Consider the following 128362-nt stretch of genomic DNA (forward strand, 5'->3'; position numbering starts at 1 on the left):
CTTCAACATTTTAGGGGCTTTTTTGCGATGCTTATTCTTGGAGTTAAAGGGCGAAATCAACCAAAATTTGGTGAAAAATATTCCTCAAAAGTCTCGTAGACTTTGATCTGTCGTCATTTGTAACGTCACGGTAGACGAGAGAAAATGTGAAATTTCATGACACCGCGTAACACATGCTTTTTCCTTAGTTTTTTTTTAGTGGGGGGGTTTGGCAAAACGTATTGGGTTTAGCGGGAAAGAAATTGAAAACTGACCAAACCTTTGCCAGGGAATTTGCCGCAAATGTCGTCCAAAAACCACTTTGAACTGTAAGCTTTCATGCCATCACATAAGACGTTAAGATATTGCATCGGATTTCAGGAAATTGCATGACACTGCTTTGTTTCCCACAATGGTTCTGCATTGAAGTATTAACTGTGCGTCGTATTTTGCTCTTTCTTTGACTTTTTGAAGTCAAAAAGATTAAAATTTCAAAATGAAAAAGTAACAAATATGCCTGAAAAGTCTCGTAAACTTTGAACGGCCCTTATTAGTGATGTCACATTAGACGACAGCAGATGGTCTCACCAGACCAACACAAACGCGGCATAGCTAGCTTTTAAGGATTAACACAGTTTTGCTTTTTCTTTGGCTTTTGGGGCTTTGGCAGACAAAACTTATTGGGTTTGGGGGACAAAAAGTTGAGAACTGACCAAACCTTTGGCGGAAAATTTGACTCAAATGTCACACAAAAATATCTAGATTCAATTCCAATCTAAATACACAAGTTCCGATTTTGATTCGATTTGATGCAGTGTACAAACGATCCGATTCGATTCTAAGGTTAATTTTGTTGATGTAGACATTAATCTTCCATCCATCCATTTTCTATACCGCTTCTCCTCATTCGGGTGGCGGGTGTATGCTGGAGCCTATCCCAACTGACTTCGGGCGACAGGCGGGGTACACCCTGGACTGGTCGCCAGCCAATCGCAGGGCACATATAGACAAACAACCGCTATTTACTAGGCGGTGACTTGTAAATAGCGATATGGCACGGTGACTCGTAAATAGTTCCAGGCGCGCTAGTTGGCTGGCTAGCTTGCTAGCTGGTGCGCCTCCCACTATTTACACCCATTCTGGTCTTCAGCCATGGCAAGCTACGGCGCTACAATCCTTTTGCCGGCAGCCCAGGCTCTGGCGCTATTTACGAGACACTGTCAACCGATTGCTTCTCTCGCGATTCATCGAAAGATTTATGGTTGATTATTATCGATACAGGAAGCTTCCACCGGCTAATCGGAATAGTTCCTTCGTCAAACCGGATATGCGGTCACATCGGTTTTTCGTTAACAACCCTGCTTGTTAGCTAACTTATGTTTGAAAAATCTTTTTGTGCTTTTATAGTGGAACTTCTTTTTGGGACGTTTACGCTGTGGCAGACAACGTCACATCATTTCATGATAGCAACATTATTTCTCATAGGCGTTGCTCTCGATGAGAAACAGCTCTTTGTGTGATTGAGTCCTTTGTACACCACTGCAACCGTATCATTGCTAAACTCATTTTTTATGCCCTTAGGTTGTGCCAGTGTACCTAATGGAGTGTCCAGTGAGCGTATTGATGACGCAATAGGAGAAGGTACTTCCTGTTTATGTCCATAGCATCAAAAATGTGACAGCAGATGTAAAGCATGACTTGAATGCAGCAGTCAAGTGAATCCGATTCATTTCATCCCTGACCTTTGACCTCAACAAGGCATCTCCAGGACTGCAGCAAAACGCTCCTTGTAGAAGCATCGCCGTCGTCAGCGCTAAAGGCTACAGTGGCCAAGCGGGCTGTGTAGTACAAGCAAATATTCTGTTCCTCAAGTCAACCCGGGCATGTTTGTCTCCCCGTATTTATCCAAGGGACGTTGTTGTTTCCTCTCTGTGGGTCTTCCTCGGCTCTCAGATCTTCTTCCTCGTCTCTTTGGTGAATCAGCGCCAAGACGCTTTTGATGTTTCGACGTTTCACTCTCTGCAGCGGCTCGACTTGACAAGGCCGGATAATTACCTGCCGACCGCGCTTGATCATGACCACAATAGAAAGCGCAGGAGAAACACTTCCTTCTTTCCAAATGTCTACATTTGACTTTACTGATGCAAGCATGAGGCTGATGGTTGCCATGGCGATACATCAAGGAACGCGCAATTAATAGCGCCGTAACCTTTCACTTCACGAGTCTACATGCGGCGAAACGAGAAGAGACACACACCGGAAACGCTATTCGTGCAAAATCATTTAATTCCATTACAGAACAACATACAGCATGTTCTCCATCATGGACGAGCAACCGTATTTTGTTTAAACAACAACATCAAATGCAAAACCGGTCTTTGTTTGCAGCTAATTTATGTGTTTAGGCTCATGTGAGGCTATATGGACCCTCGTCAATGATACTTATTGAATAGGAGAGCACAGTGTTTACGCCGTTGTGTGACTAGAATATCAAAATGTGTCACTGTGTGTGTGTCTGTATGCGTGTGTGTGTGTGTGTGTGTGCGTGCGCACACGCGTGTGTGTGTGTGTGCAGCTGCGTTCAGGCTGGCTGAGCTGTGATGAGCTCTCCTCGGAGGGAAGCAGTAACACACAACCGGCAAAAAGTGACCCTGTGGATTCTGAATGAAACTGAAAAAAATACACTTGTTTCTGTAAAATAAAATACATTAAATGAAATTAATAATAATAATAATAGTATCATTAAATAATTAAAAAGTAGCCAAATGGACAGTGAATTTGACCACAAAAAATAAACTCTCTTAGAAATACAAATATTCATACTACTACTACTACCACTACTACTACTAATAATAATTATAATTATTATAATTATTATTATTATTATTATTATGTATTTACTTCTGCATTGATAGAATAAATTAAATTAATACTAGTATTATTATAGTAATATACTGTAGTTTAATTGTAGTATCATTATAGTAATGATGATGATGATCATTATTATTATTATTAAAACAATAATATCTTATTTTGTGTCCTCATGGACACTGAATTAATGAAATACACAAAAGTAGAACATGTATAATAATGTTAGTAGTATCATTATTATATTATTATTATTAATGATATAAATATAAAATTAAACAAGATCTATTTATAAATAATATGTCTAATTAAATAAAACAATACATTGTAGCCTCAATGGCACCTTTAGATGTAAAAAAAAAAGATATAAAAAATTAAAATACATCAAAATGAAGTAAAAAAAATCCAATTAAATACCATAATAAATAATATAAATATTGAATAATGAGAAGACAAATCATACACTGTGTAATATAACAGCTGCTTCATGGACACTGAAATAAAATGTACCGCTACTGCTACTAAGACGACATAAACACCTTATTTATTCATGAATGCATGTATTCATTGCAGAATAGGACCAGTTAAATAGGATCTTCAAGTGTTGCGGTTGTCTTTGGCTGTGCTTGAAGCCATATTCACACCTCTCCCTCCCTTCCCTTCCAAGTCTCCACTCTTCTTCGTGTTCTGAACACGCTTTTATGTCCAAAAGTCCACACATGCACTTCCTGTAACGCAGATAAGGCATGAGAGGGTTTGCTTTGCAATAAAAGGTGGTCCTATAGGCCCCGGCTTGTTTAAGCCCCCTTAAGCCTGATAAATGATGAGCGACAGAGGCGCAGCAAGAGGGTGACCACTGTTAACTCCTCGCCACCCCCACCCTCCTTTACACCAACTTCTGACTTCACACCCCCGTCCAGTAACACTCATATTTTATATTCACGTGTCTTTTTATGTGTGTTTATGTGCTGACGGTGGTGGTGTTGGGATGATGTTGACTACATGCACACGCTCTCTCTGCAGGTATTCTGGGACAAACACAAGCTCATTACAGCAGTATTTGGTGCACACACACACGCGCACACACACACACACACACACACAGGCGTTAACGACTAATCTCAGCAATGACCTACACTAACTACACCACACACACACACACACACACACAGGCGTTAACGACTAATCTCAGCAATGACCTACACTAACTACACCACACACACACACACACACACACAGCAGGCTCACTTATAATGTGGGGAAAAGTATCCATAAAATGTCAGAAATATTACTCAGTATAAGCACAATAATACACATTTTATTAAATGAATACCAATAAAATCAAAAGTGTCTTTTCATTTCTGCAGTAAATACGCTTTCTTTTGTTCAGTACGTTTGTATTCTTTATTATTTCTGCATGTATTTGTATTTTTTAGTATTCATTGCGTGTGTGTGCGTGTGTGCGTGTGTGTGTGTGTGAGAGAGAGAGAGAGAGAGAGAGGGAGGGATACACCTGTGGCAAAAAAGCACATTTATAGTTGAATTTTATTTTCTACCAATCCATTTATTATATATTGCATTGTTTTGTAATTATTATACATAATTGGAGGACATCGAATGTGCATTTTTATGGCAGGAAAATACAAATAACGTGATTTATTGGAAAATAAACGAAATGTACTGACAATGTATCAAAATAAAAGAAAAAAAGAAAGAAATTTAAATATGCATTTGGTCATAATGAATATTTAATTCATCTATCGGCGTTACTAAACTTTGCTCCGTGTCATTCTGTTGTCAGCAAAAAAACCTTGTTTTAAAAATGATCTCCTGTCGTTTTGCTTAAACGCTTCATCAATTCAGTGTCAATTTCAGCATTTCTATATTTAAAAGTGTATCTTAAATAGTAACATCTGGTTTTTAACTCTACACGCCGTCAAATTGTTGCTTTTTTCACCCTCATTTTGCAATTTTTTAAATGTTGTTTTCAGGCGTCTGCAGCGCTTGGGTGAGGCCTGCATCCGCTAGGTGTCGCCAGAGGGCCGCCTAATCCCTCCGTCGCCTGCTCGCCTGTGTTTGTGTGCTCGAGCTTCTCCAAGAGTGGCGCTGAAAGAATTTACAGTGAGTCGCGAAACTTTTGCAAGTATTTGACTTGCTTTGCCGGCTGCACTTTTTCAAACCACGTCGTTAAATTGCACTGGGGGGGTCACCGGGAGTTCAGGTGCACTGCTAAATACTTGTGTAAGGGGGGGGCGGGCTGGGTTTTGGGGTTGGAGGCTGGGAGGGTCGTATGTATTATTAATGACTCATAAATAGCACCGAAAAAAGTATAAATAAAGTTGCATTGTGTGGGTTTAAATGAGATAAAGACGCTCATGTGAGGTTTATCAGCCTCTATATGCACCCCCCCCACCACCACCACCATTTGCATAATCTCAACAAAGTGGAGAAAAGGAGTTACAAGCAAGATTAAGGCTGTTTTATTTGTTCCTGCAGGATTTATCTGCAAACAATACATATTTAGTTAAGACAAAAACAATAAAATGGGGAGTGAGGAGGATTTGGGGGGGGAGGGGGGTGCATCTTCCCTTTAAGATGTCTTGAGGATCTTTAAAGCTTGCTGATTGTCCCACTCGTGTTTTCCTTGAAATGGATCCCCCCACCCCCCACACACCTCCTCTCCTTCCCCTTCTTCTTCTTAAACGTATACCCCCCCTCCCCATCCCTTTACTGCCTCCACCCATGATGAGTCCAAACGCAGCTGGCCATGTCCCACACGGACATGGAGAGCTTTAACCCTCCACTGACCTCAATTTGACACCAGCAGATGAAATTTTAGCGTCTGTTAATGTCGTCCAATCGCTCCACTCGCGGAAAAATGCCCTAAAACTCCAAGAAGCGTGGAGCTTTTTTTTTTTTATGTGTTATTGTGAAAAACACAATCACATTAACGAGTCGTTACGGGGAAATCATTCATTTGCAAACTTGTTTAATGTTTTCAACATTTTTCTATACGTTATTTTCTTACAAAAGTTAAACAGCCAAATCGCTGCTTTAAAAAAAAGTAATATCCAAATCCTTACACTGTTAATTTGTTTTGTTTTGGTTTTTTAATCAATTGATTTCATTACAAAACGCCTGAAATGCATACTTTAAATGTATTCATTTTTCAAAATTATTTCTTTTTTTCAAAGCACACTTTAAATTAATTTATGTGGGGAGGGAAAGTCAAATAAATCCCAATATTTCCACAGTTACCATTTGTTTAACTGGTAAATAAAACACAAGATAAATAGAATTTCCACAGCGTACACTAGTTACATTAAAACAACAGTTCATTTCCAAAACACACATCAGCCACCAGGTTTTCACACTAGAAATACCAACTTCACAAAATATTTGTTTTTTAAATAAAGACATAGCCAGATTTCCATACTGTACATTTGTTTAATGTTTTAAAAAACAAATAACGAGGGACATTTCCACACTGTGCATTGTTTGAATATGAGAAAGCCACTTAAACGTCAACATTTGCACACGATGCATGTGTTTAAGACTATTCAAGACCAATACATACCCATGCTTTTAAACAAAAATAGGATTTTTAAAAAGTCTTGGGTACTATTTATTTATTTTCCCCTGCTAGGTATGATGCGTGTGCGTGGAAAGCCGTACATTGGACACGCATAATTAACCTCCAGTGTTTTCACACGCTCTTTTGGCTGCTCACAATCTCCGGGGTGGGTGGCGTGTGCACCAAAGTCGCATCACACACCGTATTTGCACCTTAAGTGCACACCACGAAAATGTATATTTTTATTTTATTGAAGAAAATTATGCACTCAAAAAATGTAAAGCATGAAAAAAAAAACATAACAGGAGTTTTGCTTACCAGCGTAATCCAAATGAGAAGTATCAGGGAAAAAGTTGCATAGAAATGTAATTGCAGGAAAGAAGAAGCAGGCTTTGCAGAGCGGCTGTGCCTCTTCTTGGTGCTCTCTCTCTCCCTCTCTCTCTCTCTCTCCCTTTCTGCCTCTGTGCGAGCTCCTTCCCGGGGAATTGCTGCTTGAAATGTCCACACAGCCGTTTGTCAAAGCCTTGCTGCACTCCTTTGCACTTCCCACACCCACACCACCAAGCCCACACCACCCCCGCCCCCCCTTATATGCCAACAAACATCACTCTTGTCATTTAAGAACAGCAAATGTGCCTTATTATTATTTAGTTATTCACCTATCTTCTTGAGTCTAATCCTTTATGTATTAATGATTCATTTGCATCGTCACCTTCCACAAAAAAAGCGAGTCCACCGTCCCCACCATTGCATCCACGTTGGCCCACTATTAAAAGTCATGTATATTGCGCCTAAAGAGCTCCTGGAGGGTCTTCTTCAACATGCTCCTCCCTCTCCTTCTCCTCAATCTCCTCTCATGATTGATGATCCCCAGGCATGCTTTGATAATTGACCACTGAGGGGTCCTATCTAGAGAGGAACACTGGGAAAAAAAGGGGTGGGGGGGGTGTATGTGTTTAATTTGCAGTAACTGCAGAATGGGATGCATTGGTTATAATAGAAATAGTATAGCAAGTAACAGGGGCATATGTCATGGGGGCACACTGTCACAAATAGCGGTAGGCAGTGCAAGAGAGCCTCACTATGGTTACCATGGTAACAGTGTGTACGCTCAAAAATGTACACTCCCAAGTAGCACTATTTTAATGGCAAGCCATAATGATGCACGCAATTTATGAGATTCCATTGACTTTTTGTCCAAATGAACGGTTGCCCTCTTTTTAGATGGCACGACACACAATTTGGGTTCCGATTCACAATTCTATTTAAAGGCCATGTAAAAATATAAGTAACGGTTCATTTTGCATGAGGATTCCTGCAAGCGATTTGCAGCAAAATGGTCGTACTGTCCAGCCATGCTGTTGTTGTTTTTAGTACGAATCTTTATTGGCAATGCCGCAAACATGAACTTACTATCGAATGTCAAAAAAAGTGTGTTTTATGACATTTTGACATCAGTATCATCCATGTTTTAAGAGAGCAGTGACTAGAGAGGGAAAAAAAGGAATCTTGCAGCCATACGTTTATGATATATAGCATCGGAATCTGGATCAGTGTCGTTTGGATGAGCCAAGTTTTACAAGTAGACACGACAAAGGAAAAAGTCAATGCTGCTTGAAAAGCTTTGCAGTCACACATGCTGATTTTACTGCAGTTTTACATGACAATCTGCATCAAAATGTACTACATATTCTAACACCAGTATCGTCTCTATTGACCCAATTTGAAAGCAGCGTCATCAAGTACTACAAATGCTGTGTACTCGTACTATAGTTTTACTGCACTTTAACTTCAAAAGCAGGTCTTTCATGAAGACATCTGCGCTATTTACGGCATTTTAACATCAGGATCTTTATCAGACTCCACTTTACTGACCAAATTTGAAAGGAAGTTCCAAAAAATGGAAAAATGCTGCGTGAAACCTTGTGCAGCCCTACTTTTACTACATTCTGCTACATTTTAACATCAACATCAGGTCTTTATCGAGCACATCCGTGCTGTTTGCTACATTTTGACATCAAATTCTGAATCAGAACGCACTGTATCGACCACGTTCGGCTTTCACATCAAAATGATCTGCTTGAAGAATTACAGGCACAGCATTTACTCCAATTTACTGCCAGAATCTTTGCAATCATAATTTTTACTACAAATTAACACCCAAATTTGACTCACAATGACCTTTAATGACCTGGTTACATGTAGAGAAGTCACTAAAAATGGGAGTCAGTGGCTTTTAAGGACATTCGCAGCCATAACGTTGCTATGTTTGCTAGGTTTTCACATCATAATGAGATGTTAAATGAATGCACCCGTATGTTTTACGACACTTTTACCTCCGAATATGAATCAGAATCATTTTCATGACGCTTCAAAGGACGTCGCGAAAAATGGAAGCTTGGCAACATTTTCAGCCATACTTGCGGTAGCTTTAGTGGTTTTTACCACAATATAACATCAAAGTCTGACTCAAAATCATCTTTTTGACCACATTACACACAGAAGTCCCAAACTATTGAAAATGTAATGACTTTTGAGGATGTTTGCGGCCATACTTGTAGTTTTAGTACTAGTTACTTCAATTTAACATCCAAATCTGACACAAGATGATTTTTAATGGACACATTTGCAAGTAAGTCACTAAAAAAGGTTCAAAAGTGAATGTTTGAAAACACGTGCAGCCATGCTTTTAGTAGTTTTAGTACTTTTTACGACTATTTAACATCTAAATTTGAGTTAAAATGAAGAATCACAACCACGTTACATATAGAAGTCAGAAATGGACAACACAATGACTTTTGAGGACATTTGCAGCCATACTATTAGTAGTTTTCTTATGTTTTACGACAAGATAATATCAAAATCTTCCACAGGATGATCTTTACTGACCACATTTTAAAGGAAATCACTAAACAATGCAAAACCTGAATGTCTGAAAACGTTTGCAGCCACCCATCCATCTTCTGTCCTCACTAGGGTTAGTGGTAATTTGCAGCCATACGTTTAGAATTTTCTGACAATGTAACATCAAAATCAGCTCTTTAATTGTTGCAACCGTGCTGTTTACTGCATTTTAACATCATTTATTGACCACTTTTGAAAGGAAATCACCCAAAATGGAAAAAAGGTGAACATGTACAGCCATGCATTTAGTAGTTTTAGTGCTTTTTGACAACAGTTTACCACAAAACTTTGAGTTCAAATCATGTATCACGACCACTTTACATGAAGAAGTCACTAAAAATGGCGAATGCAATGACTTTTGCATCCAATCCAATGCATTTTACAAACTTTTTTTGGAGGTTTTACTACATTTAAACACTGATTGAGTCCCAGCAGGTCCAATAGCACGGTTAATGAATGTGACGTGAAAATAAGAGCTTAGCACATATATAGTGTTTACAGTATGTTGCAAGCGTGTGGTGTTGTGTTGCTGTCCATCCTCATTGCATGCTAAAGTATTTTGGGTGGGTGGGGAGAGACTTCTTTGAGGGAGGGAGGGAGGGTGCCTGTGTATTACCCTCACCGTGCACACACACACACACTCGCAGCACCACCACTGGCTGGGGCCAGCACGCCACTTCCGGGATCCGTCATTGCACTCGCCCACCGCTCGGCGCTTGCGAGTCAGCCATCCAAAGGCAGGCGGTGTGTGTTTCTAGAAGCCAGCCAGCCGCCAAGCTGCCAACACTCGCTGACACACACTCACTGCGGACCCTTGGAGAGACCTTACCTCTACGCACATTTTTATTATTTCTTATTTTTCGAAAATATTTTGTTTTTTCCCACCTCTTTCTCCCTTTCTCTCCACCCACTTTTTGTGTGTGTCTTCTTGAAAACTACACGGGACGAGCATTAAAGCAGACATTTCAAGGAAGACGCACGGCCGGACTTTACCGGATGAAAACGGACTAACGCGGGGGAGAGGAGGAGAAAGAAAAAACTTGAACATCATCACCAACCGTCATTCATTCATTACCTTGACAACCTCTGGCTTTGATTGACAGCTGGAGTGGCAAAAAGCCATGAGACGCGACAGTTGACTCGCAATCTGGGCCCATTGTAACCTCGCATTTCGACTTTTTATCCACTTTTTGTTGCTGTTTTTTTTTTTTTTGAAACAAAAAGACGGACGGTCGGATGCGACGACTTCAGTGTGTAGCGGCGAATAGGAGAATTCGCTAAAAAATCAAAATAAAAAAGTTAATCGACAGCGAGAAGAACCTGGAACATTTTTTTCTCTTTCCACGCAGGACAAAAGTGGGATATTAAATATAAAAATAACACATTTAAAGGAGTTTACTGGAGCTGCAGCCTGATGGCGCAAAGGGTAAGGTCCCACTCATTTCATTGCACACATCCACGCTGTGGAAAGTAGCGTGACATTTGTGCAAGCTCCTTCCACAAGGCAAGCCTTCCTCCTCCACCGGACACACTCCAAAACATCTATTTTTTAATTCACCTGCCTTCTAATGTTTCTGGTAATTCCATGCATCATTTTTTTTACTATCACAACACTCCCCACTATGACGCCCCCGGTTGTTCCATTCGAAAAAAACCCAAAAAGTAACAATGCACCTCGCTGACTTCTCCCCCTTTGCTTGTGCTCCTCCAGTACGATGAGCTGGCCCACTACGGGGGTATGGACGGCGTTTCGGCGTCCATGTACGGGGACCCGCACGCTCCCCGGCCGCTCCCCCAGGTCCACCACCTCAACCACGGACCGCCGCTCCACGCCAGCCAGCACTACGGAGCCCACGCTCCCCACCCGAACGTCATGCCCACCAGCATGGGCTCGGCCGTCAACGACGTCCTAAAGAGGGATAAGGACCAGATTTATGGGTACGCTTTGCATGCACGAGTCCATTTTTACAACTATTTTTTTCCACATTACGCTTAAAATAGAGTTTAACACTATTTAACCGCAGCAAACTCCATAGGTTAAAAGTCATATTTAAGCATTCTTATCGTTTCTTCATATGAAAACCCACGTATGTACTCTATCATTATTTTTGCACTTATGAAGAGAATGCGTTTAAATATTTCATTCATGCAATTGTTTCAAGTGTCACCTTAAGCATATGTGCAACGGCGTAAACGCTGTCATGCATGTGCAGATCGTGCAAAGAATGTACACAATATGCACAATATAGCATTATTGTATACCCATGCATTGATCAGCTTTTATTTTATTACACAAAGTAGTGTGTGTGAATGATTCGAAGCTTATTTGTTATAATTGTATTTTAGTTTCTACTGTCAACGCCACACACACTTGACTAATTCTTTATAAAAATAATAATATCATTTTCTTATGAATCTTGCTGCCACTTTTGCGTCGGTATGGTGCACTCAGTGCGAAATGTGATGAAAAAACTCCACTTTCCAGCCTTTCACACCACAAAATAGAAGGTTTGTGTAGTCTTTAAGTTGTGCAAAACACGTCTTCTGCAATAAAATAAAATAAAAATCATGGAAAAAAACATTTGAATAGATGCGTGGTTGCTCCTCCAGGAGTTACCGGCATGCTACGTGTCGTTAACCCGCCTTTGCGCACTCCTGTGCAGGCATCCCCTCTTCCCTCTGCTCGCTCTGGTCTTCGAGAAGTGCGAGCTGGCGACGTGCACGCCGAGGGAGCCCGGCGTGGCCGGGGGAGACGTGTGCTCCTCGGACTCCTTCAACGAGGACATCGCGGTGTTTGCCAAACAGGTCCAGACCCACTAAAAAAAACATAGATTGACTTTTGATTGCACATAAAAGTGCGTGCAAAACTTCACTTTTTACTGTTTCATTTTAGGTGCGGGCAGAAAAACCTTTATTTTCATCAAATCCAGAGTTGGATAATTTGGTGAGTCCACTTTTTGTCATTTTTGTGTTTAAAAATCCAGTTTCCTTTTAATGACAAATGTCATTGCCGTCTGTTTCAGATGATACAAGCCATACAAGTATTACGGTTTCACCTCTTGGAATTAGAAAAGGTAAAAGAATACATTCATTGCATGCCTTTTTTTGTTGTTCGTAGTGTGAAATTATGAGGAAAAACGCACAAAACACTCATGGATTACATCTTTGTTGGTGTTTATAAGTAAAATAGTCATATTTAATGCAGGCGTGCAGCTATTTAAGCAGCTCAAATGTGCTCAATTAAGCCTCTTTGTTATTGATCCTGCATGCAGATCTGCTTTCAGCTGCTGCCACTTTAGTTTGATTTGATTCTATTTTTATTTGATTCGGTATTATCTTTAATTCATTCCCCCCTTTTCAACTTGTTGCTCCTGCACGCCCCTAGAGAACAATAATAATAATAACGTAAGGCAACAGTTCGCCTATTCTTTACAGCGGATTAATGCACCCCCATTCACTTTAATTCCTCTTAATTGCCCCTCACCCTTCACCAAAAAAATGACATAAAATTATTGCAATTTCTTCCCTTAAGGTGCACGAGCTCTGCGACAATTTTTGCCACCGGTACATCAGCTGTTTGAAAGGAAAAATGCCAATAGATTTAGTGATCGATGAGCGGGATGGGAGCTCCAAATCGGACCACGAGGAGCTGTCCGGCTCGTCGACAAACCTCGCCGATCATGTAAGTGAACACAACCTTTTTTAATCGCTCAACTCTTTGCTGCCTGCCCTGAACGCACCCCAATGCAATTGTTCGCAGCGGTTCAAATAGTGTGCGCTCGTTTCTTCAGCTGGTGTGTGCCGATGTCCCGATGCGAGGTCAAAAAGCTAAATGTTTCACCATAGATGTGATTGTTTTTTAGTCTCTTGATGGGGTGCAGTCGTATGTTGGTGTGTACTTGACGGCTGCACTAAGGAGACACTACTACGTGTTATAAGCAGGCAGGCTAAGCTTTAGCTTTAGCCCACTATTTAAATAAAAAGAAAGAAAGAATGGGGGCTTTCCCCGCAGAGGTGCTATGGATTTTCAGTGCAGAGGTGCACGTTTAGTGTGTGTGTGTATGTGTGTGTGTGTGTGTGTGTGCGCCACGCGCGCGCGCGTGTGTGTATTGAAATGCATTAAGCATCAATGTCAAGTTCACATTGCATATGATGCTTCTTGCACCGCTTCTGCTAATGTTAATGTGTTTAATTGTTTCTTATTGATTACCACGTGTTGTTTTGTTGCTCTGCAGTGCTGTGGGCTCCACTCATGCACCCCACTTTTTCTTTTTTTCATGGCTGGAGGCTCCATAATGCTGAATTCAATTATAAGTGCAGCAAGCCAGGCTTTACATTTGAAGATGGATCATGCGTTTTGGGGTGAAGCAAGCACATAGTGGTGTGTTATTCTTATTAGTTGTAGTATTATTATTGTGAGTTATTGCGTCTCATGTGGTGCAACAGAGTGACTTCTTCCTTGTAGCGCATTAGGAGTGAGAGCAGATTTAAGTGTTATGCTTGCTTGCATCTGTTGGCTCTGGCCACAGGCCTAATAAACGCACACACACACACTGGCATGCACAATGGTGTCGTTTGGTCAGCTTGGCAATATTGTGCACAAATGTTGTTGTTGTTTCAATACAGTATTGCAGGGATGACATAGCAACTGGTGGCAATCACTGATTTAACACAATGCTTCAACTAGAAAGTGTATGTCGTGTTGCTTCAAATTTCTAAAAGTGTTGAGAATTGCAATTTAAAGTGGCAATTTAAAGTGCAAGGAACCATATATGGTGACTCCAACGCCTCAAAACAAACCATACAAAAAATAATGAAGCATAATAAAATAAATGATATAATACTGCTCAATCGTCATTATAAATAGAATCGTAATGTTTGCCGTTTTTAAAGTAGAACAAATGTGATTTTTCACAGCCAATCAGCAAAGAAAGGTAGTCATGAAATAGATATAATTAAATATAATGAAATGGATCAAATGTATTGATATGTCATTACACAAATTTACTGATAGGTTTTGAATTTGATTTTTTTTTTTTTAAAGCAAAAAACATGATCTGTCACAAGTGAATTTTCAGTTATTGGAATAATTCATAAGTACAGCCTGCACGTACCAAATAGTGAGCCCATGCTCCTTTTCATGTTTATTAACAATTTATAACGCCTTTATAACATCATTATTAACCTATTTATTAACAGTTCATTAGCCCTCATTGTAAAGCGGTTGTGTAATTGAGATATGCCCATAAATACAAGCAATAAACAACAACAGCAAAAAAAAACAAAAAAACATGTCATTTATCTTGCAGCCATTTGGACCGACCACCTCGTTAGGTGTTTAAACTTTGAGGGATTTATTCCTCTGTTGTGGCACCCATGAACTTTTTATTGCACCCACTTTGAGTTTTTTTTTTTTTTTAATTTAACACTGCGTATTTGCCTGCAGAGCTAAAAAGGTGAACATAAACATTATTTTTGCTTAATTAGATGTGATGTAAAAAAAACACAACCATTGCTGCCCTTCTTGTCTCCATGTTATTTATTGAATGACTTCATTAGGCATTTGTCTCCATTTCCTAATTAATTTCTGTCCCCGTTTTATGCGTAGCTGATAGTTAGATATGCTAATTAGCCGCAGTCACGTCCACTTTTCTTTGCTTTGCTTTGCATTTTTAACAGCCCCCCACCCTCACCCCCACCCTCACCCCCACCCCCACCGCACCCATCTCCCCTGGCCTCGGGCTGCTAGCGTCTCATGTGGTGAAAGTTGTGGCGATGATAAGGACGCTTGTTTTCATGTTTTTTTGTTCTCTTAACAGTCAAAAAGCGCACTTTTATTTACACTTGAACACAGCATTGTCTTAGGGATGATTGGATTATGCTTGAGCGGGAAAGGAAGGCAAAGGGGACGAGGCCTTTGCTGACACTGTTGATTTTGGTGACTGTCTCCACCACGTAAGCCCACCCAGGACTATAGTCGCCTCGCCCCCTCCCTTCTCCTTTTGATGAACCTCTTAAACGAGAGACGGGAATGGAGGGTGATAAATGGGGTAAAATATTGGCTTGTCTTTTAATTAATGAATCAAATTCTCGCTCTCTTATGCGCGACATCTAATTAAAGGAAAGGACAAATAGAATTAAACAAGTGTGAATGTTATCAGGCCCAATGGATTGGATATGCAAGAGCTAAATGAGGTAACCGAAATATTAGAAACGTACTGTCGGACTGATTTGTTCTGAAGGTAAATGGGAGTTTCCATGCTTATCTTGACGCTGCACGGCTCCAAAGAAAAAAAAATGGGAGGAGGGGGTTTAAAAAAATGTTGACATTGGATTTTCTGCAACAGGCAAGACACGGTGAGCTCACTTTGGTCCAGTCTAGTCTGTGCTAAGTGATTTAGGGTGCGTTTACGCTGCAACTAGCAAGGAAAAATGGGAAATGTTTTTGGAAAATGCCACATACAGCCTCACTTACGCAGAAGATCCGGCATTTTTCCGCTTGTGCGGCACGTAAGAGTCTGGTGTGACATATAAAATACATGCTTCCAGCACAAGAGGACAGGAGAAGTGAGTGTCGGGTGTTAAACTTTACACCTCGGACTCCGGCATTGTGGAATGCCCATGCACACAGGCGTTATCCCACCTCTGTTATGGCTCTGTTACGACCCCAGAAGCTGTCAAATTCCCGTATGTTTGCATGACAACAATAACCAAGAGTGTGAAAAATGTTAGCCTCTTTTACACAGAAGATTCAAAGTTTTGTAATCTTTGTATACAGAAGCCAGCAAAGTGGGGTATTACCAAACCGTGTGCGCTTTCACACAGCAACAGGGCATCCCACACTCAGACAACTAGATGACTTGTTGGACAATTGCTTTCAGCATAACAGGGTGGGAGAAGTGAGTGCTCCTTATGCACAGGGGGCGTCTCGCCTCTGTTACAGCTCTCAGAAGCTGGCAAATTTGGGGGTAATAAAAAAGGTGCAAAAATGCCAGCTTTAACAGGCAATGTGACAGGGGCTTGAATGACAAGCAAAAATGTGAAAAGTGTTAGCCCCATTTGCATATAAATCCTGCATCAGGGTCGTAACAAAAGATCTGACATTTATCCACATGTGCTTTTTATACAAAACTCAGCAAAGCAGGATTTTTCCGCAATTGGGAGCGCTTTCACACAGCAACACCGCACCCCACAATCAGATAAATAGATGACTTGTCTGACAATTGCTTTCAACATAACAGGGCGGGAGAAGTGAGTGCCCCTTTTTTACAGCTCTCAGAAGCTGGCAAATGTGGGGGTCAAAAAAAGGTGCAAAAACGCCAGCTGAAACAGGCAGTGTGACAGGGGCTTAGGTGACAAGTAAGAATGTGAAAAATGTTAGCCTCCCGAGCACAGAAATCCTGCATCAGAGTCGTAACAAAAGATCAGGCATTTATCCACCTGTGCTTTTTACACAGAACTCAGCAAAGCAGGATATTTCCGCAAATGTGTGCACTGTCACACAGCGACAACACCTCGCAATCAGATAATTAGATGGCGGCGTCCCGCCTCTGTTATGGCGTAAAAAAGTGAAAAATTGCCACGTCCTTACAGTCTGGGAAATAAAGGTGGAAAAATGCCAGCTGTTACAAGCAGTGAGAAAGGGGTTATTGTTAAAATGATCCCAGAAAGCATTGAAATGTGCATGCCAGGCCACTAGTTGGCGCCAACTGCATGTCCTCCTGCGTTTCTCAGTACGTGTGACATATAAATGAAGACGGAGAGACGTTATAAGCACAAATGCTACGACATTGCAGCTTTTAGCCTTGGAACTGTAATCCCTGTGTTCAGATGTTTCCAGGCTCCCAAATGCTGTCGCCGTGTAAACAAACAACCCCCCTAAAAAAAAAAAACACACACACTTCCTATCCAGCTTCAGTCTGTGCTGCAGTGTCGGCCCATCTAGCCTTACATTTCCTATTTGATTAGCGCTGCGAGGGCCTGTTGGGAGTCATATCTAATCATCAACTGCAACAGCGAGAGAGCGCCTTTGCTCACTTGTTGCACAGTGAACACGACTCCCACCCCACCCTGTAGAAAAGTGCTTCTGCTGCGTGTGCATGCAGTGCAGCTGCCACAAGGTCGTGTACTGTGTACAATATGCATGCATGTACAGTATGTGCACTGTTAAATAGAACGCCAGGGGAGTCATGATATACAGTAGTTGTCTCTATGTATTTCTATGTACACCACTTTATTAGGCACACCTAGATGACGCAGTACAATAAAAACAGCCCCTTTTGTAAATGTCCCCCCCCCACCCTTTCAAGAGCATCACAATAAGTTTCATGAGAGATTTATTTCGGGGTACCTCCGGAGGCTGTAATTTGTGTTGTGTTGCTTCCCAAGAACACCTGTGGAAGCCCGATGAAATTCAATGCAAGAGTTGCATTGAAAAGAATGCCGTTTTAAGAGAGAAGTATGTTTCTGACTGTGGTGGTGTAGTACTGCACTGCGTCAATACTGAAAGGTGTTCCCCTCATAGGTTGATAATACTGTAGTTCCAAATAGTAGGAACACCTCTCCCTATGCTGCTATCATCACAATCATTAAAAGTGATTCATATTATTATTATAATTTGTACTTTCTATTTGTTCTTCAAAATTGTAATATATTTAATACAGTCTTGTATTATCTCTTATTATACAGTATATATACACTGTATAATATATATATTGTATTTTAAATATATTATTATATATATATATATAAAATAATGGAAAAAAAAACTTCCATTAATCACATTTATTGATTAAAAAATGAATTAAATTGTTAATTTAATTTCCTCTTTCCACATTCATTTCTTTTATGACACCGGGCATGCATGTTTTAAAAGCAGTCATCCTGTCAGTCCACACACACACACAGCGTTTATTATTATTATTAACTACTAAATGAAGGCCTTTTTCAAATTATTCTTCATAATTGAGGGTTTTAGTAAACACTCAGCTGTTCAATTGAGGCTGCACTTTTTTTTCCCCCACAAGGCAGCTGTATATAATTATTAACATTTTTTCCTCCCATGTTTATAACGTGTGGCAAGATGCATCTTGAAATGTCAGGTGTGATTTATGACCTCGTGTGTGTTTGGCGTGTCAGCGGTTCTGTACATGATCAGCATCGGGATCCCTGCAGCCTCTCTCGTGCAAGACACAAGTCTTTCCCTCCCTCCCTCCTTTCCCTCCCTCGCTTTCCTTCCCTTTCTTCCTTCATTCCCTTGCAGCTTTCAGGGGAATTGAAGGGAAATTCAATGATGCCACTAAATCAATTTTATTGGAAATTCCCAGGGATGCAGGCAAGGCGGGAAAGTGAGGCAGGTGTTTGTAAATAAGAGACAAGGGGATTATAGCCGCCGCCTGAATCCATCATAATCCATATTGTCCCCTTGCCTTTTCATCATTATATTAATTATGGTCGTGGTTTATTTGTTTTGGACACGCTGAACAAGTGCACGTGCTCAATTCAGCACGTCTGAAAAGGAGTAGGAAGAAGCAGAGTTGATTTAATCCCGCCTCTTCTCTGTCTTTAAATGCGACCATTTTGTAATCGGGAGCGAAAAGAATTGACGATGTGCAACAGTGGATAGACATGTGATGAAAAAAGGAAGATGAAAAAGTGGTGTTCAAAAAAGTGTAACAATATAGAAAGACAGGAAAAAAGTATTTAATTAAAAAAAATAGAAAATCAATAAAATAATTAAGATAAATGAATAAATAAATGCAGGATTTTGATGGATCAATTACCCTATGAAATCCTGATAAATAAATGGCAAATATTGCCTGATGTTGCTGAAATTGTGGCATATCTTTTGTGTTATCACTGTGGCCACCTGATAGATGTTAATAGATGTTACTTTTGCATCATTTTCCCCTTAATGTCTGCGCTCTTGTGTCTTCTCCTCTCTCTCTTTAAGACAATTAGTAAAGGGCCTCCTAATTATGCCTTTCTTCAGGGAATATTCACAACCTCCTCTAGGCTTCCTTTTTTTTCTTCTTCTTCTTATATTTGTAGCGTTGTTGTGTAGATTGACTATTTGGCTGACACACACAACTTGTTTGAACTTTATCACACCCACAGGGCTCGCGACAAAACGCTTGTTGTGTATGTTTGTGCGTGCGTGCGTGTGCGCGCACGGCGCTCTCTGATGATGCGCCCGCCCGCCTCTCCTTTTTTAAATAATTTATGGAGGAGAAGCTTTTGTCGCCTTGTTGAGTGCACAAAGTTAATGCCGGCGCTGTGTTGTTTGATGGGTTTCGCAGACATGGTTATGGATTGCAGGTGAATTAAAGGTATTAACTAAAAAAAAGAAGTGAAAGTGTGCAGCCACCATGTTATTGTTATTGTTGTTATGAATGGCTGCTCCTGCTTTGTGGTCTATAGGAGGCAAACAAAGCTTTATCTCACAGGGCCTCATAAAGCTGCGGGCTAGCACAAATATCATTCCCTTTAACACCATTAACTGCAGTGTCTTTGAATTTAATTCAGTAGCCAGCGCCATTAAAAATGACACATTACCGTGCAATGATAGCTAAATTAAGTCGTATCGATTGGGCTCTTGCATTAAGGCCGCGGTTGGCTGGCTCTGGCTGGCAGGCAAAGAGAGAGAAGAGAGAGAACGCTTCCTTCCAGTCGAACCCGGTCGTTTTCTCCACGCCGAGCCCGGTGCTGCTTAATTACACGCAAGCCTCCCTTGCTCACGTGATGAAGACACAAGTGGAGTATTTTGGGAAGCATGATGAGCTTGTCCCACATGCTTTGAGCTACAGTATCGTGCACGGTTCCCACGGGTGCTTGGGAAATGCTTCAATTTGAATGTTGAGTTTAGAGCGATTTAGTTTGGTTGTTAAGTGGGAAGCTACAACATTCCCATCAAGGGAATACTTCTTTAGACGCAGATCAGTTTGCATCGTAGTCGATTCAGCGATCAAATTTGGTCCATCGCACGGTGATTAATCGGGGCAGAATGGCGTGCACTACTCAGCTGCAACCAGCAGAGGCGCTGTTGAGTCAATTAGTTTGTTGTCTAAAAGGTGCATCCTTTGCCTTCTTTAACATAATGATTCTATGTCTCATGAAAAGAACTGAAGAAAAGTTGTTTTTAATTATCTGAAAACAACAAAAAAATGTTTTAAAAAATGAATAAATAATAAAATGAATAAAATAAATGAGAAAATGTGGAAAAACATGCTTTTCAACAGACAGCACCATTTAAAAAGTATATTTTACACATTTGTCTTTTTGTGATTATGTCACTGTTTTTTAATTTTAATTTTAATTTTAATTTTAATTTTAATTTTAATTTTAATTTTATTTTTATTTTTATTTTTATAAATTTAGTTTGTTTTTATAGCAGTCAGGAACCAAAAACGGTTGTTTACTCTTTTGTTAAAAAAAATACAATTCCGTTATTATAAATGAAAATTACGTAAATGTTAATTTTTACGTTTGATTTTGCTTGATTGATTTTGCTTGCGGCCGCACGGTGACCAAGTGGTTAGCATGTTGGCCACACAGTCAGGATCTCTAGAAGATCGGGGTTCGGTGTTAGGTTAATCGGCGACTCTAAATTGTCCACAGTTATGAATGGAGTGTGAATAGTTGTGCATATGTGCCCTGCCATTGGCTGGCCCCCCGTCCAGGGTGGACGCCCAAAGGTCAGCTGGGACAGGCTGCAGCATACCCCGTCACCCTAGTGAGGATTAAGGGCATAGAAAATAAATGAATGAATGATTTTGTTTAATTGTCCTTCATACATATTGACGTATAGCATGTGTATAAACACTACATACATGCATTTATTCATGAAGTGTAAACGGTACCTACTGATGATGCAGCATCAGAAGCAACTGGAAGTTCGGTATCTTAGCCAAGGATACTTCCACATGGTCTCGGGGGGACGGGGGATGGAACCGGCAACCTTCATGTTGGGGGACGGCCGGTCTACCATGTGAGACCTGCCACCCCCTTATCACGACATCTGTTGTAAAATAACAAGTTTAAGGTGCAGACTTGTGTTGTATAACGAGGCGGAAAAGCTTCCAAAGCGATGCTGAAAGTGCTTAAAATTGACTTTGAAAGCAGCTGTATGAACTCCCTAACAACAGCCTTTACTGAAGTGCATCCGACCATTTGTCGATCAATGGCCCAGAAAGTGAACTGAGGCGCCGACACTTTCCCCCCATGGGCTCACTCTGGAGGGCCCGCAACCCCCGCACGGGGCTATTGTTGCTCCCCTTCTCCTGAGCAGATCTTTTTTTTGAGCTCTTTTAGCCTGAGCGCCATCCGGTGAACAGCTGACACGGAGAGGGCCTTGAATGCAGGCGGGGGAGGCAGCGTTCAAGGGCCTTGTGTTTGGATAAAAGGGTCCTCGCTGTAGACGGCGCAGAACTCGGCACCCAGGGGAGCCCGGCAGCCACTCATCTCGAAGCCTGCCCCGGGACTCCATTTAGACAAAATGGTGACAAAAGCAAGTTTTGCTTGGACTATGTTGCTACATACGTGCACTCTTTTCCTTGTTTGCATATGCATGCATGTGTCGAAGGAATAGCGCTGCACTGACAAGTGGGTTGAAGATTGCGGGAAGCCTCGGTGCAGGCCCGTGTTTGTTTGCATTCTCTCGCAGCGCCAGCCTCACATTTGAGTCACCACGCACTTGGGTTTTTGAGACAAGCCACGGTATCGACTCTTCGGTCTAAGGAAATTCCACCTCAAGTCTGCCGTCATGTGGCACTGATAAAGCCCTTCCTGTACCAGCGGAGTGGACCCGGTTTCCTTGTGGGCTCCGACAGGGCAGGAGGGAAGGGACAGAGAAAATGAAGTGCAGAAAAGTGGAAGTTTACTTGTGGCTATTTTAAAAACAGTTTATCCGATTTCCAGCATCAGGATCTCTTCGGAGTATTATTACACACGAGCTACCATGCTAGCAGCTTTACGCTAACAGCTGTAGACACCATTTTGGTGGTCGGCAACCAGTTGGTAATGCTCATTACTGCCATCTACAGTCCTGGAGGTGGAACAAGTGCTTCCGTAACTTGTGTCCAATCAAACGTACAACCTTCATAGCTGCAAGTTCATGCAAAAGTTCCAAGTGGGTGTTTCTGCTGGGTTATTTTACCGATAGTGGTGATGTGCGATACCGCTGATTTTTTTTCCGATCTGATACTGAGTGCAATTCAGGCTGGTATCGGCGATACCGATCCGATACCAATACTTGCTTGCTTGCAAATTCACCTAATGTGTCTGGTCAATTTTTAGAGATACAGAACATTGAATTAATGTATTAATTTAATAAATGATTAATTTGATAAATTCTTATTTTTAATAAATTATTTGAAATAAATTAATAATTTAAAAATGTATTTAAGTAATTTATTTATTTTAAACGCTTAAGTATATTGAGGTAGCAATTTAGCCAAAATAATATACAGCAACAGAAAAAACAGGACAAAATCATATAAAAAAATGTGAAATGATTACTTCTTAAGAAGTACTTTAAGAATAAAAACTTTATTCGCAATTCACACATGGCTCCTTTTCAACAGACAAACGTTTCAGACAAACATTACCTCAAATGCATCGAAAGTATTAGTATTTTGAGTATCAGTTTTATAGCACAAGGAGCTGGTATCAGATATATATAATATATATATAATATCGATATTTCAGGATCAAGCCGCACATCACTAATGGATAGCATTCTAAGCTAGCTGCTAAGGTAGAAGCATTACGAAAAAAAATAACTATAGAAACCAATACGCATTCAGCAATCAGTTTCTAATGCTCAACACCAATAAATAAATCAATAAAATAAAATAAAAATAGTAAAGCTCATTATCATCACCTAGATATTGACCGTACATTTTGACTAATGAAGTATTAGTCAAGTAGCAAGATTCCGCAAGTAGCAAGATTCCGCAAAAACTATAGAGACGAATTTGGCTTATGTCCACTATTACACATTAGCTGCTAAGCTAGCAGGACATTTTTCAGCTAACAGTTTTTCCCGGTTCCATGTTGAGCGGCTTGAGCATTTTGGCACAGCTCCGTCATTTGCAAAGAAAAGAAGAAACGTACAACAATTTTAACTGTGAATGCGCCGCCTTCGTTGTTTCTCTGGCAGTTAGCGTGTTAGCATCCAGTTTGTCACGCACACATACAGCGCTGGAGCGGAACAACCACAACTAATGATGTTACAACCCTTATTCATACGCTTATACTTATTATTTGTTTCGCTTTTTCTATCACATGCAGTGTTTCACTTTAGCGGCTAAGCTAGCAGGGCGCAATCAACCACTGACTGCTGTTATTATTGTTGTTGTTCAACCTTGGCTGAGGCCTCCTCTGTAGTTTTCCTATATAAAAGTAAGCATGTGTGCATGTTTATACTTCTCGCTTTTATTATGTCATGGTTGGGCCTGTGTGTGTGTGTGTGTGTGTGTGTGTGTGTGTGTGTGTGTGTTTCATGCAAGCCTCTGTGGGCGTGTGCACATTTTTGGCAGATTAGCAGGAGAATCACTGTCATATCTTATTTTCATTTCTGACAGCGGTAATGATTAATGGCGGCTGTGGTGTGTTTGGACTCCTTTACCTCTGTATTTCGCACTTGACACGGAAGTCTCGCTTGGTTGTGCTACAATATTTTTAAAAAAAAGGAAGAAAGAAGGGAAAGAAAAGCCGCCATATGTGTTTAGACAATTACTCAGCAGAGCTCCTCTTGCAGAGCAGCATTAAAAGCGTTTTGCTCTCATGCATTAATGAAGCCTCTTTGATTGTTTTGACTTATTGCCAGCTGCTTTAGTGCATTTGTTTCTTCTCTCTGTCCTTTTTTTTTTTTTTACACATGTCACTCATATGGTCTTCCTCTCTTTTCTTCCCCGCTCTCCCGCCGCTCCGCGTTTTGTGGTCTCGGATGGGGAATGTGGATGGACGCACGCACGGATACCGCTTTCCGCTTCGTCTCCGAAAAAAAACAACCAAAACCCTCAGAACCCCGCGTCATGGAGAGACCACGATGACGCCACCTCCACACACTCGGCCGGCACACCGGGACCCTCCAGCGGGGGACACGCCTCACAGAGCGGTGACAACAGCAGCGAGCAAGGTGAGCAGCAACACAAACACACCTACAGTGTACTGTATGGCGGGGGGGGCCACATGACCAATGAAAGGCTGCAAGGGCCACTTTGACATTTTGTAAAGCATGCTAAGAAGTGATATATACAGAATATATTTCAAGAAAAAAATGCATATCAGTTTTGTGACATAGGTGGAAAAAGCTTATGATTAGCACGAACTTTGGTTTTTAGCTGATTTTTAATTTTTTTTCAATTATTTCAACTTTCTTCTTAAATAATCTTTGCAAATTTCCTTCTCGTAATAGTATGACTTTACTCCCATAATATTTTAATTTTGTTCCCACAACATTATAACTTTCCCCCAACCTAATTTTCCAAAAATGGCAGCTTTATTACGACTTAAAAAACATTTTTTATTTAATATTTCAAGTCTATACTACTAAAATTACATTACTTTTACTCATAATATTATCAGTTTATTCTCGTAAAATTGTCTACTTTTTCCTCTTAATAATTTCTTTATTATCATAAAATCACAGCTGTTTTTTTCCATTTTTGCTGTTGTTTTTTTTTATTTTCTATTTAAATTTAAACTTTCTTCTTGTAAATTTTCTTCTCGTAATTATGACTTTATTCCCATAATATTTTGACTTTATTCTTGTAACATTACAACTTGTTCTCCAAGCAAAGTTTCCCAAAAGTTACATTTGTTGTTTTGTTTGTTTCTCATAATATTACGACTTTAAAAAAATAACATCTATTTTCTTTAATATTTCAACTTTATGCTACCAAAAGGACGTTACTGTATTTTTCCTGATAATAATACGGTATAAAATTACTTTTTCCCATTGGATTACAGCTTTCTCTCTTAATATTTTAATATATATAATATCTATATCACTATTTTATATATATAATATATTATATTATGTTCATATATATAATATTAGTATAATATTATAATAATGGAATCAAATTATTGCAGATTTTTTCAATTTTTGCGCTGGTGTGGCGATTAAAAATCATTCAAAGTGCGTGACACCGGTTAACGTCTTTTTAAGCTCGCGTCACAACTAAGACGCATTTTTGGAAAGTAATTGAAACGCGTGCTGTACGTTGGTGACAAGACTGCTTTACGCCTTTGTTTGTTTTTCCTTTATTATTAGCAGTGCTTAACTTCTTTTTACACTTGTGCGACGATTACGGCACATTTCGAAACTGTCACAGTTTGAGATTCGTGAGGCGCACATGCGCCACGGGCCCTTCAAGATAGGATTTAGGGTTTATTGTTGAATGTGACACCTGTGATACAATCAACAAAAATGTTAAAAATGGTTAAAAAGCTTACACAACTCACCGCATTATAACTGTTTTTAAAAATTCTATTTAAAATGGGGTGTTTCTACTTTTTACATTTATTTATTTATTTAATTTTTTTGTATTTTTACATTTATTTTATTTTTGTAATTTTTTTAAAAATAATTATTTTTATTTTATATTTATTTTTAATTTATTATTATTATTACTTAGAACAGTACCGGTTAACTTCTTTTTAACTGTCGCAATGTGAGATGCAAGAGTCAGAGCAGCGCCACAGGCCGTGAAAAATACTACTTTCATTGGTTAACATGAGCAGCGGCTCACTTCTTTTTACACTTGTATGCCACTTGCGGTTGCCTGTGAAGGTTTTCTGATGGTCACAGTTGGACCCGAGCTGTTCTTTATGGTAAAAATGTATGCGCTGGCCCTCAGAGGTTCCACTGTGTCTTCCTATTACACAAGCAGGGCTTTCTAATCACCCAATGCCTGCACTTCGACATTGACGTCTAAATGTGAGCCAGTTCCTTCCTCGTGTACGTTTGGATTATCCCTTATTTTGACTGGCGTCCATGTAAATACAGTCACACCTCAAAATGAAGGCGCTTATCCACTGTTACAGTCAAACATCCTCGAGTGATGCGCTGCAGCCTCTTAAAAAAAAAAAAAAGAAAAAAAAAGCCTTTCCAGAAATGTTACTATTTTGAGAGGCGAACAAAAGCCGGTGACTAATGGCGTAGTTCTTGCCAGTTCTCGCTGGTGTAAAAAAAAAAAAACACATTAAGTTCAACAGAACTAATTATGTCTCAGTGTTATCTAGCACACAACCTGCCAAACAGGAATAAAGCATTTCAAAACAAACGTATTGGAATGTCTTACAGATAGCATGCGCCAGTCACAGCTGTTTGTCTTGATTTGCTCGTCACGCTCCGCATCAATGCTGACATGATCAAAAAGCATTCTGTCCAATTCGCCGGGCTAAAATTGTTTATCACGTGCGAGTGTGGCCCGAACCCAGACGAGAGAAGATGCGTTTTCCTTTCCTCTTCTCACTCATCTCCTTTCCGTGTGCCTTCTGGCAGTGTCCAGGCTTTTGCATGAGATTTCATCACGTCGTCTACACACACACACACACACGCACGCACTGTGCACACACCACATGAGGAGGTAGCGTGCTTGTTGTGTCTTATCGTTTTGCCAATAAGTGATCAAATGTATTGATGGATGGTTTTTCTCTGTGGTAGGGCGGTGTTTGAAACGATCTTCTCCTCTTTAGACGGACCATTACTGAACCGCAGACCTCTGTGGTCGCCTAGTCGGGTTGCGGGGCAGTAGGGAGATAGCTTGGCTAGCAACAGCATGAGTTCGTCCCACCCAATATTATCTAATATATTAAAAATGCAGTGCCATTTTGTAGAGAAAAAATAATACTTTCCTTAGTAGAATGCTGATTTTAGAGCTTTTTTTTTACGTCTTTTGTGACTTTGGCTAAACATAATGTTCATGTTGATGGAAAATAGTCCACTTAAAAATACATAAGGCTGTATGTCTATATATACAGTATATATGTATTTTATATATTTTTGGCAGCATTTTCCTTTTGGACAAAAAAAAAGGAAATAAAAATTAATGGACATATTTTTAAAATGCATTTTTTGCATTTTCATTTATTGGATTAATTCAATTGCTTTAGTTATATATTTTAATTAGCTTAGCACCATTCATTAAAACCATGATCATTTTATTTTATAGAAAAAAAAGTGTTGCTTGCACATGCAGGGTTACACATATTGTTAAAAACGTTGTAAAATCGTCCGGCCATGAGCATAATATGGTCCGTTCATGTCAAATTCCTGCGACAATTTTGCAAGTAAATGTAAAATAAATGTCGTAATAACTTCATCAGGTTAATCGAGCCAGCAGGTGTAATAGTCCATTGCTAGGACTGATGGCGATGAATCGTGTCTTGAAGGAGCCGGTGCAAAATTGTGTTCCTAAAGTCGTCGTATTCCTTTCTAGCAAATGACCAATAAGTGTTTAAAAACAAAAGCATCTAATGAAAGCTGCAGGAGGAAGGATGCAGACTAGAGGGAGGTAGCAGGGGGTGGGCAGGAGGGAGGAGAGAAACAAATGCACTGCCTATTGATTATCTTACACACATAAGTACAAGTGACCTGTAATCCACAGAGCACTTATCGACTCCTGTCCGCACCGTATCCAGTAACAGCCGATCGATACGTTGCCAAAGACAGTTTACCGTACGGCGTGGTGCTCTGAGCCAAGATAAGACAACACTGCATGACATAGTAATAATAATAATAATAATAATAATCATAATAATAATAATAATAATCATGATAATAATCATCTACCTAGAAATAAAATGCATCACTATTGATTTTGTCATTATAATTGAAAAAATCTGAAAATTAAAGCTCAATTATTATTCTTGCTTATTATATGTTTTATGCAGTATTTTTAAATTGCAAATCATAAAATGTCATAATCAATTATTTGTACTCGTAGTGGACTAAATGCTTAATTATTTTTTTCTGAAAATACAAAGTTTAAAAAAATTGTTTTTTTTTCAATTAATAAAACTAGAACCACTACTACTAAAAATAAATAATAATAATTATTATTATTATTGTTATTGATAATTATATGTTATGTAAAGTATATCATTTTTTAAAATAAGAAAATATAAAAATCAATTATTTGTTCTAGTCGAGGTGTCATTTTTTTTTCTCCAGAAAATACCAAGGGGAGATTTTTTCCACACACATAGATTTACTTAATAATAATAGTGTTATAATAATAATAATAATAATAATAATAATAACAACAACAACAACACTGTCCTACACATACACCTATACATAAAATGTATCATTATTCATTTTTTTATTGTAAGAAAAAAAAACAGAAAACATAAAAAAAAAGCTCTATAGTTTTTCGTGATTATGATCTGTTATATGTGGTGTATAGAATAAATAGTTAGAATAAATAATACAATACAATCATTATTGTATTAGTAGGGAGTAAATAGACATATTTTTTCAGAAAGTTTTTTCCATACACATATATTTATTTAATAAATAAATAAATAATAATAATAATAATAATAACAAGGTCCACTGAGCAACACATAAATAAAATAAATAAGAACATATGTTCTTATTTGTATTATTATACTGTAAATATTCAATACCAGTAATAATAATAATAATACCGTATGTCAACAGAAGAAAAAGAGCATTGCAAGGCAAGAGGAAGGGAAAGCATGAGTCAATGGGAAGTAGAGAGACTGTGGTGGGGGGAGAGGGGGGCAGCTGATTTAATGGTCTAATGAGGCCGTCCTCAAGCCAGTTGTTTTGTGCGAGCCGTGCTATGACCTTTCGCTCCACTCGGGAGCCCCGCCGCCTCATTTTTCACATTCTTGCAATTACGTTAACGCTTGAAGCGCTCGCTGACTCCCGACTCTGGCCCTTTTCCATTCTGACAGACCCCCCCCATGTATCGCTGATACATTCCCACATAAAATTTGCACCGCGCTTTCTCTTTGGAGTCCGCAGAGAAAATGCGAATAGTGTGCTGGGCTGCAGTAATGGGGTCTTTAACAGCTTGGCCCCTGTTAAAAGGGGTGACGGCAAGGATCAGAGTAGACCGGGAGACAGCCGCAAAGCAAAAGGAGTGCGTGAAGGCCACCGTACTTTCTGCTAACTTTCGCCATACTAGCCAAGGATGTGAAAAAACAAACTTCCCTGTCTTCTCGTCGGCGTATATAACAATTAAGTTAAATTATCTGCTGCGTGACCTCCCCGGGATGCCCGCCGCCAGCGCAATTCGCCACCTCTGCTTGCGAGCGTCGCTCTGAAGCCGTGCCAAAAAACAATTAAACAAGCGTGCAAGCGTGTTTCGGCCCCTCCTTGAGGAGTCGTTTACTGTCGAGCAGTAAAGCAAGGTGAATCACTTGCTCGTAGAAGTCAGCAAGGATGGCAGTTAAACTTCTGGCAAATATGGCTTTGTGTCATATAACTATGATGAGTGTTTAGTGGTTCTACTACATACAGCAGGAACATTTAGCGCCTCCGGTTCTGCATGGGCACTGCTGTGCGGATCCATCGTCTCTCTCTGAAGTTATTCTGTAAAATGTATTTCAACAAACGACCAACATATTGACTTTGTAGCTGGCACTCAATCGACAAACGAAGCAAATGCCATCTTCTCATCAGCCATGGTTTTGTTTACATTCGACTGAACTGCTTTTGGTTTGGCCCTTATGAGTTCCAAGTGGAATATTTCCAATTTTTCAGCAGTCCTGGAAGCAGTAAGGGTAAAATAGTTGACATCTCCTGCTTTTTTGGTTTAAATTGAGGTAAATATTTTAGATAGATAAATAATGATCAGGTTCATGCCCATTCTAAAGTAATAGGAGAACCATTGGATAAAAATGGATTTAATTCATGAAACAATTATAAAAATAAATGTCATGAGAAAGGATTTTTTTTAAAATAACACACGTTTAAGTAAAAAATAAGTCCAAAATATCATTAATTTAAAAAATACATCTGAAAAAGTCAATTAGCTTCAGTTTTTTTGTTGTGTGGCTGCTATTGGTTGGCGACCAGTCCAGGGTGTACCCGTCTGTGGCCCAAAGTTAGCTGGGATAGGCTCCTGCATGCCCCCGCGACCCTAATGAGGACAAACGGCATAGAAAATGAATGAAACAAAAAGCTCCAAGTGATATATTTCCAACTTCCAGCAGTAAAAAAGCAAAGTTAACAATATTTTTTTGAATTAGCCAAATATTTTAGATAAAGAAATAATGCTGACGTTTATGAAAATTAATTAAAATAAATCAATATAATATGTAAATAATGTATTGTGCAGGCTGGCCAACAGATACCAAAGTAACAGGGGACCCCATAACGACAAAACCGTTTTAGCCAATAACAAGCAAAAATATAATTGAAAACAAAAAAAACAAAACGACCCTGCTCAGGGAGATAATAGCATACATGAACACATCATGCAAAATAGACGTCCTGTTTTTAAGTTGTGATTTGAACGACCTAAAATGACCAAAAACCATAGAAAAGCACACGTTTCAAAAAACACCCGCATGTGTGTGTGCACATGGCCCAAAGAGCGTGACTCCCCGATGTTACTGCCTAGATAAACAAACATGAAGTGGATATAGACGGCTTCAGAAGGCATGCGAGCACACAATAAACTCATCGGCTCATGCCTTGCCCTGCACATCATTTTGATTAACAGTCTTTTTGGAAGGCGTCCAAGCTTATCTGGCCAACATCACAGACATCACTTGCAGGGAGTTCAACTTGATGAATGCGCAAGGTGTCTGTAATTGTCTCTTGCTGACAAACACAGTCAGCGCTGATCCCGAAAGGTAGGAAGCATTTTTTCTTCCTCCACACTTGTGGCTGTTAGCTATGCTGGATGCTCACCATGAGGACCAAATCCAGGTTGACATCTTGAGAGCCCTTTCTGTGCAATTCTGCTGTCCATGTGGAAAGAAAAAGGAGGAGAGACGAGAAAGCATTTTGTACATTTTCTCCGCAATTGAACAATCCCCACGCTTTTGTGGATAGACGGGCTCCCCGGGGAGGGTTGAGATGGGAGGAAGGAAGGGGAGGTAAGAGTGCACACTTGCGGTACATTTGTGCGGAAGGTGCGGTGGCCCTCGCCACGGGGGGCCTTCACTCTGCGAGGCCCCTTTACGGTTGCTCACCAGCGGGGTCACTCTTGGTGGTGGCGGTGGTGTTGACAGGCCTTTGCAACACAGTGATGGTAGATATTCATACGCGTGTGTGTAAAATATACTGTACGTGTGTGTGTGTTGCCTCTAAGTGCCTGTTAAGCTTTAATTTAGTATCGTAATTAAAGTTGAACACTGGCCCATAAACAACAGATAAACAATAAAGCAGAGCCAAGCCCTGCTGTTTCATGGCTCTCACTCCCAGCTGCCTGTGCGCTGATAATCTTTACACCGCCGTGCGACACCTCACGTCAACCCCACACATAAAGGTGTGTGTGTGTGCCCGTGAGGGTTGTAAATTTGTGCAAATGACCATGATGGAGTAGTGACCCTTCCCACCAATCACGGTGTGCACCGACGTATTCTCGACTTAAGCACTCCATAGATATGTTTTGTTATATTTGTACAGACTTTGACCACATTGTAGCCATCAGAGATCACATGAATACAATGAATCAGGGGATTCACCCTCACAGTCATCACATGTTCATCATTTACGGTTGATATTTTAAGCAGGGGTAGGAAAAGTACGATCTAGCCCAAAAAGAAGTTCTGGAAGTAAATTAACTATGAGATGTGTAGCCTTACTTCTGAGGACTACTAAGAAGTTCTCAATGAACAATATTTACTTTAATATGATAGGCCAACTCCCAAGTCCTGCACCGTCGAAGTTCTAAATGACCAATGTCATTTGCCATCACACAAAAATGCTACATTTTGTCAAAATTTCAAACCAGTCAGCAACAAACTATCTCCTAATTTCCATGAATACTCACAAAATAGGCTTCCGCTTTTGACTGCATAGCCAAAAGTCAAGCCATCCACTATTAAGATGAGTGTTTTACTTCAATGACACATGAACCCAATTGCAGAACTAAGTAACCCAACAATTTGTTGCTTTTCTGATTCCTGTGCATTTTTCACCTTTGATGCAACACACTTGTTCTGTGCCATGCATGCTATTTCCATTATTATCGTAGGTCGACGTCCAAGTTTTCGACTGCCCCAACGTCCAAGTTCTTATGACTTATGTCATTTTTTGTCACATAAAAATGCTAGATTTTGTCAAATTTTCAAACCATTCAGCGACAAAGTAATGTACTAATTCCAATGCACATTAAGTTTTTTCATAGGATTTTGCAAGGAATATTCGCAAAAATAGGCTTCCGAATTTGACGACTTAGCCAAATTTGGAGCCATAAAGTATTAAGCTGAGTACATTTTACTTCAATTACATATGAACCCAATCGCAAAATTACAACAACACACTCTCATATTATACTGTAGGTTGACGTGCGTGTTGTTCGACCATAAACTATTAGGCTTAAAGGCTGAAATTTGCAGAAGCAGTCAAATACGGAAGCCTATTTGTGTGAATCCTACGAATAAAGTTTGTATGCATCAGAATTTTTCACTGAATGAGCGTACAGTTTAGACGGCGGGGCAGTTGAACAACTCACAACTCAACCCAGAATGTGAATGGAAATAGCATGCATGGCACGACACGAGTGTGTTGCATCGAAGGTGAAAAATGCACCGTAAGTAGAAAAGCCACACATTGTTGGATTACATTGTTTTGCGCTTGGGTTTGCCGTGCCGTGCCGTGCCGTGCCTGCCATTTTTGTTCATATTTTAGGTCGACTTTTGAGTAATTTGCCTGACAAACCGTCCAAGTTGTAAACGCTTGCCGTTACACAAAAATGCTACAATTTACAGACATTTTAAGCCATTCAGCAACAAAACATCTACCAATTCCGATGCATATGAACTTTTTTCGTAGGATATTCCCAATTTAACGATTTGTACATCTGTGCAGGTTTGAAGCCATTAAACGACGTTTCACTACACTGTTCTTCTTCTACTATTAAGATGGGGTTTTTTCCGTAGGATTTTTCACTAAATACTTCATAGAACAAGCCTGACTACAGTATGTGACTGCACATGGTGCATGCTAGCCCTGTGCTAGTGAGTAAACTGAAGCGCAGAATGTGTCTGATGGTTTTGTTGGGAAGGGCTGGCGTTTATCGTTGAAAGCTGAGAGGGGGTGAAAACACGTTTACAGGGAGGGGTGTGGTGGATGGAGGCATGGTGGGGTGGGATGGGTTGGGGGGGGGGGGGGGGGGGGGGTTCTACTTTCATGATCCCATTAGCATAAGAGAGGCTAAATTATTCATGTGGAGTGCTTAATCTATGGGGAAAAGTATAGTTAATGCACATAGTTTTAAAATGGATCTTGCCCTGCCTCTGCCTCTAACACCAGATTCCTGCTGGATTCAGCATTCAGGGGCATTTACGGGAATGGCTACACACACACACACACACGCCGAAATCCCCCTTCCTCGCTTCCCACTTATTCCTCCATGTCTCCCACTCCCCTTCCTCCTCGCCTCCTTCGCCCCTTCGCAGTACCGCAGACTACCTGGCCCTCATCCAAAATGTGATTAAAGAGAATGATCAGCTCCCTCTGCTCCATTCTTCCTTCCTCCCTTCCGCTCCCTCTCTTTCTTTTTCTTCCTCTCCCTCGTTCTTCCGACCCACTGTTCTCTTCTGATAGATCACGTTAGTACAAACAAAAGACTATCAAGAGAACTCACTTTCTCCATCACCCCTTTGACTGGACTCACCTCCGTATTCCACCTCCAGGCCCGAGCCGACCTAACCTGCTTCCCATCCAGGCCCGACCAGGCAGGAAAGGCGGGCCGAGCATAACGTGTAAAACTAATATAATAGGGGCGAACATGGGGAAGAAATTAGCAAGATTATTCTGACAACAGCTGAGGAGAATGTGTGGTGTTTTGTGCCATTGGGAGAATTTTCCCAGTTTTCTCCCTCCTTTTCCGTCGCGTCAGACTTCGTAATTAAGAAGCGGGGAGGAAGCGGCGTTGCGGGGAAGTCATCATGCAAGCATTTTGTTGTTATATTGTCAAATCATGGACATTTGATTAACCGGCAATTGAACTTTTGCTTTTTTCCAACTTGTTGATGCAGTAGAAGTCATGTTTAAGGCAAGTCTGTTTCTTTTCTGTCAGCCTTTTACGTTATCACAGTACGATGAATAGAGACTGAAAAAAAAAATAAAGCTAATTTAAATTTCATGAAAGTGATAAAATAGTAATAATTAGTTAATAATTAATAGGAATAAGTTATAAAACAAGTACATCAAAAACATTGGGGATAAATAAATGAACACTCAAATTGAGCAATAGCCTATAATCAATAAATGAAATGTGTTTGTTATTATGGTTGAATTTGGTTGCTGTGGATTGTTGTTGAATCCCAGCTGCATCGAGTCCTGGTGAGTTATGTCCTTCATTTCCATGGCAGTGCCATTAATATGTGTCCAGTTCCTTGCTGTCTTTGACAACAAGTACCTCCAGTCTTCCATTTCATTTGATGTAGAGTGTGCAGTCGGTGCTCCAAGTGCCTTCAGTTTCCCCCTGCTTCTTTTTTAGAATGTGCTGCGGACAAATAAAAGACAGCGGCGGGCTGCAAGTGGCTCTCGGGCCGAACTTTGGATAGCCCTGCCTTAGGCGGACTGAATCAGTGTAATGAACCAAACACAAACAGTTAATGGCGGGCAAAAATGTAAAACGTAAACAACAACAAAAAAATCACAGAGGAAATCACTTCTGGATTGATCTTTAACTTTCTGACCATTTTCCGTGTTGTTTGACTTGTTGGACTCCCTAACTTTAATTAGGAAGCGGAAGTGGGGTTGCGGGGAAGTCATGACGACACAGTGGGTTTACACACCCATGTTGCTGCTACTCGAGTGCCGATGAGAAGGCTCTGATGTAATACGCCTAAAAGGGATTGGAGCCCCGAAGGGCATCGGGGCGTCCATTAATGCTGCCTCCTGTGTATTTTTTCACCGGGATGACTCCCGTCCTTGAGAGAGAGAGCGAGAGAGAAGGGGGAGGTGGAGTGTTTTCCCAGGAAATTTTCTGTTTTGTTTCAGCGCGCTCTCGCCCCAAGGGGGTCAGCCAAGAAGTCGGCCCTTAAGAGGTGATAATCCAATTGCTGCAGTCCTCGCCAGATTTGTTTTGCCCCCTTTTATATGTCTGGCGGCGTGTTTGTGTGTTTACACAGAGTGTAAGCACGCGTGCGGGAATGTAATAGAAAATAGAGGAGGAGGCTGATGTGTCGCCGGCAACCTTGGGGTTCATTGTGGATCACAGCGAGGTTACAGGGGCCAAGGCACACCTGCAGGGGGACTCAAAAGTCCCCCCCCCCCCCCACCAGCTTACATCGAGCCCCCCTCTGATTTTAAGGTGCGCTTATGTGGAGTTTAACCCTGACTTCAAATGTCCTCTCCAGCTCTGCCCTTTTGTGTTTGACCAATGGGCCTTGAGCTCTTTTACTTTCGTTCCTTTCTTCCGCCTCCCTTTTAGCTCTCTAATCTCTCCCTCCCTAGACTCCCTAATGTCCGAACCATATCACAACATCCCCCCCCCAAAAAAGGCAGCACAGGGATTGAGGGCTTTGTCGTCATGTAAAAAAAATTAGGACACCCTATGTTTTTGTTTTTCGGGCTATCCAGCCATCCATCCATTTTCTATGCTGCTTATCCTCACGAGGCTCGCGGAGGTATGCTGGAGCCTATCCCAGCTGACTTTGGGCGAGGTTTCTGTAGCTAGCTAACGCTAGAGTTGTGCAAAGTCTGGCCCGTCCACAAACTGGTACAGTAGACATTTTCTTAAATATTTTTGCATTTTGAAGAGCAAATAATTTCCAAGGGGCCCTCGTATTCTTATTTTTTACTTGTGTGGACCTCCGTGGAAAAAGCCAACTCTTCCTTTCTTGAACAGCTGCATGCAAATGGGTGAAAATTTGTCAAAACGTGCACCCCTACTGTTTTGCGTGTTGTTATTTTTCTGACAAATACACTACATGGTGGCGTTGTTTTTAGTCCCCAATGTCAGTTTGACTTAGAATTTCTCACCCGGCTCTAGAAAACACTAGTGTTTAACCGAATTGCCACAAAATTTGGTACACAGCCTTAGGGTACTGACAAGCACATGTATGTCAAATTTGAGCAAGATTGGTTGAACAAGATGTCCGCTACCAAGCAAAACGTCTTTGCTCTGTTGTTAAACGCCAATGTTTGACGCCATACTGTATGTCAGTTCTCAATGCAAAACACCCACTTGGGCCCTTTGGGACATTTGGCTAGATTGCCATGATTTTTGGTAAACAACGTTAGGGAACTGACAAGCACGCATGTAAAATCTGAGTAAGAATGCTTGACAAACATGCCCACCATCAACCAAAAAGTCTTTGCCATGTTATTAAATGATTGACCTCATATTGCATGTCACTTCTCACTGAAAAACATATACTGTAACTTTCGGGCGTTTGGCCGGATCGCCATCAACTTTGGTAAACATGGTTAGGAGACCGACAAGCACATGTGTGTAAAATTTGAGCAAGATTGGTTGCAGAGCATGGCCGATATCAACCAAAACGTCTTTGCAACTTAGCAACTAATTGTCTATCGGTCGTCGACCATTTGTGTCGTGAATATAAAACTTTGAGGGTATCTGTCTTACACGTTTGCTGGCATGGCTTCCCAAGTACTTTGACCACAAATCACAGGGCGCACTGCAAATGTCATTTCAAGATTCAAGAGTTTTATTTACAGCTGAGGCATGTTCGGTACCCCAAACAAGGCCATGCAAAAGCGTTTTCTACCCTACAGGTAGAGCGCCGCAGCTAACCGTGCTTTCCAAGAGAGTGGGAGGAGGATAAAGGAAGTGCGTTACAATCTGAGTTGTGCCTCTCCGCGCTCATCTTTCACGTTTATGCAAAGCTTTCGGAGGGAAGGATAAGCTCATTTTCTAGTCGAGCATGTACGATTTAATGACTATTACAAGCAATTTTATGTAACTTAGTTTTTAAGGCTGTCTCCGCACCTGATCACTTAACTTGCAGCCTTTCATGGCTTGCTGGGGATTCAGGTATGCATCATTACTGGAGAAAGGCAGCCCCAATGAGCATTTTTGATTAGCCGCGTTAGTCAGCAGGGATAATTTCTTATTTACATGCCCCAAGCTGTGAACACTCGGAAAAGAACGCCGAGGCTAAATGTGCTACAAAAAAAAGGCATGCCAAAGGAAATAAATGCTGGCTGCAGGGCTGCAAACCTTCATTATGCATTTGCTGTAATTCCTTTAAAAGGGTTATCAATTTGCAAAATAAGAGAGGCGATGTTCGGAGGGAGGGAAATATTAAACACAGGAGGGAGAAATATAGGAACAAGGGAAGATGAAAAAGAGGGAAGATATATGCAGGGCCGAGTGCGGCGGTGCCAATTACACACTTTTGCATGTTCTGAAGCGCGTGTTAAATTCTCTCGTGTGTCGTGCTCCACCCCCCCCTTTTCCTAAAAAAGAGCTGATTCTCCTTTAATGAAAGTACAGGAATCCTATTTTAAAAAATGTTCAAATATTGTCCTTTAAACTCCTTTGTTTGCTTTTTGTGCGTAGTGTAGCTTCTAGGACAATTCATATACTGTATTAATCTTTAATGTCTTTATTTATATGAGTGTATTTTATGATATATTTATTTATTATTGTTTTACATTTGTATTTATTCATATACTATTTTTCCATTTTTATGTATTTTATATAATAAATAATATCATAATAATAAAAATATGTATTGGATATATAATTCTAAATAAATAAATATCAAATACAATACATTCAAATAAAAAGATGCATTTATTAACTGTCCTGAAAAGAAGAAAAAAGAAAAATAAATAAATACAAATGTAAAAAATAATTGCTAAAATACATTTAAAAAATATATTTCATGCGCTTATATTGCTGCATTCACTTTTCTTTTCTCTCCGTATTAAAAAGAACATTTAGACGCAGGAAGTGAGCAAACTGTCAGCACTTGCTGAGACATGGTGGAGAAGGGGTAGGATGAAATACGCTCTGCTTCTTCCTACGCCTTTTCGGACATGTTGAATCATGCAAGTGTAACCGTGATGTTGCTTAACGTAACTTGTTAAGCATGTCCCAAACAAATAAAAGCATTACCAATACATGTTTCCACTTTCCTGGTGGTCAAGAAAAAAAAGCCGAGGATGACTAAGGCCCCCCTTTTGAACAATTGCAGGAAACGTAAGGAGACGGGGAGTGTTTTTTAAAAGAATGAAGCAGAAAACACCACTTATCTGCTGATAACGTGTTCGCTCTTTGCATTATCAAAGAGGACTCCACCTTGGAAAAAAAGTCACCCTATGGTTGCATTCAAGCTTAAAAACAATGAAAAAAAGGGGATGGAGAGAAAAAAAAAGGAAAACATTTAACTTTTTCCAGCGCGTGAGGAAGGGGGAGTAAAGCTGCATTGTTTAGTATGAATGCTTACTCCCGGGGATGCAATGTTTAGACAAGTGAGTGTCTGCAGGAGACATCTGTGAAGCCTGACCTTGTGACCCTGCAAAGAATGCTCTTTAGGTTGTAGGGGGGAGAAGCTAAGTCTATATACACCACATTATGGCCTACAGGACACTCAACAACAACTAGATACATATGTGCATTCGAGTAATGCTACCTATGCAAACTGACTAACTAACTAACTAACTAACTAATGCTGACAGCTGCTTCTAATATTCTGACACTCGGGTCGGGTACCGTACCGCACCGTAGGGTAACCAAACTATTAGGAACTCCTTTCACATCGTATGATGCACTGCAGTTGTACACCATTGCAAACTATAACCACAATATAATATGGTGAACATTAAAGAATGGTTATTGTTATCAATTCAAAATATTTAAAATATTAACGTTTAGTGTGTATTTTGTATACAAAGTATAAAAAGTATCTGTTATAAATTAGGTATACATTATATATACTGTATATCTGTATATATATATATATATATATATATATATATATATATATATATATATATATATATATATATATATATATACAAAATAAAGTGTATAAATTGACTGTATTTATTTTAATAATAATAATAAATAATGTTAATAGTAATGATGAAGATTACATCATTAATATAGTGGCCACAGAGTTGCCTATATTTTTTAATATTAGAATTATAATAATATATATTTTGTAATTATTATGCAAAAAATGATCTGTTAGAAAACTGAAGCTTGACTATTGTTAGGAATGATTATAAATTGTGTATATATATATATATATATATATATATATATATATATATATATATATATATATAAATAATGCTCACTAATAGTAGTGACAGTAAGTTTGTCAAACCCTATTTGAATAATGCTAACCTCCCTAGCTGGTGTGCTAACTTGGCTAGCCTTGGTAAACTGTTCCCCGTCCATCCGCGTGTGAGATTGCAGTCGAAGAATGTTCTGAACTCCTGTTTCCACGCCAGTGTCATATCGCTTGCTTGTTTGTAGGCATGAGTTTGACGCCGTCGTCGAGGTTGTACAGATGATTGCTGTGCCTCACAGGCTCTTCCTCCTTCGCCCCCACTATGAGATCATTGTCATCCTTTATGAGTCCAGAGGAAGTCAAAATGAAGCCAAGACCACCGAGTGCAAGAATGGGGGGGATACCTTCTTCTGCCGCTGCCATTGGAAGCACCTGCCATTGTGTGTGTGTATGCATTGTTGTGCGTACTCCAAAGGCATGCAATATGGACCCCCTTGCTCTTGTGCTGGTAGGATGAATGCAGCTATCAGTCTTCTATTTGAAATCATCACTGTCCTCCCACACTCGTCTTCCTCGCTCTCCTCTGGTGTACAGTCTGTGCTTATAGTTCTTTGGAGCACCTTCATTATTGTATTTTAAGGGCCTCTCTCTTTGATTGCCTCTCGTGGGGAGATGGCGTTAGCTGCTAGCCCAGCTATCAGGGCTGCGGGGGGGGGGGCGGCCAAGCTGCCCCTGCTGCATGAGTGCACGAGGGGCGAGAATTGAAACGTCAATAACCACAAAAAAAAGCAAAGAAAGGAGAGCTTCAAAAGGCAGAGGATGCTAATTAGTGGCATCAGAGGAGAGAAGAGCGTCTTCTTTTTAGTCTTCTGGAACTTTTAACACCTTGTAAATGAGATGTAAAAGAGCTCATGCTCATTGGAAGTCAGGCCCATCGTAGCAGCAAGCCTATACAGGAACAATGTGCCTGAAGTCTCTTTTGGACTGTAAACAAAGCTTGTGCAAAGGAGATATTCAACATACGCTGCATTGTAGTATGCTAGTATGCAACATCTGTCTTGGACGTTACTGGGTGGGCTTTGGGGGGGGTTACACCCTGAACCCCTAACATTTTCACCAGAATACGCACCCTCACACAATGTGTTGGTGTTTTAGGGTACGTTAAAGCCCCTTAAATTTGATTTAAAGTTGCTGTGAATAAATATTACTGCTAATAATAATAGTTATCAATAATAATACAAAGAAATTGTCCTTGCACCGCCGCGCTCAGACCCTAAATATGGGGGGGTGATCTAAAGGAGTCTGTGCACAAGAATTGGAGAACTTTTGCAATGAGAACATTTGAAAATATTTTAAACTATTTTTCTACTGACAAAATGCATTGCTTTTAATTTAAATTGAATTCCATTTGTGTGGATTTTTTTTTTTTTGTGGTAATTTTTTCATGTAGCTAAACTGAGGTTGCAACTTGTATTTATGACCGTACTATACCAGCTCCTCCTGCAAGGCAATATCCATTGCAGAGCGTCCTAAAATCGAGCGTCCTATAGTGGACGTGGAATGTTGGATTAACATAAAAAGCAAGATTGACATCCAGCAGTGTAGCTTTCTCGATGCTGTGGTCCTGTCAAGGAAAGAAAGCAGTGATTATGTCACACTTTTTGCCCTTTTTTTGTTTTATGTCACACACTTTTTCATTATGAATTATTTCTCTACATAGTAAATGGGCTTACCTGACGGTTGCCAATCACTCAGTGGTATCGTAACCTGTTGGCATGGAATGTAGTAGCATTCTTTACAAAAAAAATATTGTGGTAATTAGTAGAAAGGGTACACTTTTGGGTGGCTTGCATGAAAACAAACCTATTTTAATGCACATTTTGCTAAATACCACACATGAATCACTTAGAAATTGTGGCATTATTTAACTAAACGTGTCTACAAACTCGAAATATTAGTTTTCGCACAATCCCTTACTAAATTCTCCAGAGTATTTTGAGGCTAAACGTAGCGCCCCCACTGCAGCGCTTTGCTATAGATAGGGGTGAATTCGTGCCATGGCCCGGTGGAGGACACCAGGCCCGGGTTATTGACTTGTAAAGGCGCTGGTAGGTGAGGGGTCTTGACAAGACCCTCTCGTAAAAGCCTGAGTCGGATTTCTCCGCTAGTTAGATCCCCAGAGAGGAAAAAAAATAGAGATAGACAACCTCGCTCTGGACTCAGCTGTATGGAAAACGCAGCGATAAATAGAATAGTCCTTCCCAAAGTGTATGGATGTTGTTGTGTTGTGGTTTATGGACGAGTTGCAGTTCACACCTGCAAATACGGGCAACAGCTTGTGTGCTAGTGTTATGGTTGTGATGGAATTAAAGCAACGCAGCAACAGGAGAGCACACAATGTACGTATGAACTCCTCCACTGCTGACGGAGCTGACTAATTTATAAGGCTAAACTGCACTGACAGGGAGCGATGCAGGCAGAGATGAGGAAGAAGGAAGTTTTCATTGACTCTCTAGAGCGGGGGCCGGAGCCAAAGCCCCCGCAGGGATCCGGCTGGGTTTGAACTTTATCAGGGGCTACACTTAATCAATACGCTATCGGAAAAAGAATTAATTACTAAAGCAGAATAAAACAGCTGCATTTTAAAGGGAGGATTCATCAATTCCGTAATCTCTTGGTTACAGCTCAGGTGTCGGGAGGATCATTTCAACTCGGTGTAATGAGGAACTGTGGGAGTTTACAGCCAGCCTACGCTGTCCGACCGTACACACACACACACACACACACACACACACACACACACACCTTCCAAACCAGCTCATAGCTTACACCTAATCAAAATATTTCCTCGTTTAGTCCCTCGCCTGCCTAGTTGTTTACCTGTAATTACCTGTATATTACCATTTCATCCTGCAAGAATGTATTTCACATGAAAATTAATGCACTGTAATTAGTAAAAAACATGTTTTTTTATTAATGGATTTCATGGAATATATTTGCAATAAACCAGGGGTGTCCAAAGTACAGCCCAGGGGCCATGTGCGACCTGCAGCTGCATATTCTAAAAATATAATTCAACAAAACAACTAAAGAAAACCAACAGCAGCAAAAATGAAAAAATCTGCAGTAATTTTACCAGAATACAGTCGAAATATTAAGAGAAAAAACAAGGTTAATATCGTAATATTATGAAAGAAAATAGATGAAATATTACAAAAAATATTTTTTTTTTGTTGTAATGTCCACCAATATCATAAAGCTGAGATGCAGAATACAGTATACATAATCATATCATAATCATATGTACTTGTGTTGCTTTACAAAATATCAAAGTGGCCCTTGCATCCTTTCATTTTTCAGCATGTGGCCCTCGGTGGAAAAAGTTTGGTCACCTCTGCACTGAACCTTTAATGCTGCGTGGAAATTTTGACATAATATAATTCTTTGCGGCTGGCTTTTAAGGTGTAGTGTGTTTGTGGCGTGTGGAGTTTATACTTGTACGCGTTCCCCATGCGTGCGTGGGATAGCATCCAGTTTTGGGCATAACATGCATAAAAATCCGCAAATTTCCTATTTAATTTTCACAAAAACCAGTCACCTGTTGACACTTTCCCTTACGGCATCTTTAAATAATCATCTTTTAATGGTTTCTCCTGTTAAAAATGAACTGGCGACCAGTCGATCGAGGCAGTAGCCAAAAAAAACGCTTTTAGCGTGGCTTGGTTCACACGACGTTGCTTGTTTCCGATTTAGTGACTGTATCTGACTTTGTTGGTATGTATTTTCATCTAATCCTTGTTGATAATATTCATTCAGTGTCATCATCAGGGAGCTACAGCATTGATGTAAATAATAATTAGGAAAATAACATACATTACTGTGTAAAATGACTGGACCGTCATTTTAGCCATACTTTCCATGACTGGAATGCCACTTAGGAGAGCCCAGACAAAATTGAAAAAAACAGGGTGCCATTTTTATATTAACTCCTTTACCCACCTCCTCACCAAAGTGTTTGATTCGTCCTTGGTCCATGTGCCACTGCTCTACAAAGTTTGGTGGAAATCGGTTGTAGAATTTTTAGTCTAATCCTACAAACTGTCACGAAAAATGCAGTGCAAAAGTGTAGTATGTCAATAAAATTTGTCTAAGGGTTTTGCACAGTGCTGTATAAAATATCACACCGTGACCTGGACGGACCCTCTCCAGTGGCTGCTGGCAATAATTGTCCTTATTTAATGGTCTATTCAGCTCTAATGTACCACATTTACACCCTGTACGCTTTCACTGGAGTTTGGATTTACCACGGATGGCTTTTTTATTTAGCGCGGATGTGTTCCCATGACTTCTGTTTGACATTGTCAACACAGTGTGTCCAATTTGTACTCATAAAATTCCTAATAATAATGATGATTTTCATGCGTCATTGTGCCTCTTGTAAATCCAGCCTAGAAGAGGCTTCGACGTTCTCGCGTCAACTGCTGCTTTCCAGCCCTCTCGTCCTAACGCTTGCCGAAAAAGTCTGTTAAAGGCACTGTCCTGGACTTGGGCAAGGGGGCGTGACTTCAAGGCAGGTTGAATGGGGGGTTATGGGTGATGAATTGGCTTTTTAGTGAGCTCATTAGGAAGCCAAACAGAGTTTAGACTGGCGGAGCAGGGCAACAGCGCAGTAATCAGTTCTGCTCGCTTTGTTCCTTTGCCTCCAGGACATTCATGGAGCAAAAAAAAAGAAGAGGAGAGAGAGGAGAGGAAAAAAAAACTTATGGCATTTGGTTGATGAGAGGACTAGAATCTGATGGTTGACTTGTTGATTTATAAATCTTTTAATGTAGTTACTCTTGCTTTACGTGGAAAGTGAGGCCCACTTTGGTGCCACGGTCCATCAGGACATGCACCTGTTTGGTTTTGATGGGGAAAATCTACTACTCAATTTATTTTAGTTGATTTTTCCACTCCAAAGATGGATTTTGGTCTCATTTTTATCTATTATACCTTGTTTCAACACTAACAATCCTATAGCAGCAGCTTGTTACACTAATGACCAGTGTTGCTTGCTTTGGGGATTCCCTACGCTTTAATATTTCATGCAAGTATCTCCAGGCCCATTTCTCGTCTATTGTGAAAATCAACATTATGGAGGGAGCACAGTTGATTTCATGCACAATAGTCTTTTTGTTTTTTGCAGACAACAAAACAGGGTGGAGTTGTTCACGATTCACAGAGTGTGAAATGTCTGCTGGCTCTACCCAAAGCCCTTCATTAGCCGCTGATCCTTGTCGTCTGAGTGAGGGGCAGTCATGGGCATCACAACTCCCTTTATTAGTTTCCCCATACTGAGTGTAGAGTGAACCCCCCCCATACCCCACCCCTCAACCATTCCCCTGCAATTTAGCCCTTTGCCATCCATGCAAATTAGCTCCTGACATCTGCAAGGGCCTGCCTCCTTTTGCTTTTTACACGTCTTTATTTCATCTCCTTCGATCGTTTCAACCACCGTTGCTTGATTGTTTTACATTTTGAACACAATTACAGCAGCACACACGAACATGGGTCTTATTTATGTCTTAAATGTCTTATTTTCTGGTATTATGGCTGCTGTCCATATTGGCTAATAGGAGCGTAAAGGTGACTATAGGGGTTTTATTTCATGTCTAGAGGGCTCTAATAATGTTAAAAACAATATTTAGAAGTTGTTAGCAGGCTTTCTATGCTCTAAGTCTGAAAATATTGAATTGGAAACTCACTTACCACGGGAACCAATTAACCGCAATAAACGAGGGACTACTTTACGTAATGTGTAGTCCAAGATGTCTGCCCTACAGAAAATTAGTTAGGTAGTTTTTAGAATATCCTGCTAACTAAAAACTAATTTCCTCCATGAAGGTAATAATCCAAGATATCAAGCAAGAGTAGCCATAAGACCCTTTCATACTGCCTTTATGCTGGTATTTTTATGCCTATTTACTTCTGTCATTTTTCTGTATGAACTACACCGACACGGTACGGGTCAGCAAAGTCGAACTGGCAATTTTCGGCCTTCATAGTTAGTGTCACAGCCGACACATCTGGTTATCTGATCCTCCATATCCTGCCTTTGCTGGGTTCTGTATGAAAGGTACAGACAAGCTACTAGAACCATTTTGCAGGATCTCTGTATGAAAGAGGTTAGTGTTGTGTTGTAGCCTTTAGGAACCACGTTTATGCTACCAAACAGCACAAAGTATTTGTCCTGGCTTTATTGCTGTTCTGTGTGAACAGCACCTTCATGGAATGAGGAATGACATCAACCAGACAATGTTGTATCTTCGATGATAGCATTAGGGATGCACAGTTGTAGCGATATCCTGCCTTTGCAGGGTTCTGTGTGACAGGTATTGACCAGTACAGCAATTTTGCTGGATCTTGGTGCGAAACAGGCTAATGTTTCACCTGTGGAAACCCAGACTTATGCTTAAAAGTTGGCTTTTACAGCTTTTTTGCATGTCGCTGTTCTGTGTGTTCTGTGTTCTGAGACACAACAGAGGTGGAACATTGCCTGCACGTAAGAGAATTCCACAATGTCGGGAATTATAAAACCCGACACTCACGCCTCCTGCTGTTGTGTTGCAGGCAATATTTTACACTTCACACCAGACAGAGCTAATTATCTGTTTACAGGATGGTGTGCCGCTGTGTGATAGATAGCACACACTGGCGTCCTGATACAAGAGCGTCTCTTACGGCTGTGATGCGGCATTTTTGGTGTATGTCTGTGTTAAAAGGGCTTCCTTTTGGCTTTTTAGATACCTAACTTATGCTACCAAATGACAACTGATGTTGGTCTGAAGAAGTCTGGACCCGGTTTCCTTTTTTTTTTTTTTTTGGCGTGACGCTGTTCTGTGTGAACGGCAACAACTGATTAAGGGGACGAAACGTACCAGGCCATTTTCCGCCTTCAGAGATAGTATTAGAGCTGTAACTGAGGCGAGGATGCAATCTCCTGCGTGTCTGATGTTTGTATGAAAAGCACAGATTGTTATGGCTCCGATGGAGTGTGATCTTTGGCAAGTGGTTTCACAGGAACCATGCTGAAGTCCTCCCTCCACCTTATGGACTTCTGAGGAGAAGCAGAAAGAGGTGCCCAGCACATACTTTTGTGTTGAAAGGTGGAAAAAAAGCAAAACTCGCTCTTCAACTCCACCCCCTCGCCTCCAACTCTTTGGTTAGTGGGGATGTTCTCGGCGGGGTCACCACTGAGCCCGCGAGAGGCAAAAGAGGCCTTGTACCGGCAGAGAGGCGATACTTATCTCCGGCATTCCAGGGATGACAGAGAGATATCTGCCTGATGGCAGGGTTAGGGGGCTTAGAGGAGGGGGCGGAGTAGGGAGGTGCAGGAGTTGTTGAGCAACTACACCCCCCACCCCTCCTGCCAGCCCTTCCAGCCTTTCTTGCTGCCTGACTGCCTCGGTTCCTCACACGTAAAACCCATCTAATTAGAAGCTCTTATTCCACTTCATTAAGGGAACACTTAATGATGTGTTTTTGGGGAAGACAACTGCACATTACCTCTCATGCAAGAGGAGCCGCTGAGTCGTAACCACCAGGATGCACATACAGCTGTGTTTGAAGTTGTCTCCACATCTCTGATGACTGCATGAGGAGGAGAAAGGGGTGGAAAAGTGGCGGTTTTGCCTCTTTCACCTTTAGCCAGTGTCCTGGTGGTAGGAGGAGGTGGCGTAGCCGAGTAGTGGGGTGCGGCACAGAGAAGGCGGGTAGTGACATCTGAGTTTGGCAGGGAGCCTTGCTGAAGGAGAGAGTTTGTTGTAATTGCTCTGACAGCTTTTAGGGCTGTTAATGACTGCGGCCCGAGCGCTACCAATTTGTCAGCATGCTCGCTGTTTACTAAGCTGTTGTTTTATGGTCCGGTGCGAGGGGCTGCCGCTTGTTTAAGCACAGATCAGGAAATAATCAGTGTAACCCCCCCACCACCACACACAAACACACACACACACACACACACACACACACACACTACTGGCCTGCCGTATAAATCTGAATGAGAAAATAGACCAAATGGTATGTGGAGGTCACAGCACAGCACACTGTAAGACGCGTTTTAAACTCATCTGGACCTAATAGTACCGACTCCCGTTTGTTTACACGGCGATGGCATCTGGGAGACTGGAAACAATGCTGAAACACTAAAAACTGTCAAGAGCGATTGTAAAAAAGGTGAATGCATGTTAAATAGGCATGAGAGAGACTACATCACAAGCAAAACAACGACGGACCACAGCGCTTTTTTTTTGTCGGCATGCATATTGCAGCTTTTTCAGTCAATTTTTAAGATACTTTTGTTTGATGTTGTTGTCAAAACTTCTCAAAGACAAAGACTATTTTTCCCTTTTTCCTATTTTTGTAGGTTTTAACCCTGCACAAACATGATATAAACAAAGTCAAGGTCGAAAATACTTATTTCAAGTTAATACAAGGTATTTTTTTGCAACATGTAAGTCCACTTTGTGCAAACACACATGCTGTACACTACTAATGGCAACAGCGTTCATCACCAACTAGTGGTCTGGCATGCGTATTGCAGCTTTTTCAATCCAATTTGCAGATATTTTTGTTTAAGGTTGTTGTCTTTACAAAAAACTTCTCAAAAACACAAAGGTTACAATTTCCTGGATTTGCAGGTTATTGAAAGCTTGAAAACTCAAATCTAAAGAAGGTAAAATACATGAAAACAAGTTCTAAAAATACTTATTTTTGATTAAGAAGATATTTTTTCTTAATATTCTGGTTTCTCAAGTCATATCTTAACATAAGCAAAAAGAACGAGAAAATGTGTCTAAAATCTGGTGGCCTGGCATACAGATTGCATCTTTTTTAGTTAAATTGTTTTAAGCCAAAAAACCAGACTGAAGTTTCCCATCTTTGTAGGTTGTTATCATGGAAACGTGCTATGATCACTTGTGTGTGTCGGTGTTGATACCATTTGTTTATATCTTGCATGAAGCTTTGCTAGCGTGATTTTATAGCCACTGGCGGTGTAAACCACGACACAAGTTCGGCCATTCCTTCAGCGTGAACACTTCTCTGCACGCCCGTGTATGTGCCTCTCGAGAATGTGGTCCCAAAGGCGGCAAAGACCCCTCCGTAAATCCAGAGTAAATAAAAGGGGGTAACGAGACGGACAAAAGCGGGATCCCCTACAGCGTCTCTACCATTTGTGGGGGAATGGGGGGTGAATGTGCTAAATGCTGCTTATGTTGGTCCGAAAAGAGGCAAAAGGGAGGCTCCTAAATCCCTCTCTTCTTTTCTCTTCCTTCTCTATGGCCGAGCCTGCTGCAGGGCTAGAGGTGCTGTAATAGGATGTTGATGGAAGGAGAGGAGGGAGGGGTCCTGTCGCTATGGCAAGCTCATAATGCCAAAAAAGAGTTCCCCCTATACAACATACATAGCTCCTAGCTTGCCATCTACTCCACTATCGTCACCACGCTTGACTAGTTTGCATAGGTGGGGGCCGCGTCAGTAATAAGTCACTTTAAGCACCGCTTCCATAAGCCACTGCCTCGACACTCTTGCTTCATTAGCCTGAAACAAACACCGGGGGCCTCTCACTATTCAGAGCCATTGCACAGCACAACATCTAAAGCCTGTGTAAAGACTACTCAGTATAGCTATATGAATAGTAAAAGCACCACTGGCTCTCTTGGGGGAGTGGATTACCAAGTGTGTGTTTTTTGGACCATTCATTCAACTGCAAGTGCTGCAATGTGCATGCCAGGCCAGGAGATGGCGATATTGGTGGCGTTCACATGGAAACAATAACGGTGTAGATTTTAAAAACACCCACGTCAAGTGTCTTCCCATCAGTATATGTGCTTTTAAAAATTGGCATAACTAAGTATTGTAAGCTTTAAGAACCTTTTTCTTGCCTTGCCTTTAAGCCAGTGCTTCTCAAATAGTGGGCTGTGGTGAGGCGTCGGGGGTGGTGGAAGGGGGTGAACGGCAGGGGGCACAATACTATATACTACTATATACTACTGCATATACTTACTATATAGCTACTACTGCATATACTATAATATACTTACATTTCTTCAAGGTTGGCAGGCCTGTCAGTGTCGTTATTTATGTTTGAACAATGCTGGCAGCAACTCATGCAGTGGTTTGGACAGATGGATAAATACTACAGGGTCTCAGAAGTACAGTTGCCATTTGCCATTTCACGGTTCGAACATCGCTCCCATCGTTTTTTCAAAAATTAATTAGTACATTATTGCTGTTTTGTGGTTAACCATGGCCTTTTATTAGTCAAAAAATATCTGAAGACAAGACATATGTAGTCTTCTACTTCATTTTTCTGGAAATCGGCAGATACTGATCGGTGGCCGATCTATCGGAGCATTCCTAGTTCGAACCTGGAAAAAAGCAAAACTATTGAAAATAGACCCCAGCGTCTTGTATTGAAACTTTGACAGTTTTAATTCGGAATTAAAAATTGATACAGACTTTGTTTTGATTTTCAATTTTTATGTGCAAACAGCAACAAAGTAGTTATCAAAAACGCGTACTTTGATACTTGTTTTCAATGTTAAGCATTTTCGGTCTCACAAGGCGGAAATGTCATAGTTTTAACGTAAAATGTCAAAAAAAAGTTTGAAAATTACTTTTTAAAAATGTAAACATCGTGTGCCTTCAAGCCTCAAAGCGGTAACATTTGAAAAAGGCTGCATTACGGAAAATGTGCATTTAAAAGTTGACGTAAGTACGTAATGTGATCCAGAGTTTAGAATTTGTGACGTACTAGCGCATGCCGACACTTTACACGCACGTCCTACAAAAAACATATATCATATATGTTTGGTTGAAGGTTTTAACTGCTTCCACTTTTCAAAAATATCTCAAATTTCATAAAAAAAAACATTTGAATGAGTGTAGTTATTGTTATCATTGGTATTTTGTAAACGCCTCCTTATTGTTTGTTTGGTATGCATTCACTGTAACTCATGAGTGGATCCATCCAAGGGAGGTAGACTGTAAACAGGCCGAGTGTGCATCACAGGGTGCCCCCCACCCCACCACAACCCCTTGTATATGATCTATGCGGTCATTACAACTTCCCTTACCTCGCCTTACACCCCCCCAACCGCCCCAACCCCCTCGTGGCCCACTCGCAGATAGTGGGACACTTTGTGTGCTACGCTAATTCTTTGTGCGAGAGAATTCGGAGGCAAGCCCCTGGATGTTGCCGACAAGAGCTAAGCAAGAGTTGCATCGTGTTTACAGTCCTCTTCCCGACTGGTTAATGAGCTCAGCCCTGAGACCAATTTACTCACAGCGAGAGATATACTGTATGTGGATGCATTTTTAATAACTAGCCACTGGTGGATGAGTTGAGAGGGAATGCATATGAGTGTGGAATGTGCTCTTGTTGTTTGCTTGCTGTTGTCCTTGCGTTGCTAGATGGTATTTACATGTATGAAAATGTGCACAAAACTTTTAACAGTTGTTTAAGGAAGAAGGAGCAAGGGGGGAAAGATGAAGCAGGAGAAGGGAGGGTTTTTTTTTTCTGTCTCCAAGGGTGCTGCTTTTCCAAAAGCGCCTGGGGCTACACTCCAGCACCTCAGCTCCCTGAGGCCTTTTGGCTGCCTCCTAATAGCCAACCCCCATCTGTGTCACATGGCCAGATGATGGGACGCTTCCCCCTGCTCTGCCCTACACTTCTTTTTTTCTTCCCCCCACTTCTCCCTACTTTTTTTTCCAGCTTGCACATCCACACAGGTTAGAATGGCAGAGTTGCCAGGGAACAGTCAGAAGCCATTAGCGTTTGGGACAATTTGCCCTGCAGCGTTCCTTCTCTCACTCCTAAGAAAGGAGGAGGTGGGGGTGGATGCAAAGCACCAGCTCTCCTTTAGATGTAATGAGGCTCTGCAAGTTCTTCTTTATTCTTTCCCTTCTACTACTCCTTCCCAATCCTTTGTACCATTTTTGTTTCCATAACTAGAAATGCATGGCCATAGACGACCGCAGCGTACCCCACAGGGCAGGGCGTGCAAAACTCATGACCCAAACTAAGTCAATTGGCAATCATGTATTGCCAGAAGACATCATTTTACTCTGTCCCAAAAATGGCAGGTGATTACCCTAACCTTAACATAATTTCAGCTGTCCCAACCTTGGGCTCCCTGACCCCTATTGGCCCGCACTCGCATTGCTCTACAGCCAGGCCCACAAGCAGGCCATGGACACATTCTGGGTGGGTCAGCTATGCAAAATAAATTACATTAAAATGTTTTCTATCCAGTTGATACCCGCCTGTTTTGTATGTTTTCCGTAGGGTAGGATTTTTACAGAATGTGCTAGAATGCACATAGCACATGTAATTACGTGTTCGTGTACAGCATTCGGGCTTCAACCTTGTTTACGTGCACTATCAATTCCTAGTACACCACATTACTGCAGTTTTGTGGTTCTTTCAAATCATTCTGTTTTTTTTATTATACAAGGTGGCAGTTAATAACTGGTGGGAGGCGAGATTGCATTGATTGTATTACACGTGTTTTGCGGGTGTGTGCTCATGCATGAGCATTTCATCGTGCTGTGGGACTTTAGAGTCTTTTGACATATTTAATTCTGCAAGGTAGCGGCTATTAATAAAAACAGGTGGGAGGAGCGATTGCATTCATTATACGTCACTCACAATTTACACATATGTGCTCGTGCACTAGTGATTCAGCATATCGTGGGCTTTGACTGTGTGACTTATTTTGAGTTGTTCTGTTAATTTCTATTGCGCATGGTGCCCGATATCATTAATAACGGGCGGGAGGAGAGATCGCATTAATCATTGCATTATGACACACAATTTGCACAAATATGCTTGTGCATGAGTGAGTCATCATACTGCGGGCTTTGACTTTGTGACTTATTTGGAGTTGTTCCGTTTACAGTCGTCCCTTCGCGGTTCAAAATAAATTAATTCATAAATTATTGTTGTTTTGTGGTTTGACTACTGCCTATTATTAGTACGAAAATATGCATATTTAATCAAATTTTACGTATCGTTCGCTAAATTAAGTAATGTCCTTGACAATTGCTAATTCAATGAAAACTCAAGTGTAAGGCATTCAGAAGATGCATTCAAAGATGGGGATTGTAGTATTCTACACTGCTAGGTGTCAGTAATGTTACATTGATGAGCCAATAGCCAGCAGGAAGTAGGCTGTCCAGAAAAACCAAAAAGAAACTCTCCCGTTGCTAATGTGTGAGTCTATGTTACGTCTTATTTATGTCCAATATGTCATGTTTTCTGTTATTATGTCTGCTATATTGGGCAATGCGAGAATAAAGTTGTCAAAGGGGTGTTATTTCGTGGTCTAGAGGGCTCTAATAATATTTAAAAACATATTTAGAAGGTCTTAAACAGGTTTTCTATGCTCCAACTACAAAAATATTCTATTTATAAATGAGGAATCCTCCTTAGTGTAAATTCACTTAGCACGGCCGGGGGGTCTGGAACCAAACTAAATGAGGGATTACCATATTTCTATTGCGCATGGTGTCTGCTATCATTAATAACCGGCGGTAGGAGAGATTGCATTAATTATATCACACATGTACATAGCGAGTATGAATAATTTTGGGCTTAAAAGTGCATGCAGCTTAAAAGTTGTCCAACAAAACAGTGAAACTGAGTGATCTCTACATATGATGATGGGCACATGTTGAGATCTCAACACTAAATTTGAACGCGCTCCAAATAAAACTGTGACCTCCGAGCAAGGAGGAGCCGACAGCTTCGGCGTCTGGTTTCATCGTCACAGGCCGAGACAGGAGGCAACAAGCATGGCGGGTAATGAAGTGACAGGTCACTCTGTAAATACGTACGGGTTGGGCCTGCATGGCCCAGGCCGGAGGGAGCGGTGGTGGTTAGGTGGCGGAGGCTATCACGTTGCAGTGAAAATGGAAACGTCAATAAAATGAATCTGCCAGCCTTTTGGCTACTGTGTGCGTTCCCGCCAGAGGAGGCCTGACCGCTCACAGCAGGAGAGGGGATTTGAAAAGTTGTGTCGGAAAACCAACACACGCACAAAAAAAAGCAAACAAACGGGGAGAGGGTGTTTAAAATTCAACAGCGCTTCATGTTGACTTCCGCGTGGGTCGCATTTCTCAGGAAGCCCCCCCCCCCTCACAGTCGGAGTAGACCCTAGTTTATTGTTTTAGGCTTTCCTGAACAAGGATTCGTACTTAGCGTTGGATTTACGGCATTGGCCGCTAATGAATGTCCGTTCTACAATTACAACACCTCCCTGGTCGTACCCTGTGTGTTCCCATATGTCCCTCAGAGGGGCTGTTGCTTCTTTAACTTCACATGGAGTGCAAAGTCGGCACTTCTCTGTTTTCGCCTTCTGCACTAATGATGTGGAAGGAAAACAGAAAGGGAGAAAAAAAGAAATAGAGGAGGAGCTGGGGCCCCTGCTGCTGCTGCTGTCCTTGTATTCTTCATTTATTTTGCATTTGATTACAACACTAGTGAGGTTATTAGTTCAAATATTTATGCCAGATTAAGGCTCCTATAGGTGGCTGTGATTGACGCCTCTCCAAAAACGGGCGGACATGCGAGTTTGAATTTGAAGAATGTTCCGGGGTCCTTTCCGGCCTTAGCGGAGGAGTTTTTCAGATACATAATTTAGATGCCCTCAAGGAAGGCTTTCAAGGCATCTGTGCCCGCGGGCAAGAAAAAAATAACTAGGACTGTTAAAAGTAAATCATTTTTTGCTAATGCACAATTAATGCAACGGGGAAGGAGGAACAAGAAAAAGGGGACACAAAGATGGAAACTTCAGTTTTGAAGGAGGAATGGTGTTTTTTTTTGTTTTCCTATTTGGAATCAAACACTGACGGACATTAATGCGGGCCAAGCTTACGCCGACTTGCCATGCTAATCGGGGGGGCGGGGGGGTTATCTGCAAGGGAGGGGGTGGAGGCAAACAAGTCCATTATGTGCATTGAAGTGCAACGGTGCATCACCTCAAATCACATCCATACTTTAAATATGCATGTTGCATAAAATGATGTCCCAAATGATATGGCTATGCGCAAGAATTCAGTCGGATCTTGCACAAAAACTATTGAATTCTGTTGAAAAACTACATATTTTCTGGAGGCGGTGGGGGTGTTAATGTATTTTCAAGTCAAAAAATGCGTCATGAAGAGGAAAAAAACACAAGTCGCACTGGACTTTTACACAATAGCAGAACGACAGGCTGAATAGGTGCCCGGTATGTTAACGTGACACGTTTACAGTTATTAAATAACACACAATCTAGTCAGTCAAGGAAGTAACTTACCGGTAAGCAACTTCACCAAGCTCCCGATCTCATTCTGCATCACTGAATCCATTGAATTCTTCATCCTCCGTGTCGCTAGCCTAGAGTGCCCTCTCGCGGCTGTCGACATAGCAGATATTTTTTTAGATATAAGTCGCACTCGACTGTAATTCGCTGGATGAGACAAACTATGGGAAAAAGTGTGACTAATAGACGGGGAAGTACGCTACTTGAAAACGCTTTTTGGGCTAAAGTGCTTAAAATATATCTGCATATTTGCAGCTTGTCCGCCATATTGTGGAAGTTTTTTTTTGCCCTGCAACGTTGCTATGCTTCACTTCATGTGTGCAAGATAAAAAAAAAAAGGCCAACATTATGTCAAGCATGCAAATATAATTGAATTAATGACATGAGTCCAAAGCCTCGACTGTACTCCTTTATTGTTTTCCTTTTTACTCCTTCCTACTGTAGATCTGGTGTCCAACCATAACACCACAGTGATTAACCCCCCCTCGTCCCCATGTACATGCTGTGGGCTATAGAACAACATCGCCCGGTCTCAGTGTAAACCCCTCACTCAGCACAGGCCTTTGTGTAAGGCCATCTAAATCCAACCCCCTGCCTTCATATCTTCAATTCATAACACTGGATTCTCTCTGGAAAATTCACTGAGCCTCGGCTTGTGAGCTTTTACCATCACTCTTAGGTATCAAGTGTGGTATTTGTCAGGCTATCCCATCCTTCATAAGTCAAGCTTTAGTTGCCTGTGCAGTATTTATGTTTTAGATTACGAGATGTTATTTAACCCAGGCTTTGTTTTCCGTCCAGGAGATGGTTTAGACAACAGCGTGGCATCGCCCGGCACAGGCGACGACGACGACCCCGACAAGGATAAGAAGAGGCAGAAAAAACGAGGCATTTTCCCCAAGGTGGCCACCAACATCATGAGGGCGTGGCTCTTCCAGCATCTCACGGTGAGTTTTTTGTTATTATTTGTGTTGTTATTATTCAGTTATGGACACAAACACAGCTGTCACATAGCGAGGGAGTGAGTGACAGGAGTGACTCACCTGTCAGCCAACTGTCAGAGGTGCGCAGTGACCGGGTCAGTGTAATCACTTTGGACTGTTTACCCTGCTCAGCACACTCCCTGCAACAATGGGAGGGACAAACAGGGACATTTAATCCAATGTGGGGATGCACAGCCATTGTTTGTCACCATACTCTCAGGTGGAAAAGGAAGAATGTTGCTTCCTGGTTGAGTAATGAGGACATTTTTGTCTTGTATTACTGATTTTCGGCTGGTTTGTTGCATAACAATACGGTGGAAGCTCTCATCAAAATTGGACATACAGTAATCCCTTGCCACTTCGCGCTTTAATTAATAAATCATGCTGTTTTTGTGGGTGAATACGGCCTATTATTGGTCAGAAAAATATGTTTTGCTAAATTAAGCATGTTCAAGCATAAAAATTGCTACATTAACTAAAATACAAATATAAGCCATTCAGAAGATGCATCCAAAGACGCTGTGATGATATGTAGTATCATACACTGGTCACCAGGTGTCAGTAATGTTACTATAATGATTGGTGAGACACACAAGCATCAGACTTGATTGCCGGATCAACAGGCTTTTGTTGCAGGCTTGACTTATCTCACAACAAGCACAATAATCCTTAACACGGGCTGCTGTTGCGGCCGTAACCCATGCCAACTGTGAACCCCCGACGTCACTTCCTGTCCGCCTCTACTCAGCTCCCCTAACACCGAAACACATTTACAGCAACACAAGCGACCACAAATCTTATCTTATGTCTTATTTTCTCTTATTATTTCAAGTATATTGGGTAATATGTGTGTGAAGGTAACTATGGGGTGACATCTCATGTCTAGAAGGTTCTAGTAATGTTAGAAACTGGATTTAGAAGGTCGTAGCCAGGGTTTCAGTGCTCTGACTACAAAAATATTTGATGTATAAATAAGGAATCCTACTACGCGGAAATTCACTTATCATGGTTGGGTTTGGAATCAATTAACTGCAATAAACAAGGGATTACCGTAAAGAATGAATAGTTTGTTCCAAACTCTGTCGCCATCATAAACAATTTTTATTACAACCCATTTGAATTTGGTGCAAATGGGAAGAAAAATGACGGTAAGGGCAGTTTTTTTTTTTAAGTAACACAGAGGTCTCGCAAAATCTCTGCATCAGAGTCGTGGCAGTACATTTTTTCATCTATGCCTTTAATATGCACCCACTCCCATCTTACATTTTAACATTCCCACGGGCACACAAGTGTAAAAAAAAGTTAACCTTAGGTTGCGTGACATCATGCATGATGGCTGTAATATTTTTCTTGAAAATTGTGACCAAATTCCAACCTTCTTTAGAGGCTCTGCTGTGTTTTGTTTTGCTGTCAACCCGAAGATGTGACACGGCTTGGTGAAATAAGACACCGGTGTTTGTCAGTCTGTCTGTCTATTTGTAAGCATAGAGGGGGTTGAACCCGCCCCCCCAGCCCCCACCCCCGGACCCTCACTGATGTCAGTACATTATCAGAACATCAGGCTGTATTGATTTTACCACATAGGTCAGATTACAGCAGCAGCATGCGACACACATAAGCAGGACGCTGCAGTAAAGGACAGTGAAAGTAGACTTTATTGTCATGGTCTTTATGGTAGGGTCAGCTAAACCCCCACCCCCACCCAGACACACACACCAAAATCGCAATGAGCCCCCACCTTCCAAAAAAACCCAAGTAATGAGTGACCAGAAAATATGGAGTAATTGAAAGGGCTGTAAATCCATTACATATTGGTCAGGAGATAATCAGGAGTGCTTTAATCACTTTTATCTATTCAGGAGCAGTGAAGCTGCAACAGCAAAGCCCCCCGAAGCCTCGCCGGCTCCGCTTATTGCTTATTATTCTCATCATTATCAAAATGACTTCGCAGCTGTTCAAACCTCACTCGCTCCCTGACTGGAGAGCCATCGCCCGAACTGTGCAGCACTCACCTCCGTTGTGGCGCGAGGTGTTGTTTTGTTAGATAGTGTTTGATAGGATTACCCAAAAACAACACCGCCGATTTACGTACAACTTTATGCAGGGGTGGTACAAGTACATAAAAAGAACCCATTCAAATTTGGTGCAAATCTGAATGAAAATGTGGATAGAGAAGTTTACATTTCTGACATTTTCGTCACCTTTTGGTGTGTTTTGCTTGTTTCATAACACCCCTCGTGACTTGGCAGAGCACCGTCATATTAAATTTCACTTTTATACCTCTACCATGAAAGTTTTTAGTGAAACGGCACTCACAAATTAAGGCCAATTAATTAATGACACCATTTAAATACGTTTACACTTTAAACTACATCACCGATTTATGGAAAACCTGGTGTGCTTAACAAGAACCCATCCAAATTAGGTGTGAACCGGGACAAAAATGTGGATAAAGGAGTTCATATTATCACATATTCTTCTTTTTAAATTAAAAAAAAAATCTATTTTAGGCATATATTTTTGATGTATTTTAAACTGTATTGTCATATGTTTGCGAGACATTTGCTTTTGCAGTAAATAATGTTTGCTCATTTCACAACCACCTTGGAAACTTGGCAGAGCGCCTTTATTTCATTTTCACTTTTATACATCTAACAATGTGAATAAATATATATCAGGCCATGCTATATCAGGATATACACGTCGCCATCTTGCCTCCGCACTTCAATACAAACTTCCAAAAGATATCTGTCAAAGCAAAACTTCCTTTTTCAAAATAATAGGCAACTACAACATCAGATTCAATGCTAATTCTGTTAAATATTTTTGACTAACCCATCCACATGTCCCACTTACGGGTCCTGGAAAAAAAAAAAAACATCAATGCAAGTAATTGCTGGTTCAAATCAGAATGGTGCAGAGAGAGCTTTAGAATTGTTTTAAATTCTGTTAGAAGGAAGGGATTGAAATGTGCAGTCATTGGAGACCAATGGACACAAGATTTTGGGTGGCTGTTTTTATTCAGGGTGCTTTCAAGGCCCCCAGCTTGTACATGTTCTCTCCGACCTTTATTTCTCGCCTTTGTGTGAAGCGCGGGCTCGTCTTGTACAAATAATAATCCCTCCCTTTTAACCTGCCTTCATTTCTTCACTAAGGAAGAGGACTAATTGAATTATCCCCCCTTCTCTCTTCTTGCCATCCACTTCTCCCACCCATAAACTCTCCCACACACACACACACACACACACACACACACACACACACACACACACATATATATGTATATATATATATATATATATGTACATATGTATATATATATATATATATATATATATATATATATATATATATATATATATATATATATATATATATATATATATACATACACACACTCCCATCCGCCCGCCTGCATTCGCCTTTCTTTTAATTTGTTAAGCAAATGTATTTGCTGTTGCTGGATGCATTTGTGCAAAGGGGGGGGGGGGGTTCTGGGGGACTTTGGCACCCTGAATGGCCCATAGTGCCATTCTGTCATTGCTGCCATTCATTAACTGAGGGGTGAGGAGTGAAAAGGAGCCGCCTTGTATTTTTTTTTATTTTTTTGTGGGAGGGAGGGGGGGCGTGGAGCTCCGTGAGCCACGGGGGTCTCTCTACATATGTTCTCAACATCCAGCCATTGTCACGTCTTTCTGAAAAGCTCCAAAAGGACAGGGGCTACTACCCCCGCCTCCTCCCTTACCTTATTTGAACACCAACCCCCTCCCTCTTTTTACCCACAGGCCAATCGTAACAACTGTTGGCTTTTGGATTCAGTATAACAAAATTGCCCCCACTTTTGTACTTTGACCTCTTGGGAGAAATCATCAGATAGCTTGCGTTTATTAGGTCCCCAGTTTCCACCAATCAGTGTTCTTCTCTTTAGTTCTGAATGTGTCTTTTATCAAAAAGGAAGAACAGTTCCATAAATTAGGGAAAGGGCATTTCAATGATTAGTCTATTAAATAGGTATGTACTCTTGTTTACCTAAAGCGCAACCGAGGACCGATATTCTGGAGTGAGTTAAAATGACCACATCAGGAGTTTGCCTACAGCCGTAGGTGTTAATGCCAGTGTTTTTTGGCATGGTACTAATTAAAGACTTTTGTAGACCACGCATTATAACGGACGCGGTGTTAAGGTTTATATACTGTATATCCTTTCTTGAAGCAATGGAGGCAAAATGGAGTGCACTACTTGGCTGCAACCAGCAGAGGCGCTGTTGATCCAAATAGTTTGTTGTCTAAGCAAAAACAACATGACGACAGCGATACAACACTTGAACTGAAATGTATGTTTGGAAAAATGTAGTCGATTTTGACATTCATTTTGTTGTTCATAGCTAATGTCGTAATTCAAGGGTGCCCAAAGTGCGGCCTGGAGGCCATTTATGACTGTTAACTGTTTTTTAATGGCCCTCTGCACATACTAAAATACAATTAAACAAGAAAATGTAAAAAAAAACAACAACAGCAAAATAGAAAAATAGAGCAGTAACTGTTACGAGAATAAAGATACAATATTTGGACAATAAAATCATGATATTAAGACATATAATAACATAAGCACATGTTGAAATACTAAAGGTTAAAATATATAATTTTTTTAAAAGCCAGAATATAATGAGAAACAAACAAAACAAAGAATGAGTGGTAATTTTAGGAAAATGTGTATGAGTAAAAGTTATATTATTACGCCAATAAAGTCAAAATAGAGCCATTAGTATTACAAGATAATAAGTACAAAAAGAAAGTTCATACCAATAATATGCTTTGTCAGCGATAACTAAAGCTGTTTTTGGCCCTACAATCCTCTCTAATGTAAAAACCCTTCCAAACTTCACTAATGTGTATGGCTTGGCGGCCACATATGACCAGTCCTTTAAAGCAGCAGGTCTCTAATCTCATTGTGGACCCTGTGTTCCATCTGAGAGACAACCTGTTGCGTCACAGACTAATCAGAACCTGCAGTCCTGACTCCATATGTCCATGCAGTCAAGCGCATGCGAGGTGGCAACCTGAAATGCCCCATATGTAATTGGCAAAGAGCCGCATGGGCAGATCAGCCGGTGTTAGCAGGCAGATGAGGGTCACGGCGCTCCCTCCTGCTCTTTCGCTCTCTCTCTAATACCGCCCCCTCCCTCCCTTGCTGCGTCCCCATGAGGTTCTGGATGTCTTCCAGCCACATTAGAGGAAGGGAAATCCCAGACTGTTGGTATAAGCTTTTCAATACTACAGGGAGATTATGTTATCAGAAAGGTAAACTTGAGCGTAAAATGGGGGAAAACGCTGCTACTGCACCCCCAATGCAAGGAAGTGATGGATGCTTTGTGGTTGTGTTATAGAGAAAAGAAAGGGGTGAATAAAGTTGGCGAAAGTCCGTTTTGTTTGGATAAAATGCACAATTAGCCCCCTGGCGCCCCAGGCTTTCCTTCCCTCTCACCCTGTGCAAGACCCCAGTGGCCCTTGCTCACCCCCGTAAAGACAAGGGTTAGCCTCGCAATGAAAACAGGAAGTAGTCCGATACAGAGATAGACCTCCTTGTCTTTGGACTTAGTGTAAACCCCTAAACACCTATAAAAATAAATAGGGGTGCAATGGATGGTCAGTTAGATGAGTAGAGTTAACCCCTCTCAAGAATCAAGGATCTCAAGTTTTTGGGCTTGGGGTCGCCCTTTGGCTCGGATGTTTTGGGAAATGCTGTTAAGCTGCTAAGCCAGGTGTATTGGTCCCCTGAGTTCCCTGACAGGGAAGTGATACACCCCTTAGTCTTGGACTGTGGCACAGAAACGGTGCTGATAGTTGTTGTGCACATTTACGCATGACCAAAAAATCGTCTCTAGAGTGGAATGTGTTTAGTCAGTAATGGTGTCTTTTCAAAATGCCTGCATATACTGTACATTTCATTCTCTTCAGTGAGTCTTAATTGATTTGCAGTAGATTTTAATACTTACTTTACTTTATGACAAGACAAGGAAACTGACATGAAATTTGTTCTGTTTATGTGTCAATGACTTTAGATTTTGGAATCAATCAATATTTTCAAACTGCCAATCAAGTGTAAAAATAAGTTTGCATTGAGAGGAGCCAGACGAGGTGGCTTGGGCATCTGGTCAGGATGCCTCCCGGACGCGTCCCTGGGGAGGTGTTCAGGACACGTCCAACCGGTAGGAGGCCTCGGGGAAGACCCGGGAGACATTGGAAATTGGAAATGCTATGTCTCTCAACTTCCCTGGAAACGCCTCGGGATCCGTCGGGAGGAGCTCGACGAAGTGGCTTGGGCGAGGGAAGTCTGGGCTTCCCTGCTTAGGCTGCTGCCCTCATGACCCGACTCGATACAAGGGGTCACGGTTCGTTACACATGTGGATCAAACAATACACAATTTTATATTTATTTGAACAACTGCTGACGGCGCTCTGTGCTGAAAGCTCAGCGTATTTGCCATCGACTACTCTGGCTTAGGTTGCATTGTCAAGCACAGAGCCACTGAGCTCCGCCTCCCACTTTCATACCATTCATACCTGAGAGGAGCTACATGCAGACTAGCTCATTGAAACATGGCTAATGTCTTTCCTGATGTTGAAGATCCTCCCCCATCCTTCAGATCTGGTGTTTGGGACCACTTTGGAGTCCATGTCAAGCATGACCCTGATGGCAAGCGCGTCGTGGACAAAAAACAACCGTGTTCCGCAAGTGCCACACAATGCTAAACTCCGTCGGTGGAAATACAAAACACATGACAACGCATTTACAAATGTATCAAACCAAACTGGGAATTTTTGTATCATTTTTTTTCTTGATACATATACAGTATATCTATGTACTGTATATATGTTTATTTTTATATTATATAAATATATTTAATGTATTATTTTTTTATCATGTGTACCATCAATGAATTAGTTAGCATCTGTTAATGTTAAAAATAATATTTATTATTATTATTATTATTATTATTATTATTATTATTATTATTATTATTATATTACTTTTGTATTTATATTTTATCCGTTACTATTTTTCACCATATTAATCATCTGTTAACAGTTCTGCTTTATTTTATATTAAGACATATAATGTCTTCTATTGTATTTATTTCTCATCATATTTGTAATTATTACATAATTTCATTGCAGTATTTTATTATTTATAATAAGCTCTGAGAGGTCTACCCTGCCTCTCGGCCGAAGTCAGATGGGATCGACTCGATGTGACCCTCTTGAGGACAACCAGTATAGAAAGTGAGGACACTTATGGAATCACTGGTGTCTTATTCTGAAATTGTCTTCGACGTTAAAGGCATAATTTCCTGAAAATGTTGAGCATTCAGCTGTTTCTGTATTCTGGAATGTCAAAAAAAAAAGTGTACAGTAATCTTGTGTCAGCAGTTCCAAAGCTCTAGACGGGACTCATATGATTAACCCAAGTGAGGACACATCCCACTCTGTGAGGAGATGAGTGCATTGTGCTGCAAACATCATTAGATACACTAGTGACAATGCCCCCCCTCCCCTCCACCCCCCAATCCCTGCCCAACATAGAATTAGTCTCCATGACAACAGGGTGTCATCGCCAGGTCGAGCCCTCCTATGGGAGCCGCTCTCTCAACCGCCCTTTTATAGATGCACATAAAAGAGGCAAGCAGCTCGGGTCATTCACAAGACATGGGTGCAGGCCAGGCCAGGCCAGGCCAGGCCAGGCCTTGGCAACGGATGTTTGTCGCCATATGATGCAAGACTTTTGAAAGGAGCGGCCATGTTGTTTGTGGAGGCCACTGTTTTGTTTAAACTCCTGTGGACCTTCTGTGTGTAACTGGTGGGGAGACACATCTGCAAACACTTTCGAAAGTTCTTCCTCAAAAATGACAAGCTATGAACACAGTTTGTAAGAAATTTGTTCAACATCTCCAAGATGAAGATAGAAGCGGAGACAAAGGAGAAAAAGGGAGCAGTTTTAGGGCTTGAAGTCAAAGCTCCTAAAGGTCACGGAGGTGGAGGCCTGGAGGAGGCCCACACACTAATCTGTCATGTGCTTGTTTGCCTCAGAGCCCAGAAAGTCAGCACTCCAGTCACCCATGGCAACCCGGGCCACAATTTGGTTGGCCCAAAATGTGCAGCTATTAGTGCATTGTACGAGTTTGTTTATACACCAGACATTAGCGACAATTAGACAAGTGAGTTTGCATCCTGAGTGTTTGATGAAGACCGTGGAGGGAGGTTCCTTCGCTATTGTCTGGTGGCTGTTGATGTCTGCCATCTGTTCTTGCAAGAAGACTGGGATCATACTCCAATGCCTTTAAATGTCAAACAATAATCCCCCTTTTTATATGATAGAAGAGAGGTGAAGACAGAGTGAAAGTTTAGATGCCGCATTTTCACAGGCTGTATAATTATATTACAGGCCACATCCACTCTGCGGCTGTATTCCAAGATGCTTTGTGTACGGTGTTCTTTGGTCGCAGCTCTCATTCTTGCAGCGTAAAAAGCCTGTGTGTGTGTTTCATGCGCCGACATCAGACCTTTACACTTTGCCCCTTAATCCAGATCTGTCATAGTTGCACTTCAAAGCCACCAAAGCCCACGTGGAATCCCCTGGAATATAATAACTATTGCCAGTATGAGCCCCATATGTTTTGTGTATGTGGAAATGCAAGAAAAGCCGCCGTAATCCCCCCTGCCGCTGCAACCCCCCCTCCAACTCCTCCTTCACCTTCCTCTGGGTTAATTTTGACTCCTGCTGTTTGCAACTCGCAGATTGTTTAATGAAGAGTGTTTCCGCCAATTGGTTGTTTACAACCAATTGTCATAAGGGCGGGAACTCCTAGAAGAGCAAAAGCAATCTCCAGTTAAACAGTAAAGAAACAATACAAATGAAAACTCTCACAGTTTTTGTAATTTAGCGTCATCTGTTTTGTATGCAATGTTACGTTTTGGTGACAATCGGGCAAATTCCCTAGGTGGGGTTTGCTCATGTACGACCTTGGAAATGGCCAAAATTGCCCAAAATATTACACCTGCAAACCGAAATGGCTGACTACCCGTGCATCTTAAAGCATGTATGTTCTCTGTTAACTTCCGTGTGTTTTGCTGTGTGACCATCCTGCCAACATTGCATTGACCAACTTCACCCAGAACTCCCAAGCCGAGTGCTCATGCTGCGGGGGCACAAAGCCACGTTTCCACCAAGCTTGGTTTGGTTTGGTTTGGAACACTGATTTGGCTTGCGTTTCTTCCACTTTGGATTGTGGCAGTAGCCACGCCAGATGCGTAAATAGTGTAACGTCATAGCACCCTGACAGTTTAACCCATGCCTGAAGTTAGATTCCCATTGTTGAGCAGAAGTAGCGATTTGTCTGCCTTGGTTGATACTGCTGTATAGCCGCATCACAGCTGTCCTGTCATTGCAGCCTTAGCCTTTTACACAGAACACAGTGATGGCTGGATATTGCAACAACTGCCTGCGATTTTATTGCACAAACAGGCATCCTGGAAGCGACTATGTGTCAAGCTACACTGTGTAAACTGTGTTGACGGTAAGAGTGGGCTACATTTCCCAGCTTTCAGCACAGCAGTGCAATCTACCACTAATGTAGTCATAACACAAAATGTGGTTGCCTTTTGTTGAGGGAATGACGTCGTCTGTAATAACCATGCAAGGTAGCCTGTGATAGCACAGAACATGCCCCTGGTGGAAAGGAGTTATTAAGATGGTGATGGCTGATTTCAGGATTGTGTTTTTAGCTCGTCTGCTCCAGCTCAAAGCAAAATATTTAAGCGGATTTTGGTTTCACATCTCAGAGTTGGTTTCCTTAAAATTACCCCTTAACCTTGGATGGGTGCCGCCCTGCAGGCTATTCCAACCAAGCAACCCCCTGATGGTGGAAGGTTGCGGCTGCCGCATGCTGGGGTCCAATGAGATTCTGCAATCCGGCTTTGATATGCATCTCACACCCAGAGAAGGAGAAAATGCATAGGGAGGCAAAGCTGAGTGTGGAAGTGGACTTAAAAAAAAGGAAGGCGAGGGAAGAGAAAGGGTTGCGGTGAAATCAAAAACAGATCTTGTGCTGCACTGCTTGGTTTGTCATGGGACTCCAAAATCCCAAAACTGCCATTCCCTGTGATTTTTCCCTCAACCTCCTCTCTAATGCATGCTTTTGTTTTGCCCCGCCGCTCCGTCCAGAGGCGAGTGCTGAGGATTCCTGCACAGTGGGGTCCTTATAACTGGGAGCCATGTCTCTTGTTCTCACCTCTCCCCCCACCCACTTCCTCACCTTTTCATTTTTTTCTCCCCCCCCCCTCCATTGATATCATCTTTGCTTCCCTGTCTGAACGCACAGACCGGGTTTTAAGATCCCAGTCCTCATCAAAGACTGAGGCTGAGCCGGTCAATTTGTTGCTCCTTTACCCGCTAACCTCAGTGGACCCTGTCTGCACCATAACCTTTTTTCAGAGAATATTTTGCTTCCTCCTACATCAAGAAGGCCTGTCCTCCAGAAACTACATGTTTCAGGAATACTACTGATGATTTTAAAGGAACTTTATCATGGACACATTTTTATATACATTGACAAAATCCAACAACGTAGTGCCATGACCCACTAGCCCCTTTTACACAGAAATCCCATAGACTCGTTAAAGGTCATGCAACATTTTTCAGACCTTTGCTTTTTATGCAGAACCAAGCAATGACGGGACAACTCTGGATTTTTTGAATTGAATGTATCTCACCGTTCTGGCATTATGCAATTATGCAATTGTCCCGCTTCTGTTACAGCTCTGATACTACCGCCGAAGGCAGAAACGTGGCGCTATGACTTAATTCCAGAAGTCGAATGCGCCTCTTACAAAGAGATCTCGCCACTTTGTCGTGAAAGAAGATCCCAGCGATGGCGGGACATTATCGCCATGCTGAAGGTGAAATTTTTGGGGGATGATGCTATGTCGGTGGCTGAAAAAAGGTGGATACAGCTTCTTGGGGGATTTAGGTTCCTTGCTGAAGCCTGGTGAAGGGAATCAAACACGGGGCCCGTCGTTCACAGTAGCTGTAAATGTAGAAGAAGAGAATCAAACAAAAAGGCGGAAAATAAATATATAAATCCAAATGTAGGCCTTGGCTGCATATGTGAACGCGTCTGAATATTGATCCTGTGTTGCCATGTATCCCCAAGGCTACCGCGTCTGACATACAAAGCACCTCTCTAAAGCGTATTGCACAGCTATTTAGATGAAGACAGCAGTCCTAGCGCATCATCCTACTATTTGTTCTCCTGAAAAAGCACAGCTGTAATTAGCAACACATCTCTGAATCCCCCCCCCCCCCTTTCTTTAATGTTCATTACTAAAAACCAGGGGCAATTACAAGTTCAAAGTGGGGGTTTTAGGGGCACCCACAGCCCCGCATAATCACTGGCACATTAAGCGCTGCTCGTTTGTCACAGCACAGCATGCATAGTTTTATGTGTTGTTGAGTCATCGACAAGCTGACGGGCATCCATTTCCATACAGGAACAAATCTGAGCCCCCCACCCAAGGCAAAGTGTTAGCTGGCCCCAATCCTCTTATGTTGTGATGCTTTGTTTTCACTAGACAACAGCAAACACTAGTGACACCTTCACTGTAGCCTCCTTGCATTCATCCTCTTATAGGTGTCCTGTTTGCACTTACAATACCCCCCTCCCCTCCTGCTGCCACCTGTCTCCCACCCCCCTGTGCAACACGTGACAGTGTGCGTTTCATGTTTGTCCCCGCTGTTGTGTCTCGGTTACCTCTAGGGCCGGGTCACAGCGGGCTAATCCTGTCTTCAGGTGGCCTGTTTAGCACAACAAGCGAGAGAAGCGCTAGCTAGCAAGGACCGGGATCCTGTTACAGGACTCCTCCACACCAGGGGTCAGCTCAGATGCTGTCAGAACACGCACATATGTCCCGGCTCACGCATACATGCACATGCATAGACGCACAACACAGGATTTAGGCTGCTTATCTACCTCAGTTGGCTCGAGTTTCATCTTCCTCTTTATCTGCGGACTGTACGTCAGGTCTTCTAGGCTTTCTCCGTCCTTTCTCCTTCCCTCAATCAAGTCTGCTTAAGATGCCCTGATATGATCTCCATGGCGACCCGCTCTGGTGGCCATGCGTTGCGCCCTCATTGTCCACCTTACGGGGGAGAGCCCAGCTGGGTCCCTCTGTGATTTGGAATGGAGCCTTATCATGTGTAGCTCAGCTTCGGCGCACTGCGAGAGAGTAGTCGTTTTTCACCGGTGGAACGACATCCATCACGGCGGCCAGGCGCTGGCTGTTTTCATTAAGTAGCCCATCCAGGCAGACAGATGTGTTCTGCAGACAGCCGTGTTTGCCTATGCAAGAACGCGTATTAACCCACAATCCTTTGGGGAAGATTAATAGGCTGCGAGCCTCTTTCCATTGATTATCTTCATGCTATTTCCCCCCGCACCCTCCTTGCCCGTGCCAGATATTAAAAACTAATGAAGCCTATTGAAAGCGGGAACGGTGAGCCTCTTCACGGATCATTTTAGGTTTATTTGGACTCAAACAGAGAGGGAGCTCTTTAAGGCACAGTTTGAGTCGATTTAAGAAAACAAATGTGGGGAGAAGCGCTTAAAAACTTTCAGTTTCTGAGGGAAAAAAGACAACTGGAGACGGCACCAGGCAGATGTTAGCAATTCTGGAGCACAGCAAAGCATTCCTAGTGTGAGAACCTCCTAATTGCTGTAATGGAGGTGGTAAGCGCTGACAGTAATGGAGTCGCGCAGGATCCATCCCCAGCAACCTGAATTAGGGGCCACATGGCAGATCCGCTTCAGGATGGGCTTTGATTTTGTGTACATTGTGGTGGTTCTTCAAACTTTCTCAACCTTGATGTGGCATGGAAACTGGGACAATCGCAAATACACCAGATGAGGTTTTGAAGGTTAGGAAAGAAGCACGGTCCGAAGGACCTAGGCAGGGTGGACTTCAGGATTGCATTGTAGTGGTTCTCCAGTGTTCTCCAAACTTTCTCAACCTTGATGTGGCATGGAAACCAGGGAAACTGGTAGTGGTGCAGAGGGATGAGGTGATGTTTTCAAGGTTAGCGAAGTAGCAGGGTCAGAAGGACCTGGCCAGCCACTTCAGGATGGGCCTCCTTCTTTGTCCATTGTGCTGGTTCTCCAAACTTTCTCAACCTTGATGTGACACTGAAAGTAGGACAATTGGCTGGACTAATAGTGCACAGGGACGACAAGATGATGTTTTGAAGGTTAGCGTGATGGATGGCGCAGAAAGTCCTGGGCGAGCCGGTGAGCAGAGAGTTAAAAGCATCCATGTGATGGCTTCACCTCTGCACCAGGCCTGGTGAAAGGCGGCAGGGTGCTGTCGGGGAAAATGACTTCCTGAGACATTACCATCAATCACCAGACAGGTCAGGCCCCCCAATCCTTCCATCAGGATGGAGAGTAAGAGAGAGAGAGGCAAGGGGGGGGATGGTGGATTAGACTTGAGGGGAAGACTGGGTTGAGGCTTGTCGGGGAAACGGCTATCAACAGTCTGTTTCTTTCACTGTCTTGACTGGTTTATGTCTTTCTCTTCCTCTTTTCTCCTTTATTTTCCAGTCTGAGATCAAACCTGCTAACCAAGGCATTGCGGTCAAACCCTTGCATCATTCATTATTCCACAGGCAGTGAGCGCTAGAAGTCAATCAGAAGCAAGAGAATGGTGAGCGAGCGAGGGAGTACGGGGGTTAAGAAATTGGGAGATGGGGGACAGCTGTCCAACACCCACAGATGGTCCTCCTCTGACGATGTTTTTCTGTCCGTCTAAGTTTTTTTTTCTGTAAATGAAGGATGGGATGAGGGGGGAGGCACTTTGGTTACCTCAGCGAGTGGTTGTGTTACATTCCAGAGAAGGGAAGGGGTAGATGGAGGGTGGTGGTGGTGGGGGTGGGGGGTGGTTCAACGAGTTGTTGAAAAGAACACAGACGCTTGTCAACAGCCTCTGAGTCGGGAAGCCATCATGCCTCGCAGGTCATTGACCCCTTCTTGCACCCAGATTGGTAGACGGGGACCCAACCACGGAAAAGTCTACCATGTTGTGTTGGCTATGGAAAGTCGGTTAGTTGCTCTGGACATGGCGGGCCAGACGTAATAGATTTAAGCAGTGAAAGTTCATCAGCCTTATTAATGGCAAGGTGTATAAATTAATTACCTGACTTTTATGGAGTGGCGAGGGCGAGAGTGGAGTCGTCTTATGAGCTAATGTTTTAGCTAGCCGGAGGGGGAAGTGAGCGAGTCAGTGGGAGACCAAAGTGTGCCAAAGTCCTCTGAGTCCAGTGTGGCCGGGCGCTCGCCTGACTGCTAACATGCGTAGCTGATCGGGTTAGCTTATAGCATGGGGGACATTTGTAGCTTGCAGCCATTAGATTAAATAGTAACAATTTAAGAAAGCGTAAATGCACACACACACACACACACACACACACACACTACACATGCATGCATGCACTGCCATCCTGTAATAAGCAGTAAGCTGAGCTAGCTGATGGTCATCCTCCCATGGGGGCTGCTGGGTGGCTGCCAACTTCCTGCCTGCTTTGTCAGTGGATAAAGCCCCTAACAAACCACAGGGCTGTAGCTAGGCTAGGCGGGCCAGCCAGGTCAAAGGTCTCCTTAGTCCACCCCCCGGGCAGGATTGAGCCTAAGAACCGAGCCAAGGAGACGCGGGCACCAGGTCGGCTGGAATGTTCCAACACCATTAACCCAACCTGTTAGCCGCCTTCTTCTTCTTCTTCTTTTTTTGACTTCCATCGCATGTCAGCTCATCTTTTGAAAGATCCTCAAGGGGTTTTTTTCAGTCCGCACACTGAAGCCCGAGGGCCCCCCCAGCTGTGCGGCGTTGAGCAATGACAGGAGATAGCTCCTTGACTCGTAGGCAAAGAGATGAAAGGATGACTGGGGAGCTGTTCATGTCATCTCCAGGCACAGCAGGTACACACTTGGTGGGGTGACTCGCTTCCTTCCATGCAAGATACTCATCATCAAAACTGAAACAGTGCAAGAGTCTGAGGCTACCGGTAGACGTTTTGTTACAGCTATTCTATCGTGGCTCACATGATCGTAATATTCGCACGTTTACCCAAATCCTGACTAAAATGTGATTGGTTTGGCTCAAACACCATCCCTTTATAAATGTCCACATATTTGTATATGTTTTGTGTCCTGTTTTTACTATACTATACTATACTATACTATACTATACTACAGTATACTGTTTTTTTATACTGTTTTTACTATGTCAACACGACTGCCATGAAAAAGGCCGTTAGCAGTAAAGCTAGCTGTTGATTTTGCTAATAGCAGTAAAGCTAGCGGTGGCTTTTGCTAATATATAAACAGGCTAGCTAAGGGCCAACTGATAACATGACCACTAAAAAAACAGACGTATACGCTACATTGCCTAACAAGATATTATATACAGCATTTACTAAAATATGACGTATATATCTTACAGAATAATCGCACAAAACAAGAACATTTGCCAAAATTCTGTTTTACAGGTTTGAGTCAAATTTTCTTCGATTGTAGGACATAATACCTAAGATACGCAAATTGAGGTGTATTTACGGCCGCTCTTCTTGGTCTACCATCTTCTCGTATCTTACCTCCAGGTCCACGCTTGTAGGAATCAAATGCGAAGTTTGCGCTGCCCACCTTCAAAGCCACTTACGTATGTTACTTTAGGTGTTCGTTTGCATGACAACAGGTTATAAACAATTGAAACTGTGTCTGAAATTGGAAGAAAACAACGATTTTTGTCTGAAAGCGAAAAAAAAATAGTGGCTATACGGATATACAGGAATGCCAAAATACAGTGTTTGTCATAGCGTTTTTGGTGTTCTTGTAGGTTTTTGTGAATGGGAACTGCAAAGAACAATGCTTGCCTCGGTGTGAGCGTACTCTTTGTTTACACCTGTAATAGCCCAACTAAGTTACTCAGACGTGCTAGCTTGAGTGTGAGAGATTTGGTGTTTTTTTGGGGGGAAATCGGGTCAGAGCTTTTAGTAGAAACACAGACAACTGAAAACGGGTCTTACTGTTTCTCACATCTGAAATGGTTGATTGTAAACGATTGAGTGGCGCAGCACAGCGCTCAAAGAGTGTTTACGCAACATCGGTTGTCGTTTCATCGACTTTTAACCAAGCTATCCACATGTGCTAGCTTGACTTTGCGTGCTAGCAGTTTTGGTGTGATTTCTGTCAATAGAATTTTCTCTGTTGCCACTTTCAACGTACACACTGACATAACCATTTATCTTTCTTTCCAGCTTGCCCGTTCAAGAGGGAGGCAAAATTCGACACGGCTGACTTGAGCACGTTTAGCATCATTAGCAAACAGGAAGTTTACCCCTGCAGCTGTTTGTGGCAGAGGAGGGATGGGGCGGGGGAGCCTGTGCTATAATGGACAAATGTTACCGCCTTTTTTTTTTTTTTGACCTGAACATTTAAAAATTGACATTACAAATGTCCTATGATATCGTCTAAATTGGCGTGACATTCCACAGTTGGCCCCAGGGGGTGTGTATGTGTATGTAGGGGGGTTGCTGGGGTAGGGTCCTTGTTTGTCCTCAGTAAGTGGTTGCGCTCTTGTTGTCGTGTCCCGAGGCTCGCTGTTCGAGCGCCGTGGCCTTTCTCTGGAGAATGTGAACCCTTAAAGAGACAGGAGAGAGAGAGGGAGAGAGAGAGGGAGAGCGCCAAAAGAGGCTTTGCTTGTGTATTCCAATACTTCTGCTCATTAAGTTAATGCACAATGAAAGGGAGAGCCGTCAAGTGGAAACTCTCAGAAGCTTCTATTTGAGCAGCAGCAAACCCCCCGCACTCACCTCCTCTCTTCTCTGCGCTCAAATGAATGTTTCAATTTAAAGTGAAGATCAGCCCCACTTTACTTTGAATTGGCAAGTCAAACACGGAACACAATGGACGGAGACTTAAAGAGATACTATATGCAGATATTAAGCCCTTTTTGCAGGCAAGACACCTTAATGCAGATAAACTTGAATGCTTCTTCATTCGGCTCCCTTCAGGCCTGTTTAGAAAATCACCGCTGTGTTGCCTTTCTTTTACAATGTGTGCAAAGGTCATTAAACAGTGCTGCTGTTTATTCAGCGGCTTAGTAGTTAGCTCGCTGTTGCTACCGATGACTTTATGACAGGCAACGATAGCAATTGGTGCGCCTATAGCCACTTTTGCACAGAGATGCTGCCAAAACTTGCCGCTTTACAGCGGAACCTTCTGACACTGGGCCAAAAATAGCCGGATTAGCTTCAGAACAGCAACAAAACTGACAGAAAAATGCCAGTTATTACAGGCAGCGTAAAAACAAAAGTAGTACCCAACTAGCAATAAGTAATTATTTATTATAAAATCTAAAATTAACGTTGAAAATATATTTTATAGTCTGTGTAGGCTCTCAGTCGTGCAGGAGTTGTCCATCGAGGGAAAGGCTTCTTGAGACGTCATCTGTACTTCTGTGAAGAAGGTGTCGGACGTTTCGCCCCTCATCCGAAGAGCTTCGTCAGCGAACTAATAAGTGCTGGTAGCCTAGGCCTTAAGTAGATGCTAATGAGCCAGTATCAGAGTCGTTCATACCCAACTCAGGGAACGACACTTCCTTTTTATCGGAGGTGTTAATAGCAAGAGAGGATTATACCACTACTCCGCCCAGGCTTAGTGTAAGGAACCAATAGAAGGAGGGTTTTGGCACACCAATTCCGCCCACTCTTACTGTATTTAAGGCCTAGGCTACCAGCACTTATTAGTTCGCTGACGAAGCCCTTCGGATGAGGAGCGAAACGTCCGACACCTTCTTCACAGAAGTACAGATGACGTCTCAAGAAGCCTTTCCGCCATATTTTATAGTGTCTTTCATACAACCAGAACAGGAAATCCAACATTTGTGCACCTGTGCCTGTTATACAGTACATAACCCTGCGCTTGTCACACAGTGACATTGACGCACCATTTTTTACGCAACCACCAAGCAATTATTGCATTTTCAAGACTTGCTCTTTGGCCTCTTTCACACAGAAATGTCGCAAAATTGCCACATTAAAGACTTTTTGACATTTCCGCCTTTAGCATGAAAAAAACCTACATGGGTAGAAGAAGTGAGTGTCAGGCCTGTCCCGCACTGTGAAATACCCTTTCAAACCATTGCCTCTCTTACGCCTCTGTGCCCTTACATTTGCATGTTGGTGCTTTTTTTGGTGCCACGTAAAGCCCCAAAATATCCAAAAAGGTTGTGTGAAAGGGGATTTTGACTTGATATTTATGTGACTACAACCTAGAACGTTGTACAGATTTCACACAGCCCCGCAAAAACGATGCAACAGGCATGCCAGGCCAGTAGGTGGCACAACACTAATATGCGCGTTAGCATTCGCGTTTTTAGTCTTCAAAATGCACGCGTGTGCTGACATGAGGCGAGCTGAGAGCCGTAGAGTCAGCAGTGCTGCAGTGCCGGGCTACCCCTGAAGCGGGCAGTTACCACAACAAAGCCAAACCGGCCGGTCTGAAAAAGCAGGCCAAATTCCTGCCCTCCAGGACCTGGCTTAAAGCTTGAGCGGAAGCTTTGAAAGATGGGAGGGTGAATTTGTGGAGGGAGGGGGGGAGTATGGGATGAGACGAGGCCAGACGGGTTAGCTAGAAAGCGATATAGCTGCTGGGGGAGACCTCCGTATAGTAAAACTGTAAGAGACGGTGAGGGATGGAGGGGTGGTGGTGCTCCTCATCCGATCATTAAAATAGGCTCATCTCTAGCGCTTTGGGCTACAAGGCAGATCAAAACATACACAAAAGTGTTGGCCTGCTTCAATAGATGGATGGATGCGTTAATTCCTCGCTGGCCTCAACATTAGGTACACCTGCTCTATGTCATGACAAAACATGATAGTAATGCTAATGCTAATGCTAATGCTCTACCTGCTGTGACTTGTTGAGGTTGATAACTGTGCAACATACTTACTGAAAATGAAAGGATGCAAGGGTCACTTTGATGTTTTGTAGATATATATATATAGATAGATATAGATATAGATATGCTAAGAAGTTGTATATTTTTCAAGAAAAACACAGCATCTTTAATTTGTGATATAAGTGAAAAAGCCTATTAGTACGAACTTCTCTTTGCTCTTTTTTTTCCCCATTTTTCTTGTTGTTTTTTAAAAAATATTCAAGTTTCTTCCTAAATAACCTTCATACATTTTCTTTTTTTGTTTTTGTAATATTTTTACTTTATTCCCATAATATTTTAATATTTTTAAATAAGTTATTCCCCAACCTAATTTTCCCAAAAATTACACGTCTATTTTTGTTTTGTTTGTTTCTCATAATATTAAGACTTAAAAAAAAACCTTTAATATTTAAATTTTATGCTCCAAAAATTACATAATTTTTTCTCATAATAATAGGAGTTTATTTTTGTAAGATCAACTTTCGCTCTTGTTAAATCTTGTTAGATCTTGTTAAAATACAACATATTTTCCATGAATATTCTGGCTTCATTAATATTTCAACGTTATGCTTCTAAAATGATGTTATTTTCCTCATAATATTGCGTTATTTCGGTAGAAAGTATGCCTTTTTCTTATAAGACTACAATTTTTTCTCTTTATATTTTGACTTTATTCTGGTGTAATTATTGCTTATTTTCCCATTTTGGCAGTTGTATTTGTTTTTTTGTAAAATTAAATGTTTAAAATATGCTGCAGACCAATAAAAAACAGATGTGGACCGCAAAAGGCCCACTTTGGACACCCCCGGTTTAATGCTACACAAAATAAAGAGAGTAATGTTCATTTTTCACGCCTGATCATTTGCTACTGAGGTTGTACAACTGTGCATGGTGGAGGTATATATGTCATAATAATACATATAAGCAGTGTTTTGCTAGCCAAAATATCAGGAACAACTCTCAGGGTGAGGTGGTACAGCTGTCCAGCAAAGATCCAGCTCTTGCATTGACTTGTACAAGTGCACGTTTAATGTATGCCACCGTTTTTCTCCACTCTGTGTGGAAAACAAGCGCTCCTTTTGCTCTTTGTTGCTCAGTAAGTCTGGAGGTGCGTTGGGATTGTGTGGGAGTGATTGCTATTTAGCCTCGCCGAGCTCGCAACAGTCGGATGCCGACGTCTCGCATGTCCTCCGGGGGTGGTGGGGGTGCTTCTTCCTCACCCCCTCTCCTTCCTTTCTTCTCCAAGCCCCCCCCCGTCTCCCACTCCCTCTTTCCTCACCCATTGTACTGCTAGTGTAAGGGTAGCTTCTCTCAAATCCTTGCACCATCACCAGTGGACATAAATTAATGGTGCAGGGCAGACAGGCCTCCTGGCCGGATCCAGGAGTACATCAGGAGAGTGGCCATGCACCGCCAAGCTAGCAGAGCTCCTTTTGCTCCTGTACGCCTCAGGCCTGTCCCGTCGACCTTGTGTTTTTTGTTGTTTGTTTTTTTTTTTTACTAAGAAGAGTGTAGTCCACTCATGTAGGAGTCGGTATGCTCTGAATGTGCATGGAGATATGAGAGCACTTTCATTGGCTGTTATCAGTGGCCGGCATGTTGTGGTTGTGGCTTGTAGGCTGGCATCAGAGTGAGAGCTCTTGTCCTACGCCTGGGTAGGTGAAGTCACAGAGTCACGTGGCTTCATACCACGTGTTCTTGTGAGAGTTTCATAGGGAATTGTGCAAAACAAAAAAGACAATTTTGCAGCAACAGGAGTTTGTTTTGCTAATTAAGGTGCAATTTAAACAGAATTCACTTGAATTATGATGGGCAGTATAATAAAAAGTCCCAAAATTCATTGACACCCATAGTCTGCGAAACTCATTATGCTATAGTTAAATAAAAATTACCTCCAAAATTTGATTTCCAGAAAATAAAATACCTCCCCAAAAATGTGTTGGCAGAGTGTAAAAGTGTAAAAATAAAAATAAAGACCCAAAATATGTTTTTTACTAATTACTATTACTACATTTTTGCTTGTATTGTAATTACCAGTAAAGTAAAAACACCCGAAAATGTGTTCACACCTTAGTTTAAAAAGAAATCAATTTTTCATTGTGATGGAAATCAGACCAATTCATGTGGTCTTGAGAGTGACGTTAATTCAAAACTTGCAATAAATCCATCGCTAGTATTATTGGTGCGTTAATTGTCAGCTCTCAGTCTGTCTGCCGTTTGCGTGCGCACTCGACTGTTTTCTGAAATTATGAAGTGAGATTTTGTACACAGTCGTGACGGATTTGTCAAAAAAACATTTAGCATATCTTTTTCATCTGCGAGTATTCATTCGCTCAGTCGTCGTCATTTGTCAGCACGGCCAATTGAAACGTTAATAACGGCGAGTTGGTATATTTAAATGTGCCAATCTTCCCCTCCCCTCGGACGGCGCATGCAGATTCCATATTAAAATGTCATTCGTCATGTTTTGATTGCATTCATTTCTGACAGTGAATAATAACCATCGACCTGCAGTCACTTTGATTCAAAACAAATAAGATTCCAATCAGTGCCATGTGGGGCGGGGGGAGCCCGTCTGTCAAATGCTGCCGTCATTTGTTAGCCATTTGGATGTTATATTAAGCACAGTAAAGGATAAATAAATAGATAGAAATACTCATTTGGATCAGTTCACTGCCTTCATACAGTCTGTACTTCAATTTTAACTTAAAGATTTACTTACCGAGGAATTGAATAAAATGCTAAATGATGCCCTTTGTTGGAATGTTTTACAAATAAAATTACAAATCTGTACTCAAGTAATGATCAAATTAAAATACATGTAAATAGTATAAAGAAGGAAGCTTCTAAACCAAAATCTGCACCAAAATATTAAGAAGTAATTAAAAAATAATAAATCCCGGATTCCTACCTTTTATCCAAATGAATTCTAAAATACTATAGTTTCTTTATTGGCGTCCCCCCAAGATTGTGGACCCCACAAAAAGTAACGTAATGATTCCACATACGCCTCCTTGGCTTGAGGTAATAAAACTCAGCCAATATTTCACACCGGTCATTAGCAGCAAAATCCTTTCGTATCGCTACAGCAACGGGGTAAACAGCCAATAGCCCACCTATTTCCTCGGAGTCATTAGCGCGGAATAGGTTTTTTTTTTGCTAGCTGTACCACAGCGACCTTGTGACCGCCGTCTATAACTCATGTCACATGCTGATGATGTCATTCATCAATTGCAGGTGGGAGGGGTCAACAACTGTGGCTGGGGGTAGATGGGGATGCGGCAGAACGGGTTTGGATGAAATAGCGGATAATGATGCGTCTGAGGACGTTAGCGGCCAGTGTGTGTGATATATGGGAAGGGAGTCGTAGGTGTGGTTACTGTACACGGCAGCGACCACAGGGGCCGTTACATGCAGCATCGTCAGAGACGAGAACACATCACACCCTGTAATTGAGCCTCTACCTACTATATACTCATTGTGTGTGTGTGTGTGTGTGTGTGTGTGTTAATGTGTTTGTGCATTTCCAGCTACACAACATGTGCGCGTCAGCATGGCGGCGCAGACCTTAACTTAATTAACGAAGCGGTTTTCGATCGGCGCTGCCTCGCACGACAAATTGAAGCTTCTCATCTCGGCCTGCTAATTATTTATTAGCTGTTTTGCGGTCAGGCCGCTTTTAAGGCTATCGGTCAACGCTCACTGCTCGGGGAGGGTATCGATACTTCCTGTGTGTGTGTTTGTGTTCCATCCATTAAATAATCATGTCCCACTGTCTCCAGAGGCGAGGGAGGAGGAGGAGGACATCTCCAGGCATTAGACCGCACCAATTTTTCTATGCAATTCATTGTATTCACAGTCACATTTACAAACAAATTAGGACACCTCATCGGTTGTGTAACTGCTCTGCTGCTGGGCCACTCCACACACAAGGGTGAAAATTTGTCAAAGCATGCGCCCCTACTGCGTTGCCCATGCTACTATTTTTTTGATGAATACACCCTGGAAATGTCTGCCATAACTCTCTGCATTCTACAAAACACCCACTGCAACTTTGGGGTGTTTAGGCAAATCACCACGAAATTTGGCACACACTTTTAGGGGACTGACGAGCACGTGTTTAAAATTTGAGCATGATTGGTTGAAATGCAAGAAAAACAACCGTGCAGGGGCGACACTTAGCAGCTAACTGCTCTTCAGCCATTTGTCCAAAGACTGTAAAACTCTGGGGATATCTGCAGTACATGCATGCTAGCTTGTATTCCAAAGCATTTTGACCACAACCCATAGGGGGCGCTGCAAATGTCATTTGCAGTACCTTCTTTTTACCTCACTGTACAGTATATATACACCGTACACTGTATGTGTGTTTGTGTTTGAACCCGGCAGCAATTAACGTGAAGGGGTTGCTCAGAGGTCTAAATAGTCGTTCTCCGATTTCACGGCTGCTGCGGCCTCGTAACCACCAGGCCCACCATGGCAGCCGGCTTCTCATGTCCATCTGTTTGTGTGTGTGTGTGTGTGTGTGTGTCAAAATGCAGTGTTTGGAGCTGAGATTTCAGAGCTCCAAGCTTGAAGGAAAGCTGCCACAACATAACGTGTGGGTGGCCTGTAGTCACAGTCATAAAAAAATCAACTGTGTTGTGTTGGTGAGTGTGTGAGAGTTAGTGTGTGTTAGAGTTAGCATGTGATGCAGGGAGTTTGGATTCAGACAAGAGTGTCAGGCGGGCTTTCAGTGGAACCTCTAAAGTCTTGCTTCTGTTTTTTCCTTGCCTCAGTCACCTAGAGCTTGCTCATGTTGGTTTTCTTGAACATATATATGTACATTGAGGTTACTTGTGGTATTTTCGTTGTATAAATAAAGTTACCTTGACTATCAAAAGCCCCAAAATTTAGCAAAAGTACACCTCTAAAGGGGCCGCACGGGGAACCAAGTGGTTAGCATGTTGGCCACACAGTCTGAGATCTGGAAGATCTGTGTTCGAATCTCCGCTTGGGCATCTCTGTGTGGAGTTTGCATGTTCTCTCCGTGTGTGTCCGGCTTCACATTCCAAAAACATGCATGTTAGCTTAATAGGCGACTCTGAATTGTCCATAGGTATGAATGTGAGTGTGAACGGTTGTTAGTCTATATGTGCGATTGACTGGCAACCAGTCCAGGGTGTACCCCGCTTCTTGCCTGAAGTCATCTGGGATAGGCTCCAGCAAACCCCCGCGACCTCTAGTGAATCGAAAATGGTGGATGGACGCCCCTGAAGTCGTCATAAAACTTAGCAACCGGTGTCTCGAAACCTCAATCTGGTGACCATCAAGCATGAGCTCCTCGCGTGTGTTTTGCTTTTTCTTTGGCTTTTTTGCCACACTTACTCCAAAGAGAACGACACATGGAATATACGGACGAGCATTCAAAGCAAAAAAACTCCACCATTGCCACAGTCGTATTACTTGTTATCCAAGTAAAGGTTGTTGTTTTTTATTGATTTTAATGTATTTTAGTAAATGCGCTAGCTCAATGCTTAGCCTACATAGTGTACATGCTAGTGATTAGCATTAGCAATTTTACATGCTGATTTCAAACACCTCCAAATCTGACAATTAAACAGACAACTTAGATTCACATTCCACTTATAACATCTGATATAATAAGCATAACATACTTACAAACACTTCTAAGGCTCAACAAGGGACAGGACTGACACATCCAACATCTTAATGGCAGCAGGCTACTAACAAACACTGTTGGTCTTCTTCTGTGACAGTAGTTTTCAAATAGCACCACAGACCTTAAGGAGTATTAATCGACGACTGCATGAAAAATTCCCTTCAGAATAAAAGCTCAAGATTATTATTATTTTTTTTTTTTTTTCCCAGGCAAAGACCCGCAAGAACCCGGGTTGTGATGGATAAGGCACATCTGTCTTTAAAGTTGAAATTTTAATGTTTTTACATGTTAATATTCAAGATTCAAGATTCAAGATTCAAGAGAGTTTTATTGTCATGTGCATAGTAAAACAGCAGTTATACCATGCAATGAAAATCTTATTCTGTTCATTCTCCCAAGAAAAGAAAGAAAACAAATGAAAGGATAAGAACATAAGAAACATAAACACATAAACATATATACCAATAAATTAAGCAACAATTTATTGGTATATATGTTTATGTGTATATATGTGTGTATATTGATAGTGGCCATCTTATTTTTACACTTGTATAACTGTACAGGCAACAATTTGACCCTGCAACAGATTATTCTCATTTTTTTAAACGTCTTCATGGAAAAGTTTGACCATCTTTTTGGTAGTCTGCTGTGTGAGATTGGGTGGAACTTAACATCCTCACTCTCCTTGATGAGACATCTTCCTCGTTTGTTCAGACCATTCGTCACCAGGCTGGTGCTGGTCCAGCTGAGCTGCTGTATTTATCAACTAGTGGGCTGGAGAGCACACACACACACACACACACACACACACACACACACACACGAGGCGATTGATGATGGGATCTGAGAGGCTGAGGAAGCCTTAATACAATGTAAATGACCCACTCCCATTTCCAATCTCGGCTGCTCCTCCATGTCATCTTCACTGTTTGTCTTGTGCACATTTGTGGGCGTGAGTGTGTTTGCCAGCCTGTTTTGTGACCGAGGTCAAAGCTAATGTGAAAACAGCAAGAAGCACAGAAGTGATGGTGCGCTGCACTCCTGTTATATGATGTATTATATGAATACGCCCTCCAGCCAACCACTAGCTCTTATCTTGTCCCTGCTATTTGTTATTTAACTGCTAATTCACAAATTTATCCTCTTGTAAGAATTTAGTTGGACATCATACAAAACACAAATATATTTAATCCATAGACCTTTTATAGCTGTTTTTTTTTAGATTGGTGCATACGTAATGAACCCTAAACTCACTGAAAATGGACATACTGTATCTTGGCGTTACTGACATAAAAGCGGATTCGTGTAACACCAGCAATGTGTTCTAACCTAATTGTTTCTTTAAAAAATGGCAAATTGTAGCATAATTGTGGAAAAAGCTGCAACAATTTGACCACAGGATGTTCACCGTACATCCCAGTAAGCATGGTTTTTGGTTAATTTAAAATATTCGTTTAGCGCAGGCTACAATATGACACACGTCTTGTCATAGAGTCCATGTGAGTGTATCACAAAAAATCCTAATTAGAAGCCTATTAGCTTGCTGACACATGGAAATGGGAACCGTAAGTCAGTTCCGTCGCCTGCATATGATGTCATCAGCAGTTGACCCTGTAGTTGCGAACTAACACAGTTTCGCTACAAGTCTCCGCTTTTCTTTTGATCATTGTTGAAAAATAAGCCACAATAGAGCCAAAGAAAGTTGTAAGTGTCAGCATTTTGACAAAGAAGCTGAGAAACGCTATTGAATTCAAGAAATAATATAGCAAAACATGAAGGTGGTGTCCCAGTGGATCTCACTGCCACACCGCCTTCAGTCAAGGTAAAAGTGACGTTAAATGTTAATTTATCCCTTTAATTCATCACTTATATGCATTTCATATTGTTTTCTGCATGTAAAAGTATGATTGTAAAACCATAACAACTTGTTTTTTGTGAACATTTTTGGCTTTCTGGAACAGATTAATTGGGTTTGCATTATTTCTTATGGGACAAATTGATTCGGTTAGCGTCTGTTTTGGTTAGAGTCAGACCTTCTGGAAGGAATTCATGATGTTAACCAAGGTTCCGCTGTATTTTGTTCATTCCTAAGCCTTCCTTTCTGTCATTGACCTGCAAATTATATAATTTTAGAGAATTTAGTAGGATTTCACTCACAAAACAATGAAGAAAAAGCTTTTTTTATGGAAAGTAGTGAACTTTTTGGACATAATAGGGCATAGTACATCCAAGTTTAGCATTGTATTTTCGGTGTAGTGTCTAAGCCAGGGGTGTCCAAACTTTTTCCATCAAAGGCTACATACTGAAAAATGAAAGGATGCAAGGGCCACTTTTATTTTGAAAAGCAACACATGTAGATATGCTAAGAATTTATATATATTTCAAGAAAGAAAAACGCATATCAACTTTGTGATACTATGTAGGTGAAAAACCGTATTATTCATATGAACTTCTGTCTTTGCTGTTTTTTCTTTACATTTTTGCTGTTGTTTTGTTTTTCACTTTCCTTTGTAAATTTTCTTCTAATAACATTATGACTTTGTTCCCATAATATTTTGACTTTATTCCCACATTATAACTTTTCCTCAACCTAATTTTCATACCTAATAAGTAAAACTTTATTTGTTGTTTCTTTTTTCTTTAATATTTCAACGTTCTGCTGCTAGTATGTTAATTTTTTCTCATAATACAAAGATGTTAGTCTTGTAAAATGTATTTTTGTCATTATATAACAGCCATTTTCTGTTAGTATTTTTACTTTCAAATTTTTACAGTTTTGCTGTTGTTTTTTTTCGCAGCTCAAAAAACAGCTAAAAAAACAGCCGCGGGACACAACTAGCCCCTGGCCCCGCACCTTGGACACCACTGGTCTAAGCCATATGTGTGGATTGTGTGTAGTAATGCACTAAAATGGGTAGAAAACTGGCATATTAATGAGTTACCTAGTATTGTTTTAGGAAAATTAGCAATATTATAATTTTTGCACATATAGTACAAACATACGGTAGTGCTTTTTAATATTTTCTCAGAAATTCCTATTTGACAACAAACACACCCACATGCAGTGAAGCAGCTCTGTCTTCTCAAGCCAACGACTTGTCAACACCCGGCAATCAAAAATTTCTACTATGTTGCTGGTAATTTAACATATCAGCATCAGATTAATCCTGCTGTGCAGACAGGATTTATTATTATTTGTTCTGTACAGTGAGTCTTGTTTGTTGATTGAGCGCATTCCTCGTTGGACACAGACAGGCAGTGTCCTCTTGGCTCTTAATTATTTAAAAAAATAATATAGAAAATATATTTTTATAGCAGGCAGTCGTTGCGACCTTGCAAGAAGGAAAAAGGCTAGAGGGCAAAAAAAAAATAGCAGAAGAGTAAGAAGGTGTTTTCTTTGAAGGGGAAGAATGTTAATGGAGCTTGAAACCACCTGAAAATAGAGGAGGATTTAAGTGTCATCTTTTAAAAGGAATTCTAGTGTGTGTGCTGATTTGCAGGTGTCAAATTTATGAATATTTGTGTGTGTGTGTGTAAGTAATATTTGTGTAAGTGCAGAAACACACAACAGTGTCTCATTTGTTTCGTTTGCGTGCGCCCGACTCCTAATCTGGCCCTTAAAGACGTCTGTCAGTGGTGATCACTGTTGTTTTGTCATGCTTCATTGAGGGGCAGCCCAAAGCCTGCCACTTATACATCAGCCCATCTTCCCTCCATTGGAGGCCACATCGGTAACGTCGCTGCGTTCGGCGGCGCTCTTGCAACAACCTATTCCCAGGTAGAAACGTTTGCGGGAAGGTTTTCTGCTGCAGACGCCCTCATTGCGTTGACTAAATGAAAGCCGCCAGAATATAAACACATTTCTTTAGGGGGCTTCAAAGTCAGCGTGCAGTCAGAAGGTGGTGTTGTCATCAACGTCAAAGTGCTGACGTTAGCTAGCAGGAAACCCCAAAATGACGTAACTGTTATTTGTGAAGCTTTTGAGTAGAGATGGCGCACAAAAAAAAAACCAACATTGGTTTGTATCTATTTTTATCACCATATGTTGGTGAGGTAGCCAGTAGGATTACGAAAAATGTCTTTTTAGTAAAAATTTTGGATGGGTTTGACATAGAAGAGAACACAGTAAGCCTAGCTGTAGATATCGCAAAATGTATATCAAATGTAATATATTTGTTAGCTCTACCAATTTTTTGTACCGTTGGTTGGTTAGCAGAGTCCCACACCAAAAAAACAGTTCGACAAGGTAGAGCACATCAAATTTTTGGTTTTTGTTGTTTTAAATATTTGTCAGCAATATCACACACAAACTACTAACTCATATTCAGTAAAAAAATGTAAATCAATTTTGTTGCCTATTTATCCACTTTTGTTACCTCCGCCAAGAGGGTGATGTTTTATTGCTGTTGCGTAATTTATTAGTTTGTGGAATTACGGGAAAAAACGCACGCAAAATGAATATTAAAAAACTTTTTCGATGGGTAGGAAAGAAAAACCAACTAAAGTCGAAGATGCAGACTTGTGTCACTTGTGTTACTTCCAGCAAGGCAGATATGTTTTTATTGCTGTTGTGCGTTCGTTAATTAGCAGAGTTAAGCAAAAACTGAAGGACTTTGATTACCGCAAAACATCTTGGAAAGGTGGGGCATGGGCTAAGGAAGACCCCCATCTAATTTTGGTGGAATTTCTCCTTTTTTAAATGTAGATACCTCCACCAAGGTGTTTTTTATATTTGTTAGCCAGTTTGCAGGATCACGCAATAACCATATAACCGATTGTTATTGTGGACCAATGACACATGGGCCAAGGAAAAACCCCAAATATTTAGTTCGAGTCCCAAAAAATTCCCAATTTTTTGTACTTCTGCTGAGGAGGTTCTGTTGTTTTCCACTGTTTGTTAGCTAGTTAGTTAGCAGGATCAGGTAGACTCCATCATGGCTTTTCACGAAACTTTGTGGCGGGGTAGTGTTTCAAAATAACCTTCAAACCTTCAAATAAATAATAACCTTCAAAATAACAGCGCAACATTTCCCTTATTTTCTCTCATTTTCCGGAAAATGTAACATTTATGTTAAGTATTGCCTATGCTCTACACAGACGTACATACGGTAGTGCATGGGAGGGGGATCAAGAAGGTTGACACATTTGACAAACTTGTTTGGCGAGCTCTGACAGGTTTAGTTCAATTGTGTATATGTGTGTTTGTGTTGATGTGTGGGCGGATGCGTCTTTTGCTATACTGTGCTGAGGGAGCGCCGGGGTTGGGTGGAGGTCAGGCAGAAGGTGCGGCACCATGGAGGAAGACATAGGACCTTAGCGCTATTTTTTGAACATGTGTCTATTTGCGTGGTGTAATGGCATTATTTGTAATTAGTACAATGGGGGGCCAGGGCGGGGGTCGTGAGAGGCAGGGGAGACTACACTCAAGGTGTCTTGATTCATGCTTGAATGATTCTGGGGCCAGCAACTCATACAGTGGTTTGTACAGATTGCAGGTTATCAGTAGTTATCAATAGTGTTTAATCATTGATAACCGTGATAACCATGACCGTCCAACAAAGTAATTACAAAGTCAGCTTCTTCCGACAAGCCCAGAAATGTCCAGTACGCAAGGATAATGGTGGTGTTTTCCTCTTTCACAGCACCCGTACCCATCTGAAGAGCAGAAGAAGCAGCTAGCCCAAGACACGGGTCTCACCATCCTACAAGTAAACAACTGGTGAGTCCACGTTTGCACCTCCAGACACCTTACCAGTACGTTTAAGGGTGCTCTGGGTTTTATGTCTTGACTGGGATCTTTTTAAGGAGGATGATAAGCTACCCCTCCTCCCCGCCCTGCCATCCTCCCATCCCCCAAAAAACCCCAGTACCACCGGTGCCCCCACAATAAGACGGCACCAGCGCCAGCCGCCCCCTTCCTGGTATATACGGCGGATTAAGGTGGCCAGGCCGGTGAGGGTCCTTTGTAGACGGCTTAGCACATAACTGGGGGTGGTGGATTAAATAAAATGATCACACAAGCAAAGAAATGATACAGGAATTACTTATCAAAATACTAGCCGACGTTTTTTTTTTTTTTTTTTTATCTGCGGCTTAATTTGGCCGCGTACATTCTCAGGGTGATGTTCAGATTAATTGAAGTGACAGGCTCCTTTCAGCATCCCGGGAAGGTATTTGCACGGATTTCAGGTCTTACACAAACTTAATTATATGGAGCCCCATTTTATCATTCTAATTCCGTGTAGCGGGGGCTTCTATTTACAAATGACAAGTCTGCGCCTTTTATTCGCGGCTTTCCTTAATATATTTATCAAAGCGGGTTCATTTACAAAGTGCTCTATCTGTTGGGTACAGGCGGGCCCACATTAAGCGAGCTTTTACGTTTATCAGACGCGCAGGCCGACAAGCCACCCGAGGGTCAATTGATTTTTTTTGCTTCTCTGATTCATTTTTTCTCCTCTCTCTTTCGTCTCATTTTTCCCGGATCACAATGAGAAACATGCCTGGAGAATTAGCTTGGTTTGTCAGCCTTATCTATCAGAACCTCCCCCACCACCACTGCCGCCACACTCTCCCCCCTTTATTCCCTCCCAGCCAAAGGGGGAAGTCAAGCTACTTAAATTGGCCACAGGAACCCGCCGTTATCAGACTTTAATGCACCCTACAGTGTGGATAGCATTTCAATTACACCGGTAAGCAAAGATTAGCCGCCTGTTTTCATGCCTCGTGCCGCCGTCTCGGGCCGGCGATGCCGCGCACCTTACCTACGGGAGCAGAAAATTGAGTTGCCTTGCCTGTGTCATGGTGATTAATACAGAAAGACTCCACTAACCTGACAGGGAAACAGACCTAGCAACAGCTATATCTATTTAGAAGGAGTGCATTGCTTCTTGTGTGCGACGTTTCACCTGGAGAAGCTTGTACACTGCAGAATCCCAATATGCCTTTTACACAGAAGCCAGCAAAAGCGTGTTGTTAACGCAAATGTGTGCACATCTGAAAATCAGATAATTAGAAGACGATAAATACTTAGGGGAGGCATGGCTCAGGTGGTAGATTGGTCGTCTCCCAACCTGACGGTTGCCGGTTCGATCCTTTGTTTTCCTGTGACCATGTTCAGGTATCCTTGGGCAAGATATTCTACCTGATGCTGCGTCATCAGTAAGTAAATGTGGTAACGGAATCAAAAAGCGCTATACAAGTGAAAGTCCATTTACTTGTCAGACAGTGACAATCGCTTTGTAACGCTGTTAAAGCTTTGACATGACCTCAGAAGGTGGAAAAATGCCAGGTCGCTCGCCCCATTCTGTGTTTGTGCCGTTACTACGAATAATTGCATATGTGGCAAAGTCAATGCCAGCTAAAATACTCATCGGCCAGAGAAAATAACTTTTAACATAACAGGGAGGGAGACGTAAGCATTGGCAGAGGAGTCCAGCCTCTGTTACGGCTCATACGCCGCCTTCGGAGCAGGACAATTGCCAAGTTGACTTCATCTCCACCACTGCATGTCGGCGCCGTTCAAGCAAAGCATCCGTCCTCTGTTACAGCACTGATGATACCTACAGAGCAGGAAAATTGGCGGGTCAATTTCGTCATCCCCACCAGAAAAACAATTGTTGGAAAAAAAGACGGCAGGATTTCACAGCCTGTTTTTATGTTTATGCGGATGAAAATACTTGAAGTTGTGGTAAGTGTATGTGGTATGTTCAGAAAGTTCCAAGGAAGGTTGTGAAGGTTTTTGTGCTTGGTCAAATGACAAAACATGCACGACATGTACACTTCTGTCAAGTTCATTGTAGTTTTACTGTTTTTTCCTGCAAAAGTTTTGTGACAGGATGCAGGTCGTTAAGCAACTGTGCTTTTCAAATTGATGTCGCCAACTAGTGGCCTGGCATGCATACTACATATTGTCCCACGTGTCTGTGAATAGAGATCATTACCTACAGTCCATTACTGTAAAGTTTGCAGATGCTTCCGCCATTTGTTTCCCTCAGGTTATAAGGAGCGAATTATTGAGATGCTTAACTCTTTCATACCTCAAACTTTATTTGCCCTTCCTTTTCCTTCTCTGGTGTCTCTTTCCCAGTGGCTGTTCAGATAGTAGTCCAGCCAGGACATGACGGACCTCTGCCGTCCGAAATTCCTGTTAAAAATAAAAGCCCTTCAAATTCCTGACTAGGCCCTGGCATTGTTCTGTGCTTGGCTTTGATGCATCGCCGCTGCCAACATGACAGGCCAAAGACAGATAGACACACAAGGAGAGAGAGACAGACAGAGGGCTGGTGCGGGATGGAGAAGGGTTTTGGTGGTGGTGGGGGGGTGGTGTTACATAGTCGCTGTCTTCGGTTTCCAGCGCTCTCCCCCCATGGGGAAAGGATGTGCTGAATCAGGGCTTTGTCCTCTGGCAGAATTGCGAGGGCACAAGGCTGCTCTGTGGAAGCGCAAAAGCATGCTCCCTTTTTTTTACCTGCAGCTCACCTGCACACTACCAAAAAAAACAAAACTGACACCTCCCACCACTGCTTTGAAACCGGTTGTCTGGCTCCTGTAGACGCTATCTCCCGTCTGCATTATTAGCTAACAGCCTCACCTGTTTGTAGGCATTAGCAGGTCCCGTGTTAATAAAGAACACAGGCACAGGTTAAAGTCCACTATTTGACGGCTACTTGATTGTGCTTTTAATGGCAGCCTATGTGTGCATACTGTGAGTGTTCTAATGGACACTGGCAGCTCTCTCACAGTTTACTGAGATATTACAACGGCATTGTGCACCAACAAAGACAGGTTCTGTGCCTTTCTATTACAATTAAAGGGAATTGTGAAGCTTCCAAAAACATTTAGGGGGGTTTCTTTGTCAATTACCAGGATTACCCAAAAACCCAGAAGTGTTGCACTAAAAAAGAACAATAACAAAGTTCCACTAGCATGATTATGCAGAAACCGCCTATCAATACTAGGTGTAGGGTGTGGATTCTGGATGTTTTTACCCACCTTTTAAAAGTTGAACAATGGTCAAGATCAAGAAATACTGCAGTGAAAAAGAAGAATAGCACAGTTTCCATGAGTTATCAGTTTTACGGTTAGCAGGATTGCCAACTTTCTTTGTGTAGGATGCGGATTTGGATGAAGTTGCAGTTAGGCCTGTCACACTAATCGATAAATCGAACGATAAAAAAAACATGTGGAAGCGCATGCGTGCTTTTTTTGTCTTTACCACACAGGCTGGATGACAAGAGGGTTCACTCTGCATCTGTCTGTGCACGATGGTGCTCCAGGGGAATGAACGGAGAGAGTAAACCCTCCTCTCAGACATGACGTCGAGGCGGGGCTACTAGTGGACGCACAGTTACAAGCAAGTTAGCTGCGTTAGCTAGCATACACCAACATGAATGAAGGCACAGGAGTAATGGTTTTTAAGGCGAATGCGTGAGGGAATATTTCGGTTTTAAACAGAATGAACAAGGTGAGCGCATGAACATGAATCGATATGTCGATTTGTTCGAAAGTAGTGACGAGGAAGAAGGGCGATATGACCAACGCTCACTGAGGCGTTTTGTCGGCAAAGTAAATATAAACAAACAGTGCAAAATGGTGCGCGCTCACAGTGTCGCTCACTACATTGCAAAAGAAATGCAACCTTTCAATATGGTTTAAAAGCTAATATTTCGGGAAATGTTAGATATGTGTGGCAGACAGTACGAATTGCCTGGGAGAACGTACATGTGCATGTCACAAACGGCATTCCTGAACTGTATAACCGAGTGAAAAAAGACATGCTGAAGGACATCAGAAACATTGCATTTTACTCTTCCACCTACATTAGTTTAACAATAGACTACATAGCTGTGTGTGTGGTTTTTATTGGAGTGTTGTTTTTTCTTAACAGAGACGGGTTTTTTTTATTATTTTTGGTTTTGACTGTGATTTTTGAAGTGCATTCTTTTGCTAAAAGAGACACAGTCCATTTTGTTTATTAGTTTATTTATTAGTTTATTAGTTTTTTTGTCTTTTGTTGTTTGTTTAATTTATCATGTTTGTTTAATTTACTTAAAAGCTCTTGACATTCCAATTACAATGTTAAATACTCTTGATAAATTAAAGATTATTGCTTTTAATAGGATGTACTCTCATTATTATGCTATATAATGAATGAAAAAAATTGTCTCAAAAAATATCAATAATATCGATTATCGACAATAATTTATAGGACAATTATCATCCAGCAAAATTTGTTATCGTGACAGGCCTAGTTGCAGTAGTTGATAACTAATGACATTTATCACTAAAAAAATCATTTCCACTAAATTTTGTGCGGGATTATGCCAGATGTAACATTTTTCCACATTTCTCAAAATGCATCAAAGTTGTAAAGCATCGGTCATCCTCTAGGAGTGCTGGTACAGGAAAAGAAAGGCAGTAATGTTTGGATTACCCGACATTTTGACAACATTTTACATTTTTTAAAATCTTTATATGCATAAATGTAACTGCTAGTGCTTTGGTGAGCATCCAAAAGGGCTGCGTGAAAAAAAAGACCAGCAAATTTTCCAGCATTGTTAGCAGGATTACCGAAAAAACTACTTTTTGGTAGTTTGGTACTTTTTGGTTGTTGTTGTTTATATGCATATGTGTTCTAGTGCTTCTGTTAAGGTTTGGAAATTCTGGACTGTAGTAGAAAAATAGCGCAGTTTCTAGCAGTTGTAAATCCAGTCATGTTTTTTTTTGATTGAGAAGTTTGGTCACTGGTTGCTGATTTGTCAATGATGGGATGAGGAGTTAACAAATTTTCCAGTACGCTTTGTGGAAGGAGGAAAGAAAGAATCCATTACATTTTGTTGTGTATCCGAATAAAGTTGTTGGATTTTTGTGGTACTTTAACAATCAAAACAGTGAGATGGACATTGTAGGATTGTTTGGCCTTCAATAGAGCACCAGATCTTGACAAGGAGCGGTGTGGTTTTCTCGTCTCGGCAGCTGTCATTGGGAGCTAAATGGGGCCTGACCGTATCCCCTCGTGTCTCTGCGTCAAACCCAGCACGATATCCGCTGTTATTTACCACTGCAGCGATGCAGCCATCACATAAACACACACACACACACACTGACAAGCTGCAGCGCGGGCCTGAGAGATGACACCGATGACAGATGACGGGAGAAGAAAGGTGGCCTAAAGAAAGGCAGGAAATGGTGCGCTCGTTATTCCGTCGTCTTCACAGTGAGCTGAAGAAGGCAAATATGTCACTTCTTGGCATATATGATGACGAACTGCTGTGCCAATGGAGGACTAATAACAATAAAGAGGGCACTAAGCCACACTCTATTTTTACTCCTCTGGCTCGTCTCTACAGCCCAGGGGGGAATACACACACACACACACACACACACACACACACACACACACACACGCACGGGAGAGCTGTAATTAGCGGCAGAAAGGAATACAATGAGTGAGTTATTAAGACACAGGGGCGGCTCTCGGCCAACCTTTGCCCCCTGTCGGAGCACAGGTCACATGATAAGGGAAGGATATCCGCCAGACGACGGCGCCAGGCAGCCTGTGCCCACCGATGACATGAAATAGACTCCGTATCTCCCAGCAGTCACCTGAGAGCGGCCATAGTACACTGATTAGTGTTGTTATTATTATTATTATCAGAACTATAAAAGGATTACGCAACTGTATAAACATGAAGTGTGTAAGCTTGCACATATTGGGAGGGTGGGGGACATTTGAATGGGAAAGAAATGAGGAAAATCCACCTATTTTTACAGCACCATTTTTTTCTGTACAGAGATTGTCAAATTGGACATACTTCAGCACAGGCACACTCAGGCTCATCATCAGTTTCAACAATATTCCAGTGGTGCACATAATTGTTTGCAGTGTGCGCCTCCAAGATTAAAGTCCAAACAAAAGATGCTTCCAGTAAGAAACTTTTATGATCTTCTGGTTTGGCAGGCGAACCCAATATGAAAAAACGAAAAAATTATAATAATAACTCATATTTTCCGAATGTATCATAAAATTACGACTCTTGCTCTCATTTTTTTTATCAATTTTTTTTTTTTTTATTATGAGCTTTGAGGCAATGATGTTTCCCCCCCCCCTTTCCTTTCTTTGACATCCTACTTTTTTCCCCAAGTCTTATCTTTGACCCAAATGGAAATGGCAGGGCCTTTTCTGGCGACAACCTGGGATTTCTGGAAGTAGCCATGTTGTACCCCCCATCGCCTTGCTAAATATACCACCTTAAGTGTGTGTGTGTGTGTGTGTGTGTGTGTGTGTGTGTGTGTGTGTGTGTGTGTGTGTGTGTGTGTGTGTGTGTGTGAGACTGGTGAAGAGAGGGGGAGTCTGTGGTGATGCCAACATGAGCATCATGATCCCTCTCATTTAGGGAGTGCTAATTGGCAGTTAATTAGCAGAATTGACTCTGTTGTCAGATCCCAAGTGGCAAGCACCCCCCCCCCACCCGCTAAATTCATTTGATCTGGCTGTTTTTCCTCCATGCTCAAATAATAATCCCATTTCATCTCCACTGGAGGCATATTCGCACTATTGGCAGATTAGAACCTTCATTTATAGTTTTTTTTTTAGTTAAGCAGTTGTTGCCATCCATATTTGCAAGTGAGCCATGGGGGAGTCTTAAACAGCTGATGCTAATGTGCGCTACTGTTGTGTTGATGTGTGCACTTTTTGCCAACATATGTGCCATGTGATTAATGGTGCCCACTCCCACTTTATCAGACACTTGAGAGTGTATCGCGGGTCAGAACGCGGCAGCTGTGTGAGTCAACATTCAGGGTGAAAAAAAAAATGTGTTGCTTCCATAAAAGGAACACTAACACGTAATCATTTAGTAGAATTCCCTACAAACAATAATGCAGCGTAGCTAGTACACATCCAGGGTATGTTCAAGGGTTGTTAGTGTGTAGTGTTGATATGACTCAAGGAAAATATCAGAACTTTTGCTCTGAAACATATTGTAAAAACGGATTTAGAGGAATTCTGTTGAAGGGGTCTTCTGGGAACATGTCTCAAAAATGAAAGGATTCTGTACGTAACTGCGGTTTGATTAATGAGTCATCTTTGTAACATGGACAAAACTCCAAAACCTGTGAACACAGGACAATTTTATGAACTTATGAATCAAATCCTATTTGTGAAACGGCTATCACTTAAAAAAAAACACTGGACTGATTCTCAGGCCATTGAATCGATCACAAATGCACTGTCCAGGTTGTCTTTGGAAGACATTGTGGAGCAGAATTCACCAAGCGTTGGACTGTTCACACACAAAAACGGAACGTGAGACATGTTAGATTTACCCTGCTGATGATGCGTTGTTATTGTTGTTGTCTTACAGAGACAACCTGAACAGTCCAGTTGCGATCAATTCAATGCCCTGAGGATACAATGACCTGGATGAATGAAAATACTCACAGGCACTGATCTAGAGCTAGCATCAATCGGACAAATTAGCAGACGTTTGACTATGATCCGTACCTTTACAGGTATCACTTTAAAAATCTGAGACTGGACTTTTGATCCTGATCCAGAAACTCAAAATGTGTTAAATGGATTTGGATCAATTTTGGTGTGTAGCGTTGACATGACCTAAGAACAACTTGACTGACTTTTGATCCGGATCGGGCTCATCTTTGTAAAACTGTGCTAATTACATTAAAAAAATGTTTAATTTCCCATACATTTTCGTGCTTTGAAATTGGCTCTTTGGATAGATAGCCTCCATGTGACCCCCAAAGACTAAACTTAGCTCAATAATTATTTCCCAGGAGATACTTTTCATTTATAGTTGTCCGACCACCTGCTAGATTTATGACAATTATTTTTATTGTGGGGGGAAACCAGAGTAGCCGGTGAAAACCCACAACACACAGGGAGAACATGGAAACTCCACACAGATATGCCCATGGGAGATTCAAACCCAGATCTTCCGGATCTCCTGACTGTGTGGCCAAGATGCTAACCATAGGGCTCTGTTGTTTAGAACCATGCATATCATTTTTGTTCAACATTCACTCCTCAGTTAATGAACATATTAGCAGCATTTCACACCATAATCCCGATTCAATAATGGCGTAATGTGGCAGCACACTTGAAGTAGAACCATATCAGTGATGCTTATACGGATGGTAATTGAATGTAATATAGCGCTTCCTAATTTGTTCTGTTTCCGACTAAATGCACTGTGTGAGGCTGCACAGAGCTGAAAGAAGCATTGCAGCAAAAGCATTAGAAAGCGATGGAGGAGGGGGTGACGGAGGAGGTTTGGGGGTGTCTTTGTACTTCTCAGCACCTTTTGGCTCTTTTATTCCTGAACAGCTTGGTTTTATTGGCGGGGTCGTTTAATAACAAGAGCTGCGCGTTTGAAATAAAGTCGAGCTGTGCTTGCGTGGGCGAGACTCCTTTTTCTTTTTCTTCTTCTTTTTTTTCTTTAATTTTACCTAATTTCTGTAGCGGCAGGGTGAGAAGTGTGTGTGTGTGTGTGTTTGGGGGAGGGGAGATGAGAGGTCGAGAAGAGGGAGTAAAGGGAAAAAGTAGGTTAATTTCTTTCATTTGCAGGAAGATAGAGAGATGCTGTGTTTTCCTGAACAAGAAGTAGCTTAATGCACGCGGGCAGCCGTCGTAAGCCTGCCAGAATCCTCCATGAGCCCGGGGGCCATCTGTGAGCAGAATAGCAATTTTATGACTTTGTCATTAAACCAATTTCACAGCCGTATTGTTTGGTAATGAGGCCGCCGCAAACGAGGCGAGATGTCACTCTTCTCTCTGCCTTAACCTGTACCTCCTTCTTCTTCTTCTTTTGTCGCTTGTCCCAGCACACCCCACCCCCCACCCCCAACCTCTTACAGGGGTCCCCGCCTCATAAAAGGGCAAAAGTCTATACAGTCAAGTCTCTTGTTTATGAGCTTCCATTTGCTTTAGAGCTCATTGGGACAAATGGGAGCTTTTCTCTCACTTGAGGGGCCATTTACACCGCAACGTTTTCAGCTAAAACCCCCACAAAAGTTGTTTTCGGTATTCATTTATACGACTTTCACACAGAGATCCCGCAAAATAGTCGTAACGGTCGTAAAGATCCGTTTTTTATCGTCTGTGCATTTCACACAGAACCACACTGCAAACCCACAGCAATACAGCATCAGACAACCAGACGCTTGTCAGCATCTAAAATACATTTGGGGGGGGGGTTACAACTGCTTCCAACACAACAGGGCAGTAGAAGCGAGTGTCACGTAACACTCTCTTCACACAGGTGCTGTCCCGCCTCTGTGACATCTCTAATGCTCCGTTAAAAGGTAGAAAATTTGCGAATGATTTGACTTATTTCGTAGAAGTAGTTGTTTGTAATAACACTGCTAAAGTGTGGTTCAAATGTTCTGCTACTATTACAGACGCTAGGTTAGGCAAATAGATTTTCAGGCATGTGTGTGCTATCTTTTAGCTGGATTAAAATGTTCAGTTCATTTGGAGCTGTTAATACATACAAAAATTTACAAGCCTGTCCTGTCATTCGTCTTTCCATTATATAAAATACAGCAAAAATGGACATATTTCAGACATAGCTGCGAATGGAGATTAATCATGATCAATTAATTTGCAGTCTGTGATTAATCTGATTAAAATGTTTAATCATTTGACTGCCCTGGTTTCTTTACAAAGTGACATCACTAACTAGTGGTCTGGCATGCATACAACAGCATTCGTAGTCGTTTTGCTGCAACATTATTTCAAATTTGTATCAAGTGAAGCAAAGAAACAAAATCTAAACGCTAATATAGCATCTGTCTTTACGACTGTTCACTCTGTTTCGGCTTTTTTCCCACGTCTGCGGCTTATGACAGCGACAAAGCTTCTCGCCTGACAGAGTAGATTTGCAATAATGACTTTTATCAGCTGAGGGAGATATCGCCAAGGGAGCTGTGTGTTAGCCACGGGGAAATGCTTGCTGCGAATGTTTGTAAGGAAGGCTATGGGCGTGGGGGACTGAAAGGGATAAAGGTGACCAGGTGTAACAGAATGGCCTTGAGGGTGTGTGTGTGTGTGTGTGTGTGTGTGGGTGTGTGTGTGGGTGTGTGTGTAGCCAGAGAGGACAGGATCTCCTGCTCGGGCTGAGCTCTTTAAACTCTGTGAACCTCTACAAGGTATTTTGTCTTTGTTGAGGCATGCTCTCACTGTTTGTCTTCAACTCGCTTTTTCACGCTTTGCATTCCAACTAAAGTCCTCCTGTCCTCTTTCCACACACTGTTCAAAACAAAAGTAATAATACCCTTTTTATTCACATTACATGTTTATACGATGGGGATACATGCGATTCCTGCTTTGGAGGTTGGAGCTTGGAAAAGTATGATTGCCATACAAGTGTAAAAAGAAGTGAACCACGTCAAATATTAAAATGTGAAAACAACCAATCATCCATCAATTATTCCATCAATTGTTCGCAATATATATTTTTTTAAATAAAAATAAAGTCAAAATTAGGAGAATAGTGTCAAGTGAGGAGGCACTTGAATTATTTTAAAAGTAAAGTTGACAATAAAACGTCAATATTACGTGCGTAGTTAGCGTATGTCTATTCCTGATGATGGGGGATCCACCACCCAATCGTTCCGACCCCAAATCTCTCTTCTTCTCTTTTTTATGCTTTTTAATTAAATGTATGTGGACCAAATATTTGAGACGTGTCAGTAAAATAACGAATCAAGGGGCGTTGTTGGGCACCACCCACCCCCATATCCTACCAAGACATTTTCACACACCCCCAAAACACCTGCGATTTTTTACCACCTGTAGATGAACCAACCATGTGTCCCAATACTTTCTGAAAACCGGGTCCCCCGTATTTCGGGGCCACTCTTTCCCCACTTCACGCACCGCTTTGGCTTTTGGGAGACACAGCAGTTTATTTTCATTTATTGTGACCGTCCAATAAGAAGGACCAGAGGAGGCTGCACACTCTCAGTGGTGGGACTGATCAGAGAGGCTTGCCCCCGAGGGGGGCGGCCACCATCACATCAGAGCCCCTGTGGTCTCCTTTCCAGTGTTGGCTCCGCTTCAGTTGCTTCCACAAACTATTTATAACCCTGCCTTCTTTTCTTGTGACCACTGCCACTGCTGCTGTTAGCGCCTTGTGAATATATGTCAAAGCAATTATGTGCAATTGAAACTCTGTATTAATTTTTAAAAGCGACGGCTGGGGGCATTTGCGGTCGCTAATAATGTGCGGCATCATGGAAACTTCCAGTGTGGAAAAATCCTGTTCACAGCCACTGATGTAATTACGAGAACTAGGTGAGGGGCAAGAGAGGTGGCCCTATAATCGCTTGTTGTTTGCTGGCGTCCATCCATTCTTGGGTGCCCAAGAGGTGGCGTGGTAAAACGGGGGCAGCTCCCTGCACTCTTACTTTAGCCCCTCTTTGAGATTTAAGAGCTGGATCATGCGTGTGCATGTGTGCATACAACACATGTGCACCCCGCCCCTCCCCACGCACCCGTCTTCTGCCCATTACAGCCTGGTAAAAGAAGAGAAGAAGAGCGACATTTGATCCCAACTCAAAGGAAATACACGGCCCTTGTTTCCCGCCGCGCTGCCGAGACGACGCCGGCAATTGGCACTCAATTTTGTTTGAAATATCATGCCGCTATCATGTCATTATCGGCTCCCCCCACTGCTAATCCACAAAGCAACCCTGTTTGATATTTGACAAAAAAGGAGAGAGAGGGAATGGGGGGGGCACCCGGTCACAGAGTCGCACACTCACTCGATTACCAGGCAGCAGAAAAAGACAGAGAATGAGACAAAGACAGTGAAGGAAGTACAAGTAGTTTGATAGCAGGGATGCTACACGCTGGATGATAAGTAAGGAAATAGGTTGCCTCCTTCCTTGTCCCAGGAGGAGTGATGCTAATGATGGCGCTGGACTGCCCCTCCTCTCTCCATGTGGACCACTGCCTTCCACTGCAGGGTTTCTAGTGCAGTAAATCAGTAGATTCCACGTTGGACTACTACTACTACTACTACTACTACTAATACTACGACTACTACTACTACTGGTGTAATGATTTTTTCAAGCTGCTGGAAAAGCCTTGGAATGACTTTAAATGCGGTTGCATGTGATTTACAGCTGTGCCATTCATTTAAAAAAAATCTACAAGAATAAATTCTTAAATAAGTGATTTCATTGAAAATGTTCCAAGAAAATTTTACATTTTTATTAGTGTTAGAGAATAACATATTATGAGAAAAAGTCATAATATTAAATGGAATAGCTATAATATTCAGAGAAAAAATGTCATATTTAAACAATAAATATTGCAAATTAAATAAAATATTACAGGAAACAATTTGTGATTTTATGGCAATAAGGTCTATTTTAATGTTATGTCAGTCTAGTCATAATATTATGAGAAAAAAGTCAGAATATTAAAATAAATACCTATAATATTCTGAGAAAAATGCCATATTTAAACAATAAATATTTCAAATGAAATAAAATATTACAGGAAAGATTACTTAAGTAATAAGTAATTTTGTGACAGTAAGGTCTATTCTAATTTTATGTGTACCCAACCATAATCTTACGAGAAAAAGTGATAATATTAAAATAAATACCTATAATATTCTGCAAAAAATGCTTACGTAGGCAAAAAAAACAAGAAAATTAAATATTACAAGAAACAGTTTTTAATTTTATGACAATAATGTTTATTGTAATATTATGTGAAAATAGTCATAATATTAAAGGGGAAATTTTATTTTTTATTTAACAAAAATGAGGTCATAATGTTAGGAGAATAAATGAAAATATCATGTGAGAAAGTCATAATTTTACGAGTAGAAAGCATAGATTATTCTTTAGAAGAAAGATACACGTTGTGAGATTATTATGAAATAACAGTCATCATTTTACTCATCCTAAAGTCTCAATTTACTCCTATTGACTTTTTACTCACTTGCAGTAAATATGCAAATCTTCCATTATTTCTATTTTATTATATTTTAGACTGTTTTTTTCTTTTTCTTCTGCAGTTGAGCTACTGCGACCCAGCAATTTCCCGTGCGGATCGATAAAGTGTGTCTAAGTCTAAATGTCGTACGATTCGTGGATTGTGATATTATTTGTAACTTTACAAATTTAACCGACATGTAGCGGAAATCTTGACTATAATGAAAAAGAAGTTGGAATTTCATGCCAATAAGATGTCGTAATACATTAATATACCGTGTGTAAAAAAAAAAAGGATTCTTTTACAGGAAAAAAGGTGCTACATTTGAGCTTGAAGTTGTAATATGACAAGAAAAAAATAGCAATTTCACAAAAATAACGTGGTAATATTGTTGGAATAAAGTTGAAATTGCACACAATAGATAAAGTAATAATAGTATTATTATTGTAATAAACTGGTATTTAAAATGTAAGTGACTTTTACCTGCAAAATGAAAAAATTGTACAACTTGTCCATGTTTTTGTCTTTTACGTTAGTCCCTAATATTCCTTCGTACTGCGCAGTTTTTTGTTGGGGGAGGGGGGTAAGTAGCGTGCTTACTATTGACATACGTGGGATGATTCCAGCCTGACTTCAAACGAGGTGAAAGCCAAAGCTGTTGGTCCCTCAGCTCCGGGGAAGGCAGGCAGGCGAAGAGCAAGGTGTGTGCACCTTCGCACGTTAATAAGGTGTTTTGCCTCCTTCACGTGGATCCGCACTTTGCTCCATCCCCTGCTGGGGTGATTCCAAAATAAGAACCCTGTTGAAAACATTCCAGGGCGGAGAGGTGGCAGCTTCGTGCAGCAGGGAAGGTTAAATGAAGGCGATTATTTGGGGACTGTTTGGATTAAAGAAGAGTCAGTCCACTCCTCCTCCCCTGAGAAGGGTGTTGGTGCCGGGGCAAGTCGGCCATGCTGTGTTGCTACAATAAGTTCTCTTTCATACAGGTGTGTTGACGCCTCAGGCAGGCTTGGCCGCGCTCCATTCTTTTCACCTTAGCTGATAAGAACAATAACTATCGTGTGTCTTAGAGAAGACGGAGACGGAGGAGGAGGGCAACGTGTCAAATGAGAGGCGCCTGAACACCGTTTTAAGGCCCCCCCCCCTCAAACTCACCTCCCCCGCTGCTGTTGTCAGAGCTTGTTGGTGGTGTTGTCAGACAGCCTCACCTTTCTTATACACTGGATGCTGCCTTCAATGGCCGCAGGACAAACCAGTGTTGGGGTTTTGCACCTTGGATAAAGAGGTTGGCTCTGGAGCCAAAGTGTCACAAGTTGGAAACTTCCTGTGGATGGAAAATATGGAAATTGCCGTTCTAATTTAGTTTTTATGTTGAGGATAATGGCAGAATATTACAAAAAAATGGGCAGTTTTATCAAATTAAAGCAGCAATATTAGGATAATTGTTTTTGTATATTTTCAGAAAAAATGTTGTATTTCACAAGAAAAAAAGGTCTAATATTTGCAAAATAAACATATAATATAACAAGAAATAAAAGATTTTTTTTCAAAATTGATTCAGCAATATTATGACAATAAATGTAACATATTCATAAATGTATTCAAAAAGGTCATATTATTATGACAAATACATTCTAATTATTAGGAAAAACTCTGAATATTTAGAGAATGAAAACATAATTTTATGAGAAAAAAGTGTTATTTTAAGTAAAGCAACAATATTATGACATAAATTAGTATAAAAAATAACTACATATTATGAAAGAAAATACATATTATCAAATTAAAAAGGCATAATGTTGTGGAAAATAAATTATAATTATTAGGAGGAAAGAAAGTAAAATTAATTAGAAATGTAATTTTATGGGCAAGAAATAATTTGTTTAAAAAAATAATTAATAATATGAGGAAAAAGTCATAATATTATGAAAAATGAATACAAATATTACTAGAAAAATTGTAATTTTGTTATTTTAGGGAGGGGGGAATAGTATTAGTAAAAAATATTGGAATTCTAATAATAATATATAATAGACGAATCATTCAAGTCATCAATTTCTGGCAATAAAGTTGATATTCCACATTCTAATCAAAAATCACCAAAGAATATTTCCAGTGATGTCATCCAAAGGGTTTTGGTGATGTTGCACTGGGTCATTATGATGCAAAGACTTAAAGGGAAACTGCACTTTTTTGGGAATTTTGCCCATGATCCACTATCCCTGTGTGCGACATGAACACATACAGTATGTCTTTCTCTTTTCTCTACGTTCTTAAAGAGATAAAAACAGAGGAAAAGTGACATCTCATTGCTTCACGTAATGGGACACACCTATAGCGCCTACAAAGAGCGCTACTAAAACGCCTCCAACAAGGTTTTATAGTTTTATATCCATGCTGTAACCATGTAATAACAGGTACATTCATGATAACATGTAATATTTACAGTATTTTGCCGTATTTTGGTCCTTTTAAGCAATACCGGAACTTCCTTCCTGGGCGTATTGATGTCACACGGCAACATAGAAACAACGCCGACACCTAGCGTTAACTTTTCCAAACTCAAAAACAGCAGCAGCAGTAGCGGCAGCTCCAATATGTAGCGTTACCTTTTGCTAGTTGCGAGCCGGCTAGCAGCTAGCCGGTGTGGTGTGGCAAGGTGTCAGTACGTCACGTGACATTACCTGTAAATGGAGCGTTGTTGGCGCTTTTTGGAGGTTTTTTTCAGGAGGCGGAATAAGTGTTTCCCATTACCTGCATTCTTAGCTGCGTCTTTTTAGCTGTTTTCCATATCTTTAGAACACACAGAAAAGAGAAAGACATATGTGTTCATGTGTCACATGATGATTGCGGATGATGGGCAAAATTCCATAAAAAAGTGCAGTTTTCCTTTAAAAAGCGAAGGTGTCAGCAGAATAGCATTGCGGCACTTTACTGACATTAAAGTGCACAGCCAGAGAGCAAGCGTGCCGCAGTGCTATTGATTTATTTTAATTAGCTGCTCGTTATATCGCGCCTGTTTGCGGCACAAATACACACATGCTTTTTTTTTTTTTTTTTGCTCTCAAGCTTTAACAGTCCGCCAGGTTTGGATGTTGCTTAATTTTAGGGAGCAATGTGTGAGCAATAGAGCGAGCGATGCTAAAGTGCATGTGTTGCGGGGCTGCAGGGGTGCCACAAAAGGCCAATGAGCGGCGTCATAAAAAGGGCTCGAAAAACAGGTCAGTGAAAGTCCATGGAGGAGAGGTGAAACAGTCCCCCTTTGAGAGGCAGACAAAAGAGTATGGAGAGAGAGAGAGAGAGAGAGAAAACTATGTAAACACAGCAGTTGCCCCAAATGTGGGCCCTCAACCTTCCTTGAAAAAAAGAAAGAAAAATCCTGCCTCCGCGCTCTGCTTCACATCTGCACCAAATCAAACACGGGGGTGAGGTCATGCTCACCCTGCTTACGTCGCTTCATGTACAACTCAAAGGAAGGGAGCGCTGATGGGGCAGAGATGGAGGAAAGAAGCCTGATAACGTACGATTTACTGTATCAGCTGGTAGTGCATGTCTGCATTAGCCAAGTGTTGGAGGATGTTGGAGGATGGGAGCTGCTGTTGTCACTACAGTGACCGTGTTGGAGGTTCACAAGAGACCTGAGACACGACCATAATGAGTGTTTGCTTACACCAAACGCAGCCTCCTCAAGGCTTTCATTTTCATGCGCTCTCTGGCCAAAGGACAGCTTGTTTTTTACTTCATTGACTTCATCAGTGGATGTTTTGTGCAAAGTGGCGGACAAAATTCAAGCCGAGGGGATAAGCTAGCATTCCGGTAATAGCGATCATTAGCCGTGGTTGGGAACAAGTGGCAAAAATAGTTTGAGAAAGCAATGCAGCGCACATGCAGAGGACTTTCTTCTTTGGCCCGTCAACAGATGAAGGGAAAGAGAGAATAAAGAAGGAATGAATAAAGGTTACAACATTCACACAAAGTATCTGATGAAAGTCTGTGTTGGGGACAGAAGTTGCAATATTAGGACAACAATCCTATCAGCTCCTATAAAAAATGTTGGAAGGTTACGAGAAAAAAACTCAAATATTATGACAAAAAAGTTAGAATATGATGACGAAAGTCCTATCAGTTATTATATATTAAAAAATAATTTAGCAAGAAAAAAAGCTCAATTAATATGAGAAAAAAGTTAGAATGTTACGACAAAAATCCTATCAGTTCTTTTTATTAGAAAAAGTTGCAATATTACAACAAAAATCGTATGAGTTATTCTTATAAAAAATTTCAATTAAATATGAGAAAAAAGATGGAATATTAACACAAAAATCCTAGTTATTATTATAGAAAAAAACTGTAAAAAAAAAAGCTCACTTATTTATCAGAAAAAAGTTGCAATATTACAGCAAATATCCTATGTGTTATTATTATTTAAAAAATTAATTAAATATGAGAAAAAAGACGGAATATTATGACAAAATACTATCAGTTATTATTTTCAAAAAGTTGTAATCTTAGGAGAAAAAAGGCACAAAAAAGTTGCAATATTATGACAAAATCATACCAAGCGTTATTATGAAAAAAAGTTACGTTACAAGAAAAAATATATATTTTAAGGCAAAAAATTTATATTGTTATGTTATGTTATGTTATGTTATGTTATGTTATGTTATTATGATGAAAATCCTAACAATTATTATTTTCAAAAGTTGTGATGTTACAAGAAGAAAAAACTAAATTCTTATAACAAATAATGTTGGAATATTCCAATAAAAAAATCTTCACTTTACAAGGTAAACGTTTTCATATTATGAGGAGAAAAAGTTGTAATATTACGAAAAATATTTCTTAATATTACAAGAAAAAAATGAGAGTACTACGAGAAGGAAGTTGGAAGAGTAAAAAGTTAATACGAGAAAAAAAAAAACGTAAAGATGCGAGGAGAAAAAAAAGTACTGCAAGAAAAAAACGGTATTGTTATGAAAGTTGTGTTACGCAATAATAAAAAACGTAGTATTTCGGTAGTAGTAAAACGGTAGTTTGGAGCACACTCCCAGTCCACTCGTCTGTTCACCCAGTCACCATTCTTGTTGTTGGGTCTGTTCTGGAAATGCCTTTGTTCAGCGACCAGTCCAGGGTGTACCCCGCCAGCTGGGATAGGCTCCAGCATACCCCCGCAACATAGAAAGAGTCCATCCACGGATGGATGGACTCTCTTCAGGCTTCAGAAGAAGGGCTAAATCACCCTCGAGGAGTTCTACTGCGTTGGCATTCATGGCATTCATGGCATCCAGCGTGGATTCAAACCCGAGAACAGATGATACAGATGATGAGCTTCTTTTCAAACACTGCCAACTACTGGCCTGGCATGCAAATTGCATTATTTTCTTTGTCGGTTGCAGGTCCGTATGAAAAGCCTTTTCCTAGAGCTCCCATGCACACAAAGCATCGATAGCTAACATGTCGCATCTCACAGAATGCTCGTGTTTCTGGTGAAGTGACTCAAAGCCACACCTGCTAACTAACTGGCTCCTGTTGTCAGCATTCCTTGGCTGACAAATCATCATGCCAAACCAAGCCTTCTCTGGAGAGCGAGAAACGTGAGAGGGAGGGAGACACGAGAGAGAGAGAGCCGGGCCAATCGCTGCGGAGACCGCCAGCCAATCAGGAGTGGGGTCACTAGTTTGACGACTTAGTGGAGAAAGAAAGGAGAGTAGGGAAGGGAAGAGGAAGAGAGCAATGCTAAAGATGTCTGCCCTGACAAACAAAAGCGGCAGCAAGAGTGCAGGAAACCACAGCATGACTTTTCTTTTGAATGCTGTCATGTGGTTTTGTTGACTATTTACTGCATCATGCGCCATTTCTGCACCACGTGACGCGACATGCACCCTCACATACTCCATCCATGCAACACGACTTCGAGCAAGTCTTTCCTGTAAAATGACAACTTTATTTCAGAACATTGCAACTTTTATCTCATAACGTTACCTTTCCTGTAATATAATGGCCTTATTTCACACCTTTACATGTTTTTCCTCATAGCATTAATACTTATTAATACTTCTCATATAATATATATATACTTTTAACGGAACGCTACCACTTTATTCTCTGGAACTTTTATCTGTAACAACTGAAACAACTTTTTATCTGTGCACCTTTTATTCTCCTATTTTTTTTGCCCTATTTTGTTGTAGTGTTTCAATTTTTTGTTGTAATTCAAGAGCTTTTATCTCGGAACTTTACAACATTTTTTGCTGGAATATTTGAACTTTTATTTCATAACGTTGCAATATTTTTTTCTACTAAGTGTTACGTTTTTTTGCATTACTTTGATAGTAACATGTTTTTTTTTTTTCCATAGCATTACTCATTTGTTCTTGTGACATTTTAACTTTTTTCCTCCTAACATTACTTTTTTTAATTACAGAAGGTTACGACTTTATTCTCGGAAGTGTTACAACTTTTTATCTTTAGTTTTTTTCTTGTAATATTGTTTTTCCTCTTCATACTACGACCCTATTTCCGATTTCTTTTAACGTTTTTGTTGTAATTCCAGAACTTGTTTCTCATAACTTTTTTTGTCAGACTATTTCAAATTTGATCTTGTTATTTTTTTTTTGACTAAATGGTACAACTTTATTGCTCTTATTCTTATAGTAAAATGTTTTCTTCTATTCATTTGGTCTCGGCACATTTCAATTTTTTTTCTCATAACACAAACTTTTATCTCGTAACTTTCCGACTTTTTTGTATTTTTACTTTTTTCTTCTTTAAATTTGACAACTTTTATATTTTAAAATTGTACTTTTTTTCCTTGAGAACAAAAAACAATACAATTGAAATATATATAAATATATATATGAAATATATAATGTTATTTAATATATAATGTTATCTGATATCTGATATCTGATATCTGATATCTGATATCTTCTACTAACATTACATTGCTTTGATTTCATACCTTTACTTTTTTTCCCCATAAGATTCATTTTTGTCTTGTAAATTGATGCCTTTTTCCTGATTTTTATTATTTTTTTTAACGGCTATTCTCGGAAAGCTTAAAACTTTGAATCTCTTTTTTTTCTTCTGTTTTTTCCTCCGTTAAATTGTGACCCTCATCTTTTGTGATATCGTGTTTCCACGTTTTGTTGTAAATCCAGATCTTTGATCTCACAACAACATACTTTGTTGGAATATACAATTTATACTTTTATCTCGTAATGGTCCAATTTTATTTGTATTTTTACTAACTGGAAAGAAAAGAAAATGTTTTTCTCGTAACATTACTCGTTTGTTCTCCTGACATTTGAACTATTTTCCTCCTATTAATAAAATGTAATTTTTAAGTTTTAAGTTTATCTCATAACTTTACGACTTTTTTTGTATTATTACTTTTTTTCTCGAAATGTTACGACTTTTATCTTTACTTTTTTTTTTTCTTGAGAACAAAAAACAACACAATTGAAACATATTTCCACTCACTGGAGTTTTTGTTTTAATGCGAAAGTCAGATATCGATGACCTAAAAACCAGATGCATAGAAAAATACACAATATTAAAAATACACACGCTCCTGTGGACACAGTCTTCTGGCACACACACACACACACACACACACACACACGGTGAGACACAAGACAACATTGTGTGCTCGCCAGGCTACTTAACAGGCCACCCCCTCATGCGTGAGCCCATATTAGTCGCCGTGGCTGCTGTGTTGATCCAGCCTAGCGGAGACCTGGTGTCAAGTGGACTCCTGCTGCCTTGGCTCCATCATTCATACTTGGACTGTTGCTTTCACAGCCAAAACACGATCCTTCCTCAGGATGGTCCTTCTCAGCACATATGTATTGTACCAATGTGAGCATCTTGCCATTTTAGGGCACGCCAAGCGCTACTGTAGGTGGTCATGTTTAAAGAATGTGCTGAGACACACACACACACACACACACACACACACACGACATACACGTGCATGCACATTCACACTCATGCTTAAAAAGCAGAGTTAGCGCATGGATGCCAAAAGCATCCTCACCTTAATAATGGCTAAAAAAGAAGTCCACATTCAACCCCCCGCCTGTCTCCCTTCCTCAACGCTATTTCACCCTCTCCTGGGGAGAATGTACACATTCTGTGGCGTATCCAGAGGAATGACCCACACACGACCCCCTAACCTTGCCTTTAATTATTTGTTTGAAGACAGCATGGAGTTCCCATGCTGAGAGCTGCTGTGTGTGTGTGTGTGTGTGTGTGTGTGTGTGTACGTTATAACACTGAGCAGAGGCAGGCAGTAATAAGCTCCACCACCAGATGTAGATAATAAAAGGTGGGGACTTTAGGTCGGGAGGGTTCTGGTTCTGCTGGTCCACCGTGTTGATGTGTAGATTTACAGCACATGGGTACAGTTTAGGCCCTGTGGTCAAGCTGTGGGTTGATCCCCAAGCCATGGGTCCTCATATCCATCCATCGGTGGGTCCCACTGGCCTCTTAGTCCCAGTGGGCCGAGCTCGTCCCGGTTCTGTTCTCCTAAGCACACACCATTAACAGTGTTATCAGGGCCGACCTCGATAAGCCCAATTGGCTTTGCTCTACTCTGATAAAAGATGCTGGAACGCCAAAAGAAGGAGGGGGCGGGGGTCCTTGGTCATCACCACAGCCCCCTCTTCTCCAAACCACGCCCTTGGTGCACCACAGCGCCTCCTGGTTGCCATGGTGACAAGTTAAGCACACAGACGCAAATGAGGCAGTGCGTGGCCAGACGTCCTGCGTGTATTGTTTATTCATATTTCTTTCCACACTGAACATTGTTGTTATTAGAAAGTCATAGTTTGATGCAAACATAATTGTCATTTTTTCAGAATAAAGTCAGAATATTACAAGAAAAATATATTGTTATGATGAAAAACTCTCTTCTCTTCTCTTTTCTCTGAGTTGTAAGATTTCTGGGGGAAAAAAGTGATATTCTTACAAGAGTAACTTATTCTATATTTATATATTATATACATGATATAAATCAATTATATTATATATTAAAATGACTGTAGTCATTTTATGACGATAAAAACTCTGTGAGAGAAAAAAATCCTAATTTTATGAGAGCAAAGCTGTTTTACTTCCATGTTTGTGTGGGAATTTTGACACTGACAGGTTAAAAAATGATCTGCCGTTATATTTAAACGTTTATTTTTATTGTTGTAAAATTGCAACTTTTTGCATTTTATTTCGGAATAGATTTTTGAATTTTTGGACTTTTCAGTTTTCCCTAATGTTCCGTTGTCGCTTAGAGATGAAAAAGAGCACACCTTGTAAACATTTCCTCCCCCCTGGGGTCTTTGGAGAGAAACCATTATGATATAAAGACGGGGGGGGGGGGGCGTTTGCCTCAAATCCTTCGCTGTGTGACTTTCACCTAAAATGTCTAAATCCCTTGGATACGTTTATCTTTGCCACCCATGGGGAGGGACGTGTGGGCCGGTTGCCCCCCTGTTACCTGCCCCCGTGGATGCCCTGCCCTTGTCATTCTTCTGCCAAGCTTGGAGCATGTTGTTCCTTTAAGCGTGTCACTTGGGGGGGGGCAGATTAAGGGCGTTCAGGGTCCATTGGGAAGGTGCGGGCAGGTATCAGGACTTCATGGGGGATTACGAACCCAAATTGGTTCCAGCACTGCCTTGCTGCTAATGACCACCTCTTCAGCCAGGCCCCTGTACGTTTGGGGGGGCCCTCGTCTTACGCAGCTCTGGACAGCTTTTAATATCAACCACATGGCGGCCCTACGATTTTTATGAACGTGAATGAAGGAGCTTTCTCGGCTCGAGCGGTCAGTTTGCGTTAAAAAGGCGTCAAGTTAAAAAGGTCGCCCCCGGCTGGCACTCACCTCCCCGTGACCCCCGGGTTCCATGTACCCGAGGTTCCTTTTTTGTGTGCGTGTGGAGCTTATTTGCTGCTAAGGCGGTGATAAAACTTCAGACGCGCCTAATTGATGGGCTCGCTGACATAACAATACCATGTGAACACTGCGTGCCTGGTCCTCATTTCTGGACAGCTGGAAAGAAGGGGCGCCCCCCCCCCCCCCTTGAGTTGGGGTCCCATTGAGGGCAATGAAAGAAACCATTTGTATCCTCTGTGTTTCTTAATTAAAGCTTACTTTCAAATTCCAATGAGGGACATCCTAAGACGGGAAAGAAGAAGGATCTGGAGACGGGATGCAGTGGCGTCGGCGTGTGCAGGGCCAAACTGTCTGCGAGGGGGGGATAAAAAAGACGGACGGAGAAAGGGATGTGCCACCGCGAGCGTCCCCCCTCTGCTACTAATACTTGAGGAATGTCTCCCCGGCGCCCGTAGCAACCCGACGTAATCAAAAGCTTTATTAAACGAGGGAGCGAAGTGGGGGGGGGGGGGGGCATCATAAGGAACATTAAAAGTATCCCTCACTGGGTTCCCAAGTCGCCACACAATCGCCCTTTTGTTTGTTGCTGTTTTGTTTGGATGTGTGTGTCTCTCCTCGTCAATCCTTCAGCCCGTGATTGAATGTTTTCTTCTTCTTCTTCTGCCAGGTTCATTAATGCCAGGAGAAGAATAGTCCAGCCCATGATTGACCAGTCAAATCGAGCAGGTAAAAAGAAACAAAAGAAAACGTACAGTAACACTCTTCTTCTTCTATTCTTCCTCCCCTCTCCTCCCTCCTCTTCCTTCCCTGGTGTGAAGATGCCCTTTCCAAAAAAAAAAAAAAATCCTGCTTGCATGCACGCTGTTGCCCAGTTTCATTTCAAAGAAAGGAGGGGGTTTGGTGGGGGCGTCTTACCTCAAGTTACCCCTGCAGGCTATCTTCTCAATGTGATTGAGTCTAATTGGAGATTTCCTATAGTAAGTCAAGAGTACTTTAAGTTTTATTCAACTACTTTTCTAGCTCCTCGTTTTCCATCCAATCACAAGTTGGAAGGGGCGGGACTTCCTTAAATCAGGGGTGTCCAAAGCGTGTATTTGCGGCCCGCGGCTGTTTTTTTGTTTTTATTTTTATTGGCCCGCAGCACATTCTAAAAATATAACAATAACAATAAAAGTAAAACAAAAAAAAACCAAAAATGGGAAAATCGGCAGTAATTTTATAAGAATAAAGCCAAAATATTGAGAGGAAAAATTGTAATCTAAATCTAAAAAATCATTTTACAAGAATAACTTTGTAATATTACGAGGAAAATGATGTCATTTTAGTATCAGTTGAAACAACTTGTTCCATTCAAGCGCAAAAATAAGTTAACCACAGGTGATGTTAAGATGTAAAACGAACTTAAGCAGCATTTTAACTCTGTTAACTGTCATAAAAGTGAACCACAGAACATTCAAGTGCAAATAGAAATACAAGTTTTGACTTTAATGGCAAATGCTGATGTTAGGCAAAGGTTACTAAAAGAATTTAACATTTTTAACCATTTTTAATTGGCATACACTTTTAATACGAAGTTAGGGTTTTAACAATCTTGTCATAAAAGTGTAAAAAAAACATTTTAACACTTAATTGTCACAAAACTTAGATGTAAACAAATATACAAATAAAGTTTTTGACTGTAATGACCAATGATCATTTTAAGAGAAGGTTATTGAACTAATTTAACATTTTAAACTATTTTTATTTGTTATACAAGTGTGAAAAGAACTCAAGTAACATGTTAACATTCCTAAAAGTCATTCAAGTGCAAAAATAAGTTAACCACTGTTGATCTTAAGATATAAAAATAAGTGAAGTAATGTTTTCACACAAAAGTTAACCACTTTTACGTAAAAAACATTCAAATACAAACAGAATACGAAACCAATGCAAATTTTGACTTTAATGACAAATTAAGCGAATTAAATTAAACTGATTTCACATTTTTCTAGCAGTTTTTATTTGTCATAAAAGGGGCAAAAGAACTTAAGTAATGTGTTAACATTCCTAAAAGTCATTAAAGTGTTATGTAAAAAGATGTTTTAACACGCTTAACTGTCATAAAGTTAACCACTGTTACGTTAAGAAAAACATTAAAAATACAAATATAATATGAAACAAATACAAATGTTGACTGCACTGACAAATGATGACATTAGGCAAAGTGATTTGATTTGTGGTTTTGTGGAAGTGATTTGAAGTGACATTTTTTAACCATTTTTATTTGCCATACATGCCTAAGAAGAACTTAAGTAACACATTAACGTTGCTAGTCACTCAAGTGTAAAAATAAGTTAACCACTGTTGATATTAAGACGCTGACAATGATTGAGTATACTTTTTGGACATGCTTGTCAAACAGGTGTAAAAAGAAGTTAACCGCCGTTAACATTAAGAGGTAAAAACAAATATTAGTCCTTAACGATGATGGTAATTCCATTTTTTTCTACATGAATTGTCATTGAAGTGTAAAAAGAAGTTAACCACTACTGATGTTGACAGAAAAAACCAAAGAAAAAGCAGAGCGCTCGCTAAACTGAGGTCCCGTGATGTACGCCGACGTATAGCGTGACGTCATTCCCGACGGCGGTTGGAGCCGCGACTGTCGAGGCATATTTTTCCCCGATAATCCCAACTGCGCAACCGAGGGGGCGTTGAACGTTATGCGTAGCGTTCTTTTTTTGTTGCCGTTTATTAAATATGAATTGGCTCCACATTTATTTGTATGTTGTCATTTGGGATGATTCCATCACCCTCATCCTAATTAGCGCAGACTACGTGCAGTACGTGCGGTACACGTGCGGTACGTGCGGTACACGGAGCCTGTCCCATCTGAAGAGCATGGCTGCTTGATGTGTGTTGATGGCAGATTATGCAAAGATAATTCTCCTCCACAATACAAACAGGATGATAAAAGCAGATAATCGGTCACATTTTTATTGTCATATTTCTGGCAATTAACACTTTTAATGCATGCCTCCTTCCATCCAGTAGTGTGGGAAGAATGTTTGCGCTGTATGTCATTGTGTGTGTGTGTGTGTGTGTGTGTGTGTGTGTGTGTGTGTGCGTGCCACGCGCCCCTCAATGCAGTCCACAAACATGAGCACAATGTCTTACAGTATGTTTGGGCTGGAGCTGAGACAATTGCTGATTGTCTGGTGTGTTTTCTCTTCTTCTTCCTCCTCCACTCCTCCCCCCCCCCCCCCCCCCCCCACCCCACCGCCCCCACCAACCTCTTCCCAAACCAAACCCTCGTCCTCCTCCTCCCTTTCCCCCTTCCTCATGCCCGCGTTTTGACTACAATCAGGTTTTCTTCTTGATCCTTCAGTGAGCCAAGGAGCAGCGTACAGTCCCGAGGGCCAGCCCATGGGCAGCTTCGTGCTGGACGGGCAGCAGCACATGGGGATCCGACCGGCCGGTGAGTTCCCTGCCTGCTTTTTGTGTGTGCCCACCCCCCCCCACCCTTCCAAAAGTGATCCATCCACACCGTCTGTGGCATGAGCGCTAACACCTAGCACGAGCTGCACAAGCACGATATCAACACTTTTTCTGTTGCTTTCTTCCTTTAGTCCTACAAAAGTGACCAAAAATAATAATATCAATAATAATTTTACGTGATCCTTCCATTAATTTGGCTGTTAAAAATGCCGTGAATTGCGTGGAATTGATTGTGGAATGATGGCAACATTAGTGCACTTTTTGGGTGCAACCAGCAGAGGTGCTGTTGAGTCTGTAGCAACTACTTTCTGGCCTATATAATGATAAATAATAGTCAAATAAATATTATGTAACATCAAATTAATAAACAGAAATTCCAAAAGATAATTATAGCATATTCACGGCTCTATTTTCTCTGCTGTAGATGATAAATCAATAGTTTAAAAAGAGTATTGAGTCACGCTTTAACTGCACTATTATGAGCCATGAAGGGTCGGGTTCAAAAACACACATAACTGAAGCTGAATTCACATCTTTTGAGTGAGGACGTATTTTCTGGTATTTTCGAGCATACTTAAATGCAGCAAATTGTACGTGCGCAGTAAGAGTTGGGTTAGTGACAGATAAGCATACCCACTTGCAGTTTTTTTTGTATTTCTGTTTATTTCGACCACAAATACACACATAAAAAAGACTTTGTGATTTTCAGAGTGTCAGTGAATGCACCTCGCTGTAGTCTAGTGGCAATGAGGAAGTGTAGTTTCCAGGGGGCGCGGACTAGAGACGTGTTTGTGAGTTGGGGATGCGTATGTAGTGTTGGAATTGCTCTGCTGTTGATGCGTTCTGGTCACAATAAAGTTATGAAAGAGCGGCAGACTCTGTGGGGACGCTCTTGACAGACAGATGTGGTGATGATGCGCATGCCTTGATGACGCTAACAATGTCAACGGAATTCATGGAATGAATTAGTTGCTGCCATTAAATGGCTGTTTTTGACAGCCCTGTTAATCGAAATTCTCCCAACTCTTCTCTCTCGTTCAGTTGAATCACTGATGGAAAGCGGAGTGACTTTAACCAGAACGATGGTGAACACAAATGAAAACGGAAAAAAAATATTAAAAAAACATATGCAGAAACTTAAAAAAAATGAAATTTAAAAAAAAGCAAAAAAATCACATTGTAAAAATAAAAAGAATAATTTCATGGTAATGAAGCGGTCATGTCTTCCTCTTTGGTCCTTCTTCCATCTCAAGCTACCCTGTCTGATCTTCACTCATGATTCTGACTCCTCTTTGGCGTTTCTCTCCTCCTCCCAGGGCCTATGAGTGGAATGGGGATGAATATGGGCATGGATGGGCAATGGCACTACATGTAACCTCCGTCTTGTAAAGCAAAAACGCAAAGAAAAAAGGGGGAAGTAAGTACCGGGCTCTTTGTCTTCTTTATTTGTCTTTTTGATGTCTTTCCCAGCTTGCGTGGGGCTTTCAGCTTTGATGTTTCCACCTCGATAGAAGGGACGTTTCAGAGCAGGATGGGAGGCAGGGATGGGGAGTAGTTAAGGATGAATTAAGTTGGGAAAAAGAAGGCCCCCCGGTCGTCCCAGGAAGGAGAGGACGGGACTTGTGGCGCCAGACAACAAGAGGACGGACGGTCATTTATTTATCACAACAGCGCCATCACTCTCCTCCTGGACAGCCGAGGATGCAAATGTTGGACATTTAGGGAAAAAATAACATCTCCTGGGGAATGGGGCTATTTGGGAGGGGGCTGGAGAGGTGGGGGGGTTGGAAATTAAGCAGGCTCCAGTGAAGCGATAAAGAAGGAGAAGTGAAACTGTCCTCCGAGTGACATAAATCTGTCCGGGGAAGGATTGATGCCCAAATTATCTTATATGCAAAGATGGGAATGCCGCAGTACATTACGCCCCCCCAGCCCCCAGAACAAGATATACTGGGGGCTGGGGGTGGCATGGCTGATCCTTCACAGGAGGGGGTTTGTTTTGAGCCGGGATGTGTTTTGATTATTTTTTACTGGATGGTGACAATTTAAGGGGCTGTGAGAGGGGGCGGGGTTAGTGGTGAGGTGCCCCAGACAGGACATTGTGATAAATTTATGTAGCTGTTAGCATAGCGGCTAAAGGACCACACACACACACACATATATGTATACACACACAGGAATGCAGCTAAATGGAGGCAGCCTACTGAGGTACCAGCCAGGACCCCGCTTCCCACCACAGTGCTGACATTTGAAAAATGGAGCCCCAAAGGGCGGCCGAGGTTCCGGAGGATAATTTATCTTAACACCTAAACTGTGCTGCGCAATGAGCCACAATATAATAGCACTTACCTTGATTAAAAGAACTCTTTATATGTAAATGGACGACTGGATTTTTCTGACGGGTCAAAGACGCCATTCCAGCGACAGAGATCATTTCACCCCTCTGGTCCTTGTCTCCTCTCACTCTCGGTTTTTTTCTTTTTTTTCTAACCTCCTCATCTGTGCTTGGAAAAATCCGGAAGCAATGTTCCCTAAAACAGCCACACAGCGACAACATTAGCTCAGGTTGGCTAATTCTTAATACGGGCGCTCGTATAATTTTGAGACTATTTAATTACGTCAAGCACTTTCCGCTTCATGACCAATTACATTAATAGCTTAATACAGAGGAATATTATTCTCTCTTGATTTGATTACACAGCCGCACAATATGGCGTATTTGCTACTTAATTACGGCCGGCCATTGAGCATGAGCACTGTGCCATAACAGCAGCCAACAGGCATGCGGCTTGGGGGTGGTGGGGGGCGTCCAGTGTGTCCTCACATGGTTTTAACACTCTTGTTAATAAAGGAGGCGGTGTGCTTCGTAATGGAATGGCTGCAGCTTCTTCCAAAGCGTGGAGATCACCAGTTTACAGTGTCAAAAACATCTGCTGGCTCTTTTAACAGGAGCTGCTCCAGGTTATATGGAGGCGGGGACGGTGGGGGGGCACCATCGCGGCCGCCCCCCTCCTTGAATGATTTATTTATTTTATGACCCCGGTAGTGAGGTTTTAAGAGACCTGCTCCCACAAATATGTGCATTTCCAATGATGTGACATGCAAGTGGGGAGTATTGGAAAATGGCCCAGCCTCTCAGCCAATGAGATCGGTCATTAATCTCAGGTCTGCGCTGTCACCCCTCTCTACCAGCCCCCCCCCAAAACCTACCTTTCCTCTCCTCTCTGTCCTCCTCTTCCCCTCACAAGGGCCCTCCAGTGTAATTTCTTAATTGCAGTGTACTAAGGTGCAGGAATGCAGAGAGTGAGCATGCTTAGTGACCTTGCAGCGACCTCTCCCCTCCTATTACAGCTTCTAATCCCCCAGGGGTTCACATTACAGAGTGGGCCAGCCCCCCCAAGACCCCAGCCCAGATCCTAGGCCCCCCTGGCTCCAGCGTGACCCCCACTACCACCACCACCACCATTACCGTACCCCCTGTACTCGCCATACTTTCCCTGAAGGTGCTGGCCTGTAAGAGCGGACCCCAACCATTTCCTACCAACCCCCCACCCGCCCGCCCCCGTTTCCAACAAGTATCCTCAGCATTTAGTCTAGAATATTCAGTCTACCACAAACGTGAACACAGCAAGCCTAGCAAAGCCAGGAGGCTACCATCACATGGATCACCAGGGTGCGCCGCCCACTTCCCTGCCCCCTTCTTACTTCCACTTATAGTCACACTTTCTGTTCAAAGACTTGATCAGTTAACAAAATGTGCAAAACAAGCGCTGCACAGTAAAATGAATTGTAAAAAAATTCAAAACTGTGCCTGCCGCCCACAGGGTCAAAGGCCATGCAAACGCTGAGAATGAGAGGGTTCAGGAAACAAACCGGGGCTCTTCCACCCGTGCACCCCTGACATCCTGACACGGCCTTAAAGGGATAGTTCAGGTGAACTACATGACGTCCCCATCAGCTTTGTAGTCCAATCACAGCGACTTACCCCCCCACCTGGTCTCCTAAGTCCAGTTCTGGTCAGATTTGTCGTGTATGTGAACGTGACGAAGACGCTGTGGAACACGTACGTGAACAAGATGGCCGCGGCGCTCCGTCGCGGAAGTAGATGCAAGTGTCTTTGTCACGTACGCACTGTTTTAGGGGCACTCACACTGCTCCACGCCATCACTTCATTACACAACGCTGTATCACCGCAACTTTACTTTGTGGCTTATTTTGAGTCGTGGTGCTTATTTGTGCTCCGCAGGGCAGTGGCAGGACTGCCGCCAGGGATTCTGGACGCCATGAAAAAATAAAATCATATTGTGCCCCCCCTCTTTTTGCTTTTGAATAATTACATATTTTTTGGGCCCTTGGCAGTCAGGGTGGTGGTGGTCATGAATAACTGTTGAAAAAAGCAATCACATTAAATCAGCGGTGCTCAATTATTTTCTGTCACGACCTTCCGGATGTAAAACACTATAGAGCGCCTGTAAGATGTAAGTATTCATCTGTACAAACCACTGGATGACTTGCCGGCACTCGCGTTGTTCAAGCATGAATAAAGACGCTAAGAGACCAACCTTGCAGAAATTTTATGAGGGCCTCTCATGCCCTGCCCAGTATGTCACCAACCCCAGGGGGCCCACCCCACTACTGTATCTGAGAAGCGCTGCATTAGACGATGCAGCGCGTCCAGGTCGGGTGCGCTCGCGCGAGTCAAACCAACTTTAGCACGGCACTTTGGATGGCCTAGCGTGAGCGCGCCTTAAATCAAACACCCCCGTGTGAGAGCGAGCATGCGTGTTCCTTGAACACAGCAGGGGGCAGGCACGCGACGCACGTCAATATGGCGGCCGACCGCAATGCTACTGGGCGTCGTAAAGCCTTGAAATAGCGCGCTGCAGTAACGTCTCTTTTAGCCGGCAGGAGCACGAGTGCTGTAAAAAAAAGAAATACATAAAATGATGTCTTCTTCTTCTTCTTGTCAGGTCTGCCAGGCGTGCCGGGCGACTACGTACCTCAGAGCGGTCCTATGGGCGTGAGCATGGCCCCCTCTACTTACATCAACCCCCATCAGATGACCCCCTACCCCGGCCAGCTGCGACACGGACCCCTTCCTCCACCGCCTGCTCTTCACACGTATCACCCCCACCACCCTCACCACCACCACGCCATGCTGATGCACAGAGGACCCTCGTCCCACCCGGGGATGGCCATATCTGCTCAGCAGAGACCGCCCTTGCTCACGCCCATGGACCCCGCCACTGGAGGAGCGGGCCTGGACATCCACGCCTGAAGGGAGAGCCCGCGACTGCTTTTATGTAAAGAAAAAAAGAAGACTAAGGCGGCGGCGTCCCTCCATGATGACTTTTTTTTTATTTTTAAAGGAACTGAAGAATTCCAGACAAACTGTGACGACTCTTTTTTCTAACTTTGTTTTGTTACACTTTCACCCCAGCGGAGGACCAAGCTGACACATTGTAAAGTCTTGGGCTTTTGGCTGCACCAGAGGACGCAAACGCAACACTTTTCAAAAAAGAGCGGACAAAACACACACTCTTGGCGCTTCGAAAAAATCACTCTGGAAGACTTTAAAAAGAAAAAACTCCAAGAGTTATTACTACTGTAGTATAAAAATATAGTTAATAAGTTAAAACTTTGGATTTTTATGTTTTCTGAGCTAGTTTTTAGGGTTTTTTCTCCTGGAGGAGCAGCACAGCACTATTATTAAACAACAGAAGAAGATGGAACATCTCAAAAAACACCACACATGGCCATCAGATCCTGGCCCCCACCCCCACCCCACCTTAAGAGCAGATGATGGGAAAAGGCTGCCAGGCTCGGTGACACCGGATCTCTCCTGAAGATTTTTTGTTACTATAAAGGCTCATGAATGAATGTTGCCCTGTTTAAAATTGCCCAAGCACTGGATTGTGTTGGTTTTTATACCTTTTTTTTTTTAACCCGGGACTCTTATTTGCTGAAGAGCCGAAGGAAGGAAGCTCCACAGTGGGAGGGGACAAAAGAAAAAAGTGACATCCCACTCTGCTTCTTTTTTATCTGCAGATCAACACTCTCGGACTGTACACATGTTGGTTCCGCGGCACTGAAGAGAAGCTGTTCATGCAGCCACAAAAAAGAAGAAAAAAACACTTAAATTATGAACTCATGCTTTTTTGGGGAGGGGGTAATAAAAGAAGAAAAAAGCTGAGAGACTATTGTAACAAACTTCGTACAGAGTTCAGTCTATTAATTGTTTCATGTTAGATATTCTATGTGTTTACCTCAATTGAAAAAAAGAATGTTTTTTGCTAGTTTCAGATCTGCTGTGGCATTGATATTGTATATGTCCATGAATTCCTTCCTCCTGCTTTTATTTTGGGTTTTTCTTTGTCCCCCCCCCCCCCCCCCCTCTCAGCACGTGTTCCTCACTAGAAGATAAGATGCCGTCTCCCTTAAAAGCTTTGTCAAAAAATACATTAAAAATACTTGTATGAGGACTGTGACGTATTGTTTTAAAAAGGTGTTCAGTCACAAATGCTGTAATAAATATTTCATTTTTGGATTTTTTTGGGGGTACATTTGTGCCTGATTAGGTGGGTTTTCCACATTTTCTATTATTATTATTATTATTGCAGTAGTTTTTACACAAATTTACAAATGTTTTGCACCGTTTGTTTAAAAAAAATGGGGCCTTCTTAAATATAACATTATCACTATAATTGATCGTGTGTGAGCCTAAAGGGGTTGTGTATATAAAAAGTAAAAAGCGTTCTTTAGCTGTCAGAAAATATATAGATGTATTATGAATAGATATCAATCATGTGGAGTTTAAAAAAAGAAAATATTTGGAGTTTTCTTTGAAAGAAGAGCAATGAAAGTGTTTTTACAGGGGCTCGCTGCTGCATCCTCCCCTGTTGCGGGGTTTGGCAGCGGCGCCTGTCGGCCGAGTTTGGAACTGCAGGCGCAACAACAGGCCTTTTTCTGCTTTACGGTGCTCGCACGAGATAGAACCAGAACCGGACACGAAGACGACCTTCAAACTTCGGCCAATTTCAACCTCGTCTGCTTTTTTTTATTACTATTAATTCATTTTTTTGAAATGTAATATTCTGTACGAATTATTTTAAATATAACACTCACGTGCACGTGCGTTCCCCACGTAAATAATCCTAAAGGCATTAAATATAATGAGAAATATAATTAGAATTACAAAATAATTAGAATATAATTGGAGTATTTTCAAACATGAACCACAACTCCATACGTTCATTTTTTTATGACATTTTTGCAAACAAAACAGACACAATTCATAGTTTTTAAAGGCCTTAAAACACAAATGAGCCGTTTCCCCCGATCTCTTACAACTACTGTATATTTATACATTTGTTATAATTATATATTTGTGTTTGTCACTTGAATTCAGTGCTCGGTGTTGCTCGTAATTGCAGGTTTTGCAGCACTTGTGGGGCGGCATATTCAGCCATTTTAAATACAAATAACACCATACAAATATTGATAAAAATATGACATTTACTGTAGTAAATAGCCTTGAACATATTTCAGTCTAAATTTAGATGCTTAATTTAGCTTGCATTTCCCCCCCCCCTCCGGGCTCGAGGTTCGCCTTCGTTAATGTAATCTTTATTATTTATGAAATATACTATTTGTTGTCTGGCAGTTTGTGTTATTTCTTCAACACCTGCCGGTGAAGTGTGGATGTTTTTATTGCTTGGCACCCCGCTCGTCTTGTTAATAATGCATTTCTCCTCGTATTTAAACCTCTACAGGCCCATTGTTTGTTTGTTTGTTTGTTTGTTTGTTTTGCAACCACTTCCCAGCACATTTGTTCCTGATTTGAACAGAAATGATAGAAGCGGAATTAAGATTATTGAAAGCATTCGATTTTAAAAGAGAGGAAAGGCGTGGACTGCCAGCGGATGGGGTGGATTTTATTTTATTTTTTTAAATATGAATGGTTTTGTTTCCCTTTCTCTTTCCATACACATCATCCCTCCCCCCTTTCTCTCCTTTCCCGATGAGACAGAAGGTAGATTGCCTCTGCTGTTTTTCCTTGTGCCCATGTGTCTTGACAGGGAATGATGGATGATCCAGCCGAACCAAACAACTCCTCCCCTTCATCTCCTCCCTGTCACAGGCGGGCCCCCACCCGCACAAAAAAACACATAAATTCCCTACAATACACCACAAATCGAAGAAAATGCACATTTTTTTAGCCTATTCTTTTTTACTTTTGCATGAAATGCTTTTATGCACGTTGGAGAATTAAAAGGTGTTTAAATCGGGAGGTTGTCCGCACAATTTTGCTATTTTATTTGAACATTTCAGCACTTTTCCTCACCATAAGGTGTTTCTATGACTACTTTATGTGGGCCCGGGAGTGGGGGCTCTGGGGGGAGAGGTCTTCCTGGGAGAAAAGGTCCGCATTTGGCCTGATCATTTATCAATGTCAGCCACATAATGATTCTCCCTGCAGTCACCCTATTGATGAGGATAATTACATTAGCTCAGAGTGAGTGATCAATAAAGCCCGGGGAGAAATGCTTTATTATAGCAAGATGGGGAAAAAGCAGAAGAAAGGCAGACTTAGAGGTTTAAAATAGCTTCAAAATAAAAGATGCAGTGCGCATTTGGTTAATAATAATAATAATAATGCTGATTTTTTTGCGCAAGATTTGATGAAATTTCCAGTTTTTTAAAATCATGAACCATTTAAAATCACACACGGTGCTCGTGTGGATGGATTTAAAAATATGCACGATTTGAAATGCTGCACTATAAACAAAACAGGCACAGAAAGTCGACCTTTAAATGTTTGCCTGCGTGCGTTTTCTGTCGGTCCTGTGCAGGAATGCCGCAGCTGTGCATCTGCAGCATTTGCTCTTTATTATTTATGATGTTGTTTCCTCCTCGCACAAAAGCAAAAGCACCGCTTCAGATATGTTTTACAGTTTTCGGGCAAAACAAATAGTGTGGGGGGGGGGAATGAAGCAAAAAAAGAAGGCAGATTATTATGATTCAATTAAACTATTTAGCAAACCTCCGTGTGTGCTTCCTAATTAAAGGAATTAAGTGACCTCCTGAAGAAACCATGCCTTCTTTCTTTTTTGCTTTCACACTTCACCGACGCTTGTCCTCTTAAAAATGACTGACACACTCTCGCGCCATCCTTGGACGAAAATATATATAAATGTTAATGATGTTAAAGAAGAGAATTAGTCAAATAGCACAGCCGCAGGGAGGCGGCTTGGAGAAGGCGTGCGGTGACCACTTGGTGCAGAATAAATAAAGCGCAGTTAATAAAAAAAAAAAAAAGAAGGGGCAAATAGTGTAGAGTTGGAGCCTTGAGCCATTTACATCCCTCATTTCAATCAGTTAAGATTTAATTAAGAAAGCCTCAGGCCTGAACAGTGACTAAAAAAAAATCGTCTTTTTTTTGACCGTTTCTTCATCCAAAGATATAATCACCGCTGGATGACCTAAACATTTTTACACGAGCACGTATCGAAACGATTTACCGTGTTATTAATGAATAATTCCACTTTAATTGCACACACACATACAAATAAAAAAAGGTATATGATGTGGCAGTGATACGTTGAATTACTCACATTTATTCTTCACGAGGACTTGTTGGATTGCTCGACTTCCTGGGTTAGTCACGTGTTGACCATCATGTGACGTCGTTTATCCGGAAGTTAACTATTGCTGTAAACAAAGAATTGCGACTTAAGGTGGATGGAGAGATAATTATGATGTTTACACAAATATTTTGACTATTTGACTATGTTTTAACAATAAGTAGACTACTAGCTAGCTACTGTATTTACATTTGTGGTGCTTTTCTTCTTCTTTTTATTGGTACATTTTCTATAAGTAAATACAATTAAATGCAACTATTGGCCAACTATAAATTGGTGTATAAACGTTTCATGATGGATACAAAGATATTTTTAAAACGTCTGACAGTAAGCTCCAATAAAACTCACACAAATTCTAAAAATATATAAATACATACAGTAAATACTACTACTAATAATAATCCATACATCTATTGTCTATGACTCTTATCCTCATTAGGGTTGCGGGTGCATGCTGGAGCCTATCCCAGCTGACTTCAGGCGAGAGGCGGGGTACACGCTGGACTGGTGGTCACACATAGACAAGCAACCATTTACACTCACATTCATACCTGTGGACAATTTAGAGTCGCCATGTTTTTGGAATGTGGGAGGAAACCGGAGCACCCGGAGAAAACCCCCCCACACACGGGAGAACATGCAAACTCCACACATCGGAGATGCGAACACAGATCTTCCAGATCTCCTGACTGTGTGGCCAACATGCTAACCACTAGGCCACCATGTAGCACTAGTAATAATAATCATACAAATAAATATAATAACACAACTCAAATCATGGAAATAATTATTAAATACATTTTTACAAATTCTATATACATATAAATGAATATATACATATATAAAATACATATTTCAAAATCATGTATTCAATTAAATAATGTAATAAATGAGTAAATGAATCAAACATAAATAAATACATAATTCTGCTCCCTGTTGCTAAGCTCCGGCCCGGCATTTCAGATCAACTTTTAAAACTATTCCAACCTGGGTGGTGCGCCAACCAAACGGAAATGCTAACAATGCTAATGGCTGGCATGCTAGCAACCTGCGTGGATAGCTCGTCATAACATGGCTTCGATAGACAGCTGCTAAAGTGCCAAATGTCAACGTACTGTATGTAAATATGTATGCATGCATGGATGGAAGACTAGACGCAGGTACACTGCATCTGCAAATTAACATTTTCGGAAGGCGCCTATCCGTCTTAAATGTTTTGTGCGTGGACAGTTCCTGCCGTACAATTCCAGGAGTGACCTCAGCGACATCCACCCTGCTGCCGCATGGAATGGGAGAGAGGCAGGGAAATCGGGGCTGATCCCTGTTAGCAGTCGCAAGCCACAGTGATGAAAAGCAAGGGTTGGTGTCAAGAACTTTTTTTGGCACATCGCTACAGCTGCTGCTAGTAAATAGTAGCCAGCAGTGGTGGGAGGGGGGGCGGCTTGGTTTGTTATCTCTCGTGGACAATAAAGTCACTGTGCAACTTCAAGTCCAACGTGAGCGCCAATGGCGACATCAGCATTCATGCGGCAATATTGACGGGCAGCCGGCGTCCGCTATCTTATCTTCAAGCCAGGTAGCGGCCCACCTTTGGGAGGGGGATAACCAATAGAAAGCGTCTCTTGTCTGTCTGTCCGGGTTAATGGAGAACGCCACTGGAGACAGGAAGTCGTCGGAAAGTGAAAAGCACTTTATTGCACACCTGAATGCGCACGGCGTTGGGTTTCCCCCTCAGTGCCGGTGGGAGAAGCACATGGCGGGTCTGTAACATGAAGGGGGGGGGGGTGCTTACAGAAGGGGCCACCAAGCTCAAGTGATGCGAATGACAACATCACGGCCCCGCCATTCATTCACGCCACCCAGGCGACCCGACGCGGATCCCCGTGGGACGTCCTGAGGTTTCAGCGAAGAAGGAGATAAGAAGTTCTCAAGGTGTTGGAGTTCACAGTGGAGATGGACGATGGACTACACTGATTTCCCAATTTCCCATTGGAAATAACGTAAGGTGAATTATTGAATTAGCATAACAAAACCAAACACAGGCAATGTTTCATATTCATGCATTAGACTTGATAGCACTTTTCAGGGCACCCGAAGTGCTTCACAATGAAGTGAACCCATTATTCATTCACTCCTCAGGCACACGCTGGTGGTGGTACATCTGTAGCCACAGCTGCCCTGGTCTGGCCCTCGTCTGACGGAAACATGGCTGCCAATTGGCCAATCCCGAGAGCCTCGCCGACCACCAAACATTCATACGCCGGTGCGGGCAGCACTGGAGGCGAGGTGGGTGAAGGGTCTTGGGTGAGGGAGCTCTACCTCCTGAGCCACTGTTACTTGACGGAACACATCACCTTACGTTCAAGCTACATTTGCGGTGCTATGGTTGTCATCATACTGTCCCTCCATGCCGTCACTGGTACCCTTGTGTGGTGGCATCGCAAAACATACCAAAACCAAGTCAAAGAAAAAGCAAAACCAACGGTGTCACAAGATTTGATGACATTTTCCCTGATAAGAGTTTGAATTGCAAGTTTTGTTCAACTTTTGAGGCATAATTTTCTAGATTTTGCTTAAAATAACTCATTTAGGAAGTTTCCTTCCACAGGGTATGTGTAATAAAACTCAATTACCATCATTTTTGCAGATGTTACCGGATATGAATTTGAATAAAATACTCATAACTTTGTTTTGTTCAAGAATATATCTGTTTTAAAAAGTAACAACTGAATGTAAACTTTGTAAACTCTATTTTCTTTCCATCAGTCTGTTGGCTCGCAATCGAGAATCACTTTCTGAATGTTCTGAACTCCCGTTTCCGTAACGGTGTCCTATTAAGAGAACACTGCGCTACCACGGAGTGGATGGATGGTCGTTTCAAAAATATATGAATTAACAAATCATGCATTTTCATGGTAAAATATGGCATATTATTAGTACAAAATATGCTTATTTAAGCAAATTTTACATACATTGCTTTGCATAAATTAAGCATCTTCAAGCATCCAAATGGCTAAATCACTAAAATACAAAGATAAGGCATTCAGAAGATGCATTCAACGATGTTGTGATGATATGTAGTAGTCGACACTGGCCACTAGGTGTCAGTAATGTTACTATAACATTCGATGAGACACACAAGCACCAGACTTGATCGCCGGAACAGGCTTTTTATTGCAGAATTGAATTATCTCACAACAGGCATAACAACACCTCACAAGGGCTACTGTCACATCCCATCACGACATCACTTCCTGTCTGTGTCACCGAAACACATTCACAGCAACACCCACCAGCACGAGCCTCATTTACGTCTAAAGTTGACTATTTTCTCTTATTATGACTATAGGGGTGTTATTTCATGTCTAGAGGTCTCTAATGATGTTAAAAACTGTATTTACAAGGCCGTAAACAGGTTTGTAAATAAGGAATCCTACTCTACGGAAAGAAATCGCTTATCACAGTTGAGTCTGGAACCAATTTACAGCGATAAAGGAGGGATTCCTGTAGTTCAGCTTCCACCACCTGATGTCATGTTCTTGCTTTGTATCTTGCCTCAGCTGCTTCAAGACACAGCTAATGGACAATCATTCCAACCATCAGGGTCCTGCGGTCGTATAGCATTTGCCAACGTGACATCATCAGACCGCTAAAATTGAAGAGAAAAAAATCGATCCGTCGCGGGCCGACATCCCGTAAGTCACGCACACGGACGACGCGGCGCGCACGTTCGGACGGAGTTGTATATTTACCTGCTGGTGGCAAGTCAAGGACGATGCAGCCACACAGCGTTTCGCGTGCTGAAAATGAGTTGTCACATGACATGATAAACACACCCAGTCTTCACATTTCCCCCCCAATGTGCAGTGGGAAGCTGATGAAGTGACTTTATAGAGTTTTCCATCTAGTAGTACGTTCCTCATTAGTTTGGGGCATAGTTCCTTTAGTATTGCAGTATTGCTAAACAGACACTTTTTGGCACCCCTCAGTTGGGTCGGCAGCACACCTGCCAACATGCGCACGTGAACACAAGGGCAATTTTCCAGGAAATAAGTGAAACTGGGGAGTTTGGGTCAGGACGAGCTATGGGGGGTGCAAAAACCACACTACCCACTGACAGTGTTGCGGCACACTGGCATTTAATAAAAGTGTAAAATACAAATAAAAATGACTTAAATAAAAGTGTCAAATACAAATAAAAATGAGTTAAAAAACATGTAAAAATACAAATAAAAATGACTTAAATAAAAGTGTAAAATGAAAATAAAAATTAGTTTAAAAATGTGTAAAATACAAATAAAAATGACTTAAATAAAAGTGCAAAATACAAATAAAAAGGACTTAAATAAAAGTGTAAAAAATTTACAACAAATGAGAAAAATGACTGAAAAGTGTCAACTATAATAAAAATAAACAAAAATAAAAATGACTTTATAAGTGTAAACAATTAATAAAATAAATAAAAATCACTTCAGTAGGAGTAAAAAATAAAAAGAATATAAATCACTCAAATGTAAGAACAAATTAAATAAATAAAAACATAAAATGACTTAAAAAGTGGGTCGCGACTTCGTGACCAATGGAAAATGTGGGTCCCAGGTTGAGACCATTTGAGAACCCCTGATCGACGTAAAGGTGGAGCTACGGGAATGTGTTTTCACTGTGTGTCATCGTCCATGAAGCAGGAAGTAGCCTGCTAACAAACAAAGACATAATATGACCAACATCCAGTATGACAATCATGTTGTGTGTTTTAAAGCCATCCTTGTAATGCTAAGGCATTGGAAGATACAGGGGTACGCTATCTGTGGATAATATTAGGCTTTCCTCCTCCCTTTGGTCCACTCTTTGTGGGTCACTCCCGTCACACTCCGAATGCCACACAAGAGGTCGCAGGTTTGGGAGGAATTTAGTTGACCTTTCGAGTAGCTGACATTGGGAGTGTGCATCTTGCAGAGTCACTTCTCCTGTGGTTCCTGCCGCAAAGCCACGCTCCCTTTGACGTTACATGCGCCACACAACACTGTGGAGCGTGCACGCAGTACCGTGCAACTGTGGAGGGTGCACACAACACTATGATGAGTGCGCACAACATTGTAGAGCGTGCACACAACACTGTGCACACAATACTGTGGAACTATGGCACATGCACAGAATGTTGTGTAGCGTGCGCACAATATTAGGTAGCGTGCACACACAACACTGTGGAGCATACACAGGATGTTAAGCATTAGCATGGAGCTGACTCACTGGTATTCATTTTCCCGTCAAACACACGATCAAACTTTCTTCCTGTCAGTCAAACGTGGCCTCTTTCATTCCCTCAGTTCATGTTCTCATGCCCCATTGTTGTTTTTAAATAACATCTGATTAGCAGGCAGCCACAGCTTCCTAAAAATACAAAAATGAGCTCTTCCTTCGTACTATATCTGCTCAACAAGCTGTTTTTTTTTCCAAACCAGCATCCAGCTTCTTTTTTTTTTTTTTTAAATCTAAAATTTTAAAACAGTTCCTCTGGCTCTTCCAGGAAAACTTTTATTTATTTCCACCCTGTGATATCTTCCTGGCAGAGAGGATCCCCGACTAAAAGCTCCATGCTGCCCGGGGCAGAAACAGAGCGGCGTTTCTCTCCACATAAATAACA

General features: G+C 41.5%; 1 protein-coding gene across 5 annotated transcripts; it reads left to right on the plus strand.

Annotated features, from left to right (window-relative positions):
• Positions 1-10005: 10005 nt before the first annotated feature.
• meis2a (Meis homeobox 2a) lies at positions 10006-119621 on the plus strand. Of its 5 annotated transcripts, none has more exons than XM_054797487.1 (13): positions 10008-10751; positions 11037-11263; positions 11989-12130; positions 12219-12269; positions 12349-12399; positions 12858-13007; positions 24350-24464; positions 55852-55997; positions 86378-86454; positions 110265-110323; positions 112944-113054; positions 114391-114491; positions 118045-119621. In XM_054797487.1, exons 1-12 carry the CDS (start codon positions 10740-10742, stop codon positions 114447-114449), a joined length of 1200 nt encoding a protein of 399 aa, XP_054653462.1. In that variant the 5' UTR covers positions 10008-10739; the 3' UTR covers positions 114450-114491; positions 118045-119621. The 5 variants fall into 5 exon arrangements, with proteins under 5 accessions (XP_054653465.1, XP_054653467.1, XP_054653462.1 ...); XM_054797488.1 differs by having other exon boundaries at positions 55855-55997; XM_054797489.1 differs by having other exon boundaries at positions 10010-10751; positions 112965-113054.
• Positions 119622-128362: the final 8741 nt, after the last annotated feature.

This window comes from Dunckerocampus dactyliophorus, chromosome 13, assembly GCF_027744805.1.
Source record: "Dunckerocampus dactyliophorus isolate RoL2022-P2 chromosome 13, RoL_Ddac_1.1, whole genome shotgun sequence".
Taxonomy (NCBI): Eukaryota; Metazoa; Chordata; class Actinopteri; order Syngnathiformes; family Syngnathidae; genus Dunckerocampus; species Dunckerocampus dactyliophorus.

What these genes read in the sequence shown, in the direction of transcription:
- meis2a (XM_054797490.1), top strand. An exon ending in CGACAAACCTCGCCGATCAT is followed by an intron (nt 13,008 to 24,349) that starts GTAAGTGAACAC and finishes CAAAACCCTCAG; the next exon opens with AACCCCGCGTCATGGAGAGA. An exon ending in GGCTCTTCCAGCATCTCACG is followed by an intron (nt 55,998 to 86,377) that starts GTGAGTTTTTTG and finishes CCTCTTTCACAG; the next exon opens with CACCCGTACCCATCTGAAGA.